Source organism: Caretta caretta, chromosome 7 (assembly GCF_965140235.1).
Source record: "Caretta caretta isolate rCarCar2 chromosome 7, rCarCar1.hap1, whole genome shotgun sequence".
Lineage (NCBI taxonomy): Eukaryota > Metazoa > Chordata > Testudines > Cheloniidae > Caretta > Caretta caretta.
The window spans coordinates 47,492,855-47,622,098 of NC_134212.1; the positions used below are offsets into that span (position 1 = coordinate 47,492,855).

General features: G+C 48.6%; 1 protein-coding gene and 2 long non-coding RNA genes across 12 annotated transcripts in view; 1 reads left to right on the forward strand and 2 right to left on the reverse strand.

The window, feature by feature from the left end:
* LOC125639938 (uncharacterized) overlaps nt 1–4,028 on the reverse strand; it is a 4,240-nt gene extending 212 nt beyond the window's left edge. The window contains exons 1-5 of one of the 3 annotated variants that reach the window (XR_012669480.1): nt 3,919–4,028; nt 3,518–3,806; nt 3,309–3,386; nt 1,940–2,018; nt 1–1,322 (exon numbers count right to left, since the gene is read on the reverse strand). The exon at nt 1–1,322 is cut by the window's left edge and continues 212 nt beyond it. This is a non-coding gene — a long non-coding RNA (uncharacterized LOC125639938). Of the gene's footprint in view, nt 1,323–1,939; nt 2,023–3,308; nt 3,387–3,517; nt 3,807–3,918 lie in introns of all 3 variants that reach the window. The other 2 variants (XR_007357640.2, XR_007357641.2) reach the window with 2 other exon arrangements.
* Nucleotides 4,029–21,381: 17,353 nt separating this feature from the next.
* LOC125639583 (uncharacterized) lies at nt 21,382–100,326 on the forward strand. The gene is made up of 4 exons (XR_007357523.2): nt 21,382–21,496; nt 27,290–27,412; nt 78,804–78,903; nt 97,362–100,326. It is a non-coding gene; the product is annotated as an uncharacterized LOC125639583 (long non-coding RNA).
* Nucleotides 100,327–102,441: 2,115 nt separating this feature from the next.
* On the reverse strand, nt 102,442–120,712 carry GLYCTK (glycerate kinase). Of its 8 annotated transcripts, none has more exons than XM_048857020.2 (5): nt 120,584–120,712; nt 110,966–111,388; nt 110,400–110,551; nt 107,114–107,289; nt 102,442–105,436 (listed from the first exon to the last, which is right to left on the reverse strand). In XM_048857020.2, the coding sequence occupies exons 2-5, from the start codon at nt 111,337–111,339 to the stop codon at nt 104,534–104,536; spliced, it is 1,605 nt and encodes a 534-aa protein (XP_048712977.2). In that variant the 5' UTR covers nt 111,340–111,388; nt 120,584–120,712; the 3' UTR covers nt 102,442–104,533. The 8 variants fall into 8 exon arrangements, with proteins under 8 accessions (XP_048712977.2, XP_048712981.1, XP_048712979.2 ...); XM_048857024.2 differs by lacking the exon at nt 110,966–111,388 and adding an exon at nt 117,071–117,271 and having other exon boundaries at nt 120,584–120,709; XM_048857022.2 differs by lacking the exon at nt 120,584–120,712 and adding an exon at nt 120,279–120,553.
* Between the last annotated feature and the right edge of the window lie 8,532 nt (nt 120,713–129,244).

The following is a 129,244-nucleotide window of genomic DNA, read 5'->3' on the forward strand; positions in this document are numbered from 1 at the left end:
CTTCAGTCACTTCGTGTGGTGTCTGTAGATGTAAGAGAAAGAGAGAGAAAGAGCATAGCAAAGTCTCTCCCTTTTATCATGTCCTTTCTTCTCTCTTGGCTTTGCCCCCTCCTCCCTTCAGAGTCAGGTGAACATTACCTCATCGCAGTCCCAAACTGGCCAAAGGAAGGGGGGTGACTCACTTGAGAGTCCCACAGATCCTTTTGTTGCTGCCTAGGCCAGCGTCCTTTGTTCCTGTGAGGCTGGGCTGGGTTTGTCCCATACCTGCCCTGATGAGGTGTGAACTGACTCTCTGCTCTTGGAGAGTTTTTGCCTAGGCTTATTTTAAGCCATGAGGATACATTTTCAGCCTCATAACTACATACATGAAATTATAAACCTATAACATTACTGTAACAACAATGCTCAGTGCATTATGAGCCTTCCGAAGACACCCGACATGACAAACTTCGCACTGGATACCACACAATCATTTTACAAGGATGAACATTGGGGTGCTGCGTGTTCCCCCCAGGTACAAAGAGTCAGAGTATGTTCTAAGATCAGTCTTAAGATGAAAGAAGCTAATAGGAAGAGTCAGGTCATCAGGACTTGTGGAGAAGGCTCCGGAACAAGGTAGCAGTTTAGTGCAAGCAGTGAGGCTATGAGAGACCCGACATCTCTCTTCTGTAACAGCTGTAAATCTGTGTAAAAGCAAGTGCAAGCTTCTAATTTTACCCTTCTGTGCTACAAACCAGCTATTTTTAAACCAAGTAAGAACCAATCAATGGAGAAATTAGCTTCAACATGGGGAGAAAGGCAGGGTCAGCAAAAATGTGTTGCAGAAATCTAAATGACGAACACCAAGGTGTCACTATGGATGGTTGGATGAATGTTCTGCAATACACTGGTGACCTTCGCAGAGAAAGACTGTAAAATCATCATAGAAACCAGTGATCCAAAAGGCCCACCAGCTTACCCCCTGCATCCCATCCCCATTCCAGGCAAGACTGCGCCCTATAATTTATTCTCCAGGCATCAATGAATGTTTCTCAGAAAAGGTCAGATCACTGAAACAGCTGTCGTTTTTTTTAGAATGTCTTCTGCATTAAGATAAATAGAAAAACTGGGGCTGGTTTGCAGATTGGGTATATGATGCCCCTATAGGGTGTCCACTCAAATCCAGACCAGGACAAATGAGTGACCCAATTGGTTGCCCACGTGAAATGCATTTGGTGATGTCCATCAAGTTGTCACTGGGGCAAGTGCTGAGATTCTAAGCTCTTCAAGGCAATGGCAGTGCCCTCCGGTGTGTGGGGTGGCAGGGTGCAGTGCCTAGCACACTGTGGATACAATGAGAAAAGAAATAATTATAAGAGTCCACACAGCCCAGCTACAGTTACCACAGCTGGTGTTAAACAGCCCCTTAGCAGTTATTTTAGCAGAGGGATCAGGGACTGAATGGGCCATGGAGACCAAGCTGTACTCTCCCCCTGCAGATGGTTCCCCCTCCCGCTCAGGGTTGAGGCATACTGGCCAGGCAGGAGAAGTCTGTACTTTCTATTCTGTGGATAAAAAGGGGAGTTCAGGCACACGGGGCTGCCATCTCAGCATCTTCCACCAGCACTGAATTCATACAAAGTCTCAACAATCCACGGGTTCCCCGATCTATCCAGAGGGTCTGGGCAGGACCTGGTGATGGAGCCCACTGCTGGGGGAAGCCCTTGAGAAACATCCCCCATCCACCTTTGTTACCAAATACAGACACATGGAGCCAGATCTGATGCTATCGTAAATCAATGTAGCTCCATCCCCCTGGGGCCAATTCCCCACTTGGGCCAGCATAAATCAGGAGTAACCCCACTGGAATGAATGCAGCTACAGCAGTGCAAAACTGGTGTAAATGAGTGGATTATCAGGGCTGGCAATGATTTGCACTGCATGTTGAGGAGAAGCTCACCCTTTATTTGATGCTAGTTTTGACTTTCTTGCCTGTTTTGACTTGCAGGCATCTCCCACGGGGCTGGCCCCTGCTGCATCTGGCTTGATAAAAGAACAGCACGTGTTATGAAATGTATCATAACATGTTAAGGTTTGCTAAAGACAGAATAAACAGTTGGGCTGAAAATTAATAAATACTGTACGCCTAAATTAAAAACACACGAAAGGTGCGAGACAGGGATCCAGACACAGGGATTATGGCACTTAAGATATTTAAAGATGACTGTGCAGCTCCTTTTTGTCCCCCACCAGTGCTCAGCTAGAAAGCCATCAGCTGGATTAAATTTGCTACTAAAAAAAAAAAATATATAATTGCACACTAAAGTCTACACTTTAAAATCAGATGAGAGATTGATTTCATTCCCCGCTTGATTGGATAAATCAGTCCAGAAAATAGTAATAGGCTCTGTCTGCACGAGCAGATGAAGAACTTACGATTGCAGCGCTGATAGGCCTGGGGTGTTTTTCACCACCATTCTGTCTATTCATAGTGTCAATATTACTCTAACACTTAAGGCCACCAACTGAGATCAGGGCCCCCCCATGTTCAGGTCTGCATCATCCCAATCATACTCTACATTTTAGGGATGGAGCACTGAGGTGCACAGAGATTACAGAACATCCCCAAGGTCAGTCAATCAGTCTGGGGGCAGAAATGGGAATTGAACCACCACCTCCTGCATACCAGGCCAGGGCTTTAATCACAGGGCCAGCCTTCCTCTCTTTGAATAGAGTTATCCAGCATGGTGTTCCAGGCTATGCTCCCACCTCCCCAGTTGTTCTCATGGTGAGGCTGCAGCTGTGCTGATGTACAGGCCCCCAGCTGTGCGGGTGTGGGTCACCCAGTGGAAACCAAGGAGGAGGAGAGTTACAGGAACTCCATTCAGAAGGTGTTTCCCCAGGGAGACACAATGCTTAGAGATGCAAGTATGGAGGGTCTGGGCTAGACTTAAAACCTTTGGGCTCAGTGCTGTGCAAGGAGGGGGCATGTAACTGCAGCCCCACAGGGGGAGTCCCAGGAAGGAAATGAGCCTCAGAGAGGCACAATGACTTCCCTCTAGCTCCTTGGGGGAATGGGGGAGGTATTTTGCTATGGCCCTTGTCAAGACACAATATGCCCCTTTGCATACTGGCACAAGAGGAAAATCTGGAACCATGGGTTGGCCCACTGCCTGCCCTTCCCCACCGATTTGTGCTTCTCCCTCACTGCACCCAGAGCCACAGTCAGAGGAGATCTAAGGCAGCCACGGGGTGGGTTCCTCCCTGCATAGCCACAGTAGCGCCAGCCACAGGGAGACCACACCAGGGTGTGGAGCCCAGCAACTTACATGAACCACCATGGCAGACCAAAGAACGCCTCCAGGATGCACAGGATACAGACTAGACCTGATGGAATGTGGATTGCACTGTGGGAATATACAGGAAAGGAGAGGGGAATTGGGAGGAAGAGTGAAAACACACTGGGGTTTGCACAGCAAAAACCCTTTGGGTCACAATTTGCTCCAGCTCCCCACAATGCACTACAGAGCTTTCTCACCCCTCAGGTTCTGTGCTGGAGCCAGGTAGTCCTCCAGCAGCTCTGTAATCCATGCCCCAAAGAGCACCTGGACCCAGCTCAGGGACTCTGCAAACACAGCTGTGTGGTCCATTATGCTTTGAAGTTGAGTGGTAGTTCCAATCAGATTAAACAGGCCGGATCCTCCTCTGGTGGAAATCGGTGCACTGCACTTTCTTCACCATTCTGATACCCATTCACATCCGCCGAGGACCTGGCCTAGAAATCCTCTATTATCTTTCTCCCTCCTGGAGTGTTGCAGAGCTGGTTTCTACAAATGGAGAGGGACATTAATTAGAGGGAAAGAGGGGGAAAAACATACACAGGCTAGCTCCTCAGCTGGTGCAAACAACCGTAACTCTAGTGACTTGGCTAGAACTTACATGGACTTACATCAGCTACGGGATCCGGCTCACAGTTTGGCTTGAACTGATGTGACTTGCATGTGTAATTGCTTTCTAAAAGGGGATTCTTGCTCCTCTCCCCAAGCTGCCTGCAGAGACTGCCAGGAGCTCCTGGAATTTCCAGAGCAAAGGGAAGGAGAGAGAGGGATGAATAAAATATTATCAGAGCACTTTTTATACAGCTCCATGAAGCCGCTATGCCGTGCTGCAAGCTTCATTTTTAAATAAGCTCAAATCAATTCCCTGCAAGGGAAGGCAAATGTGTCGGGCTTTTATGAGAAGGCACCAAAACTGAAAAGCCTTTTTTCCCCATCTAATCAGACTGGAGCTGGGTTAATTATGCAGCTCTGTCCTGATACAAGCGATGGAGCTTTATTCAGTACAACTCTTCCTTTATTAATGAATTGCAACCCAATTTTAATCGAAGGAAGAGGGAACAAAAAATCCCTTTGCCAACACGCTCCATTGGCTGCTGCTGTCTTGCATTTCCATAACTTCAAAGTCATGCATTTTTAAAATCAGCCTATTTTTTTTGGGTCCAGTTTGACTCTATTTGATCAGCCAAATAGAGAGAGCGAGGGAGAGAGAGAGAGAGAGACACCCTCTGCACGTGCTCCAAGCTCTAGCAGAACGGAGTGCCAGGGTGTGTCGATGTTACAGCTGTGGGCCCAGACTCCTCTTTCACTTGCATTGGTGCAACTACACTGATTTCAGTGAAGATGCATCATAAGAGGAGGATTTTTCCGGTTTAGCTATGGGCCCCCTCTCCTAATCTGCCCCTTCTCTCCAGCACAGGTGAGCAGAAGAATGAACGCACACACATACACACAGCTCTCTAACCTCTCAGTTATATACACACACAAATCTTTGTGCACTCTTCCAGACACACACAGCCCTACACACACGCACGCACATTTATTCATACTTAGACACATAGATCTATTCACACACACAAACACATCGATACACTCTCAGGCATCCAAGTACGGCTGCATACGCAAATCCCGCCCCACCCCCGCCCCCTTTGAATTCAATTCTTTCTTGATCTGACAAGCTGGAGACATGTTGCCAAAGCACAAAAGTGACAGATTCCAGGCCCCTGGCAGAGGCAGGTATGATCTGGGCTTCCCAGTCTTGGGGTTTCATCCCCGCTCTACATCTGTCACTAGCGCCCACCCGCAGGTTATTACACGGCAAGACCGCAACACCATCTCTCTCCCCTTGTCTCCTTTCTCCTCACACCATTGTGATAAAAAAAATCTGTAATGATTCTGGGTAATTTGAAGAAGTCTCTCCTTGAACATCCTCAAATAGCATGACTCCCCTCTCCCAATCTTTCCTCTGCTCTGTGACTGCCCAGCTGCTTCTGTCTGGCTTTGCACTGTACTTTGTGTTTGGCAAGAGTCTGCCTTAGCTTTGGGCATTTCACTGTAGCAAAATAGTCTACCAGCATGATAGTTCTGTTCAGGGATCTGGAGCAATCTAGACTGTTTTGCAATACTCAGTGATTCATATAGGGGTGTTTTAAGTATGAAACTAACATGTTGGGCATTTTGGGACATTGTTTGCACCACTGATGGAGAAGTTAGAGACACACACATGTTGGCATATAGTCACACACATCCACAAACACACTTGCACACGCCCAGAGACAACCATGCATTTGTACATCCACACATCCATCCATCCACTCTTAGATACACATATACCTATACTCTGTCTCACACACAGAGCTATACTTTCTCAGACACTCACATGCCCACACAGCCACTCATACACAATGGTGCTGTCTCTCTCCCTCTGTCTCAAATTGCAGACTAATGAGGAACATATGGGCTGAGGTGATTAAAAACAAGTTAATTGCTCTGGATCCCAGCATCTCTTCCCTTCTCGCAGCCATTACAGCTCGGGGACAGGGCCACTGTCTATTTGCCTGAGTGAAATTCTCTCTGAGGTAGCTGGAAATCAGCTTCAACTTGGTCCACCTGGGGCAATTTGCTGTTTTCTTGATGGGTGTGAAGTTGGGGGCAGGGAGCAGGGGATTTCTGGCTAGCACTTCCATTGGGGTAGGGTTACCTTAGTGGCTGCCCCAGACAAGACTTCTCCAGCCTGCTCTTTCCTAGCTGCAGACATGGCACCATCACTTCTCACCTCTCATCACTTCCTCCCCTCCCTACCCCCACTGCTGCTCGCTGAATCCACATTGACGGGTCCAGATTAAGGCCACAAGGTGTTTTATGGAAGCCAGAGCTCTTGCTATCACTTTCTCACTGTGAGCGACTGGGCTGATGATGGCTGCAACCTATAAAAGCATTGCTGGAATAGCCCCATCTGATTTCCTGAGTGTCCAATGTTATGCACATTGGCAGCAGCCTTTGATGTCCTCTGGCTCAGGTCTTCTTTGAGTCTGCAACGCCAGACATCAGGCCCTCAGTGCAGTCGGCTTTCTGACACATCTTCTCTCTTCCTGTGCTTTGATCTCTTGGTACTCTGAACTCCAGCATCTGCGTGGGCTCTCCTGAAACAACCCACAGGTGGCAGGTTCCCTAGAAGCTGTCATAGAATCATAGAATATCAGGATTGGAATGGACCTCAGGAGGTTCATCTAGTCCAATCCCCTGCTCAAAGCAGGGCCAATCCCCAATTTCTGCCCCAGATGCCCTAAATGGCCCCCTCAAGGATTGAGCTCACAACCCTGGGTTTAGCAGGCCAATGCTCAAACCACTGAGCTATCCCTCCCCCCTAGTTGTCCTACTCCAACTGCTTCCTGCCTAGTGCTGCTATTTCTGAGGCACCCATCATCTTGGTATATCTAAGGTCCAGATCCCCAACTCCCATTGAAATCAATAGGAGAATGGCACCTAAATACCTTTGAGGATCTGGGCTTAATTGCCCCAAATCTGAGTATGACAGTAGTATCTACCCAAGATCAGAGCCCCATTGTGCCAGGCACTATAAAGACACATAGTGAGAGACGGTCCCTGCTCCAGCGAGCTCACAGTCACCACAGGTAGACAAAGGAAGCATTATTATACTCATCCAGCAGCCAGGAATGGAGACTTAGATATATTGAGGGTCAGGTTTACAAAGGTATTTTGGTGCCTAAGACTGAACATAGGCACCTCGTGGCATTTACAAAAACACATAAGTGGCTTAGATGCCTAACTCCATGTAACCGTGCAAGCGCCTCCCAAGTGCCCCCTCTTGGCCTGGGGTGGCGCTGTGGTGCCCTGCCTCAGTTTCCCCCCTTGGACTCCTCAGTAACTCAACTGGTCCATAGCACTAAAAGCCTTCCCCTTCTGTGGTCGAGTGTAGAACTTCTACCTACAAAACAGAACTCATGCTTCACTCCACTGGGCACAGCCTCACCTCCCTGAAGGGCTGTCTCCCTTTATCCTCCTGTCTCCTTGAATCCAGAGCTGCAAGAGCTGGGTTCAGTTCAGTCTCTCTCTGGGAATCAGGAGCTTGGTCCTCAAGGCCACAACCCCAGTTCAGTGTCTTTCTTCCTTTTGGTCAGGAGTCTCCAATCCTCCTTCCCGGAGCTGTGTTCAGCTCCCTTACTCCCCCAGGCTTGCTCCCTGCACATGCTTCTTCAAGCCAGCTGCAGTTTCCTAGGCTTCTGGCCTCCCAGTCCCTCTTGGCTGGAGCATTACTGGCTCAAGCTCCTTTTCAGTCCTGCACCCAAAGCCAGTGTAGCAAGGCAGAGCTAATTGGACACAGCTGGCTGACCCAAGGCCCCTTGGCCCTTAAAGGGGCTGGCAGCCCTGGTACACTCCCACTGAAAGTCATTTAGGTGCTTTTGTAAATCCACTGGGCATCCAAATACTACCACCCCAGGAGACTGCACCCAAGTTAGGAACCCAGAATTTCTGAACTACAGTGCCCCAACTACACAACCATCCTCCCTCCCAGAGAAAGGTATCTCAGGCCTTGTTTGCACATGTTGCACTGGTTTAACGTAAACCAGGTTAGTCAATGAACTGGGATTCTAGGTCTGACTCTTAAAGGGGAGTTTTGTGGAGAACTTTACAAGAAGCTTGGCCCATCATTTTCTGCATTCCCCATGCTATTGTAGGAATTAATTATTAGTGTTCCAACCTGATATTTGTGTTTGGAGAAGAGCTTTCTCCCCAGCCCCACCCCGCGCTAGGGTTGCCAACCCTCTCAGTTTGGCTGGGAGTCTCCCAGAATCAGGCTCAATCTCCCGGAGGCTACTGAAGCCAATCCAGGAGATTTTAGGCCATTAAAAATCTGGCGGCGCAGTGGGGCTAAGGCAGGCTCGCTATCTGCCCTGGCTCCACGGTGCTCCCAGAAGCTGCCGGCATGTCTGGCCCCTAGGCGGAGGTGCAGCCAGGGGGTCTCTGCATGCTGCCCCCACCCCGGGCGCCGACTCTTCTGCTCCCATTGGCCAGGAATGGGGAACCACGGCCAGTGGGAGCTCTGGGGGCAGTACCTGCAGGCAGGGGGAGTGTGCAGAGCCACCTGACCACCCTTAAGCCTAGGAGCCGCTGCCAGACATGCCGCTGCTTCTGGGAGCCACCCGAGTAAGCACCACCCAGCTGAAGCCTGCACCCCCCACCCCTTCCCGCACCCTAATCCCCTGCCCCAGCCCCCTCCTGCACCCAAACTCCTTCCCAGAGCCTGCACCCCTCACCCCCTCCCACACCCCAACCCCCTGCCCCAGCCAGTGAAAGTGCGTGAGGGTGGTGGAGAGCGAGCAACAGAGGGACGGGGGCTGGAGTGAGCGGGGGCAGGACAAGGGTGTTTGGGTTTGTGCAATTAGACAGTAGGCAACTGTACCCCCCCCATCCAGTCTCTCCTGTTGGATGATAATAGCAATTCTTTGCATTTCTACACCTCTCTACAAACATTCACATATCAACCTTCTTAACACCCCTATGAGTGGGGAATTAGTATCCCCACTTTGTAGGGTGACCACATTTACCACAGCAAAATCAGGACACCACATGGGGCTGGCCTGAGCCACCTGGCATCATCGCTCGCCTGAGCCCCTCCAGCCCCCACACCTCTGTGGACTAACTGCTCAAGCCCCACTACCCAGCACCTCGTGTCACCACTGGCCTCCCCAAACATTCCTCCATGCCCCCCAAGGGGGTGCAACCTGCTTTTATTGGCAAAACTGGGCATTTGTTCCATTTGCTCTTGCCAACTGATCAGAGCAACTTGCAACTGGCAAAGGCAAAAGGGACAAATGCCCATTTTGGCCAAAAAAGTCAGGACATCAGGGACAGGGCTTAAAAAAGGGGACTGTCCTTGCCAAAATGGGACGTATGGTCACCCTACCACTTTGAAACAGGGAAACAAGCAGCACAAGGCTAAATATCTCCATGACCTGAGCTAGACCCAGTTATGTTCCCTTAGAGCTACATACATGCGCTCTCTCACTGTGCAAGGAATCTAATTTGCTCTAGCTCACAAGGCAAAAGGAGGTGGATGTTCACCGAACTTGGGGGCTTAAATTTACACCTTTTACACCTTTCTTGCCCCACTCCTCTCTTTTGACCCCTTGGTGTATAGGTTATCCCAGCTGGGACTCCCCTCTGAGCTTAGTCTCCGGAGGCCAAATTCAGAGGTGGTAGGTGAGTAAGGGGGGTGGTAAATTACATCCTCGGAGTAAGGGTGGGGGCGGTAAATTATGCCAAAGGGAGCCTAAATGAGTACAGAGTGCATGTAAACAGTACCTCAATTGTTGCAGCACTTAGAGGTCAGAAGAAGGCCTACATTATACAGTCCAGATCCTCAGCTGGTGTCAATCGATGTAGGTCCATGAACTTTCAATGCATGTTTAAGCTTCATTTGTTTTGACTAGAGATATACTACCTGAGGATCTGGCTGGAGGACTCCATCTAGACTCAATGCCTGATGTGCCACTCTCTTCCACCAGTTTTTTACCGGTGTAAATCGACTGATGGCAGAGAAAATTCCCTGCCTGTGCAGCATGAACCTGGCACAACAAGGTGGAGATGCAGGCCTTTAGCCTTTCTGAGCCGGAGTGGCACTGTAGCTACTCACACCCATGCAAAGCGGGCATGCAACTCTGCCACCCGTGCAAAGGGTTGGGAATTCTGCAGGGAAGGGGAGGAGGCTGCAGGAAATCAATTGTCTCTGCTCCAGCAGATGGCACCGTGGTTAATGGTGTGAGAAACGGGGAGGAAGCTTACAGGCCTAGAAAGCAAGAACTTGCAAGAACCCCAGGCTGGAATTCTGGAGCAGCAGTTGTGTGGAAGCCACTGGCTCTTAACACCTCCCCAGAAGGTGTTAGAGGAAAGCTGGCTCTGGAGGGAGTGACTGAGAGGGCGGGCGCGGGTGGTGGTGGTGGTGCCGCAGCTGAATAAACACATACAACACAATTAAGTGGAGTAAAGATGCTTTGATTAAAAGGCGAATCCGGGCTCATCTGTTTGTGTTTGAACTGCCTAATCTCCTTCCCCCATTGTGCACAAAATTAAGCGGCTGGGAATTGTGTGTCTAAACAGCGAGCTGAGAGTGGCAGGGTCGCAGAACAATCCCAAGCAGCTCTGGCCAACTGGGTGGAATAATGCCACATTCAAATGGAAATGCGGCACCTCTCGTGCACTGTTGCTGCCTTCCCCTGGGATGCAGCAGCCATGCCTCGCTCTTGCAGGCAGGTGTTCCTGGACACCTGCCCAGGCCAATGAGTAGCACCCCAGCCACCTAATAACCTTCTCTGAGGAGGAAGCAGGCTGCCTAGGGTGGCTGTTGCTTGGCGTGTGGGGCAGGGAAAGAAGCTGTGGAATAGTCTGGCAACCAGTCCCCATCACGCTCAGACTAAGATGGCTTGGGTGGAGGGCCTCACACCCATCCTGCCCTCCTGAGCTCTCACCATGTGCCTCCTCAAAGGTTTCTTTTGGGGTGACTGGAAGTCCATTCCTCCGCTCTCCCATTTCGAATGGATGTTCAATGGGCCTTCAAACCCTGGAGCTGGGTGAAGAGTTCCAACAGATCACCCTGAGTACTCAAACCTTCACGAGAACTTGGGGAAATGGAGGCAGAGGGAGGGATCCTGCCCAAGGTCACATGACAGATTTTTGGCAGAGCCAGCACTGACTGTCACGCCAGCGTCCCAGCAGCTGGGGCGCCTGCCTTTCCAAACAACAAAACCCGGCAGCCGAGGTTTACTCCTGCCAATGTTGGGGGAAAGTGATTTTTTGAAGGCGGTTCAAACGGCACATGCACCAACGACCTAATGATTACCGGGGCGATGCTCAGCCAATCAGGGAGCGGAAACAATACCAAGTGACCAAATCGCAACCAGGCAAAGTTTGGCTATCCAGGCGCTCGTAACCAATATTTGTGAAATAATTAGTGGCATAACAAGAAAATGCGAGGAAAGCACCATCTGCCTGTGCCTGCTCCATGGAGCAAAAAAAAAAAAGGCAAAATGACTGAATACACGATACAGTTGCAAGTTCTTTGCTCCGCTCTCCCTTGAGGCACAGGTGCAGACTTTCAGCTTTCCCCGGGGATGCTCCACCCCCACTCGGCCCCAAGGCCCTGCCCCTACCCCACCCCTTACCCCAAGGCTCTGCCACACCCCACCTCTTCCTGATCCTGATCTGTCCCCTCCCCCAAGCACTCCCTCCCCTCCCCCCACCTGCCACCAAACAGCTGAACAATGGGGGGCGGGAGGGCTGGGGGGATGAGGGAGGAGCTGATCGGCAGGGCCACCGAACAGCTGATCAGCGGCGAGTAGTGCTGAGCACCCACTATTTCTTTTCGGTGGGTGCTCCACGCCTGGAGCACCCTCGGAGTCAGTGCCTATGAACACAGGTGTGGGGCAGGCTACAGACAGTTCCACCATACACCTTCAGAAGATGCAGAGATGTCCATCACCATGGAAAGGTGCTCTCTATTCCACAGAGGCTGGGGATGTGAGGCCAGAGGAGGAGAAAGAACAGCCATACAACAGCCGTCCATGCCTCTTAAGAGTCTTCTCTGCTCTCATCCAACCAGCCCAAGGCCAAGGGACTAGCACGCTAACTCTTCCCCCTTCTTGTACCTTCTGCTCTTCATCCCAGGGAGCCAGTGAAGTAACTAGTTGGCCCTCAGGGCAAATGACTGATGTGGCGAAGAAGAAAGGACAGCATTCTTAACCCCTGGCTGGCAACCAAAACAGTCTGAGCCCGTCTACTCCGAGCCCTGAGGTAACTTGGTTATCACTGGAGCTGGGGCAGGGCTGAAACTGTCCCGCTTTGTTCGGAAGAGGCAGCAGGGGCTTAGATAAAGGGGTTTCTCGGAGGAAGGTGGGAGCTGATGGGGATGGTGGAGGTGGAGACAGAGGCTGACAGGAGCCTGTAATATTGGTCACCTGCAGTTCCCATTGCGCAGGAGCTGCTGGCAGCATGCACACAACAAATCTCCTGGCCTGTATTCAGCTGTGGCCTCCTAGGGCAGTAGGAACAATGAACCCACACAGGTCTGCACGGCTGTTCTGGGGGCCCACCGCACTAGCAGTGCTGCCTGATGCTGCTCGGTTCTGGTGACTCATGTGGCAGATGCATCCCATGTATCAGAGAGGTGGCCATGGCCCATCGGCCAGAAGGAACTAGGGGGCCCTGCAGGGAACCCTAGGAGCAGAGTTTGGTGCACTCACATAAATGGAGCAAGAGGTGAGTCTCTCTCTGTTACACACACGCGCTGTCCATCCCTCCATCCATCCCTATATCTGTCTGTCTGTCCAGGATCTGACTGCATTTCTAATGCCCCCACTGCCACAGCACCTGCAGTGCCAGCTCTCCATGGTACTTGTACACCCACAGGCAGAGGGCACACCCTCAGTGGCTGGCGGGGGGGCCAGCAGCAGCTGGGGCCTGGTGCATAGATTTCTTTCCTTCTCCCTGCAGCACTATCCCATGTCTCCCTGTAGCCCGGCAGGCCACGTGCTTGTCCCTGACACGCAGCACCCAGGGAGCGCTCTGCCTCCCAGCACTACTCCCCAAGCTGTGGAAACTGCAGACATATGTTGCTTTTTCACACTGTGGAAACAACAAATGTTCCTGTCTGTGCTCAGTCCCAGCAGCCTCAGGAGGGACAGAAGGGGACCAGACTTCCCAGGCACCCGAGCAGGGTGAGTGCTCCCACGGGGGAGGGGGTGGGAAAGGCGCCATGTCTTTATCAGCTTCACGGAGGATGCAGGGATGAGGATCCCTGTCCCACAGGCAACCGTCACTCCCTCCTCAGCCTGGCCCTCTCGTCTCTGCTGTCTGTGCCCTGCCCAGTCACGTCAGTGCTGGTCCTGTCATCGGGCCCTGGCCTGCCATGTCTGCATTGTTCCACTGTCCTGCAACATGGACAAGGCCTCGCGCCGCTCTCCCAGCCCTCTTTCCTATTTTCAGGCCCAGGCCTTGTGCTGCTCCCTGATCCTGCACCATCACCCCGTCCGCCTCTCCCACTGTCAGGCCTCTGCCCCACCCAGCTCTCCCACCCCATCGCTGCCCCCTGCCCTGTCCTGCCAGCACCACCCAGCTCTCCCACCCCATCGCTGCCTCCTGCCCCATCCCACCAGCACTGCCCACTATCCTGCCCCCATCGTCCACACTATGCCCATCCCGCGGGTACCACCCAGCTCTCCTGCCCCCATCATCCAACCCCCACCCCCTCCTGCCAGCACCGCCCAGCTCTCCTGTCCCCATCGTCCGCTCACTGCCCCGTCCCGCGGGTACCGCCCAGCTCTCCTGTCCCCATTATCCACCCTCCCCCATCCCACCAGCACCACCCAGTTCTCCTGCCCCCATCATCCACCACATCCCGCTGTCTGTTTGCATTCCCTTTAACAGCCATAAAGCCTGAGTGACATCAGCTTCCTTCTGCCAACCAAACACCCCAAACCTGTGAATCACATGCTCTCTGATACTGGTGCTGAGGGAAGGTGCTGGGGCAATGGCATCCAGGGTCAAACCTTCAGCTGGCACGACTGGGCGTAGCACCACTGTGGTCAATTTGGCTCTGCCAGTTTACACCAGAAGAAGACGAGCAGCGGCAGGCCATACACCTCTCAGCCCCCTCCTCCCTGCAACGTGCTTCAGCACTATTCTGGACTCAAGGAGGGGACAACCTCCAGGATCACAAATGGAGCTGCTCCGTTAAGTCTCCGAGCTCATTCCTTGCTCCCCAACTGTCCTCCAGGTGTGGGGAATGAGGCACGGCACAGCTGAGTAACTTGCCAACAGTCATACAACTCAGTGACAGAGCCAGGAATAGAGCCCCAGCATCCTGGGTCCCATTTGTATGTTTCACCCACTCTCCTTCTCTGTGGTAACCAGTGAAGCATCATGCCCCCATGGTGATGTCACATTATAAAGACAATGTATTCAAACGTGGATATGCACTTGGGGAAACTGAGGCAGGAAGGGTCGCTCAGTAGCAGAGCAGGGGATTATAACTTACATATCCTGAATCCAAGCCCAGTGCATTCTCTGCCTGCCCTGAAGCTCAGAGAAGCAAATGGGAATAAATAGGAATCTCTCCACCGACTTCCAAGGGCTTTGGATCAGGCCCGGTATCATTTTGGAGACTGACACCTACGGATGGAAAAATATGACTACCTCAGAGGGAACAGCGAGGTTCCCTGCAGATTGGGCGCGGGAGGAAACAGACTCAGGCCGCTCCCAACGACAGTGAGGAGACAAGAAAAATGCGTTGTGAGTTGCAGTGTTTCTGGTCTGATGGTTTTTAATGGGCTAAGCAGCAGCGGGAGCGCTTGGCTAACAGCTTGCGCTGTGCGACACTGGAGAACAGAGACGGGCCTTGGGGGAGCCATTCATATCCCCCCCTAAATATCATGTAAATGCGGCGTCGGAGATCAGCTGTGTCGGAGGAGCCCGAATGATGTGCCCGATGCCTCACAAAAGATGCAGGCTGGGAAGCAAAGCATGTGCAAATGAGAGGGAGGGAGGAAGCTGCTGAATATTCATGAGCAGAGAGTTCCCTGATCAAAAGGCGCAATCCTGTTTTCTTTTATAATATATCTGGTTAATACGGACTTAATGAACGAATGAATAATAAATTAGTCCAATTTTGTTTTCTTTCTTCTTGGAATCACAGGCTCAAAGGAGGACTTTGGGCAAGTTTGATTGATAGCAGAGGCTTGCTGAGAAATCAGCTACCTAAATGTTTATGAAATAGGAACCAAATAAATGGTGCAATTGTTTTAATCTTTGGGTGGCAGTAAACGCCACTGAAAAGGAGGAGGAAGAGGAACCCTTTCTGATCTCCCCGGGCCAACGTTTTTTCCGAAGTGGGAGGAATGAAAGTGCTAGGCCCCGACACCTTTGCTTTAGATGGCACAGCCAAGACATGCCCCCAGCGCAATGTGGGCCAGATGGCTCCAGGGATGGGGGAAATGGTATATGGAGCCTCTCCCCTCTAAGACACGGACTGAGACTTGGCCAAGGTTAGGGTGACTGGAAGCTGGTGTCTGACAGCTGTTTTGGTGGCCCCTCTGTGAACTGTGAGCTGGTGGGCTCCATCATCTTCCTAGAGAAGAGATGTCCATCAAAAAACAATGCCATCACAACTGCAGCCTTGGCGACCGCCTCAGCTGACTGAATGGGAGAGAAGACTGAACAGCCTTTTACTCTCTAGAGCAGGGAATTTCATTCATGTGTCTCACAGCCCACTTGTGAGGCTCAAGCCAGTCATGTCTGCGAAGGATTTGGCCTTGGAAGTGAGAGAAGCACACAGCACGGTCCTTTTATTGATTGTTATTAACAACATTGATGTGCAGATAATTCAGAATGAATCCTTTTCCCCCATCATTTTTGCCTCTTTGGCCTGTTTCTGTGATATTTGTGAGCAGGTCACGATTATCTCAGATTGACTTCTTGTTGGGCATCACTCGACAGAATTCATGAATCTTGTTCACTCACATTGTCAAACTGAAAGTCCAAGATTCAAGCCACGTCCTTTAGCTGTGAATGGTCACGTAAAGCATATGGTGCTGTTTCTCTTTTCTGATTGAACAGATGAGAGATTTAGAACTGTAAATGCTCCAGGTTCACTCTGAGTGGGTGAGCTTAAAATTTACTCACCATGAACCTCCATGCTAGTGAAACGTGATTGCACTTATGGAAACACAAAAAGGCATGCAAACATGTGACACTGCATGATGATATTGCATGATCTGGTACATACATGGCATTGTGATGTGAAAAGCAGATGCAGCAGCATCGTGTTGTGTCACGGCAATGTTGCGACTCCTGAAAAGCCTCTGTGTCAATTTACAGCGGCTGGGCCTGGCAAAATCCATCAGGATGGAGAAGAGAGGAAGATGGGCCTGAACTATGGAGAGAAGGAAGCGATCACTGGATAAGGAAGCAGCTAATGACTGCCCAAATTCTCTGCTTCACCCAGGGTACTTGGCACAGTTGAGAATTGGTCCGGAATCTCCACCCAATTCCATCAGGTTTATTATGATGTAATGGAAGCCAACAGAGTTACACCAGTATAACCCCAGTGTAATGGAGTGGCAATTCAACCACCTCACCCTAGACACATAGTCCAAAAGAGGGCACTGGCGTAGAAGGTCTCTATGCTCAAGCGGGCTGCATCAGCAATCTCAGCAAGGCAAAGTGCTCCCTTCCTTCTCTTCTTACCCCTAGAGTTACCAGAACTGATGCTCCCATCCCTCCACATCCACCAAGCCCACAGGCTGGTTCCAGTTCCACGGTTCTCAAAAGCTTTGGGTTCATTCGGCTCACCTGCTGACGTGAAGAGGCCTGCAGCATCACATGCAGAGATGAAGAGTGGCCTTGCTTGGCCTGTGCTGTTGACATGTGCTCCACCTGGCTGAGCTGGAGGAATTCACATCCCATGTTAAGGACAACATGGAGTGTTTGATACCTTCTTTGATGGGGCAAAAGGCCTGAGGTGGACCAGAACCAGGTCCCCAGCTCTAGGTCAGAGCAGCAAGGCCCCCATTGGCCAGATTCTATTGATTTCAATAGACTTTGGATCAGGACCTTAGTGTAAGCCTAGGGTTCTGTAAATGCTAGGTCCCCTAGTGACAGTGCTAACCCCAGCCCTGCAGTAGGGCTGAATTGTTTGTTATAAGACCCTCCACAATATCAGAAGTGTGTGTGTTCCTTCCTGTCTGGTGGCGGTCCCATCAAAGAGTGAGATGAAGGTCCAGTTTGTATGAGGCAAGATCTTCCTATCCACTCCCTGCTGAGGGCTCCTCAGACCTTGTCATGGCTCCCAGACCTTGGCGAATGGAGAGTCGCCATCTCAGTTGGGTAGCTTGTGTGGGTCCCTCCCAGAAGGGCTGGGGGACTTTTGTACATCAAAAAAGTTGCCAGAAATGACCCAGAACTGAAATTTTAATTGAGTCCAGGTTTGGTGGCCAAATGTCCACTTACCTAAAGTGGCTTGTTCTTGTCTTCCTGGGGTCTTCCCCCTTAGCCGTAGGGAGCGGCATGCTGGCCTCACACCAAGGACTCGACCTTTCTGACTCACCAGCTGATGATTTACCCCAGGATGAGGGGAAATGCCCTCATTTTCCCCAGCCATGTGCTCATTTCCTTCAGGAAAAAGCTCCCCCACATCTCTCAGCTGGGACAAGATCTCTTCAGCCTCCTCTGGGAACAGCCATAGTATTCTGGAGTTTGGTGTGGAAGCTGCCAATCTCCAGGTTGTCTTTAAGAGCAACTCCCAGCTGAGCCAAGTTTAGCTCTGCTCCAGCTGGCTTGGCCCAGGCAGAGCCGCTGCCTGTGATACTCAAGGTTCCTTGTTTGAGTCCTAGCTGCAGTTATAACATGAACCTAGCCAGAGGAGGGGGAACTCTGGTCAATGGTTATGCCCGTCCAAGTTTAAGCAGGGGAATAGTCCCGCTATTGTGGGGAACTTTCCTGGCTTCTGCACTACCGCAGTGAAGTGGGCTAGCAAAAGGATCTGAGTCCTCGCTCCCACTTCCTTTACCGAGTGGCCTCCCTGCCCTTGAGGACTCCCCTTCCACTCTCCTGTCTGGCAGAGTCTTCGTAACCCCAACAAGGCTGGGCCCAGGATTCCTGGGGGGGCTCAATCCCCAACCCTGCTGTGGTCACCTAGGACAGGGGCTAGGGTGTCCTCACTCCGGGGTACTCTCTCTGCACTGGGCACTTCTCTGACCCACTGACCATTACATACAAGTTCAAAGCAAATACAAGTTATTTAATCAACAATTAATTTTAAAAAGAATAAGGAAAAATGGGAAAGGTTAAATGAAACACATCACCCCGCTCTGTGACAGGGAACATCACAAACAGTGTCTCTGGAATGTCATGGCCGTTCACAGTCTGTTCCTTGTAAGTCCCAGGCCTTCGTCTCAGGCCCTGGCTGTGCTGCAGGGATACTGTGGGTTGGACACTTGCTCTGGTGGTGGCCACACGCTCTCAGGCTCTAAGTGGTAGGACCCTTCTTTCCAGTGTCGCCCCCACCCTGTCGGGGTTACGATCCAAGCCTGGCCTGCAGAGCCTCTTGGCTGAGGCGTCTCCCGGTGCTGGGCCCGCTGCCCAGGGTCCCCCTCGGTCTCCCCAGCTGCTCACCGCACCCAGCTCCAGACTGCTCCAGCCCCAGCTCCACCCCTCGGTCTCTGCACTGCTGCTGCTGCTCTGCCTCCAGCTCCCTGGGCTGCTTCTCTGGCACCTCTGCTTCTAGTTGCTGCAGCTCTGCTCCCAGGACAGGTCTGCTCTGCAGGCTGCTTCTGTGACTCTGCTCCCAGCACTGACCGGCTTCCTGGGCTGCTTTTCTGGCCCCTCTGGCTCTGACTGCTGCAGCTCTCCTCCCAGGGCAAGTCTGCTCTCTCTGGGCTGTGCCTCCGGCTTTGGGGCTGCAGCTCTGCTCCGAGGACAGGGTCTGCTCTCTCTGGGCCGCTTTTCTGGTCCCTCTGGATCTGGCATGGCTCTGCTCCCCAGCTCAGCTCTGGCCCCTGCTTTCTCCTTAGCTCGGCCCCACTCTGTCTGACCCAGGCAATTCCAGCTCACACGGACGACAGGACCTCCCTGGCCTCCCTGACTCCCTGATTAGCTTGCTCTCCCTGTCATTAAGGCTGACCTGGAGCATTGGCTTCTCCCCATTGTTTCTGGGGGCTGTCAGTCTCAGGGTCCTGATTCCCCATCGACCCTTCCCCCTTTTTAGTACTGGGAGCTAGCAACTAAAACACCCCCACTGAATGTTAGTAAGGGGGCAACAGTCCCCTTACACAAGTGCCCAGCTAACAGATACATTATGCCCTGTGAATTAACAGCTAACCTCCAAAGCTTCTTACCTACCTAGATTTATTTCGCTGCAGGCTTTGTTGTTGCAGCAGTACGAACATTCTTTCTGCATAACGTCCAAATGACTGACGGACCCATGTTGCTCCCAAGCCTTTTGTAGTGAAAGCCAGACCTGCCATGGCCAGTGCTCTTCTCAGCAGGCTACTCCCTGTGGTCCTTTCTTTTGGGAAACCCAACTAAGCTCCTGCTTTTTCATTCCTGGTGCTGGGCTCTGGGCTCAGTGTGTGGGGTGAGCTCATAGGCAATCAAGAGAGGGATTTGGGATCTTAATTGTCTAAATGACAGGTTTCAGAGTAGCAGCCGTGTTAGTCTGTATCCACAAAAAGAAAAGGAGGACTTGTGGCACCTTAGAGACTAACAAATTTATTTTGAGCATAAGCTTTTGTGAGCTACAGCAAGTGAGCTGTAGCTCACGAAAGCTTATGCTCAAATAAATTTGTTAGTCTCTAAAATGCCACAAGGCCTCCTTTTCTTTTTAAGTGTCTAAAGTGTCTTCTGCCTCCTCAGATTAGCCAAATTAAAATGCTTCCAGCTCTCTCACAACGCTTAATTCTGAGCAACAGCGTTTCAATGTCCATACTATTAATTAATTAACTAATTAATTATTATTCCTCGTGTTAGTAGTACCCAAAGGCCCCCATTCAGGATCCAGGCCCACAATCTTGAAATATGGCTGACAATTTATTTAAGCTGACCAGAGAAAGCGGTTGAAAAATAGCTTGATATTTCTGTGTTTCCCTTTGACACTCTCCAGATTATCATTAAATGATCATTAAGTTAAAGGCCGTGGAAGATAGTTTCCTGATAGTACATGAGCATGTTGCCTTGAAAAATGAATAGTAACCAAACTGGAAATATGAGCCTGGATCCTCAGCTAGTATACATTGGTGTAGCTTAATTGACACTATACCAACTGTCAACAGCTACAGTAGGGAAATGTATATTTTTTTTCAATTTGTTCCACCCTGGAGCCTTAATATTCTACCTGTGCTGTCAGAGCTGGGGGGAGGGAATCTTCATGCACCAGGAAAGGGCCCTGCTGACCAGGAGGCAGGTGTTTGGTGCGGATGATGCTGGCTGGACCTAGACAAGGAGGAGTTGCACACTGCACCATGCATGGTCTGGCCAGGTGTGTCCACAAACACCCCCCAGCTGCTTTGGCACCTCCATGAACTGGGAACCAGTCCCTGAGGGGCAGGGACGGCTTGAATTTCACCTGCAGCCATTTTCCAGCATGCAGATCTAATTCGGGGCCCAGGATGGCTGGGTAGGCAAGCAGCTTCCTACCCCTACTAAACCAGGAAGCAAATTACCTCCTTCCCCATACCTCTTCCTCCACAAAAAGCTGGGTTGGGGGCTTTCCCTACAGAGCCTTTTGACATCTGTCCCCAGTTTCAGAGACTGCTGAGCTTTCAGTTAACGAGACCCTCTCCCCAACCCCTGCACTTTCTTCCCCCAGCCTGCGCAGGCCTGGGACTACCAAATCAATCTAAGGAGGGTGCTGGGAGTGGGGAGGGGCGGGGGGGTCGGATTCCAGGGCAAGCCCTCAGTTTTGTTCCCCTCCTGGCTGCCTTTGTCCTGGGCTCACTTTCCCCTTTTGTGCAGCCTTCCCTTCCCTTCCCGCCCGGCGGGTTGCCACAGCGATGAGCAAGCACGGCCTAGCTTGCTTGGTTCCCGGCTCACCCTCCCCTGCCGCAAAGGGACAGGAGTGCTGGGCTCCCAAGCGCTGAAAGGGAGGGTATCTTTCCAGTCGCTCCCCCGCCCCCGCCCCGTTGCACGGCTCAGATACTCGGTCTTTTCTGAGGTCTGCTCTACACCTACACATTAGCTGGACCCGGCAATGCCTCTCGGGGCGGCGGCAGGGAAAAGGGATGTAGGCCAGGTGCAGCTCCCGCTCGGGAGAGCCCCACTGGCTGGTCGCGCAGGGGCTTTGTTCTTGGCAGGGAACGTCGCGCAGGCCGCGGCTCTGCAGTCGCAGCCCTCCACGGGCGCGCGGCAGGTTTAGAGCGGGCGAGCATGTGCGGAGTTAGGGGGGAGGCACTGCAGCCTGCTGATGTAAAGCAAAGGGAGGATGGCTGTGCACTAGGAGCCCCCCTCCCACTTCCCCCTGCCCCTCCTCCCCTCAGCAGGGCAGGGGGGCGGTCGAGCGGAGGAAAGCAAAGCCAGAAGCAGCTCGCTATGGCAAGTGCAGCGGAGGCAGGTGCCCTCTGTTCGCCCTCAGCTCACCGGCGAGTGGGAGAAGAGGACGAGGCTGACAACCTCAGGTAGGACCTGGGGTTCGCTGGCTTCCTCCAGCTGCCCTGACTTGCAGCGGTCGCATCCTGGGGAAGATCCAGCGCAGAAGGCTGCGTGCATAGGGCGGGGAGGAGTAGGTAACAGCTTCCCTAAAGGGACTACGAGTTTTTCGGGTTTCTCAAAGTCCTACTGTCCGAGCTATAAATAGAGACATTTGCAGAAAAAACCCCTCCCCCTTTCAGCTGCATTGAAACAGATTGGGAGATTTTCGGGGAGTGGGGGTGGAATGGGGCTGTTTGGCTAAAATATGTGTGTGCTAAGCAGGGGCTCTGAACAGCATTGGGGTTGGAAGTGAAAATAAAGTCGGGGGCAGAGGAGCGGGGCTCAGAGCTGCCTTGGGAACCTTTAGCTAGGACAGTGGTTCTCAAACTTTTGTACTGGTGACCCCTTTCACATAGCAAACCTCTGAGTGCAACCCCCCCCTTATACATTAAAAACACTTTTTTATAATTTAACACCATTATAAATGCTGGAGGCAAAGAGGGGTTTGGGGTGGAGGCTGACAGCTCGTGACCCTCCCCCCCCCATGTAATAACCTCGTGCTCCCCTGAGAGGTCCCAACCCCTGGTTTGAGAACCCCTGAGCTAGGGCCATGTGTATGTAGAGCAATGGGACTCAAACGCTCCACTTGGAATGAAATATGGACATCATCTCGGAGCAGCCAGTGCTTGGCTGGAAGCTGTTGAGAGAACATGCGGCCGGATAGGATCAGAGGAAACATTAGTGTAAAACCTGACAGCAGCCTTGCAGATTTCTCTTCAGAGCTCCAGGAAAAGTTTATTTCCACTGTGTTCAGTTCACTGGTTTTGCTCTGACTCTAAGATATCTTGGCAAAGGGGGACAACTTAAAACTTTACCTAGGTGTAGGGTGATCAGATAGCAAGTGTGAAAAATCGGGACACTTTTTTTCGGGGGGGTGTATAGTTGCCAAAAGACAAAGCCCCTAATAGCAGGCAGGTGCCAATAATATGGGAACATGGTCACCCTACCCAGATGGGTGGGTGCTGCCTTAGTGCTTGGAGTATGGGAGAGCAGTGGGTTTCTTAAATTTTGGAGTGAGAGGTAGATAGAAGCAGCTGGGTGAGGGGAGGTTACTGCCTGGGTTTGCAGACTATGCTTCCCTTTGATTTTGTCTCCAGTTTCTCGTCTTCCTAGCGCAGTCATCTGGAACAGAATCCTAATTGCATTGTACTGAAAACTTAACTCCTCCTGCATTTCAGACCTGAAACACACATTCTCTCTCCCCCTCATCCCTTCCACACTCATGAACAGCTCTTCTGATTGCTTTGTGCCCAGAGACCAGATTCTGATCTTGTTTACACAAGTGTGAACATGGAGTAAACCTGTCGATTTCAACAGAATCAACGGAAACATTCCAATTTACATCAGTGCAACTGAGATCAGAATCTGATCCGGTGTCTTAAATATCCCATTTCCTCCTTCGCCTCGGTGTTCAGGCTTTTGATCTATTATCTGCACCTTTCTGAATATTCCCTGATACTCATATTCTTCTCTTTCTCCATCTTTGTGTTCACATCTCTCTGTTTGTACGTGTGGGATACATAAATACACGAAGAAAACACATTGTCAGTGAAGAGTATCTCCACACACACACACACTTTCCTTTATTGTAACATCTCTCTTAGCTCCACAACTAAAGATCTGTCAGAGTTTTCTTTAGTAATATTTCTTTTCAATAGGTTTGTAACTCAGCTATTAAAATCTACAGTTGGCTGGGATTTGGTGCACGGAGTTCTAGCCTGAAATTTATCCGTTTGTTTTACAGGTGGGGAAAAAATGTGGACGTGTTAAAGTTATATGAGTGTTTCTTAAACAAAGTATTTGGTTTCCTCCACATTTCTTAGAGCAGGGGGAAAAGCTGAATGGTTATAGCTCTGCAATCTGACAGGGACTGGATTTGTAATAATAAATACAATAAAAGGAGCAATAGTGTGGGGTTTGTGCATGCGCGATCACATCTTCCATTGCATTATTCAGTCTGCATATCTAGATTAACACAGGGCTGGAGCGATACTACGCGCTGATACCACTGGTTAGTGATGTACGCAACATGCTCTAACAAGAATACACCATTTAAGATGCTCTTGACTGGGTATATTTTATGTCTGGTGAGATCTGCATTTTCTATCACATTTCCCCCCAATAATGGATCCAAGGGGTATACAGGATCAGTGATCCACCTTAAAAACAGTGCTAGGATTTAGCGCTCATTAAAACTAGGGAAATAACACTGGTTTGTGTCAGGCATAGCGCAGAGAAGCACCAGGCATACATCCCTTCTGCTGGCACTGCCAATGCCCCTCAGTCCTGATCTGCAGCCCCTTGCTGTTCCAGTTCTGGCTCCCACACACAGCCCTGCCAATGCTCCTCAGTCCTGATCTGCCGCCGCCCTGCTCTTCCAGACCTGAGCCCCACACAGCCCTGCCAATGCCCCTCAGTCCTGACCTGCACCTCCCACCCCTTATTCTACTGCTGGGACAACCAGCCACACCAAACTTTGGCAAATGAATAAATAACCACTAGTGACAAGGCTGAGACTGTTCACCTCATTGTCCCTTGCCCCCTAAACCTGGACTGAAAGCTAGACCTTTGGCATGTCAGTTCAGAAAAATTCGGGGGTGGGGGGGGGAGTTTGTGTCAGCATATAGGACATTATATGTGATTGCGTCATATCCTGCAGTCAGGGAGAGGGGTCTGGACGCCATGTCCCATAGGAAATGACACCTCTGTTACTTAGATAAAAGGCCTTAGTGCATGGGGACTGTGCCCAGCAGCTGTCCAGTCACTGACACAATGAGAACTTCTAGGGCAGTGGTTCTCAAACTTTTTTCTCGCGGACCACTTGAAAATTGCTGAGGGTCTCAGCAGACCACTTAATGGTCTTTCCAAATGTTGTTTGTACCGTTAGCTAACTATTGTAAAGTGCTTTGGATAAAAGCGCTATATAAAAAAACCCTTAATAATAATAAATGTTTTTTTGTTCGACAAATAAAAGCACACAACTCATATTTTAATATCACTAGTCTTACCTTTCTATTGCAAATGGATATGCCCTCTCTCCCCTGCCATGGCGGCCCCCAAGCTGGGGCTGGGAAAGAGGGGGGTCTCTCCCTCTCTCCCCTGCCACAGCAGCCCTAGAGCAGAGGCTGGGAAGGAGGGGGTGGGGGTCTCTCCCCAGCAGCCACAGCCCTGGAGCCACTGCCCCCTCCCACCTACCCCCTATTTTCCTCGAGGCCACAACCTCATCTTACATGTGCGTCTTCTCCAGGGTCCAGACCAATGTTCCCTCTAATTTTTGACAGGCCGTGTGCGCAAAAAATTTCTTCTGTGCAAATTTTTGTGCACTCAGTGTTTCGCTGTGTGCTCGGGGTTTAGGATCTGTGTGGCTCCACTAATTAGGTGGGTGGTCCTTCATTCTCTTGTGTGCGACCGCCCAGGCGTGCAACTTAGAGGGAACTATCCGCAGACCACCTGAATGGAGCTCACGGACCACTGGTGGTCCGTGGACCACGGTTTGAGAACCTATGTTCTAGGGATATTCAACTGCAGGTTGGGGGAAACGTAGGGAACAATGTTCCCTTCACAGAAATGACTAGTGAAGGGCTTCTAAAATCACAGATGACAGAGATGGAAAAGACCTGTCCATGCCAAGGAGCTAGTACAGGATCAATCCCACCCAGTACATTCTCAATCAGTACTTGATTCAGTAATGTTTTTTATGACCCAAGAGCTGGAGCTCCCTCCCCTGCCTTCCCTTGGGCTCCCTGGCTGTGCTCCCACGAAGGCATTAGGGAGTTTATTCAGAGATCCTTTGGAGGTCAGAGTGAGCTCCTAAGGCTGACACCCTGCCATGGATTCACCTGGTGGGTGGCACAAGGGTGTCCCGTCAATGGGTTGTCTGACTGACCACTGTGTGTGTTGTAACATCAAGGCGCAAAGGAGTCAATGGGCAGAGAGTTGACCAGACTCCAGCATTCTCCTCCGTTGGATGGGGGACTAAGTCATTCCTGTAGATCCGGACTAATCCTGAAGGGGTCCAGCTGTGGACTCCCACTGAAGTCAACAAAATTGCCATGTGCATAACCAGGATTAGCCCCACCATCACTATATACCATATAAGATATCTCATGGGCATGTGATTTTGTGATTCAGCGCCGGTTCCACAACTGGAGCTCCATGTCCTGGACCCACGGAAGTCATGGCTAAGATGCTCTTGGGTCTCAGGGGAGTGGGGCGTTGAGCTTATATTTGTTCAGTGCAGCTGGACGGCTGGATGTTCAACTACCCAAGCTGCTGGTGCAAGTTTGGGGGCAGGAAAAATGTGGGTGTTGTGTTTGGGGGCAAGGAAACCTACAGCCTAGGTGAGTATAGGATAGATTGTAGCTAGCATAAACCAGAGTAGCTTATTGACTTCCATGGAGCTACGCCGATTTATACCAGCTGAGTACATGGCCAATACTCATTAGCCAGTGAAGCAAGGAAAACTTCCGCTTTATCTCCAGAATGGGATTTCTAGAACAGAGGGGCAGCTCCTCAAAGCAGCTTGAACCTACACTGTATGTGTGTTCTTAACCATTTCTTCATAAAATCAGTCTTGAGTGTGTTGCCTTAGTTTTGTCTCTGCTGTCGAGGGTCCTTTTTTCATGGTCCATGGCTTTGCCATCTTTCTGTTTACTCTGTCTACTGAAGGGCTCCTACTGAGACACAGGGCTGGATGCTTGGGGACGGTACTGCTTCTCTTACAAGCCCAATAGGGAGGGGATCAAGCTGCTGACTTTAGAACTGGACCCAGATCCCCAATGCCCTAAAAAGTATTCGGACCTGGGGGCAGCTCTCCTGTGGGATACACCCTTCCATCAGTGTACATGGCTAACTCCCAATGACACTAATGAGAGCTGTACAGGTACAGAGAGGGGAGAAGATACCAGTCCACCCCACCCTACCTCTAGCGCTGCTGTTGACTCCCGTTGAATGAATGTAAGTTACAGCCCGGCCGTGTCAATAGAATACAGCAGAACAGGGACTGCAGTGTACTGGAGAGATGTGGGAGGCATTCTGCTAAGACTCCAGTCCTACTCCCGAACTGCTATTGTCCTCCAAGAACCCCAGCCCCTTCGCAGCTCTGAGGAGTCTGATTTTCTGCATATCCGTGAGACGGTGGCTCCTAACTGCTCCTAACGGAGAAGCATAGCTGGCCTTCTCACATCCCACCCCACAGAAAATGCAATTACGGTCTGATCCAAAGCCACTGAAGTCAAAGGACAGGCTCCTATTGGCTTTGGATCAGGCCCATAGAGGGTAAGCCACGCAGTCCCCAAAGCATTTGCCTTTCAGTATAACAGGGGCTAGTTCTGCCTGTCCACTCCTGGTCTCTCTCTTTCTTTTTGTTCCTCTTTGTCTTTTGTCTCTGTGTCTCTTTCACTTTTCAGCCCCTGCCTTTTTCACTCCTTGTCTTAGTGCCAATTTTTTCAGACCCTCTCTCTCTCTGTTGCTCTCTGTTCTTCTCTCTCTCTCATGAACAGTCTGTCTTTCTTTCTAACCTACTTCTTTGTTTCAGCTGAAAAATTGCTTCCCTTCTAAAGTTCACCCTGATAGTTGCCCTGGCAAATCAATCCTCTAGAGAACAATCCTGCAAAGGTTAGCCCAGGAACCAATGACAAACCTCCTCTTTCCCTCCAGTCTGAATTCCTTACCCAGGAGTAACAGTGGGCTCTTCCCAATAAATACCTGTCCCTTTCCAGGGATGGCAGAAGCCAGTGGAGAGAAGACGTCGTCTAGATTTACGGGTCACAGATGCAGCAGTTTAGAAGCACCCGTAAGAGCTATTTCGCTTAGCAAAGACGCAGCATGAACGAAGTGCACAGGTACATTTCTGTACATGTTTTTAGTGTGCATCTGTGGTACAGTTGTGTGTGTTGCTGTGGTTGTATCAGTGTTTCAGTGTGCTGAAGTCAGAGTTATATGGGTGTTTCAGTGTGTGTTTAGCCATTTGTCTCTCTCTTTGTTAGTTTTGATTGCAGGATATGCTGGGTGTTCGTATTGCTCTCTCAGTGTGTGTGTGCGTGTGCATCTCAGTATGCTTGTATCAATGTCTTGGAGTGTTTGCACTGAGGTCTCAGTATGTATTTATTCTCTCCATGTGCTTGTTTTACTGTCTCAGTGTATTAGTACTGATTTTAAGGCGTGTTTGGGTGCAGTGTTTCTGTGCGGCTGCTGAAGCGTCTCAGTCTCTTGGTGGTTTGGGTTGCAGCATCCACCTGTTTGTAGCAGCGTCTGGGTGTCTTGGAATGTCTGGTTGCCGTGTCTCGGTGTCTCAGCATGGCTGCAGCCGCCTCTCGGAGTGTTGGTTGCAGTGTCTCAATGTGTTTGATTGCAGTAGCTTGGTATGTCTGTTGCAGTGTTTGGTTGCAGCCCCTCTGAGTTTGTTGCAGTGGTTCTGAGTCTCAGTGTGTCTGCTGCGGTGTCTTAATGCATCTCTGGGTGTTTGATTGCAGTGGCTCGGTGGTTCAGCGTGGTTGGTTGCAGTGGCTTGGCATGGTTGGCTGCAGGAGCTTGGCATGTATTTATCAATGTGTTGGCGCACTGGTGGCTGGGTGGGTTAATGTGTATTGCGGTCTATCTCCGTGTCCAGGTTTGTGTGTGTCTGTACGTCTTTGGTTTTGTATGTGTGTCTTTGACACTGATGGTGGGTCTTCAGGAGTAATCCCCAGTGAACTTTGGTGGAGAGATGTGTGGCCTCTGCCTTTGCTTTGGATGTTTTCTCAGGAGCCTTTCAGACTAAAACACATCGCCAGCTAAAGGAAGAAAATGTATTGCATGAACTGATCAGTAGTTTCTGTGTCTGTATCACAGGCTGATTTTAGGATGCATGTTCTTATGGTTTTTAAGAAACTGCTTTTGGAGCCAAAACCTGTTGACTTCGAATAAGCCTGTGGGATGCAACCCCACTGAATTTTGAGAGCAGAATCTGGCCCTTTGGCTATAATTGGAGAAGGGAATGAGTAGGTTTGTCATTATCTTTCATGTGTTAAGGAGGTTGGATCTGGAATTTCAATAAGTCATTTTGAATTTCATGCCATCACAACAAGACAGAGCTTGCTAGCATTACAGCTTAGATGCTAGTTCAGTAGCCTGGGTGGAAAGGGTGATCCCCCAGGCTTGTCTGTCTCAGATGTCCTCTGTAGAGCTAGACATACCCATCCCTGAACGGCAGGAGAAGCTGCTGTATGTCCCCGTTGAGGGTCTTCAGTAACTCTGCTAGCTTCTCCCCTGACACAGTTTAGAATCTGGTAGGAAACCAGATCCAGTATATGAGAATACCAATAGACCAGGATCTGCTTGGGTCAAATTTTACTACAGATGGCTCTCAGGCTAGAAATAGGTATGTTCTAGCTAGGTAATGCAGCAAGTGTGGGTGCTGGACTGTACCTTCTGCAAGGAGCCTTCTATAAGACATCATTTCATTGTCTGAGGCAGTTAATACCCGGTATCTTCCTCCTTCAGTCTAGGTCTTTCTGTTTCTCTCTTTTACACTATGGATGGCTCTGAAAGAAATAAAATAAGGAAAATTAGAGGAGAACTGACCAAGGAGTGGACAGAGCTCAGAATTCCCCGTGGCCACATTCCTTCTTCAGAGCATTATAAAGACTGTGTAGATTAGATTACATTTGAGAGAGAGATGATGTGTGAGTGTGTAGGTTTATGTGAGTATGTTTTTATATCTATATCTATCTAAACATATGAGTGTGGGCATACATATATATATCAGTGTGTGTGTGTATGGATAGATAACTACATACAGATATATGTGCAAACACATACAAGTTTTATTTGCTTCTGGTGGCTTCACAGGTTTTAAAATCAAAGAACTAAATAAATATAGGTTGTAGTCGGGTGGAGGACAAGTTGGGTGATGAACAGAGCTCCAAGAGACTGAAGCTCCATTTCATCAAGCGAACAAAAAGGGAATGGACTGAGAAAGCTGTGAACTATCAATAGCAGAGAGAATGTGAATAGAAACAGGGTAGTATCAGTGCTTAGAATTGATACTGTACACATTCAGATAGACAGACAGAGAGAAAGAAATGAAAATAGGGATTGCATAGCTGGATAGATGAATTAAACCCAAGAAACTGATTGCACTCCCAGCAATTCGTTACAACTATGCCAGTCGGAATAAGAATATGGCATTCAAGCGGACATCCCAAGTGGTATCCAGTGACCCATGTCCCCTTACCCAGCCTCCTCCTCCCTTTCCTCCTTCTCCATAAAGAGCTCCTGCCAAATCCTGTTGTAGGAGATATAATGCTGTGTTCTTTATTGTGCAGTAACTTCAGTACCAGGGTGGACGCTGCAGTGAGTTAGAGCAGGGGCTGGGAACTGGCGTTTTGGCAAGAAGGTTTGGACAGGATTTACGTTTTCTGTTTAGCGAAGCTCTGGGTTACTGTTATTTTCACTTGTCATGTGAGCCCTGACTTAGCCCCATTATCATTGGCAACAGTTGCTCTGGCTTTAAAGTCTAATCAGTGCTAAGCCCATGTAGACAACAATGGATGAAGACGATAATTATGATTATTGTGCCCAAAGGTCCCAATTGAGATCCAACATAGCTAGGGACAATCCCTTGCCAGGTGGGTTTACATCTAAAGACACAAACAGATGGAGAGTGGTGGATGCAGATAGAATATGCAAGCCGATGAACCTGGTGAAGAATTGGCCCAGCTTTGTTAGTTACATGGATTGTGGGGGAGGGAGAAAGAGGTTGGTTTTGGTTTTGTTTGGGTTGGGGGTGAGATTTTTAGAGTTTGTGAGGAAAGGAGCAGAGAAAGGAAAGAAGGGGGAGAGGAAAAAAGCACAGCTTGTCCCCCGCCTAGCAGGCTGGCTTCCTCAGGCATGACGGCAGAGGTGAACCATAAGGGGTGATCTGAAGGAGGACAAGGGAATAGTTATTTGCTCAGGGAGTTTTCTCCAGGTATAATGGGCAGTGTAGGAAAGGGCACAGAGGTGACAAAGGGAGAAGCTTACTGGTGGGCACTGGAGCCTGGGGATGCTCACAAAGGCATGTGGTACCTTAACTGTGTCTGGCATTCTGTCTTCATCTCTGCTACTTACCCATCCCCCCACACACACCAGGGACCGACCCAATCCACCCCACATCAGCGTCCCCGTGTATTCACGGCCACTGCTGAATGCTGCTCACCTGGCTACATCCCTCTCCTGGCTGGCGGTGCGGGAGGAGATCATCTCCAGTCACGCCACTTGCTGCCTGCATGGGCAGGATTTGCACCTCTCTCTCAAACCACTCCTGACCCACCAGCGGGCTGAGATGGATGTGTGAAGGGACGGGGGAGGCAGCAATTATCCATAGAACCAGTCACTACCCTGGTTGCCCAGAACGCACCATCACAAGCTGCAGACTACCTTGTCTGTGCAAATTTCATCCACTGGAGAGCTGTCTCCCTCCTAGTCTCCAAGACCTTCCGCAGACTAACCCTTGTCTCTTCCTGCTATTCAGCCTCTTACGTACACTTCTCTCTGTGCAAGTTCTCGGTCTTTCCAGCATATCAATCTCCTGTGCTTCCCCCAACATCTGAAAGGCCTACGTGATCTCCTTCACCTCCTCTCAATCTCCTGTGCTGCCCCCAACATCTGAAAGGCTCAGTCACTCCACTGGCCTATGACAGCCTAATCCATCGCCTAATAAAACACTCAGATCCTTCTCCTTGAGCTCCCACTTTCCCTCTGCTCAGTCTCTCTCCCTGAAACAAGACCTTCAACCCTGCCCTGCCCTAGCTACGGTCACGCCTTGTAACAAACACATGTAACAAACAGACACTGTGCTGTTTCCACCAATGGATTGCAATCCCCCACTTATGCTCTGGCACCAAGAGTGCTCCAGCACCACTTCCTGTACTGAGGAAAGCCACCCTTTCCTCACACCACCTGCCCAGGGTGTCTCTCACATTGAACCCATCTCCCAACAGTAGCCCCCCATGCCCATGCCTAGCCCGGAGAGGGTGGAAAGCAGACCAGAGTTGACCCAGGTTACCTCACACAGGACTCCCACCTAGGACTCTGTGTCCCTCTGGTATCTATTCTCACTTCCATTCCTCTACCTGGAACAGGCTCCCACACTACGATTCTCAGTTATTTCCCCAGCACATGGGGTGCAAGAGGCAGGTGAGAGCCTCATGACTCCCTAGAGTCACCACACCTTACGTGGGTCCCCTTAGCTATTGCTGCCCAAGTCCATTTCTTCTGCATCCCTGACCCTGGACTTATGGACCTTGCAGGTGCTACTGTGTCAGGAGGTTCGGTTAAAGGCCCTGTAAAGAACATGTGCCTTGGGGGCTCTCCATGGGGGGATTCAATACAAATAGATGATAGCAGCCCTGGGGTGAATGACACCCGTGGATTTCACCATCCCTTGTTTGTTCTTTAAAAGCCTCTCCCTATGCGAACCCAAGCCCAGTGAGGGATGGGCCAAAACTGGAACCATTTGTCCAAGTGCTTCTTTCCTCACACTGGACTAGTGGGACCCAGCTCAGAACAACTCAGGGTTTTGTTTTCCAAAACATGACCAACCACATTCAGCAATACCCAACACCATCTCTGCTTTTGCCTGCCCCTAATACACAAACTCTCCCTAACCTCCATGATACAGTGCCATAACTTTCCTGGAGACACTCCCCTAGTGTCTCCACCTCACCCACATGGCTCAAGACTAACTCACAGATCTGCAAGTGCATTCCTAGATCCCTTCTTTTCTGTGGCCATTTATTTCAGCGTCCCTCTTTCTCCATTTGACCCATTCACACTAAGAGAAGGCATCCATGAACTGGAATGCCTGCTGCGGCACTGGGTTTTGCCTCAGCAGATCTGGGTTGTAATCCTGGGTCTGCCATAGACCCTCTGCCTTGTGATCTCAGGCAGGTCATTTCATCTCTCCGTTCCGCTCCTGCAAAATGGAGATAATAATCTATCTGGTCTATTTGTACTGCAAGCTCTTTAGGGCAGAGACTTTCCCTCCCCATGGGGGCGTGAAGCACCCAGTGGAGCCCTCATTTTGGTTGGGTCCTCTAATGCTACCATAAAACAAATTAATGATAATAATGAAAACTGAGGAAATTCAAGGGCCAGACACCTTTCCCATCCCCTCTGAAGGAAACAGCAGGAGATGACCTGTATGGGCAGAGGGAACCTTAACAAGGATATCTGATGCCTTGTCAGAAGGGGAGGGGCATTTTCCAATGAGGTTCTCTCTGTATCTGTAGCTTTATTCTTCCTGGCTTTGCAGTCCTCCTCCCTCGTGCTGCTGTCCTTTGGCTGATTACAGCCTCATGTCCCTACATATTCATTTTCCTTTCATTGCTCCTAGTCTGTTTATTGTGCAGTGACTCTGGGAACCTAAGGTGACCCTAAACATGGAGATAGAAGATGGCCTTAGAGGCAATAAAAGTTTTATTGCCATGAGTTTAAGATGACTGTCCCCCTCACGAACAGGGGAGGGATTCAGATAAATGGCAGCTAGATCCAGAAAATAATTTTAAAAAAAACAGTTGCAAAATCACAATTTCCCCCTGAGTCCTACCTATCCAGACTCCTTGACCAGCCTCATTACGAAATGGACACTTCTTCCTAATCCCTATCTCCATGAACAAACGTAGGGCTGGACAGAACCTCAAGAGATCATCTAGTCCATCCCTTTCCATTCCCAGTTTCTTCCTCCATTTCTTCTCCCCACCACCTTCACATGTACATCGACTCCATCTTCCTCTCCAAGCCTCTCCACAGAGACATTTGGGCCAAAGTTTCCAAAATTGTCCATCAATTTTGGGGGGGCCCGACTGGAGCTGTATGGGATATTACACTGATGTAGAGCCGTAGGTGCTCAGCCCCCTGATAATCAGACCCCAGATTTGTCAGATTAGGCACCCAAAAACAGGCCCCCTAAATTAATGGATGTGTGAAAATGTTGGCCTTAGTTACTGACTGATTCTTTGCTGTTTCTCCAGCTCCAGAGCCATCAGAGCCCCTGGGATCCTCCAAGGATCCTGATCCAATCCACCCCACTCACATCTGGTAGGGTCAGGAGTACATTATGCTGTTCTTCCCCAACAAGAAACTATAGAAGTCTTAAACCACATACACACACATGTAATGGACCATGGGGGCACGCTGTATGTACAGACATCCTGGTCATCAGTGGGGATCAAACTCAAACCCACCCATGAGCTGAGAGCGACTAGCAGGCTACTAAACTTAGCGGGGCCAGCACTTAGAGAGAGACGGGATTACATATACTATGCCAATGAATTACACACACGTGCACCCTCTACACACACAGCATCGTGCATATTGTTTACATGGCCTGTGTTCCATCTAAGATTTTATTACATTCTCTTCACTTTTCATCCTTTTTACCCCCACCTCTTACTGCTTTCCCCCTTGTAAGTGCATTAGTCACTATGGAAACAATGATGTCATTGATGGGGCGGGGTTTAGGAATGTCCACAACTGCAGAATAAAGTCAGCGTTTAATGGCTGGCAACACACAGCAGGGCTTGTGAAATGGATGGCTGCTGTTTATGTGATGGCTATTGCAGACATTTATGCCACAGAAAATTTTATCGTAGAGCAATTTCCCTTTCTACTTTATGTCCTTTTCCTCCACTGCTCTTTATCCCATTCAGGTTCCCTCAGCATCTGCTCAGATAAAATTCAATGTTCTTGTTTCTCTCCCCTTTGGCCCTAACTACCTAGATAGGATGCGGCCGCTATGGTTTGGATGTGCCCACAAACTTCACATGTTCCTCTATGTCCTTGGGATCTGTGCCTAGCAGACTATGCACAACTATTGCAATAGCCAGGAACTCGGAAGTTCTACTCCTGCTTTTGGCATTAGACTTGCTGTGTAGTCACTTTGCTTCTCTGTGTTGCATCTTCCCCATTTGTTTTATTTATTTGGGTTATAGGGACACTTAAAGGCCCCAACCGAGATCAGGTCCCCTGTTATAGAATCCTAGAAATATATAGCTGGAAGGGACCTTGAGAAGTTATCAAGTCCAGCCTCCTATGCTGAGGCAGGACCAAATATACCTAGACCACCCTGCTTTGTCCAACCTGTTCTTAAAACTTCCAGTGATGGGGATTCCACAACCTCCCTTGTACGCCTGTTCTATAGTTAGAAAGTTTTTCCTAATAACTAACCTAAATCTACCTTGCTGCAGATTAAGCCCATTGCTTCTCATCCTATCTTCAGTGAACATGGAGAACAATTGATCATCATCCTCTATATAACAGCGGCTAACATATTTGCACATTATGCTAGGTGAGAAGAGTTCCTGCCCCAAAGAGAATATAATCTAACCAGACAATGGAAATATTATCATCCTCATGTTACAGATGGGAAAGTAAGGCACAGAGAGATTAAGTGACTGCCGCAAGGTTACAGGAGGAGTCTGGGGCAGAGCAGGGAATCTCCTGCATCCCAGTCTTAACCACAAGATCCTTGTTCCTCTCTAGACAGGGGATAATCAGTGATGTTCTTTGCCACCCCTCACAGAAGTGTTGTGAGAATGAATGTTTCTGAAGTGTTTTGGAAGACACTGTAACATTAGAGCACACCTTCTTTGTACCATCAACTGTATTGTGCCCCATTTTTAATGACTGGATTTATTTGTTCCATTTGACCTGTCCAAAACTAATAGAAAAAATATACAGTGGAAGGACTTCAGGGCATGGTCTAGGAATCCTGTGCTCCCCACCAGAGAGACACTGAACCATGCTTCTTTGGTGCCCTGGCTCCCCTACACTGTGCGTGGCAGTAGCTGTAATACAAAATAAACTAGCACCGGACTCTCTTCTCCCTCCTCCTCAATCTTCCTCCATTTGCTGCTGCAAACTCTTTGCTAAGCTAAGTGATGGTCTGATTGCTTCTGAGCTTTCCACCTGTTTGATCAGCATTTCTGCCAACATTTCATTCCTCCAAGCCCTGAACGAATCCCATTCTTTCCTCCCTGCTCTCTGGGCTGCTCATTTTACCAGACAATGCCAGTCGATTTTTCACTTCTGCACAACAGCACCTCAGAATGCCTCTTGACTGTGGGGCTCAATAGCATATAAAGTTCACCTCCTTGCCGTTTTCTGCATAGATTGATCCTCTGCACTTTAGTACCTGGGCCTGAATGGAAGATGTTTAACAAAGCAATCTCCCCTTCCCTTTCAGCCTTGTGTTAAGCTCATTCATTCACCTGAACAAGGAGAACTGTCTTACCCCACTTCCCTTTCCACTGGAGCTGTGCTGCTCTTCAAACAGCCTTACCTTCTCCCATTTGCTAATTTAATCTCTCTCCCCCACTCAGCTTTTTCTGTCCACTCTGCCACTTTCCTTTCTCGTTATATTTCTTGTCCTAGCTTAAGGGCAAGGCAAATTCAAACAGGCTGTGGTTTGCCAGTTCTGATCCTGTCATACTGACACCGATTTAACAGCCATGTCATCACATCAGGATTATGATCCAGTTGAGACTGGGATGGCATAGCTGGAGACAATATAGGGACATTCACATGAATATGTGGAAGGAATTTCTCCTTGGATGCTCACCAGTCAGAGGCTCTTCTGGGATGGCATTGTGACCCACATATTGACATATTAGAACTATCAAATTCAGATCCCCGATGCTCAGATTCAGTTAGTAAATCTGAACAGAACTAGGGTGTATTTTTTTTACCATCTGAGCCATTCACCCCAACTAGATTAACACGAGTTATTTCTAACAAACAGTATCTGATGAATTTCACCTTTTTCTGCCCACAAAAAGAGCGTGAAATTCTCAAATTTATTTGTAGAGTTGGCTGGGAAATTTCTATCAAATTGAAATTTTGCTGAAAATGTTTTGACCCTCTTGCTATTTGAAATTACTCACTCATTTCTCCAGCTAGTAATTCTTGGTCTGTAGATTGTTTGCAAACAGTTCATTGTGAATATTCAAGAATCACAGTTCTTACTGCGTTGGTAAGCTATATAAGACACATGGTTTTCTTTCTATTCCCCAGTTGGATACATTGTATAACTATCAGAATCAACAATGGTGCAAAATTGGAAATCCGAGTACAAAAACTCACAACTCACAGTTCACTCCAGGCAAATGGACAAGCCTCTGAGCTTCAAATCCACTTCCCATGGGCATTCATGCTAATAATGCTCACTGTCCAAAATATTCATGGAAAAGCAAACAAAAGAGGAGCCATGAACTCAGCCTATGTGAATTAACTAAAAATGAGATTGAAGAGTGGTGGGAATTTTGTGCAGTACTCACCCAGCTTTTCACCCAACCATCTCTGCCTTGGCCTCACCTGCCTATTACTTGTTTCTCTCTCCTTTGGCCCTACCTACCTACATAGGTAGTGCAATTTATGTTGAGTGAAGAAGGTAAAGTCAATAGAGTGACTTTGTAGTATATGTCTCTACCTTACCTCTCTGCTACCTTCACTCCTCTTTATCAGTATACAATAGAAACCTTCTCATAAAAGCTGTAAAACCCTAGCATGTTGTATATTGTGCTTGAGTTGCTATTATATCGGAGAGAAAGAGGAGGATGGACAGATTACCTTGGCCTTTATTTTTCTGTTGTGTGCAAAGAAAGCCCTGAGTGAGCTTGCTCATGGGAGAGGCGTTGCTGGAGAGAGGCGTATGAATGCTCTTTTCTTTCCCTCCCAGTAACCAAACTTGTCAGCTCACAAGCTGCTCCTGAAATCGTCTCCTGGCTCCCCAGGGTGTTTTAACGTCCTTCACACAGCCAGGCCATCCTGTTCAGCACATTCGTTCTTCATATTCGCAGGACATTTTAAAAAAAGAGGGTTTAAGGCCCTTTGAAGGCTGATTCTACAGGGTGAACACTCTTCATTTCAAAAGGGCAGCTTTGCTGGAAGCGGCGCCCTGGTCACCATGTGGGATGGCCTCCTGTGCCAGGCAGTCTCTTGAAAAGAATACAGGAAATATCATTTCCCAGTTCTTTTCAGTACCAATTTAGAGTCAAACTTCCTTAAGGCTGGATAATAGAATGTGTCCAGGTTCAGGTGACATCTCCTGAACTCTTCCCTCCCCCCACTTTGCTGTGGCCATGCCAAATAAGGGATATGCCCTCACCTCATCCTTGTGTACAGAGTATCAGGTGGTGTTTCCTCACCCCCATCTTTGTCTAGCCCCTCTGCTCGGTCTCCTCCCACCGTGAAGATGTTTGCTCATCCCCCCCCAATGATCAAAGCGGGCTCTGGATCCTGTTTGACTCTTCACTGCACCTAGACATCCAGAGAGCAGCAATGAGGGGCGGGGGATATCTTCTGCTACCTTTGAGCAAATGATTATGCCTATTCCAGGCCAGTAAAGGCACAGAGACAACAATTCATTGCCTCCAGACTGGGCTACTGCATCTCAGCCGAAGGCTTACCCAGTACAGATAATAGATGGTACAGCAAGTGCTGCGTGAGGTTCTAAGTACAGCTAAGCCACACGACCACATCCCAGAAGCTCTCTGCACTCTGCTCTGTCCCCCAGTGGAATTTCTTGTCTGGTTCGGGTTCCTCATTCAGATGTAAAAGCCCCAGATGGTGACAGCTTCTCTCTCCACTCCCCGCTGTACCTGCCGTCTCAGCCAGAAGGTGCTAGCTGGTGAAGTGCAGCTCTCATCTCAGGACAGTCAAGTCCAGGGTGGTCTCAGGAAGGGCCCAGGGCTCTGGATAAAACTGCAGGAGTTCCCGCTGAGCTCAGAGGCTGCAAGATGCACCTGCGTACGCTAGCAGTTCCTCAAACAACTGTCATAAGGCATCTTGGGCAGGCAGAATAAGACCCTGTCAATCTAAGAAGCTGGGCTAGAGAGTGAATGGAGGAGAGCTCAGACTTGTAGGGGTCATTTCAATTCGGTAGGGCACCAATACTCCAGCGAGGAATGTTAGAGAAATGTCTATTCACTCATAAAATAAAGTTTCTCCCCCAATTTCTGGGTCAATTGCGTCACCTGGTTTCTGTGTCCATTCACCCTAAGTGACAATTGATCCTTGTCCAGTCCCCATATTGACAAGTGCTCTATATGTCCAGTCCCTCTCGATGAACATCTCCTGAATTGGGTCCATTCCCTGTGCAGCATAGGCACTCCTCATTCAGGCACATGCGGCGGTCAATTTATGCACTCAGCAGAAGCTCCCACCCAGCCATGATCCTTAACCACCGGTTTACCTCTGAGAGAGAGCATTGGCCGAGACACCCAGGTTGTATCAAACTCCTTTTGTGAAGTGCCTTGTGCACCCTCCATTAGCAGGGAGCTAGGCAGAAAACCCTCGAACGCATGCACCAACCTTAACTGGGCATTGCAGTGTCACTTCTGGGTTTGGCCTCAGGTCCTACAAATCTTCTGGCCCACAGTTGAGACAGCTCCCCACTGGCATGTGGCAATGAAGACAGCAATACAGCAATAACATGCGCAATGTAAAGGCAGTTCATAAGTGTTCATCTACTCTCCATATGCTGTGACATGCAGAAAGCACATCATGCTGAGGCATGGCACATCCAGCTCTGGCTCCCAGCACACAGCCAGAGACAGGCGCACCTTGTTGTGACCAATGGGACCTTAGACAGAAACCCTGTTGTCACTCTCTCTAGTCTCCTTCAGATCACAGTGCATTCTGAGTGCCTGCCTCCAGAATTTCTGGTGTGGGAACTGATTGTGACTTTGGATAGTTAAGCCCACTGAGGGATACGTCTCAATTTTCAGTGCTAGGTCTAAGCCCAAAATTAATCTCTCCCAAACCTCCCATTTCTCCTCCTACTCCTCTGGCACTGTTTGTAGCCAGATAATAGATGAGACTTAAGGACTGTCCTTTACTCCGGAAATGACAGTCTTCAGACCACTGCAGTGATGAGTCGGTGAATGAATATTCTCAGTGGAGTATATCCCCATCTCCCTGAGCTCCCTGAATTAAGAGTAGGCCTTTGGGATTCTTAATGGGAACATGCTGAAATTACCTGCGGGACATGACTACAGAAGTTTCTCTATTTGGGGGATTGGAGAGGGAATGCGACCCTACAGCTGCCATCTCGTTAGCCATTTGGTATTTAGCTAGTAGGCAATTAATTAATTAATTAAACAATCACTACCTAGCACTTCACATTTTAAAAGCGCTGCTTGGGCACCTAATTAAATAAACTGTAATTAACTAACAAAACTTGATGGTGCTCCCATTTTGTCCTCACCTTTGCCTGTACTGTGTGTATGAATCGCAGCATTTACGTACAGGGACTTGGGGACACAGAGTCATCTCACTTAAAGGCACCAAATTAAACTTGGATTTGGGTCTTTTCTCCCTTGTGTGTACTGACACATAGCAGTGGTGCTTTGTGTCTGTAGATCTGAGCACACTGCACTTAGTGTGTCCTTGGTGCTGGCTACTGCTAATTTGGAAGCTGTCTCTTCAGACCCTATTTTGTTTGATCATTTCACTGCGAACAGCTGGATCTTGGCCTTTTTCATGTCACCCACAAGCGTCTGATCACTCCTGCCTGTGCTGGCTCAGGAGACATACCAGGCCCCTATAACTCCGGTGTCAAAGTCACACAGTCTGGCTGCTTGGTTGCTATGGCGACCGCACATTTTGGGCGGGCAGCCTCATTGAGGTCGGTGGTTGTCATTTCACTGAGTGAGCTGGATAGCTGGAGAGGCACGTCCATGCCTCTGCTCTACCTCGGTGGGGCGGGCTGTCTGCATGTGATGGGAGCATGTTCCCAGGAGGAACACGCCCATGGGATCACAGAGATACAGGGCCGCTGTTATGGACCGGGATGTAGGCGGTCTTGCCCAGTGGTCAGAGCAGGAGTCAGGTCTAGAGGGCAGAGCAGGCATCCAGATTGGGGAACGAAGCTAAGGATCAGCACCAGAGTCAACTGCCAGTTACCAGAGCCAGGGGCAAGCCAGAGTCAGAACCAGGAAATTGGAGCTGAGGGTCAGAGCCGAGGTGAGATGCCAAATGCCAAACCAAGGGTCAAGCCAGAGTCAGAAGTCAGAGGCAAGGGTCGGAGCCAGGACTGGTCACTGGGGACTGGAGGCAAGGTGCAGGGGCAGGAACTGGAGGAGAGGCAAGGATCAAGCCTGGAGCACGGTGGGAACAGGAGTGAAGGCACAGGTAAGGCAGGAGCCAGGAATCAGGAACAGGGTTAGGTGCAGGAGGCAGACACAAGCAGGGTCCAGCGCAGCCACAACAGGAAACCACCTAGTTGCTCGGACAAACTTCCTGTGCCTCCTTCTGGCTTAAATAGCTTAGCTGGACCAACCAGTGGAGCCAGGTGAGCTTGCTACGGGAATCAAGATTCCCGTAGGTGGTGCCTTGATTGGGGCTATAGTCCTAGTAGTTTCTCAGCCCACCAGGGGTATGTCTACACAGCAAAGGCTGGCCCGTGCCAGCTAACTTGGGCTGTGGGGCTGTTTCATTGCTGTGTAGACTTCTAGGACCATCCCACTCCACCAGACCCTTGAGCCCGGGCCCCAGCCCAAGCCCAGAAGTCTAAACAGCAATGAAACAGCCCCACAGCCTGAGTCCGAGTCAGCTGGCATGGGCCAGTTGCAGGTTTGTCTTTTCTGTGTAGACACAACCCAGGTTTCAATAGACACTGGGTGGAGGTCAGGATGCGGCGGCTGTCTAGGGACTTCCAGGCCCGGATTCAAGACCCGGCACATCACAGCCATGTGCAAAATCCAGCTTTGACTACACTCACAGGCTGGTATGGTTCAGGCTCATCTATGGCGGCCAATTTGTACTTCCATGGGAACTGATCTGCTTCTTCCTTTATGCCAAAGCCCTTGTCAGTCCAAGCCCTATAGATTCCTGCTATGGTTCATTCCTGTGCTGGCCAAGCCCAGGTGAGAGTGACAGTAACCTGCCAACTGGTGACTGCAGTGCCTGCCCTGACTGCAGGAGGGCTTCTGATGGAAACCAGCTCTTAGGAGGCTCACGCAGCTCCTGGCCATTCCCCAACGCCGGCTATGTGCACTCCATTATCCTTAGTCTGCAGGATGCCCCAGCTGGTGTGTTTTGCCTCTCTCCATCCAGGAGGTTTTCCGCTTGCATTTCTTTCACATTATTTTCCTCTTCGCTACCTCTCCCTGCTTGTGAAGGAAGCTGTTTGAGCTGAAGAATATCTGCCCCTAATCTAGTGCCAGCCTTTACCTAGCCGGGCTGTTCATGCAGAGACAGCGGGTAGGTGGACTTGCGCTGATGCGGCCCTAGCCATGTCAGGATTGACAGCATCCGTGTCTCCATTCCCAGGAGCAAGAGGATGATTGTAAAAGGCTACAGGTAGCTCAGGGTATGTGTGCTGCATTTCAAAGAGCATGAGCAGTGGTGGGACGTGGATACAGATCAAACAGCAGAAGGACAATTCTGGAGCTAAACAAGCCCCCTCAAGCACTCAGCACTTCCACCTTATTATATGTATAGCGGTAGTGCTTAGAGGCCTCATTCAAGATAAGGCTCCATCATGCTAGGTGCTAAGATGACACAGTTCCTGCCCTGGAGAGCCTATGATCTCACCTAAACAGTAACATCCTGTGACTGTTTTCTACACATTCATTATTCAAGACAGCTTCCCATTGGGGCAACCCCAGCAGAGGCTAGTGATGTGTGGAACGACTGGCAAAGGGTGCAAGCAATCTGCATCAATCTACAGTAGCATGTAAAGATCTCACACACAGTATCTGCTCCTCTGCCCTGAGCATCCACTGGACAACCAGCCTCAAGTAGACAGTATCGGTAACTAGATTACAGGGCTTGGCTTTTATGGAATGACTGCTTACTCTACCTCTTAGTGGGATGTCCTAGTGAAGTACCTTAGTATTATTTTTGTATTACCAGGACCCCATTGTGCCAGGTGCTGTACAAACACAGAACAAGAAGCTGGTCCCTGCCCCCAAAGAGCTTACAACTTCTACCCTATGTTATCTACTGTAACTTGGATTTAGTAATTTTCCCCAGCATAACACAAGCAAAAGCACTTCAGTGGCCTACAGTTTTCTATTCCTGGTTGTAATAATAAAATAAATAATTATAAATAATAATAATCATCATCATTATATGCTCCAAACAGCATTGTCCCCAGCGTGGATCGTATACATTGAAGTCTTGTGTCTTAACCAAAATCCCATTTTAACTGCATTAATTTCATTCCTCCCCCCCAGCCCAGTTTCATCCAGATAAACAAGGTTTCAGAGTCCTTTGCATTTCCATCCCAGGCTCCATCTCAAAGCCCTTCACAGGCTGAGTGAATGGAGCCTGAGGCCGATAAAGTATTGTCCCCACTATACAAATGAGCAAACAGAGGAACAAAGAGGCGAGGTGACTCAACCAAGAGGCCAGTGACAGAGCTGGGAACAGACCCTAGACTTTCTGATAACCAGTCCAAAGCACGAACCTCTAGACCGTCCTCAAACCCACTGCTCTTAGGATATGTGGCCATCCAATAGGGGGGAAAAATGGGTGAGAAACCAGTTGAGGATCCATCTGGCAAGAATATTTCTCTGATGTTCCCTGTCTTTCACTAGTGCTTTTTGTTTGTTTGTTTCTCCTCTGCCACTTTCTAGTGACTTGAAGCTCTTAAAACATGGGGCTTAAGCCATCATGGGGGAGAGGGGTTAATCATCCAAGTAAGTAGACTGAGGAACAGAATTGGTTTAAGCCCCATGTGCCCAACATGTGGAACTGTCATCTCCCAGCTGGGCGCTGTCACTGTCTGGACCTTGCCAAACGCAGCTCACTTCAAGACACTCTTCTGTCTCTGGAGGTTAAAACAGTGGGTGTATCAAACCAGCTGAACTTGCTGGAGGGCAACTCAGACAAAGATGAAGGTAAAGCAAAGGGCCCAGAGGTTAAGGTCCTGCTGCCAAGAGAAGTGCTAAGCCAAAGATGTTATTAAAAAGGCAGTCATGCAGCAGGCTGACTCCTGGAATACCTGTGAAATCACATTAGAGCCAAGAATGGCTGAGTCCGAGGCACGTGTGATAAGGAAACAGCCTCATCTTTTTGGTCCTTGATGGAGACTGGAGAGAGTGTTAATTCCGAAGCTAGTGGTTAAGATTCAAAGCTAACCATTTGCATTGATTTCAGAGTAACAGCCGTGTTAGTCTGTATTCGCAAAAAGAAAAGGAGTACTTGTGGCACCTTAGAGACTAACCAATTTATTTGAGCATGAGCTTTCGTGAGCTACAGCTCACTTCATCGGATGCATGCCGTGGAAACTGCAGCAGACTTTATTTATACACAGAGAATATGAAAAAATACCTCCTCCCACCCCACTGTCCTGCTGGTAATAGCTTATCTAAAGTGATCATCAGGTGGGCCATTTCCAGCACAAATCCAGGTTTTCTCACCCTCCACCCCCCCACACAAATTCACTCTCCTGCTGGTGATAGCCCATCCAAAGCCTATTTCCTCTTGTTTTTTCCTACCCCCCCCCCCCCCCCGATGTTCTGGTTTAACTTGGATTTAAACTTGGAGAGTGGTCAGTTTGGATGAGCTATTACCAGCAGGAGAGTGAGTTTGTGTGTGTATGGGGGTGGGGGGGATGTGAGAAAACCTGGATTTGTGCTGGAAATGGCCCACCTTAATTATGCACATTGTAGGGAGAATGGTCACTTTGGATGAGCTATTACCAGCAGGATAGTGAGTTTGTGTGTGTGGTTTTTGGGAGGGGGGTGAGGGGGTGAGAGAACCTGGATTTGTGCAGGAAATGGCCCAACTTTATTATCATGCACATTGTGTAAAGAGTTGTCACTTTGGATGGGCTATCACCAGCAGGAGAGTGAATTTGTGTGGGGGGGTGGAGGGTGAGAAAACCTGGATTTGTGCTGGAAATGGCCCACCTGATGATCACTTTAGATAAGCTATTACCAGCAGGACAGTGGGGTGGGAGGAGGTATTTTTTCATATTCTCTGTGTATAAATAAAGTCTGCTGCAGTTTCCACGGTATGCATCCGATGAAGTGAGCTGTAGCTCACGAAAGCTCATGCTCAAATAAATTGGTTAGTCTCTAAGGTGCCACAAGTACTCCTTTTCCATTTGCATTGAGAAGGCTTATAGCATTCCCAGGAGAACACCAACCATGGCAAATGCTCTCCTGCTCCCTTGAATCTGAACATCTCACAAGCAGACTGGTCTTTTACTTTCTTTGTTTTGTCCGTACATTGATGGCCAGTGAATGGTGTTGGACTGAGCACACAGACTCCTTTCCCCATGGAATAGCTACATCCCAGGCAGCAGCAGTATCCACCAGTCCCAAGCAGCAGCTTCCCCCATGGCCCCTCACCAGCATGGCCCAACCTTGCCCAGGACATGGAGGTAGGAGGAAGCTCAAGGCCAGTTCCCAGTGAGAACACTGAAGAACCCCTGCCCCAGTGAGAACAATGCTGAGTGCTATACGTCTAGCCACTTCATTGCAGTACCTTCCTGTGAGCCAAGCTCTCCTGGAAATCTGGCCATCGGCATCCATGGCCCCTCCAGCTCTTTGACTCTGCTGAAGCTGCCAAGAGGGTGCTGATTATGGCACTGGTTTTTGTCATAGATACAATGAAATTGTGATGGTTTCATTTACGGTGTTCAATTGCTGATTTCTGCCACCATTTTACAGTTAGCTAGTGCTGGCTGTGACCCTCCTGTGCCTGGGTCCTATTACGGTAGTTTATGTAGCTCATGGCAGCAGCACACCCCCAGATAGTGTAATTATCAGCTTTCCTCCCTAGCAAAGTGCATTGGCTGGCCTTAATACAATTAATTAGAGCTTAATCAAGTTCTGATAGCTGGGCACAGAACATAGCAATTTCAGCCTATGTAGCAAGATTTATTAAGAGGTTAAAGTAAATGAGGAATAGAAAGAAAAAGAAATGGTCCATCAGTAATAATACAGGAGCGCGTCTGAAATCGAAGATGAGCTTCAGCCGTGAAATGCAAATTTCTCCCAGGGGTTTGGATCCAGTGTTGTTCTTTTGATGCAGAAGGCTCTGAGCTGCTAGGAATGGATCTGAATCCAAACATCCTAAAGTCCAAGGGCCTTTGTGTCTGGCATGCTGGTCAAGGTTCATCTCTGTTTAACATATAGCTGTTTCTCTGATTGATTAGCTCTTATTACTGTTTAGATGGGTCATATCTATATATAGATTCATAGATATTTAGGTCAGAAGGGACCATTATGATCATCTAGTCTGACCTCCTGCACAACACAGGCCACAGAATTTCACCCACCACTCCTGCGAAAAACCTCTCACCTATGTCTGAGCTATTGAAGTCCTCAAATCGTGGTTTAAAGACTTCAAGGAGCAGAGAATCCTCCAGCAAGTGACCTGTGCCCCATGCTACAGAGGAAGGCGAAAAGATGCTTTACGAGCCATGGGATATACAACACCAAACAAACCCCCTGCCCCAAGCAGCTTACCGTCTAAAACAGCAGGTAGGGAGGACACCAGGAGCAGGCACTGCTGTTGGCAGGTTGCGTGGAGGGGGTAGCCTTGTTTTAAGGGGGGAGGGGGATGGCAGGCACTTGGTCTCCATCAGTGGGGTAGCATGGATGATGGCTTGGAATCAGGAGAGTGAGAAGGAGCCAAAGGGAACAAGTAGGGGAAAAGCTCCGGAGGGGGTGCAGGAGAGGAGGGTCAGGGTAAAGGGGCAAGCACAGTTAAGAAGGAGTATGAGTGTGAGAAGTTCACGGTCGGTGCAGAAGCCCTGTGGAGAGATCACAGAGGGGAGCATGGTTAACAACCTACAATAAGGACTAGTTCCACTCTGGCAGGGAGACAGAGCAGAGGACCTACAGGGTCTCCCAATCTCCCAGTCTTACGATTCAGGCAGCTGCGCTAGAAGCTGGCAATTCCCCACTCTGAGGCTGACATCCTTTACTCCTTATCTGCGCAATAAACAATAGATAAGTCTCTCTCTTGCCAGATTCTCACTTAAATCTGTTGCTGGCAGAGAGGTTCCACGGCTATTAGACATGTAGCTTTAGCAATAATCTAATCTCTTACAGCTACGACCATCAATAATATCCAAACTTTAGTCACTAACACACACACGCTCAAGAGGGTTATGGCAATGGGGCTGGACTCCTAGACTAGTTAGATACATATATTTAGGACCAAATTTTACCCACCCATGGAGACAACTGGGCAGGGAAAGATGAGGGAAGAAAGCTAACAAGCAGGCCAGAGGATTCAATGAGAGCCAATCAAATCCTGGGGGCAAGAGGGGGGTTGAGCAGGTGGTCTCCAAACCCTATGATCTGTGGGGAAGGGATTATTCTTCTGTGCTGCTGCCCTGCCCCATCACTCCCCTTCCCCCACCACTCCATCACAGGATACCTGTAGGAACCATGCTGCCAGTGCTGATGGGGATCCAGGCCTGGAGCATTAATGAACATGAGGCTCTTCACTTGGATCCTCACTCGGCAGGGGAGTGGGACTCCACTCCTGCCTTTCCCACCCCAGCCCTGCACCCGCAATCTCTGCAAGGCTTCCCTGGGGTCTGAAAAAGGAGGGGTGATGCTGTGGAGCTGGCAGTCCACGTATGCCCCAGGTGACGTCCCACCCTAGCAGAGTCCTTGCAGACACAAAAGGGACACAGGCCCTGTCCACATGCAGGACACGCTTCCCAGTGTAACTTCATTGGTGCCAGCCCCTAACATCGACTGGCTACACTGGCACAAAGCAGGGTTTACCCCATTCTGGTTCCTGAGCTGCGTTGCTGGATTAAGGTGCACCACGGCAAGCCTCAATTTACAGCATGCTGCTGTCTGCATTAGCGGATTGCACCAGTGTGAATTTCTTCCACACGGACATGGCCTGAGTCTTTTCCTTGCCCCTAGTTGCCACCTCCCATCCCTGAGCAGGGCCCGCGGCCTCTCCCCACGGTCTGCACTGCCGTCTCTCAGTTGCCCTCCCGTTCATTTGGCTCGCTGTCTTGGGATGGCTCTGACTGGATACTTCAGGTTTTGTGGCTGGAACCTTTCCAGCTTCCTTCACCTGAAGTTTTAAAGCACAAACAGTTCAGTAACCTTCTCTGCCCGAGGTAGGCATCCCATCTCAGCCTTCTGCGACTGCACAGCGAGGAGTGGAAGGTGGGTGGGCAGGGCCAGAGGAGAGTGGAATGGATTTAAGAGGGTAAGATCTGAATGACGGAGAGCGGAAGGGAGCAAACAGACCCACTAGGTCACAACCCACACAGCACTACAAGAATGATTCTGGCTTCCTGCAGTTCCCCAGGAAGATTATTCCACTGGATCTTATTATTGGGAAGTTTTCTTTGCTACTGAGTCTCTTAATTTCATCCCATTACTCCTAGTAATAACCTTCTGCACCATACTAACATCACCTCCCTCCTTGGCCTTTCTATCCTTCAGATAGTCGTATTCTCTCTCTCACTTGAGTCATCACTTAGTCACGCTTTGCCTATTTAGCCCTTTGACTCTTCCCCAGTAAAACAATCTCTCCAGCTGTCTGATCACCTGCATTGCTCTTCTCTGAACTCTCAAGATCTTTCTGGTAACGCAATGCCTAAAACTGAGTTTCACGTTGCAGCTGTGGATGAAGCAGAGAGGCTTGGCCCAAAACGGTATTGGCAGTTTGGGCAACCACATCACACTGCAAATTCCTGTCTCAGTCACTGTCCTCTCTCGCTCCTAGGTCATTATTGTATCTCAGGGCTGTCCCTGGAATGGGAGTAGGTGCGTTTCAGATTATTCTTCCACAGCGTAACAGGAACTTACTGTTTGTCTGGGCCATGGCCCACATGATTCTAGCAGTGGCCAGTACCAGTCGATTCAGATCAAGAACCCCCTGGTGGACAATTATAGAATAACCTTCCCATACAGGATGTTTCTTGCTAACCTCCATCAGTTAGAGTGGCTTTTGCCTCCTGAAGCGTGACCATTTATAGCCATTCCTTATTAAAATAAAATAAATAAATAAATAAAGAGTTCTCCCACCTCCTGTACTGGTGGATCCTCTCCTCCATATAAATGGCTAAACCTTATTTGAATCTTGCTAAGCTCTTGGCCTCAGTGATTACCTGTAGCAACGTTAGCATGTTTTCCCAAGCTGAAGCTCAGTTGGGTATTTTCTCACCGTGTTTCTAATCTCTCCCAGCTCCTGTGTCTTATTTTTCTATCCTCACTGGTGTTTGCAACTCCTCCCAAATTAGCATCATCTGGGAATTTCATTAGCATGCTGCTTAATCCCTCTTCCGGATCATTAATGAAGATGTTAAATAAGACCAGCCCCTCCCGCCAATTCCTGCGGTCTCCCCACTAGACACTTCTCTACTAAATAGAAGCTGCCATTTATCATTAGCCTGTGTTTACAGTCTTTTAACTGGTTTTCAGTCCACACGGCAGTGTTCAGATCCAAGCCAATTTGAATTAATTTTTCCAATTAAGGTTTTGTGAGACATCTTCCCTGAGATCTGTGGTTGATTAGAAGCAGGAGGATGAGGATTAGTAGGAGGTATGTGATGCTAGCACAAGAGTTTGAGTGTTGTTGCAGGAGACCCATTAGCATGTCATAGTAACAGGGCTCGTAGTCACAAGCAGCAGCATTGCTCAGTGACCCTGAATGTTTAGTGGGCTTCAGCTCTGCAGCAAACCAAAGCTAGATACAGTCAAGTTCAGATCACTGAATGCATGTTTCTCACAAGGCGGTGCCTTCCCAGAGGGAGCGGTGTGTGTGTCAATGGCTTTCTCTGAGTCAAGGCAATTTAACATACCTAGAGTGACCCCCCCCATACCAAAAGGGTTTTGTCATATCAAGAGCTCTCCACTAGGAACTGGCCTGAAACCAACTCATTTCACACCAGTCATCAGCTGGTGTTAACTTCCGGTTCCTACTTCACCTGGTTTGGATTTGATCCAGTGAGCTTCGGAAGCCCTGTCAAAGGCATCACACATGAGCCTTGCAAATTATGGCTCTCTCGATCTCATGTTAGCCAGGCAAGGGCCAGTGCTTTATTTGTAATGAAAGAGGTGTCAGGGCTCGTGCAATTAGGTGCCAGGGCTCAAGTAATTTTTTTACATTCATAACTGACACAGCAAGCCCAGAGGTGCTGGGACTATGAACTGCCAGGCCTAGAGGTGCTGGGACTCAGCCCTGGCACAGATTAAGCCCTGGGAACAGTGCAATGAAGGAGCAGAGGACTTTTATCCTTTCCAGCTCCACGCAGGGGTGGCAGCAGCTGTATTTGAAGGAACTGAATTGGCAGGTTCTCTCTCGGGTTTGATATGAATGGCTAGTCAATGGAAGGTCTCTGGGTTTAAACACTGATTTCAGATTTCTTGAGGTGGGGACATGTGGCCATGGGAAGTTTTTGGGGAGGGGAAATCCGGTCCCAAGAACTGAAGGATGAGCTGGGCCATATGGCTTATATGCTTGTGCTTCACACTAGGTTTGGCAGGTTTAGCTGCTGGTGCTGGGCTCATCGAGTAGAAGATGCTGCAGACTTCGTGGCACAATAGGTGGTTCAGCAGGTGGCAGTAATGCCTGCTCTCCAAGCCCATAGGTAAAAAGCAGGATTGTTATATTCTGTCTTTGGCTGCCCTTCCAATGAGTGCCAGCTATGGCTAGGGAAACATATCTCTCCTCATCTGATGCAGCCTTCGCTACAGGACACGTCTTATATTCTTCTGTGCAGTGAATTTACTGACTGAGGGATGTGTGAAGCAGAGAAGGCAGCAGGAAGGGCTGAATAGCGATGGTTATTCACCGGGGAAGCATGGTGGAGGGGTAGGAAGGAGCAGGGGACTAGACATCAGAACTGTTGGATCCATCTGAGCCTGTGGAGCCAACCACTTGGCCAAAGAGCAACAGCAAGAAGTCTTCGAACAGGCCTATTTTCTCCCCACACCTCTGAGGTGCTGAGGTTATGACACAAGCAGCACAGGGGTTTTATGCAAATAGAAGAAGCCCAGGATTACCAGCCACTGCTCCTTCACAGGTGGCTGAGGAGCTGCTAGAGTCATCTCTAACTCAGGGGATGCTGCTTGTAGAGAGGGGCCTGGCTCACTGCTCTGTAGCTGACTAGGCCTCCAGTCTCCCACGCTGCTTCATTATTCCCACCCTGTGCACCTGTCAGAGCGCCAGGTAGGGAATTAACCCCCTGGTGGTCAGGTGGGGCCTAACCACTCTGCAAAAGAGTTTATTCCTGGCTCCCTCTGGACCCTGCCTCTATCCGATGAAGTGAGCTGTAGCTCACGAAAGCTTATGCTCAAATAAATTGGTTAGTCTCTAAGGTGTCACAAGTACTCCTTTTCTTCTTGCAAATACAGACTAACACAGCTGCTACTCTGAAATAAAACACACATTGACTTCAAGGGTGTTGGATTGGGCCCTAGGTCATGTTGGCAATGTCACCGCTCTGTGCCTCAGTTTCCCCATCTGTAATATGGAAAAACAATACCTACCCCATATGGGGTGTCCTGAGACTACACTAAAGCTCTCTCAGATCCTTGGGTAGAGGGGGCTGCAGGAGCTCAAGCGACTGTTATACTTTAAAGAATTAAGAGTAAATGAAGAAAAAGCAAGGTGAGGTGAAGGAGCCAGGGGAAAAAGTTAATCACAGGCCAGCTCCTCAGCTGGTGCAAATCAGTGGCGCTCCATGGAAATTAGTGATTATTATTATTATTTTTATTATAATTATTATTCGTGGAAATTAGCTGATCTACTCCACCGGCAGAGGACCTGGCCAGTACTGTAAGTGTGTTCCATCAGGCTGGGGAAGCAGAGAGAGTCCTGTTGTTCTGGAATATTTTATCTACCCCGAACAAAGCACTGGAGAACACACTGCTGGCTGGAGCGCTGGGCTAATAGGTCTTAGCCATCTAGGATTCTATTTGCATTGTGTCTGAAAGCATCAGCGCACCGTTCCGCTCTCTGAGGACTGGGGGTGGGAACTGGCGCTTGGCCTCTCAGTTCCAGGCATGCGGAGCTGGGTTGCCGCCAGTATTCTCTCCAGTCATACAATGGGACGGTTTTTGAGAACAGGCCCGTGCCCCACAAGGACCATTAGCCCCAAGCCCAGCTTTCTGGCTGGTAGGACTGAGAAGCAGCAACGGGGTTTTGAATACATTTGGCCGTGGAGTGTCTGTTTGTTGCATGGCTCAGCCCCAGAAGAGCGCAGTGTCTCTCTCAGCTGGTATATTGATCATCCTGGAGGGCTTTATGATTATGACTCACCCCGGCCTTTCAGCCCATTGTTATTTAAATTATTTCACATTAGGAGGCAAACAATGGAGGAGGAATGTCAAAGAAAGCATTGATTCATCTGTCACATGGGCTCCCTGCCTGTTCTCTGTCCACCTGTCAGCCTCACTGCAATATCGGTCTGTCTGGTTTATCCAGCCATCAGAAAGACTCCTGCTTTATCTGGACAGCAGTACATGGTCCAGTTCTGGGGCCCGTGTGCTGCTTGCTGGGCCCATTAATCAGCCAGACAGCTCCACCATCATCACACAGACATCAGCTAGCTCCGTGCCCGGTGCCATCTAAACACTGCGCCTGTGCCCCTCTCTACCATTCCAGCTCCCCAGCACATCTCCCCCCCATGCCCTTCATCTTTCGGTTGTAGCATGTGCATTTTATTCGGGGAGAGAGGGAGACTGTGCTGCGTAAAAACCGGTTTAGGCTCCAAGCTCTTTGCAGCAGGGAACGGTTGCTGGTTGGCACAACTCACCTGTTGAGAGAGAGAGAGAGAGTGTGTACACAGCCCTACATGAATAACAGTAACAAATAAAAGGCCTGCATCTTCCACCTTCCCTAAAAGGCAATGTCTGTAGCAAAAGCTTTGGGTGTATGATACAGTTCCAACACTTTAAGGGGTCACTGAAACTCAGGTCTGGGTCTGAAGTGTCATCTGGTCACTGGTACAGCCTGGTTAAGCTCATGTCTGCTCTGAATACTTCCCCCAGGCTTTTTTTTTTGGGGGGGGGGGCACAGGGTGGGGACTGCAATTTGATGCCAGATCCAAACTCAGATCAGGGAGCAGCCTGAGAATTTTGCAACTTGCCTCTATTCTGGTTCTTCTGCTGCACCCACCACCATGGTGAATGCCCCTGAATGTAGAGACCAACCCCTCCAGCCTTGAGCTTCCCACTAGTTGAAAAAACAACCAAAGCATCCCTTCCTTTATTACAAACCTTGTGATCCTTCCCCCCCACCGCAAATAAAAATGCCTGTCGATCTTTGGCTTTCGTTGGAGCCCTATCACCCCCTGCTGGAGTCACTTTAAGCGGGATGATTTTTTTTCCCTAATGACGGTATTAAATATTAATAGTTCAGCACACCCACATTTCTAATCCATGCTGTACAGTGTGACTAGCACTGTGTGCAATCAGTGGCACAATGCGTGCCCTGCAGTAATGAGACCAGGGCAGACAAGGCCAGCGCTGGGGTCTGACTCGGAGAGATACAAGGGCCTGCACAGTGTAGCTAAAAGGAGGCTTGCCAGTTCCCTTATGCTCGTCGCCCTTTCTCCTGTGCCGTCCCATCTGCTGCTTCCATCAGGGAGCCACCAACTCCATGCCAGTTCTGCCTTGAGTGCCAGCCTAATTGATGGCACTTGGCTTCCTCCCGGCCTCCTTGCTGGCTCTGCTGCTGGGGCTGGCAAGTAGAAGGGGACTGGGCAAAATGAGCTTTGGTGCTTCCACTTGTATGAAGTGGCTAGTGGGGGTCTGCAGCTATGCTCTGCTGGGTGGAATCTGAACAACTCCTTCCCAGGCACAGAGCCAAAAGCCTCCTTTTGCCACCTGAGCTCGAAGAGATTTGCTGATAGCAGTATAGGCCCTGACACATACTTGAGCAGTTCTGTTTCTGACCAGTAGGGGACAATAGGGCACAAACCCACCAGCCAGTTGGGTGAGAAGAGATGACTGGAGAAGGCTGGCTTGGAACCAGCTGCTATGCTGTTACACACCATGGTGGCACCGCTCTGGAGGTAGGAACTTGGACAGCTTTCATCTAACCGCTAGAGCTGGTTTTTTTAGGAGCACAAAACATCAGAAGTGTGAACCAAGTTTACCAGGTGCACAGGATGTCTGACTGAGCCTGGACCAATAGCTCTGAGTGGCGTGACCTGCCCCATCTAGCTCAGTGAGGGATTAGCTCAGGCACCCAGTGATGATCAGTACATGTCAGTCTATTATTTATTACAAAGAGCTCCACGTAAGCTTGTCTCTCGCCAGCAGAGGCTGGTCCAATACAAGATATTACCTCCCCCACCTTGTCTCTCAAATATCTTGGGACTCACCCAGCTACACCACCCTGGCATATTTCATTCATGTCAGAAAGGAGAGGGAGTGTCCCAGATCTGCAGAGTTTCCTGTGAGTGGTCTCTTCATCTGGTACCAAAAGTGGGCAGCATTTGGGAAATGCGCCAGCACTTCCTCACCCAGGGAGTCCTGCAGAACCCATGGGCACATTCAGATCCCTCTGAGTGGGAACCAAAAGCCCAAGGAGCCAGGCGAGCTCAGGGAGCTGCACGATTTACTATGGGCAGTGTCACTTTAGCAACTCCCCATGTGTGGAGCTTATTTTATGGGTGGAGCACAGAAGAGTCCCTCCTCCCTTTTTTGCCCTGACCTAAGGACAGGTGTTATGGGCTACACAGGATCAAGTAACTGTGGATATGTCTATATTGCAATCCAAGACCCATGGCACCAAGTCTCAGAGCCTGGGTTGATTGACTTGGGCTCGGGCCACAAGGCTATAAATAGCAGCATAAATATTCCTACATAGGCTGTGGCCCGGACTCAGAGATCATAGAATATCAGGGTTAGAAGGGACCTCAGGAGGTCATCTAGTCCAACCCCCTGCTCAAAGCAGGACCAATCCCCAGTTTTTGCCCCAGATCCCTAAATGGCCCCCTCAAGGATTGAACTTACAACCCTGGGTTTAGCAGGCCAATGCTCAAACCACTGAGCTATCCCTTCCCCCCCAGATCCTCCTGGCTTGATACATTTCAGAGCCTGAACCTCTACGTTGCTATTTTTAGCCCTGCAGCCCAAATCAGTTGATCCAGGTTCTGAGTCTAGGTGCGGCAGGTCTTTCATTGCAATGTAGACACACCCTGACTTATAAATCTGTCCACACCACTGACAAGCTAGGAATCAGTAAGGGCAAATGAGGTGTGGACATAGCTCTTGCTGACCTGTTAGGCACAGTGGCCATAGGCAGTGTCTATGGTAGCTGGCAATATGGACTCCTGCTTCTTTATTAGACAAGATCATGACTGGGGCGTGTATTGTGGATGCTGATGAGCAGCATGTCTGATAAAGAAAGGATCCCTGCAGCCAGCAGCAGCTGCCTCACTTTATTCTAGGCCCCCAAACACCACATCAATATCAAGGACAGCAGATCTGCTGAACTGGTCTGTCCCACGCTGGCTGGGTGTGAAAGGACCTAGTTGCTGGCTAAAGGCTGCTCTGAGTCCCCTACAAAGCTGATGCGCACAGCTATTCAGAGCAAATCTCTTAAGCATCTCCCCATTCACTGGGACCACCGTGCCGAAAGCAGCTAGCCCGTTATCCAGCCAGCGATCCGCACTGCCCTGCCCTATCTCCCCCTACCATGGAAGGGTCTGCATTTAACACACAGCAGCAAGTATATACAACTTGATACCCTCTTGGCTGCTGTCTTAGTGCCTAGAAAAATTCCTCCTTGCCCAGGGAAGAAAAGGCTTAAAACTGGTACAGGTAGGGACCTTGGTGCCATAGATGGCAATGGAAAGATGGGCTTGTGGTTTAAGTAGCAGCACCGGCAGGAAGGTCTCTGGGCGTCTAGTCCTGTTTCTGCTACTGACTCATTGTACCAGCTTGGGCAAGTCATTTAACCTTTGTTGCCTTCTCTGTGAAGTGGTGATTGTGACATGGACCATCTCACAGGGGGCCTTGGGCTTAATTCCAGGGATCATAGCATGCTTTGAAATCCTGGTGTTGAAGGGGACAGGAGAGGGCAACATGATGTTATTACATCTCTATAGATGATGGTGTCATATTGAAGCCAGTGCCCTAGGACATGATCACATTAAAAGACTGCACTATGGGACATTTTCCTTACTTTGGTCTTCTACCTACTGAAAAGACAGCCTGGATTCATCAACAGATCCAAGCAACTTACAAGGAAATCTGGAGCCAAGTTTTTGCTTACGTGGTCCCATTTGAGGTTTTACTTTGAAAAGAGAGGTGGGCCAGGGAGGGAGGGGTTGGATTGCGCTGTGCCAGGGCTGGGCAGAGTTTCTGTTTTGTAATAAGTGTTTTCCATTGGAAGATGGCCAGTTTTGAAAGTGATTTTTGTTCTGCAACATCCATTTTTGCAAGACTAGCAATGGTGTCAACATCTCTCATGAAGAATTTTGTACCTTCCCCCGCTCCCAACAATATTTTTAAATACTTTTTGTTTAATGATAACCAGGTTTTCAGGGTATGAAAAGTTTTGTAACCATTTTCCATCACATTTTGGATTTGAAAACGAATGAAAAAAATCTCTGAAAAACAGATCGGATTTGAACATTTAGAACTGAAAATGTCTTTGAAATTGCAAGAGAAAATTGGGTTTTGATCAGCTCTATTGACAGGTCAAGTTCTGCAGAAGCCAAGCCAGGGCGGGTTCAGATCTGGGATCTGTTGTTATCTGAACCACAAATGTCCAGTACACGTGTGATGGGAGAAGCTCCAGATAAAAAGCTCTGCTCCGGCACAATCTACCTCTCTAATGTACTTATATCATCCCCATTATAGTGTCAGCACTTAAAGACAGTGAGGTCCTATATTATCCCCATATTACAGATGGGGAAACTGAGGCAGAGAGACTTGCCCAAGGACACACATGGAGTCTGTGGCAGACCAGAGAGACCTGGGTTTAATTCCCAGGCTATCACCCTGACCAGTGGTGAGTGACCACCAGATCATTTTCCTCCTCTCTGGGGGTGCTGGTGGTAGCAAATGGTTTTGCAGCACCACTCCCAAATCTCTCCTCTCCTCTCCCCCCCCCCATACACTTTACCATCCTCACAGCATTTGTACAACTGCAGGCACAGAGAGCACAGCCTGCAAAGGGATGATAAGGGAGCAGGGCAAGAAGGGCTCAAAAGAGGAAGCAGAGAGGAGTCTGGAGGAGGAGAAGAGAAAGAAGGGGGAGGGAAATGGTGCAAACAGACAGCAGAGGATCTTTCTTTCCCCTTCTCCATGCCTCAGCAGTCCCCCTCCGCCCCGACCTGGTATTTAAACAGAGCAATAGCCAAGGGCCCAATCCTTCAGGGATCTTTCCCTTGACTTCAAAGGGCTTTGGATCAGACTTTGATCAAAAGGATTGCCCTCCTCTCCTCCCCGGCCCCCCCAAGAGCCCACGCTGAAGCTTTCTGCATGGTACTCTGAGCAGAACAGCCACAAGGGGGGAGGGGTTTTCAGATCCCTGAGCCCCAGTGCTGACGGCAACCCACACTCTGTCAAAGAAACAACAAAAAGGCTCACTGAATTGAGGACCGCAGCAACCTCTGCTTCCCTTTCAGGCTTGGATGGCACAGCAGGCCCGGGACACATGATGATTAACTTTTCCTAATGAGTTTTCTCAATTAGCATTTTCGATTCCGAGAGCCAGTGAGAGAGGTTTGCCAGATTTCATATCCCAGGCAAAGGGGAGGTGGGAGAATGGTGTGGAGAACAAAGAGACTGCGACGCCATAGGAAGGAGAAATAGCTCTTCACCCCCTTGTTCTTTCTAAAGGTGCATCTAGACTGCAACAGAACACCCGCAGCTGGCCCGGGTCAGCTGCCTGGGCCCCGCATCCCAAGCCCCACAAGCCCATAAAATGGCAGTGTAGACCTTTGGACTAGGGCTGGAGCCCAGGCTGTGAGATCCTGCAAGTGGGGAGGGCCCAGAGCCCAGGCTCCAGCCCGAATGTCTACATTGTAATTTTACAGCCCTGCAGCCCAATACCCGCCAGCCTGAGTCAACTGACCCTATGGCACCCATTACTGTGGGATCACAGATCTTAGCAATGACTCCCGGAGGTTATATATGGCTATGTTGCTGGTATTACAGTTGCACCTAGAGGTGCCGTGGTGCTCGGTGCTATAAAAGAGGGTAAGAGAGCTCCTGTCCCAAAGAGATGACAGTCTAAGCAGACAAGGCAGAATTATCATCCCTGTTTTACAGAGGGGGACCGGAGGGGCTGAGAGATTAAATCAGTCTGTGGTTGAGCTGGAATTGAAGCCAGACCTCCAGGTGCACAAGACCTGCCTTCCTCGCTCTCTATGGCATAGCACCTTTCATCCCACTCCCGGCTCAATTCTGTCACCCCACTCCCACAGGCATCCCCATTGGCCTCAATGGGATTATTTGCCTCAATAGGGGTAAGAAAACCAGACCCTGTATGATCCTAGCACCACTGAAATACAGCGGCTTCTCAGCTTGGAGGTGGCAGCGAGAGACAGGGGGCCGTACCGTTGGGAGAGGGGGCCATTTTGGCTCAGGGCACAATGACAGGCCCCTGCAGTGGCTATTTAGCATCCGTGCAGAGCGGACCGGCTGGGTTTTGAAGGACCTTGTCCTAGAAGCCTGCATAGAGCTCAGTAACGAGCAGCTGCATTTGTATGCAGCACGAGAGAGCAAGGAGCCAGCCAGAGAGGGCAGAGGAGTGCTGTGCACCGGTCATGGGGAGGCTGTTAGCATTTCTGAGATGCCTTCGCAAAGAACTGAGCACAGGTGTCTCAGATTCTGAGTGCTGCTCAGCCAGCCCTGGTTTCATTAGGAGAGGTTCTTCTAGCCCTGGTGCTCTCAGGCAACACTGATGCATTTGAAAGATAAATAGTCTTTAATTAAAGGAAGGCATCAGCAGCTCGCTTCTACCTACAGAGTCTCTGTGCTCCGCTCTTGTGCCTTTGCCGGCGGGCTCAAGGCAGGGTGGGGGAGGTAGGGGGGAATTGCTGCAGGAAAGAAACGCTCAGATCAGGAAGGGGGCTACAAAAGGGTTTGAGTTTGGGGGAGTGATATTCTGAGACTACCCCTGTTCTGTTCATTCCCTCTGGGGCACCTGGCACTGGCCACTGTCAGAAGACAGGATACTGGGCTAGGTGGACCTTTGGTCTGACCCAGTATGGCTGTTCGCATGTACCACTTGGATGACTTAAGCACTGAGCTCTCGTTAATTGTAATCCGATTGGCCAATTCACTTTACTAGGAAAAGAACCAGCTATATTGCACTATTATATACAGACCCTCCCTCTTGCCCACAAGAAAAAAAAATCTTTGTTTTGGATGAAGGCTGCACGGTTAAATTCACACAATATCAGGAAACTGCAAAAGTTAACACTCTGACGGCAGTGCTAATTTGGCCACACTGCACATCGGAGATGTTCTGTGGTATCCCTTTAACAGCATAGTCAATAAGATACTAAGCTAGATACGTAACCAGGAAAACCAGAATAGACAACAGCGCCCTCATGTAACACAGCAGAGTTAACAGCACCGTTGGAACCTTAATGTTTGCATTTCTTGGGCCAGATTCCCAGCTGGTGTAGGTCAGCAAAGTAGAGCCACACAACTGTACACCAAGTAAGGATCTGGCCTCTTAACTTTTTGTGATCTTAACAGTCTCCAAGCAATCTGTTGGCATTTTATTACTTTGTTCCTCAAAAGAAAAAAATTGGGGCAAGAACTGTATTGTATGGGTGTACCGCACCTAGCACAATGGGATGCTTTTCCCCCGGTGGTAGCACGTAGGTACTACTGCAATAAAAAGAAGGTAAGCATTATTTGGCTTGTAGCACTTAAAACTCTTTGCTCCAGAGCCAGAGCTGTGATGCTTATAGGCTCTGGCCTAATACATACTTAGTGGATGTGCATGTTACATGGACACACAGTGCATCTGTGACCCCTAATTAAGCATGCACCATACGTCTAGGCTTCTGGCCTGATTTGCAGAAGTCCTGATAACTAGCAGACCCTATTTATGTCAGTGGCAGCTACTGAGCAACTTTCACGTAATCTGTCCATCCATCGACCCCCATTTACCTGACCAAGAAGGATGGCTCAGTGGTTGGGGCGCTGGCTGCCACTCAGGAGACCCCTGGGTCCATTCCCTTCTTTGGCACTCACTTCCTGTGTAACCACAAGCACGGCTCATTAGTCCCACAGCTTCAAGAGGTATTTGGGCACCTGATTTCTGTCGATTTCAGTGGGAGTTAGGCACCTAAAATACCTTTGAGGATCTGGTCCTTATGGTTGGACTATTTGGAGTGAGCCTCCCAGCTCAGGTGGACCGACTCTAGCTAGTGGGGCTTGCGCTTGGGCTAGATGGGCTCACACCTGTGCTCTAAAAGAACAGCTGTATAGACAGCTCTCTGAAGTCATGGCTCGGGCTGGAGCTTGGGCTCTGAAGTCCAGGAATGGGGGTGGATTTCAGAGCCCGAGCCATGACTTCAGAGCGCTGTCTATACAGCTCTTCTTTTAGAGCACAGGTGTGAGCCCACCTAACCCAAGTCTGTCAACAGGCCGAGAGGCTCTCTCCAAAACGCTGTTTAGATGGTGCTTAATTTGTGGCAGGGCTGAGCCCCGGCAGCTCTAGGCGTGGCAATTTATAACCCCGACACCTCGGGGGCTTGCTGCATAAGTTACGAAGGTAAAAAATTTGCCTTCGCCCCAGCACCTCTTTCATTGCAAATTAAGCTCTGTGTATGTAGACATACCCTAAATCTCTCTGCACATCTCTTTCCCATCTGTGAAACAGCACTGCCCTACCTCCACAAGGACTATGAGGAGAAATGTGTTAAGGATTTTGATGTGCTCTAGTAAAGGAAGATAAATATGTACCTAAAAAGAGAAATATTTATCATGAAATTGGAAAAAAAAACACACCAAAAAACCCTCAGATCCTGAGCATTTTACCTTTACTTTCAATTTTGTAAAAAACCTCAAAACCAACCTGCTAACTGTCGGGAGATTTTAATTCACAATTAGACCCATTGGATCCAATTGAAGATTGGTCTTTTCTTTTTAAAGCAAAATCCCTGGAATTTTTGAAAATTTGAAACTTCCTTTCGGCGATCGACTTTCACATCCAAACATGAACACATTTTGAAATTTCGCAGGTTTTCCTGAGAAAAACCACTTTTCATGAAATTGTCACAAAATGGTGGCATGTTAGGGCTAAGACATGGCAAGTGAGTTTGAGAGAGTGTGTGAAAAATATAAATCTGAGTTTCCTTGCAAACCCTAACAACTGTTGTATTTTCATTAGCTAAACATACGCTGGTGCCATGACTCAGGAGTTAAGTAACTGCTATAAATACAGCTAGCATCGCCACATGCTAAAGGGAGATCAGGAGTAGAGGAAGATGGGCAAAATGCCCCCAACCTGTCTCAAAAGCAATGCCAAGGCAGCTGTGCCAGTCTGATAGGCCCACAATTGTACCTGGGTTATCTGATTTCACGCAGAGAAAAGCGCCAGGAATTTGGGGTCATTGTCAGACTTTGCTTCCCTGACTCCTCATTTACACACACGTACAAAGATGAGCAGCATGTAATTTATTTTAAATGTGATTAATTTAAGGACTTCTGAGAAGGAGACCATCTAAAGGCAGACGTAGCGTAGGCAGGTGTTACAGAAACTTCCCACGCATAGCTATGCTAATGCACCTTGTTCCTGAGGCTCTAGCACCTCCTGCTGAGCAAAGCAACTGCCAGTCAGGCCAGATTCTGTTGTGGGTTTGTAATGCAGATAACCATCCACTGAGATTCAGCGTGAGACCACATAACTCATTCTGCTTCTGTCCTAGAACTTACAGACAGCCCCCAACCTGAAGCAAATACTCACCAGCAACCACACACCACACAACAGAACCACTAACCCAGGAACCTATCCTTGCAACAAAGCCCGTTGCCAACTGTGTCCACATATCTATTCAGGGGACACCACTATAGGGCCTAATCACATCAGCCACACCATCAGAGGCTCATTCACCTGCACATCCGCCAATGTGATATATGCCATCATGTGCCAGCAATGCCCCTCTGCCATGTGCATTGGCCAAACTGGACAGTCTCTACGTAAAAGAATAAATGGACACAAATCAGACGTCAAGAATTATAACATTCATAAACCAGTTGGAGAACACTTCAATCTCTTTGGTCACTCGATTACAGACCTAAAAGTGGCAATTCTTCAACAAAAAAACTTCAAAACCAGACCCCAACCAGAGACTGCTGAATTGGAATTAATTTGCAAACTGGATACAATTAACTTAGGCTTGAATAAAGACTGGGAGCGGATGTGTCATTACACAAAGTAAAACTATTTCCCCATGTTTATTCCTCCCCCTGCTGTTCCTCAGACATTCTTGTCAACTGCTAGAAATGGTCCACCTTGATTATCACTACAAAAGGTCCCCCCTACCCCCAATCTCCTGCTGGTAATAGCTCACCTTACCTGATCACTCTCATTACAGTGTGTATGGTAACACCCATTGTTTCATGTTCTCTGTGTATATAAATCTCCCCCCTGTAATTTCCACTGAATGCATCCGATGAAGTGAGCTGTAGCTCACGAAAGCTTATGCTCAAATAAATTTGTTAGTCTTTAAGGTGCCACAAGTCCTCCTTTTCTTTTCGCGGATACAGACTAACACGGCTGCTACTCTGAAACCTGTCCTAGAACTAGTTTCACCTCAGGTCTATAGAGCTTAAGATTAATCCACAGTACCATCAAACACCTACATGGAATTACTTTTAAACCTGTCTCCATCACGCACATGTGAGGGGCTCCAATGGGCAGAGATCCCAATGCTACTTCAAGACGAGTCATAGACTTCTGACCTGGGGAGTAACCACAACCCATGGTTAGGGTGGGTATTTCCCTAGACATGGCTTTGCTTCACTCTGAGGGCCACACAAACGGTTATATATCCCAGCATCATTCCTAGGGGAGCTGTCTGCAGACAAAGTCTCTTGAAAGGGATGATAACCAACTCACCGTTGGCTGCACTATTGCTCCCAGAGGTGCCATCTCCAAAGATGGACATCTGGCTGGAACAGAAGCCACAGGTCATCACGAAAACAAGTCTCTTCTTGGCATGCTCCATGAGTATCCATAGCCTGTTATATCCCAGCCATTAAGTGCTGTCAACAGAGGACACGTAGTCACACTGATTTGCACCAGCTGTGGATCTGACCCTTCCATGCGTGCTAGTTAGAAACTTGGAGCTAACCCAGGGAAAGATTAGAACAGCAAGTCTGAAAGCATGCAATCTCCATTAGGAATACAGAAGAAATACAAGCTACTGGGTCCTCTACATTGGTTATAAAATAGGAGCAAGATCCTTCCAGGGCTGAATCCTCCAAGGTAGAGCTCATCAGCTTGGGGTGGAAATCCTTGTTTAGGATTCATGGAGACCTAGGTGAAGATCTCTAGAAAACCTGATGGAAGTCCTATTGAAGGAAACTGATAGTTGGCCAGTCTTAACTTCAGGGGCTTGATAGTACCTTTGAAAAATGGCAGTGTCCTAGAAGCTTTTAGGAATGTTGGAGCACTGCCAGTTTTTTCCAAGACTCATATCCCCAAAGTACTGCCTGTTTGTAACCTTCCTTCTAGGAATAAGAAATGTCTCAGACCAACAGAACAGCTGCTGGTCAACCAGGGTAACTGAGACAAGCTCTGCAGTTCTTGTTATAAACTATTGGTATGCACTGCTACACAGAACTCTGTTTGCTTGGAAGAACTGTGACATAGATAAGAGTGACTAGGATAATTAAAGAGGATATGAACAAAGGGGTTTGAGGTGGAGGATGGTCTAGTGGTTAGGGCACTAAGTCTGGGTATACCTCAGTCTCCCTGTGTTGACTTGGGCAAGTTGCTTAGGGTACATCCGTAGTATTTCCAAGCTGTGTACTCTTGAGTTAGTAAACTTGCATTAGATAACATGAGTTAAAATAGCAGTGGAGACCCACCAACTCAAGTTCAACCACAGGCTCCAACGGGCGCTACAAAGCTAAGTTGCTGTGTCTTCACTGCCATTTTAACCCAAGTTAAGAGCCTGCCTTTTTTGCCATGTAGACATACTGTATTCTCTCTCACCCAGATCCTCACAGATATTGAGGTGCCCTATTGCCAATGAAGTCTAATACTTCTAACTACCTTTGAGGATCCTGCCCTGTAAGATGAAGAGGGTCGCACTTCCCTGCCTCATGGAGATGTCCTGAGGCTAAATACATTACAAGTCAGGAGGTACTCAGGTACCATGGTAACAGGGGCCATCTAAGTACCTAAGGACGATAATGCAATGACATGGAAAAGGTTGGCTCACTCTCAGAGGAAATTTCCCAGGGAGTAAATGTATTAGATCTGGGACGTTGACCAGTGTAGCTATAGCAGAATAGCTTTTCTAGTATAATTCCTCCTTGTGGGCACTCGATTCTGGAGTCCTGTCACTTCAGACTAGAGAGTCCCCATGGAGAGCTGGAACATCTATAGCAGAACAGTTATGTTGCTACAGCTATGCTAGTCATTTTCCCTATCTAGACACGCCCTTAGATTGTGGAGTAATCATTCAGGAAAACTGGCAGATGCTCCCATCACTAGCTGGACAACGCACTATGCAATATACTGATGGGAACCATCCTGTATTGCTCATGGGAGTGGGCAACGTGACCTAATGGGTCATCTCTTTTGATTCTCAGATATGTGGTCCAGCAGAGATCACCTGTATTAGGCCTCAGTTCTGCAAAGAGATAGGAACAGTCCCATTCAGAGGAGCTGGGCCATTTTGCTGGTCAGGGTGGAAAATGTTTTCGGTCCCCGTTCTGAGCACTCCCTCCTCCCCCAGCAGCCAGCCATCAGAGCAAAGACAGGCTAGCCAATCACAGTCAAGCTAACAAAGCCAGGCAGCGCAGCAGTATGGCGCCCTCTGGGAGTTAGCACCCAGGGCCACTACCTTGCTTGCCTGCCCCTAGAGCCAGCCTTGCCCATTAGTTTCGAAGTTTAGCTCATGCATAAAAGTCTTCACAGGACTGGGGCTAAGGCCAATCAATAGTGATGGAAGCAGCATAAGAAATATGGAGTTATATTCCCAGCACTCACAATGGGACATGATGACATGCTTCTGGAGTTCATTTTCCCCCACTTTTTATAATCCTTTCTTCCAAACTGGACAATAAGTTAAACTGTTTCCTACCAATTTTGCTTTTTTGAAAAATTGCAATTCCTCCCCCTCTACCCTACACCCACGCCCCAGTTACACACTCAAATTAACCTGGCTACCATATTTGGTTTGGCTACTTATTTGTCTAACATCCCACCACCACCAATGGTCAGACCTGTGGATTAGGAGTCAGGAGACTAAGGTTCTGTTCCCAACTTCGTCTATAGCCTTGGGCCAGTAATAGGATTTCCATTCCTCAGTTTCCCCCTTTTCTTAATTATTCTTTATGAAAAGTTAACGGTTTATGGCAGGAGAGAAAGCATGAAGAGTCTGCTGCCAGACAATCCCAGACCAGCTAGTGTTGTCTGGTGGATAGAGCACTGGGCTGGCACTCAGGAGACCTGGATTCTGGTCTTAGCTCCACCAGTGGCCTGCTGGGTGAACTTGAACCAGTCACTTCACCTCCCTGTGACTGAGGGATAATGATTCTGACCTCCTTTGAAAAGCGCTTTGAGATCTACGGAGGACAAGTGCTAGATAAGACCTCAGTATGATTCCTGCCAGGATTTGGGAGCTCCTTTGCTTCCGCATTGCCCCACAATGCAACAGGTAGCTTTCCAGCCATATTGTGGTGCTTATTTGCGCAGTCCTCAGCTGTAGAAGTATTTCTCCCCCCACCAATTGGCCTGTGTATCAGACCTCCTCCCCTTAACACTATGGCAGGTGGGGACTTGTGATAGGCCTTAATGTATTTTTAGAAATGGTCTCACTTAGGTCACACAGGGCCCTAAGTGACACACAGAGAACCCCAGAGGAAAGGCTTGGTAGGAGAGCAATGTATTAATAATTGTTTTATTACATAGTCACAGCTGGGAGGAATGAGCTCTGGGTAGCAGCCTGGGTCTTGAAACCTCACATGCTGTATTAAGAGTTGCCAGAGAGGGGCAGGACTTTGATTTCCTGGGGCACTATCTGGCAAGGCATTCTGGGAGCTCTGCCATCGGAGCAGGGCTCTATCTAGGACAGCACCCTGGAAGTGGACTGAGCCAGACCTTTGTGGTTAAAGGAGCAGAGGCATGAGGATTGCTGCAAGATTGTAAGGGGTTGCTTAGCAGGGACCCTTGGAGGAGTTGGGCTCCAGCGGGGAGCAGAGCAAATTCAGTGTTGCCAATTCTTGCAATGCTTTGAGTTTCTTAAAGCCCCACTTCCTGGAGTCAAGGGACTACAGGAGATTTTCTGCTTTTATTTTTTAAAACTAAGGAAAGATTCAAGACCTCATGACTGCAGAGGAAAGTTGGGAAATGTGACCACCTAATTGCTCAAAAAGAGCCTAATGTTTATCATTAAAAAAACACCTCACATGGTTTTTAAGCCATTCTTGATTTGGGGGCCTGGCTGATGATTTTTGTACAGTTGGGGTTTGGTGATGCTATGGATCTGTCTGGGCAGCTGAGGCAGCAGGCTCAGCCAGAGCAGCCTGAGCCAGGATTATCTGGTTGAAGCGGCTGGGTCTGTGAGCAGGCTCACGGCTATGATATATGCACAGCCGTGGTCGCTGGGAAGGTGTGTTATTGGGCTGGGCTCCCTTTTGCTGGCTGGCTCTATGGCAACAGAACAAAAGCAGTGTAGAGTGTTTGAATGAAGAGTGGCAACCATTGTCGTGGGCTCATTTGTTTTTATGCCAACTCATTAATTTTAAAGAGCTAATTAGGATTCAATAGACCTTCTTCACCAGATTATGTTCCTTGTAAGTTAGTGAATATTTGGGGCCTCCAGAAGAGTCCTGTTAAGAGCTGTAGCCCTTATGTAACCCTTCTGCCCTCAGAGTTGGCAGCAACAAGGCCGGGTTCAGTATCTAGGGGTTCCGTTTCAATAACACAATGCAAAACCTGCTCGAGCCCCCACCCAGTGACCTGGGACAATTACATACCACCCCCTGGGCACCTCTAAGAGGCAATACTTCCCCTCTCGCAAGCACAGAGTCTGAGTGTAGCAAAAGCCTTTCAATAAAGGAGGGAAACAATGTGGCATTATGTTGGGGAAACACCACAAACAGGATTCATAACACAAACCATGAGCAAAAGACCCATCCCCAACTAAGTTTGGCAGTGTCCTTTTCCCCTCAGGATCTTAAGTCCAGCAACCCCCCAGTCACCTCACCCACGGTTTCTGTCCTTCGTCAGTGCATCCCCCAGAGTTCAGAAGTTTATCTGCAGAGTTTACTTCCCAGCCCGGGGGGAAGTGAGGGGAGGTATGAGGGCATCTTACACACTCCACTGCTCAGGTCAACGGCTGATTGCCACACCTCTCCATAAGGATCTGTTACAGTCTTCACCACCAGCTGCACTTCTCCACCAGACATCCTGCTGGCCACTCCTCTCCCCTAGCCACCCTGTTAGCCATACCCCTCTACTATCCACTCCTTTCACCAACCACCCTGCTAGCCACTCACAAATATATTCATCCCCCCCACAACACACACACACTTAACACAGCTGTCAGTGATTTCAGCTGTTAGTTAGGAATGGGGGGGGGGTCCACACTCAGAACCACTAGTCCAAAGTCTAATACTCAGACTTAGGTATCAGTGATTTCAGCTGTGCTATTACATAGTGGAGAAAAGCAGGATCAAAATAACATTCACAGCCCTCAGAAGGCACCTCACACTACCAAATACACATACCTATCCCCAGCTTCTCTCAGTTCACTAGGCTTTGAGACCCATGTCCCTTGCCTAGCGAGTGCTACTCAGTGGAGGGCAAGACCCTCCATCGTAAAATGCCAAGTACAGTTCCACTGTCCTTGATTCACATAACCAGGATAACAACACTTTATTACTCCTGCCCCAATAACAAAGAGACTGGGGATCCCACAGCAGCCAAAGTGACCATTTGGGCAAGCAGTCCCATCATGCTAGGTGGGGTGGGAGTACCCATGTAAATGTCCTTTTCCACAACTCACCACCAGATGTCAAGGTAGAGCTCATTCTGATTCTGCCTATGCTTGGAAATCCCAAACCAGGACTGTGTCTTCTTCCTTCAATTCCCAGTTAATCCTCTAGCTTCCCTCCTCCACCCATCAATAAAGCCTCTAGAAGCCCAACAACTAGGAAATGCCATTTGACAATTTCACTCCCCGGGCCAGGCTTCTCATATTACAGGTTATTAACAAAATGGGAGCAGCGAGAACAGAGGGATGAAGAGGTCTGAGGCACACAACTCCAAGCCAAGGCAAGAACTGCCTGATATGAGCCAGAATTGGTTGAGGGTATGTACTATCACCCAGATCGGGGTAAGTCTGGTGCCGATACTCCTCAACACTCACCCATGTAGCATCTCAGGTCACACAGATATTCTTGAAGGCTTAGTTCTGAAAAATGGAGCTAGCCCCCCCTTTTGATCCAATCGGCACTGCCTACGCATTCATTTAGCTTTCGGGCTCCCATTTACACAGCACTATCTGAACTCCTAGCATTCCAGCACAGTCGGGACTTGATGTAAAAACCTGGCAAAGGTTCCTTGGGGGCCTCTTTTCATCACCTGTTCCCAATTCCTGGTCAGTAATCTGGAGGGGCTCTGGCCAGAATATTATAGCTGTGTTGGGTGAAAACAGATCATTGGGCCAGCCAAGAGAATGGTCTACCCAATCAGAGATTTTCGAGGCCTGGAGCCACCCTCTAGGACATTACTAACTCAAGAAAGAGCAACTCAAGGTTCAGTAAAGGGCAACTAAAATGATTAGGGGTTTGGAACGGGTCCCATATGAGGAGAGATTAAAGAGGCTAGGACTTTTCAGCTTGGAAAAGAGGAGACTAAGCGGGGATATGATAGGTATATAAAATCATGAGTGAGTGGTGTGGAGAAAGTGAAGAAGGAAAAGTTATTTACTTTTTCCCATAATGTAAGGACTAGGGGCCACCAAATGAAATTAATGGGCAGCAGGTTTAAAACAAATAAAAGGAAGTTCTTCTTCACTCAGCGCACAGTCAACCTGTGGAACTCCTGGCCTGAGGAGGTTGTGAAGGTTAGAACTGTAACAGGGTTTAAAAGAGAACTGGATAAATTCATGGAGGTTAAGTCCATTAATGGCTATTAGCCAGGATGGGTAAGGAATGGTGTCCTAGCCTCTGTTTGTCAGAGGGTGGAGATGGATGGACAGGAGAGAGATCATTTGATTATTATCTCTTAGGTTCACTCCCTCTGGGGCACCTGGCATTGGCCACTGTTGGTAGACAGGATACTGGGCTGGATGGACCTTTGGTCTGACCCAGTATGGCCATTCTTATGTTCTTATGATCAAGGTGACATCATTCTAAGAGTAACACCATAGTATAGCGTATTGCTCTGTCACTTAACGCAGCACTGAATCCTGGTTGCCAAGTCTCGTTTTATGCAATTTTCCCGAATCAATGGCATTTCTAAATGCCATTAATTTAATCAGCTTTCAAAACTGACTAATCCTAGTGATTTCCCAAATCTGAGATCTACAGTAAAATGGAGAGATAATTAGAGCATACCACAGCCAGATGTCTGTGAAACACTAACCCATAAAAACAATGAGGAGATGCATCTGAAAAAGTGGGGTTTTTTACCTACGAAAGCTTATGCCCAAATAAATCTGTTAGTCTTTAAGGTGCCATCGGTCTCCTTGTTGTTTTTGTGGATACAGACTAACACAGCTACCCCTCTGATACTAACCCATAAGCATTCCCAAATCAGAAACAGCTCTAGATATATTCACTCGCATGACATAGGCCAGGCCGCCCTCATTTCAGTCAAGCCTCAAACTCCAAAATGAACTATTGCCCTTGGAGAGATGCGTACGCTAGTTCCAGAAACATTACTACTTCTCCTTAGAAATTCTGGCTCAGGTGAGCAAAGACTGATGGTGCATTCACCTCTACATCACCAGGTCAGCACAAGATGAAAGTATATTTCTAGGACTCAGTGGGATGCCTTAAGACAAGAGCAGTTACCAAGGAATGATGCTGGCCTGATATGCAGTTGTTATTTTATATAACCACAAAGAAATTTCCTATAGCTACCTAAAGAAGGCTGTCCAGCTCCCAAGAGATGACATTTCCATCCTTTTGCTTCATAGAGAGGCTATGGACTAATTTTCCAGAGGATGCAATACCAATCCTGCTTCTATCCTTGGAGACTATGAAACCATTCCCAGAGGCGAGGGAACAGACTAAATCCTATTACTCCCTAAAGAGACTATTGCAGAGATTCCTAGCGGTTACAGAATAAATCCTATTATCTCTCAAAAGAGATTGTGGAGCAACTCCCTGGAGACAGTATATCCTATTGTTCCCTGTATTTAGTGTGAATGCATTCCCAGGGAATGCAGTGTATAGTTTATTGCTTTCTGGGAACAGCATGGACTTATTCCCAGGAGTATGCATCTTTGTCAGAGAGACTGCAGGTTAATTCCTGAGCTGTACAGCTGTACTGTTGCCCACACAGACTGTGAGCTAATTCACAGGCCTGGCCAACCCCAATTTTAAGATGTGCAAGATGGTATAATTGGAGTTTCAGGTTCTCAGACACATGAATAGTTAGAGAGAAAGTATGGTTTTGTGGTTAAGACTCTGGTCCAAGACATTGAAAAGTGGGGATAATACTGTGTCTATTTGACTAAGCTCTTTGAGGCAGGATCGATCCATTATGAATTTGTCCAGCACCTAGCACAATGAAACCCTGATCTTGAGTGCGGCCTCTGGGTACCACCATAACACAAACACAAAGGAAAATCCCAGTTCATAATTAGTCAAAAATGGTCATGACACCATAGAGGTGGAAGAGGCCTATTAGGTCATGTGATGCATCTGTTTGTAGCCTGATAGGTCAGTGATGCAAAGGTCTGAAAGAATGTTAGCCAAGGAGATCACAACATGCTAAAAATGCAACTTTGCAGGCTGCAACTGAGTTCAGGGAAAACACTGAGTCTTCGGCCAAGTTAGTTAGATGGCCAGCACTGAATAAATAGCCTTTTCTGTCCCTCTAACTTCCTTTCCCTTCCCTTTTAGTATACAAGTTTACAAAGACAAATTGTGCTAGAAGCTTTGCTGAAAACACCAGCTTCAGCTATCAGCAGACACCAATTCAGTTGTGCCTCAAAGTAGACATTTAGGTCACGTTCTTGATTTTTCCCCTCCCTGTAATCTGTGGGCCCAGTTCAGAGGTGACCCATAAGACACTGTGAATCAGACCCCCATACATGCTGGTATTCTCTCTTCCATTCAGTAGGGCCTGATCCAAAGCCCATTAGAATTGGATCTGTCAATTTCAGTGGGTTTGGATCAGAGCCTTAGACTCCCACAGGCCAACTTCCTGGTGTGTGGGAGGAGTGCGACAGAGCCTAGGTTGTTGGGATGTACCTGCAAAGGATCCAGAAGAAAGTGTAAAATGATGTTAGCTAAAGCAGGTCGTGGTCTTCTCCTGCCCTGCAGCTTTTCTGGCTACAGATGCCTCCTTCTGGCCCCTTGGCATGTAAGCCTTGGCTCCACGACACTAGGCTAGATTGGCTAAGGTCAGGGCTAGATTCTGATCACACCCCAGCATCAGAACCTCAGTGATGGCCCAATTCTGCATCCCCTACTCACATAGAAATGTACTTTATGGAAGTCTCACGAGAGTAAGTCTTGAGAACTGGACCCCAAGCCACATTTTCAGTAATGGCCACTGATTGGGGGAGTGGTCTGGATTTTTTTGGGGTGCCCAGCTTAGGTTATCCACCCAGGGCCTGACTTGCAGAGATGCTGATTAGCTGAGGCTGCCACTGATTTCAACTGGCATTGCAGGTGCTCAACACCTCTGAAAAACAGCTCCAAGGTGCCTCAGGCACTGGGACACCCAAAACCAGGGTACACTTTTGAGAATTTTGACCTAAATAATAGAGACTCAGGGGAATCCAGAGAGAACTTAAGCCAGTGAAATCTACCTGTTGAGGGCATCAGAAGAGGTAATGACTGCAGCTTAGACTCCTTGCTGATTTAGGCTCAGTTAAAAACACTTCTGAATTTGGCCCTGCATCTGCCTAAGGCTAGACCGTGAACTCCTCAGTCACATTGGTGAGCAACAAGTCTGGTTGAAGGGTTTTTGGAAGAATGTTTTTCCATTGGAAAAATCCCATTTTAATTGGAAAAGGACATTTATTTTATTGCGAAATTCCAGCATGAAAGATTTCAGAGGGAATTTTCAATTTTATTTCTAAGTTGTGGGGAAATATCCACCTTCTCATTTCTCTTCCCTCCCACCCCCAAGAAGAGTGGAGGGGAGGAGATGAGTTTAAAAAAGATCATTCTTTTAAAGACCACTTTCTCACTTAGAGAGTTAAAAATGGAAAGAGACTAATTGTTTTCCAGTGAGAACAGCTTCAAAGTAAGAGTCGTTCCCCCCACCCTCCAATAAGGAAATTAAAATTTTTCACCCCCAAAAAAATGTAGAATGCAAACAAATCTCTGGGTTCCCCCACCCCATTAAAGACATTCGTCCAACTCTAGTGAGCAATTTGTCACACAACTTGTCCCAGGGCAGTTACAAAATTTGACCCTGAATATTTATGCAAGAGCAATAAGCTAAGTGTACATGCAGGTGTGCAGCAAATGGGGCATTCCAGTCACATACGCAGACTAAGGCAAGGAAATATATTGTGTCCACCAACCTCCATCCCCTTTGCTGCTTCACACGTCTCCCTATTTGTGCTCTCACTTATACTTTGCAAATGGCTCATGAAAGTTCCTCATGCCAAGCGTTCAATGGCCTATTAAAACTAAATGAACATTAGTAAAGGGCAGAAGGCAATTTTCCATGATGCTCAGGCAGCACTATGAATTACTTTAAAATATTAACGTGCTTTTTCCTTCTGATTCCCTTTATATATGCCACAGAGATGAATCATTTGTTTGCCAAGCCAGTAACTCTGAAATAAATACACTTCTGAAAGACTAACCCTTACCCTTTATTCCCCATTTGCAGGCAAAAACAAAATAAAAATTCTTAAAAAGCCATCGCACCTTTGATTTATTTTCAGTGCAAATGAGAAAACATTGGAGATCCTTGGGATTTAGAGAGACAGATTTGGCAGCCTTTCATATTTACTTGGACTGGGAAATATAATTTGAATATCTCTCTCCAAACACACACCCACACAGGATTATTAGTGTAATATATAGAGAGACAGGGGCTCAAGCCTACCACTCTGTTTGAAGTCCAAGAGGGTCTTGCTGCTGAGGTCGCCGAGTGGAGAAACAGGTCTGTGGCATGTTTTTCTAACTATGTTTAAGACCTACAGGGGCTCTACTAGGCAAGGAGGTCCAGTGGATAAGACCCTGGCCTGGAGCACAGAAAGAATGGAGTTCTCTTCCTAGCTCTGACGCAGCGTGACCTTGGGAAAGTCACTCCATTGCTCAGTTAGATATTTGTACGTTCTTTGGGGGCAGAACCTGTCCTTACTATGTGTGTTTGTACACATAGTACAATCTCAACTGCAGTCTGTAGGTGCTACCATAATACAAACAATAAGGCCACTGTATTTATCTGGTGGCATGCGGGGCTTAAAAACTCCTACAGAATCTAGCAATATTGCTGAAGAATGAGATTTTGTGGCAGCTAAATTTGGAAGTGTTGGTTTTCAGCTAATGATGTAGAATAATAGAATCAGTATTGCTGCTCCTTGTATTATTTAGTTTGACATTAATTCAATTTATTTTTATTCTCACAACAAAGAACTGACTCTTTGGGGATTTGGGCATTTGAATAAGGGACAGTTGGGGACTTTTAGCACCTAGAGAGTTTAACACAAACATCCAGCTAGTGTGATTTGTTCCAGAGAGATCAGAAGTGAAATAGTCAACAGTATGGGCAGCTAAGCACAAACATACAGAGGGCAGTTAAACAGTTAACTCTCATTATAAGTCAGTGAAGGCTGCTGGGTGCCTAACTTCCCTCTGTGACCTTGAAAATCTCCTCCAAAGTTGACAATGAAGATGTCATCTTTAGATTTCAGAATCAACACTCGTTGATATGGATAGGGCAGTTCACATCTCTCAGGCCATTATTTCAACTGGCTACAAGCTAGAAGACATCATTTCATCCATTCATGCCTTCATCTGTTTCTCCAAAGCTATAGCAGCTAAAAGCATAATTTTATTTTAAATGAAAGCTGAAATTCTGGAGCATAATTCTGCAGGCGGGGGGGATTCTACAGTAAATTGCATGGATTGGGCCCTGACTGTATTAGCTGGCTCTCAATAACATTGATCTGTATAATCTTACACCATTTCTCCCCACCCCATCCCACTCCTTCTACATTTACACTGTTGTATGCATTTTGTCATTGTTGGGTGCTCTCTTTGTAGCTGTCTTCTAAACTTTGATACAAAAGAATTTCAAGATTCAGTGATTTGATTTGTAGGAAACAAGCAGTGACCCAGCCAATGCACTGACCCAACTGGGCATACAACTAGAAACGTTAAGCTAGAGATAGTTTCATGCTTAGAGAAATGCCCAGTTATTTCCATGCTTCTATTTAGGGCCTTGATCCTGCAGGTTCCATGGACAGACCCTTGCCTCCATGTAGAGTCCCACTGAAGTCAGTGGGGCTTCATGAAGATGCAGGGATCCACCGACACAGATCAGATCGCAGGGATGTAGCACCTAAGTGTACAGGAATGTCTTTTGCAACTACATGCTACTGCATTGTAACCAATGAATGAACATGTGCTATCAATTATTAAAGGGAATTTTTTGGAGTCCTGAGCTGACTACACCATGCCATTTATAACTACAGCTGCATGGGCATCCTGATACCCACAGAGGGAACATGGACTCATGGAAACTAGAAGCTTCAAGCTGTTCTACGTACCACATGTTGGAACAACAGGAGATTATTCTGTGATGGGTTGGATCACAGAAACCCTCTTGGAGGCTGCCAACTGATGTGCCAAGACTACTTCTGCTTCTGCTTTCCTGCCCTGTGAGCTTAGGACTTCAGTGCCCTGCCTGGTTTGAGCCAGACCCGCTAGCCTGCTGCAAACCCAGACCCAGGTCTGAACCACGTCCCCTAACAGCTGTAGGCTTAACTGAAAGCAGCTTACAAAAGTGTTCCTGTCTTTAACACTCAGATGCCCAACTCCCAGTGGGGTCCAAACCCTAAATAAGTCCATTTTACCCTGTATAAAGCTTATACAGAGTAAACTCACAAATTGTTCGCCCTCTATAACACTGATAGAGAGGTATGCACAGCTGTTTGCCCCCCCCCCCGGTATTAATACAAACTCTGGGTTAATTAATAAGTAAAAAGTGATTTTATTAAATACAGAAAGTAGGATTTAAGTGGTTCCCAGTAGTAACAGACAGAACAAAGTGAATTACCAAGCAAAATAAAATAAAACACGCAAGTCTAAGTCTAGTACAGTAATAAAACTGAATACAGATAAAATCTCACCCTCAGAGATGTTTCAATAAGTTTCTTTCACAGACTGGACGCCTTCCTAGTCTGGGCACAATCCTTTCCCCTAGTGCAGCCCTTGTTCCAAATCAGGTGGTAGCTACAGGATTCCTCATGATGGCTCCACTTTGGTCTGTTCCACCCACTTATATCTTTTGCATAAGGTGGGAATCCTTTGTCCCTCTGGGTTCCCACCCCTCCTTCTCAATGGAAAACACCAGGTTGAAGATGGATTCCAGTTCAGGTGACATGATCACACGTCCCTGTAAGACTTCATTACCCACTTGCCAGCCCACAGGTATACAGGAAGCCTTACAAGCAAAACAGAGCCATCTACAGTCACTTGTCCTGGTTAATGGGAGCCATCAAGATTCCAAGCCACCATTAATGGCCCACACTTTGCATAACTACAGTAGGACCTCAGAGTTATATTTCATATTTCTAGTTTCAGATACAAGAGTGATACATTTATACAAATAGGATGAGCACACTCAGGAGATTATAAGCTTTGTAATGATACCTTACAAGAGACCTTTTGCATGAAGCGTATTCCAGTTACATTATATTCACACTCATTAGCATATTTTTATAAAATCATATGGAGTGCAACATATTCTATGTTTGTAAAACTCAACTGCCGGAGCAGATTTACCGTTAAACAAACAGTTCAGTGGCACAGGGCTCCCAACGACAGGGGGGCCCCCAAAATGCAACAGCACAGCAGGACTCAGGCAGGCAGGCTGCCTGCATGCCGTAGCTGGTGGCCCCGCACCGCGCCCAGAAGACGCAGGCTGCTGGTATGTTTCTGTGCGCCTCTGGTGGGGGGAGAGGGGGAGGCAGCTGGAGACACTGCCCCCACCCCAGGCAGCGCACGGAGACTCTGTGGTCCCCCTCCCCTCAAGGGGCGAGCAGAGACATGCCAGCAGCAAGGCTAAGGTGGCTCCCTGCCCACTTTGCCTCCCTCCCTCTGTGCCGCGACACTCCTGGAAGCAGCCAGCATGTCCCTGCAGCCCCCAGGGTGTGTGTGTGTGTGTGTGTGTCTCCGCGTGTTGCCCCCATCCTGGGTGCCGAGTCCGCAGCTCCCATGGGCTGGAAACTGGGATTGCCACTTGGACTGTATGGCCATGCAAAGGAGTAAGAGGGAGTAGAAATGCATCCCACCCTTACACCAGGAGTTTGGGTATGCAAGTGTCTGCCATGCTCTCTGCCCCAGGCAGCACAAGGAAAAGAGAGTAGTTTACAGCTGGTACAGGCCACTTCCAGCTTCTCCGAGATCAGCAGGAAGTGGGTCTGCAGGTGTCTTGGACATTCTGTCCCTTTTCGAATCTCTGAACACTCACTACTTAAATCAAACCTTGACGCTGCTTCATCTGTTTAGCACGAGGATGACTGGCACTGACCTGTCCCGTGCACGAGGGATAGTCACCCTGGTGAAGGTATGCAGGAAGGGCTTGACGTTGCAGAGACCTCTGTTCCTCTCCACTCAGCCATATGCGGACTCACCCTACTCAGACAGGCTGAGTGTTGGGAAGATTGTTTGAGCGGTTGAGAATCGGGGAGTGGCTTCAGACCAGCGTAGAGCTGAGTCCCCATTGAGCTCTGTAGACCAGGGGTGGCCAGCCTGAGCCTGAGAAGGAGCCAGAATTTAGCAATGTACGTTGCCAAAGAGCCACAGTAATGTCAGCAGCCCCCCATCCTCTACCCCCTCCAGCCCCAGCACCTCCCGCCCACCGCAGCCCCACCAATCAGTGCCTCCACCTCCCACCCGCTACAATCAGCTGTTTTGCAGTGTGCAGGAGGCTCTGGTGGGGAGGGGGGAGGAGCAGGGGCACGGCAGGCTCGGGGGAAGGGACAGGGGCATCAGGGGAAGGGGTGGAGTGGTGGCAGGACCTGGGGCAAAGCAGGGGGTTGAGCAGTGAGCACCTGACAGCACATTGGAAAGTTGGCATCTTTAACTCCAGCCTCGGAGTCAGTGCCTATGCAAGGAGCAGCATATTAACCTCTGAAGAGCCGCATGCGGCTCCGGAGCCACAGGCTGGCCACCTCTGCTGTAGAGTGGTGGCTGGAGGTGGCCTCTGTTTTCCACACTTGAGTTAGATTAAATCACTCTCTCAACTAAACCATTTTGATAACAGAAAACTCCACCGAAGTCTTAAACAAACCAGTAAAATTTTAGAAAGGTTCTTGTGAACTGTTTTTTCCATCAGATTCTAGTGGGGACCCTTGCTGAGTTCCCTGCAGAATGTACCTTCCTCAAGTTTGCTGATGGTGCCCATTAGTGGCTTCCTCAAGAGAAGACATGCAACCTACTACTGCTACAGGGAATCTCCCCGAGCTCAAGTGGGAGAGATCTGTGAGTTTTGAGCAGGACAGCCAGGCTTCTAGTCTTAACTAACAATATGTTAATGTGCAATTTATCTAGCAGCTGTGTTTATTATCAGCAGCACATGGCTTCTTTATACTCCGGGCTCTCTCCTGGGCACTAATATTTCTAATGTATCTTCCAGAGATGAAGCAAGGGCCACAGAGTGTTCACCACAAGCCTTTTATGATCTCCAACCATACTGGGCAAGCGTGTTAGCAAAAGTTACCCATGTGAAATAGACAACTATGCTGATAATTGAAGTGTCCTAAATAGGCTTCACAGTCAGCACTCCACTGAGATGAATGGAGGCAGTTATAAGAGCTATGGTTTTAGGCTATCTGTTGGCAGACAATACCACCCCACTCCACACCCCCACCCCCAGCAGCGGTAAGGCCTAGCAATTAGAACTAGTCAGAAATTTTCTCTTGAAGTTCTCTTTCTAGTGGAGATGAGTAACTTTAACAAAATGGAAAATTTCACACCCAGAAAAGGTTGGTTTGGATTGAATTTTGGGGGTTTTTTTCAAATCAACAAAACTCTGGCTTATAACAAAACACTGAAATCAGCTTTCTGTTGCCAAGTTTCAATTTTTGCTTGCTGAAAAACGTTTCGTTTTTCATCGAAACACTGAAAAAAATCTCAAAGGAAGTTTTGACAAAAAGGAAAAAAGTTAACAGGGCGGGGGGGGGAGGAGGGAGAATGACTTCATTTCTCAATCAACTCTACTAGAAATTATTTTTAACAATAAACAAGGGCTTAAATTCTGTACAAACTAAGAGGCGGGTGGGTGGGAACAGGCCGGGCACTGCCGCGTAAATCTTATTGCTTCTTGCTGGAATTATGCACTAATTCCAGGAGTGCAGCATAAATACTGTTGCTTTTTGTAGAAGCTGCATCAGACTGATCAGAGCAGTAGTGCACGGAGAGACTGGGCTGCGCCTAGAGGACACGCTGGTTCCTAGACAGGTGGCTGGCTGGCCTAATGGGAGCCAAACTCCCTGATGGCATAAATGAGTGTCAGTCTATTGGCCTCAATGGCATTGCACCGGCTAATGCCAACGGCGATTTGTCCCCATGCCTCTAGCCCTGCAGGGCTGACGCAGATGCCTTCTTGTGTTTAGTAGACTAGCATTTCACAGGCAGGGAGCGGGAGGGCTCCGTTTTATTGGAGGGATTCAGAAGCCAAGAGAGGTCTTGCACAGCGTGGCAGTTCCGAACCAAATTATTTTCTTCCGTGCAGACCCTGCATCTCAGCAGTTGTTCCACGCGACCCCCTCAGAATGCGGCTGCTCATCTCTGTTCACCTGGCTGCTCAGCCTGCAGAGAGACACAAACCCAAGGTAGGGATCCTACTGCTTATCATTTTCCAAGACTAAAAGACCAACCCACAGCTGGTGCTTATTGGCACAGCTCCAGAATCTGGCCCATAGATTTTAAGGGGCACAAAACCTAGTGCTTTCTCCTCCCTACTGGCTTTGGGGTTGGAGAGCAGAGTCCTAGCATTGTTGAAATGCTTTAAAAGACTATAGCCCTTCCCGTTCAACATTGCTTGGGTTAATTTCAGAGTCATCAAGCCAAGCATCGAATGACAAATACATTGAGGATGATTAGAAGTGTGGGATCCCCAGAGCTTTCCCGGGGGGGGGGGGGGGGGGGGGGGGGGGCTTGATTCCTTCAGTCCCACTTTGCATCGCTGACACCAGGAGCACCCTGCTGGGAAGTATCACTCAGGTGAGAGCACAGAAATGTTCACAGAGCATAGCGATGGGCATGGTATGGACAGACAGACATAACAACCCTAGTCACCACCACGAGATATTCACGCAAGGATGGTGTGTCTCAACACTGAGCTTTGGGAAAGGCAGCTTTTAAGGCATAAGTTCATGCTGCAAAACCATTTAGCTAAGGGAGCACGGGCCAGATTTTTAAAGGTGTGTAGGTGCCTAACATGGGAGCTAGGCACCTAAGTACCTTTGGGGAGCTGGGCCCTGTGTTGAATATTTTCAAACTTGGGTGTCACAGCTCACACCAGTGTCAACAGCCGCTGGGGATGCTCAGCAACCAGGCTACAGCTACCGTTCGAGCACTACAGCTGCACAGCTACAGTGCCACTGCTCTACGCCTGCAGCGCAGCTGTTTCCTACATCAGTGCAACGGGGTTTTCCACAGATATCGTTAATCCTTCTCCCCCCGCAAGAGGCAGTAGCTAAGTCGACAGAAGAGTTCTTCCATTAACCTAGCTTCGCCTACCTGAGAGGCAGGGGCGGCGGGTATAATAGGCCAGGGGAGGCTAAGCCCTGCCCACACTCTGCCCCGAGGTCCAGCCCTTGCACCCCTCTCTCCCAAAACTGGCAGGGGCTCAGCTCAGGCCAGCGGCCTGGAGTTTGGGCATGGCTGGCTGGCGGCTCAGGCCGGCCGGCAGCCTGGGGCTCAGGGCAGCAGGGACAGGTGGGTCGGCCTGGGCTCCTCCGGCCACGAGAGGGGGGAAGAGCAGGGCCTCAGGCAGAAGGGCTGGGGGGCTAGCCTTCCCGAAGGGGGGTTCACGCACCATCCATTCTGAGGGGTTAGGTTAATCTAACCATGGTGCTCAGGGCACAACATTTTTCACTGCCCTGAGTGACATAAGCAGGTCAATCTAATTTTTAAGTGCAGACCAGGTCTTATTCAGACACTTTAGACACCCAGATTTGAACATTTATTCCTATATAATTCCTTGAAAATCTGTATAACACCTGGATGCCGCTGGTGCCTACATATCAAAGTAAGCACGGCCTTAAAGAAAAACTCCAGTCTATGAAAGTTTCTAGTACCCTCCTGGGGAAGGGAAGAGTAGGTTGAACTCAGGTTTAACAGGTGCTGTAAAGATCCAGCGAATGTGGAGTGAGGTTTGTTCATAGCACAATTATTCTTTTTAAACTCATTTCTCTTGAGTGAGGTTTGTTCATAGCAGATTTAAAAAAAAAAAAAAAGCAACCCTCATTCCTCTTGAGTGACGTTCTCTCGTTAGTCATTTGGAACATCTGTGGAATAGCAATGCACCCAAGTTATCAGCTATTCTGTCGCACTGTCTGATTTTGAAACCTTGGTGACAGTGGAAGCTAAAGAAAGACATGGTTTTAATGAGAGCAGAGGTGACAGCACTTATAAGACTACGGAAATCTCTATCTTCTTCCCAGCGAGAAAGGCTGTGTCATTAACATGCAACAGCAGCCCTGGCACTTTCACTCTGTTATGCACAGGAACTAGATCCCACGTATTTATACAGCCCTATGGGTAGGCTGGGCCTGATTCTGAGCTAGGTGACAAGGTGTAACAGCAGGAACAACTTCACTGCAGTAAGCGCAGAGATGCCTGCATAGAAGTGCTGTGAGAGCAGCCTCAGGCCTGTGCTCATGCCACCTCGAGTACTTCTTACCCACATGTTCCTAGAAATAACATGGCAACAATTGATCTTGGATATTACTGGGGAACCTAGGCTAATACAGTGAGGCTCATTGTCCCCCTCTAGTGGCTGGGTCACATATAACATGTTCGTGTACTGCTGCTGCTCCTGTATTTGATGCTGCAGAGGCATGTGCTTTTAGATCCAGAGGTCCTGGCTTCAGTCCCTGCAAGTGACCTAACCTAGGATGTCACGGCAGGTGGTACCAAGAGCCGCACGGTGTTAGAATGCATAACAAGGTGATTTTGAATGCTAGAGCCTTGAGAAAGGTTTAAAGCAGGGCCTTCAAGAAAACAATACACTTGATCTAAGATGGGGATGGATAAACCACCAGTTTCCTTTTCCCTAGGGCTGGAGCAAATTGCAAGTTGCAATCCCGCCTACGTCTCCCCCAATTCCACATCTCCCCCTATGAGCAGTTTAGAACAAAAAACATCTTTATTTGAAAATTTTCAATTGAAAAATATCAGTTTTGCCGCAGGAAATTTAGAACCTACTTGAAACAAAATTTTCGTTTCCGATTGACATTTCAGACAGAAACAAAAATTTCTCATTTCATCTTCACGTGTTTCATTTCACTGTTTTCTTAAAATCAACATTTCACCTTAAAATGCCATTTTCTATATGGAAGTTTTCTTACACCGCAAACCTGTGATGTAACAACATTTCAAAATGGAGATGAACATTTCTGCTTCATTTTGAAATGTCAATTTAAAAATGAAATTTTGTGTTTCAGAATTTCCCATGAGAAAATGTTTGTGTCAGAACTGACATTTTGCTTCAAAACAGTTTGGTTTCAACAAAGTTGTGTTGTACTTTCTGCATGAAGAATTCTGACCAGCTCTAAACTATAATTTCTCCCTGCCTTTTCAGGAGGCCTTTAACAAGCTGTTACCCCTTAGAGGCCACGTCTTGACCCAAACCAATCTCTACTAGGCAGTGTCCCTTCCCTTATCCTACTTAAGGAGTTTAACCCATTCACTGTGCACTCTAGCACTGGGTACAAAACCCCCATCACAACTCTTCCAATGCAGTTCCTGCCCTAGACATGATCTGTCTGTCTGCCCTAGACATGATCTGATTTGGAATCTGCAAAACTCCAAGGACCGAGCAAATGACCTAGTGATGTACCTACAGTAACACCATTGTTATCAATATTCATATAACTACCAGCTGTGCACTATCTCCAGTGTAATAATAATGATCAAACAGTTATATAGCGCCACAATGGACTTTTCAATATTCCACTGGTTGACTGTTCAAACTATACAGGAAACACTTCACCCACCTCTGAAATGCATCCACTACCTGTAGATAAATATGACAGCAATATGAGTTAATAATACAGTCAGGTTTTGAAGTTCTCTTCTCCTCTCTTCATTCTATTTTCCCTTCTGGTTTAAAGCCCCCTCCCCATTTTTCTCCTAGTACAACAGCTTGAGCTGCTTTTAGACATTGGTTTAGCCTCTAGTTATCATCTTTGTATGTTTTAGAATAATTACAAATCATGATTCACACAATTATTGAGAATGATTGTTTCAAAATATAGCCCAAATGGTATTTTTAAGTGATTCATAAATGCACCTTTTCTCATAATGCCTCGAACAACAATTCCTTAATTGCCTATGCATATACTTTAAGTAATTTTAAAAATAGCCAAGGAATTAACATAATACATCATATGCCACATTTGCAGCCTCCTAAGCTACTTTGTATGTTCCTTCCTCCCTATCTATTTGGTTCTTTTCCCCTCCCCTATTTTGTCTATATATTGTCACTTAGGACAAAATTGCTATTGACTTCAGTGGAAGATTGCTCTTTTGGGATAGGGACCTGTCTTATATGTGAGAAGTGCCTAGCACATATCAGGAACTAGCTACCTAATAATTATTGTATCAATAAGCAATTGAATCAAAACATAAAAATGTTTAAGAAACTGGCAACAAAATCAGACCTTGTGTTTCTTTTCATTTCATTAGACTAATCAATAGGTTACATGAAGAAGAGGTGTGGTGTATTGTACTATCTGAGCCACAGAAAGTCTGTAGATGCTGCTTGGTGTCCAGCCCTTGGCAAATTGTAATTTTTCATTGAAAAGTTGAATCCTGAACATTTTTGGTGAAAACCCAAAATGTTGTGATTTTGGAAATGTTGCTATGGCGTCTCCTGGGAGTTGTAGTTCAGGTGCCTAGCTCACTCTTTTATCTCTATAGGCTGGGATCCCCTACTGGACTACATCTACCATGATGCACCATTGTCTCCCTCCTTGGAGAGGGTAGCAATGTATTATGGGAGTCCCTGGCTATGCTGCACCATGGAAAATGTAGTCAGGAGGGGGAAAATCAGGATATTTTTTGATCAGTCCCAATATCTGTTAACGTCCACCTATTGGTGGCACTTGAAATTCTTTCTGATTTGCACACAGCAAATAGAGGGCAACGTGGTCATACATATGGAGAGTCTGAGCAGCTCCTGCTCTGCATCTTTGGTAGCTATTTACACCTGTGCGAAGTGAATGCAAAACCTCCAGCTGAAATCAGCGGGCAAGGACCCCAATCATCCAGAACAGAAATTGTTCATTACAACCTGTTCTCTTCTAATGTAGCCAGCAAGTGAGATTTCCAGGAAACTTAGCTACCTGGAAATGGCCAGCCGCCACACTTTTTTGGGAGAGGGGGCAAATGGAAGATGGTTTAGGTTGAAGTCCAAATTTCAAATCAGAGTAATTTTGAAGTGACCTGTAACTCTCAGCATTTGATGGATTTTCCTCTCAAACGCTACAGAAACAGTCTCTTCTGCCTGCAGAGTAAACCTGGCAATTTTCCAATCAAACCAGTTTTCCAAGCCAAAGTTATAGTAGGGCTTTCTGCTCAAAGCTGATTGTAACACGATGGAGTGGCAACTGCACAATAAATACTTCTCTCTTCCATGGTGTTTTGTGGGCATAGGTCTCTAATCGCTTTACAAATGAGGGCAAGTATTATTATTCTCATTTTACAGATGAGGTATAGAAGGTAGGTCTCCTGACCCCCATCAAGTGTCTTAGCCATTGGGCAACAAGCCAGATGGTTTCATCAACCCTTTAACTTCTCAGTTTCATCAGCAAATCTCCATGGACAGTATATAATATCAGTGTCAGGAGTGAATGTGTCAGGCACCAATTAGCCATACGTTGTTACACTTCAGGAACCAAGCCATTTCTGAGAGCATGGGACGGAAGGCACTGAGAGGCAATTCCTATGGCCAGCAACCAGCCTGAGAAGCTCAGCAAGACACGGGGCAGATGCCTAGGAGCCTGGGGCAGGTAGCAATGCCCCAACACGATCCATGCATCCGATGAAGTGAGCTGTAGCTCACGAAAGCTTATGCTCAAGTAAATTGGTTAGTCTCTAAGGTGCCACAAGTCCTCCTTTTCTTTTTGCGAATACAGACTAACACGGCTGCTACTCTGAAACAATCCATGCAATGGCTTCAGAGCCATTCCGTGGAGGCTACTGCAGCCCAAGAGCAGAAATAGTCTACGCAAGCCCCTCACCTGGCATAGGACCGGAGACTCCACATAGTGCAGGATCCCCCAGACCCAAAAGAAATCTGATGAGGTTCAATAAGGATAAGTGCAGGGTCCTGCACTTAGGACGGAAGAACCCAATGCACAGCTACAGACTAGGGACCGAATGGCTAGGCAGCAGTTCTGCGGAAAAGGACCTAGGGGTGACAGTGGACGAGAAGCTGGATATGAGTCAGCAGTGTGCCCTTGTTGCCAAGAAGGCCAATGGCATTTTGGGATGTATAAGTAGGGGCATAGCGAGCAGATCGAGAGACGTGATCGTTCCCCTCTATTCGACATTGGTGAGGCCTCATCTGGAGTACTGTGTCCAGTTTTGGGCCCCACACTACAAGAAGGATGTGGATAAATTGGAGAGAGTCCAGCGAAGGGCAACAAAAATGATTAGGGGTCTGGAACACATGAGTTATGAGGAGAGGCTGAGGGAGCTGGGATTGTTTAGTCTGCAGAAGAGAAGAATGAGGGGGGATTTGATAGCTGCTTTCAACTACCTGAAAGGGGGTTCCAAAGAGGATGGCTCTAGACTGTTCTCAATGGTAGCAGATGACAGAACGAGGAGTAATGGTCTCAAGCTGCAGTGGGGGAGGTTTAGATTGGATATTAGGAAAAACTTTTTCACTAAGAGGGTGGTGAAACACTGGAATGCGTTACCTAGGGAGGTGGTAGAATCTCCGTCCTTAGAGGTTTTTAAGGTCAGGCTTGACAAAACCCTGGCTGGGATGATTTAACTGGGAATTGGTCCTGCTTCGAGCAGGGGGTTGGACTAGATGACCTTCTGGGGTCCCTTCCAACCCTTATATTCTATGATTCTATGATCTGTCCTCCAGCCTCCACCCATCCTCCGACATGCAAGATCCACTGCAGCACCAGGCTCCATCCTGCACTGCTCCCCCAAATTCTGCCCCTCCTCCAGGCACACTGCTTCCACTGCAAAGGGGCCTTTGCAGCTGTGGAGGCAGAGGCAGGGTTTGCCCCTGAGTGCAGGGTGATTGGTCTTAAAAGGATTTGGAATGACATTGCAGTCTATTTAAGAACAGGAAATGTAGCTAGCTGGAACAGCCCAGTGGTCCGTCTAGGCTGGTGTCCTGCCAATGCCAGATGCTACAGAGCGAGGCAGAATGCCCCAGTAAAGTAATTAATCTTGCAATGTTGTACCAGGGTGGGAGGGGTCACTCTCTGACCCACTTATGTCCTGGAGCCTGGGGATTGATACCTTTCTCTAACTAGAGTCACTGCGGATGCTAGTCTCTGCCCTGTAAGCATCAAATCCTGCCTTTTGAAACACGTTAGATCCTCAGCTAGTGTAACTGGATACTGGCTTCAATGGAGATACACCAAAGCACAGCAGCTGAGGATCTGGCCATTAAAATGAGTTTCCATTTGGAAAAGTGACGGTTCAAACAGCATCATAGGGGTCCGTGTTTATTGCCTCTCGCTCTCACAGATTCATTTCATGATTACAAAGATGGTTCTCCTTCAAACTCAGCCTGGGAGCAGAGTGGCAGGGCAGGCTGCTTTTGGCTCACACATCGTCACCAGTAATGAGGAGTGAACAGGCCGAGCTCCACCTGTGCAAACCCATTCTGGTGCTTTGAAGGCAAAATCTGACTGGCAAAATATTTAGCCTAAGCTAGAAGCAAGCCAGAATAGCAGCAGTGTCCAAGCTTAGAAGCAAGCCAGCTCGATTTTCAGATTCCGGGTTACAGGCCAGATGCCTCAAGGGCTGAGTTTGAAAGCTATAGGACTCCCTATTGCCCTTCCTTGGTGCAGAGAGGGTGCATAACCCTCCCATTCCAAGTTAGCCAGTGTTTCATACCCACTTTGCTCTGGTGTAAATGACCACAAAAGATGCAGGGCAGCAGAGGATCAGACTCCCCGTTGCTTCCAGATGTGGGCAGCAGTGTAGATGCATCTAGGCCTGGCGTGCTGCGCATATTCAGTAACACAGTTTTCAGGACACCATCCCCTCTCCCCCGATGCCTGTGTGGTTGCTTCATATTATGTTTATTATGTAAAAAGCAAAGGACACAACAGGACCATAGCTGGCCACCATCAGTATCATAACGCAGGTGATTGCTTCTGTCTGGGCACAGGACTGGCTGGCTGATGCAGGCTGGCATGGCTTGGGGCTGGAACTTGCAGCTAACTGCCATGTTCTCAGTGGTGCCTTGTTGGGCCCTTCTCCCATCCTGCCCGTGGGCAGTAGATGATACCGTGATTATGGAGCTGTGTAAATCCTGGAATCCTGTCACTCCCCCGCTGGGCTCACGCAGGCTGGATCTGGGACCAGAACTGACCTGGTGTCCTTGCCACACACAAGGGCCCTCAAGTATGGCAGGATTCATAGAATCATAGAATATCAGGGTTGGAAGGGACCCCAGAAGGTCATCTAGTCCAACCCCCTGCTCGAAGCAGGACCAATTCCCAGTTAAATCATCCCAGCCAGGGCTTTGTCAAGCCTGACCTTAAAAACCTCTAAGGAAGGAGATTCTACCACCTCCCTAGGTAACGCATTCCAGTGTTTCACCACCCTCTTAGTGAAAAAGTTTTTCCTAATATCCAATCTAAACCTCCCCCACTGCAACTTGAGACCATTACTCCTCGTTCTGTCATCTGCTACCATTGAGAACAGTCTAGAGCCATCCTCTTTGGAACCCCCTTTCAGGTAGTTGAAAGCAGCTATCAAATCCCCCCTCATTCTTCTCTTCTGCAGGCTAAACAATCCCAGCTCCCTCAGCCTTTCCTCATAACTCATGTGTTCCAGACCCCTAATCATTTTTGTTGCCCTTCGCTGGACTCTCTCCAATTTATCCACATCCTTCTTGAAGTGTGGGGCCCAAAACTGGACACAGTACTCCAGATGAGGCCTCACCAATGTCGAATAGAGGGGAACGATCACGTCCCTCGATCTGCTCGCTATGCCCCTACTTATACATCCCAAAATGCCATTGGCCTTCTTGGCAACAAGGGCACACTGCTGACTCATATCCAGCTTCTCGTCCACTGTCACCCCTAGGTCCTTTTCCGCAGAACTGCTGCCTAGCCATTCGGTCCCTAGTCTGTAGCTGTGCATTGGGTTCTTCCGTCCTAAGTGCAGGACCCTGCACTTATCCTTATTCCTGGAACCCTGACTCCAGGAAAGGGCATGTCACAAAGAGGGAGGATGAAGACATGGATGCATTGGGAAGGAGAGGAGCTGCCACACAGCTGGCATCAAATCAAAGGGGATATTCCTGAGGTCCTACCAGCATGAATCTAGCTCCGCCATATCATGGCCCAGCTACAGCTGTCCCTTCAGGGTCAACTCCCAGCCACAGAGCCTTAGAGAGATCTGTCGAATAACATGATCTGGCTGAGAGCTCGGGGCTCCCATGGGCTCTCCTCCCACAGCCCTGGGTTGGTGATGCTTTGACATAGAAGTGGGGCTGTTTCCTGGCCTGGGATGTGCCCCAGGGTCCTCCTGCCCCTGTGTCCCACACTCCACTTCAGGCAGTTCAGCACTGTGTGGCCTCCCTGTAAAAAGGAGAGCCTGAACATGGCATGATGCTGACTCACCCTGGCTGCAGGCGACTTGTGCAGCTGCCACCCCAGCCTTCGATTCCCACCGCTCAGACCAGTTTCAGAAAGGGCGGGGGAGCCGCAGGTCTCACTGGGGCAGGGAAGGGCCCAAAGGTGCTGCTCCAGATCCCACCTCCCAAGGCAGCAGTGAGGTAGGTGGGGAAGAGAGGAGGTTGGCTGCCCCAAATCCTTACCAGGCTGAGTTTCCCACCAGCGAGACTGGCCGAGGAAGGGCAGCGGCAGAGGGAGAGTGGGGGCAGAACGGGCTCCTGCAGAGCCCCCATCCCTCGGTGCCATGTTGGGGACCATGCCAGAAAGGGCAAGGTGTGCCAGACAGCACTTAGGAAAGGTAGAGGCAGCAGGTGGGGGCTGGGAGAAGAGGGTCAGTCAGACAATTGAAAATCGTTTCCATCTCTCAGGTCTTAGCATTCCCGGGCCAGGCAGGTCTCCCACATCTGGGCTGTCCTTATTCATAACCCCTGAGAAGAGCTTGGGGATTTCAGATTCACACCAGAGAACAGATATTCTATCCCCAGATTAGACCCACCCCCACCGCAGGGCATTGTGAGCCCTGAGCTGCCATAGGGCAGTGGGGTGGGAATCCAGGCCTCAGTCCCCTCTCCTTCCTGTCCTGCTGCTAGAACAGGTGCCCAGAGAGCAAGTCCCCGCTTCCGCTTCCACTGCCAGATCAGCCAGTGACTTGGCTCCAGGTCCAGCCTTGCTGCCAGAGTGGGAGACCAAAGCATCCACTGGGTTGCAGCTCAGCAGGGCCCCAAGGCCAACCAGTCACAGCTGCCAGCCCAAGCAGGTGATAACCTCTCTCCCATCTGCACTGGGAGGGCCACATGCCGCGGCTCCAGCGCACAGATACTGGAGCTGGGTGGCCAACTGCTTTTCAGTCCCAGTGCGATTTGCTAAGTGCCTGCAGGTTCTGGAAAAACAGTGTCAAGCACTATTCTGTGCGTGTAAAACCCCCGGGCTTCAGGCCCCTTTGGATCTGAAGCCTGCACCTGAGCTGCTAACTCTTTGATGCCTCTTTGAAATGGACGCGGCTGTGATGGAGGCGCCTCTCAAAAGAGAAGCTAGCAAGGCTGGGCTTTTTCCCTCCCGCTCTTTCATTAAATATCTGTTTTTCCTGCTCCATTTCCATAGCGGGCTTCATAAGGAAGCAGAAAAACATTTTCTTTGCTAAATAGCAGCTTCTCTCTTTCAAGAGCAGCTTCAGCCTGAGCTGGGTCATCATCTCCACAGACATCAAAGGCGCAGCCAGTTGGCTTGAAATGAGACCAGTGGCCCGCGTCTTCAAGTTCCCACAGCAAGCAGCGGCTTAGAGACAGTCTGTGTAATTACAGCGAAGTCCCCAAGCTGCTGATGGTAGAAAGGGCTGCTGTGTCAAAACCAGCGCCTTCCTCCTCAGCAGCTCTGCAGCCCGTAGGCATTAGGGTCAGAGCAGCTCAGTGCTAGCCACAGAAGGTAGAGCTCCCGGCTCAGGGAGACAGATTTGCACCAGCAGGGTTCCAGCTAGTGTGCTAAAAATAGTGTGGACGAGTCAGCTGGAGTTCTCAAGCCCACCAAGGCATCCGAGCTGGAGTTGCAGCCCAAGCCGCAATGTCCACACCGTGATTTTTAGCGCACTAGCTGGAGCCCAGCGGGCAGAGGCTGGAAAGCTTGCTTCCCGCTGCATTCGAGATATGCCTAGTCCTGTATCCTTGCAACGTGGCGCAGCTGAGAAGGGGCCAGCCAGCTGAGTTCTCTTCTGCCTCATGAATCATCAGCTAAATCCTGGCCTTGCTGCACCTTATGCTTTGGGAGGGCTCCACATCCAGATTCACACCCAGCCTCATTTAAATGCCTCCTGAAAACCAGCCTGTGCTCTGATTATGTTGCTCAGGCTGGGGACCACCTGTGGCTGTCAGGACCACTACTACAATTGCAACAGGAATCACAGAGCACCTGTCCCTGCAGTCACCCTGTCCTCTTGCCCACCTGCATCTACCCACTGAATATTATCTAAGCCCTAGATTACTACACTCAAGGGCAGGGACTGGCTCTGCATTATTTGTGCAATAGGGTCCTGATCCCTGGCTGGGCTGGTTAAAGTTCTGCTGTAATAATAATAAAACACATGCCATGCTGATTGTTCTAGGAGACATTCGAACACTACAGGGATGGATGCCAGTACAAGAGAGCGTAGACAGATGAGCTAGTCGTGAATTTGTGGTGAAAATGTTTTTCAATGGAAAATGCATTTTCTGCAAAGTCTTTCCTGGGAAAACTTTGATTTTCACCAACATTTTTTAATTTGCAATCAGGAAAATTGAAATGAGTGGTTTTGTGAAGCTGAAACATTTCCCTTTTTCAAACCAAATCAGAAGGTTTCATTTCAGGTCAATTTGACACTATGATGGGTCCCCCTGAGCTGCCACAGCACCTCGGAGAGTTATAATTTGGGTGCCCATGATGCATCATGGTTTCTCCTCTAGCTGAAGCACGGCATAATGAGAGTCCTGTGACACCAGTGCATCATGGGAAATGTAGTCCAACTGGGGAGCCCAGCACATAGAGGCGAACAGAGGCATTTGACATATAACTCCCATGAGGCTACCCCGTATTTCAGACACAGTTCAATGTTGAATGGATCCGGAATGAAACATTTTGATTCAGGAATGTCAAAATGGTTTTGATTGGGGAAAAAAACTGATATTTTGATTTTTCATCCCTATATTCAGGATGGAAACTAATGTCAAACTCTCAGAACTGGCCTCTGGGATAGCAATTCCGATTTTCTCTCAGCTTTAATAGACTGATGAATTGTAGATTTTGGTGGCAACAGACAGCTTTTGAAGGGGACAGTGGCGAGGGACACATGGGAAAAAGCATCTGATAGATCCCATGAGATCCTTGGGGCATAGGCCAAACTTCTGTTCATTCTGTTGGGTGAGGGCAAGAAAGGGGCAATCTAACCCAAGGAAATTATAGCCATTCCTTGCTCAGTAGATGCATATTTCATCATAGTTGAGCCCTTTAGCAATAGAAATAAGGAGTTGCTGCTTTTTTTACTCCCGTTACCCTACAAAGCCAGCCCAGGTAGAATAGCCATTCCTTGCTCAGTAGATGCATATTTCATCATAGTTGAGCCCTTTAGCAATAGAAATAAGGAGTTGCTGCTTTTTTTACTCCCGTTACCCTACAAAGCCAGCCCAGGTAGAATGGAAGAGGGAGTTAGAATTTAGTGCTGCTCATGCATCATCCATAGAGTTGGTTACAAAGTTCTGGGCAGTGACCCCTGTGCAAACCCATCAATGGTAATAGGGGTAAGTAGGTGTCACCAAGGGCTGAAATTTGGTTGCAGTGGGGTGACTGAGTGCATCATGGGTGATTACTAGAGCTGGTCAGGAACTGATTTTTCTTCTTGGGGAAGGGAGGAAAAAAACAAAACAAAAAATGGTTTTCCCATTGTCATCCCATTTTTTCTTTGAAATTGTGTGTGCTTTACCCATAAACCTGAAAACCAAAAATGTTCAGTTTCCAACCACTGAAAAATATTCTATTTCTGGCAACCCAAAACCAAAAACAATTTTAGTTTCTAGTAGCTGGGAAAAAATCCTTGGTTTTTGTTTTTCCGATCTGTTTTTTTATGAAGCCCCGAACGTGTAATGCAAACAGGAGACAAAACACAACGTTTAGTCAAAAAGCCGTTTCCACCGAAAAAAACATTTTGACAGAAAATGTTCAGCCAGCTCTGGGGCTGGTGCACGGGAAGGAAAGGCCTGACTTAGATCCAGCATGAGCTTGTGTGTGGCACTGGCAGTTAGGGGAAAAACCAACTCCCAGGTATGCGTGACTAAAAGGACAGACTGTATGGCATGGAGTCTTTGGGTGTAGAAAGCCATGCAGCTACATCACTACTTCGCATTGGCTCTCTAACTGGCCTATAATTACATAGACAATACAAGCCCATTTATCCAGCCCCTTTAAATCAAACTCCTCTTTTCATCCAAATTTCAGTAAGATCACTCTGGATAATTATCCACTGGGTCCTGCTTTTGATATGCCTCCTTCCCACACAAAAATTGGATAAATGAGGGTTCAGTCTTATAAAATGGTCAGCAGATCCAGTACATAGTATTGACTTTCCATAATACCCCTTATCGTTCCTTGCACCGAGGTGCTACCCCAAGTTTCATCTCGGGCCAGATCATTCTTTCATTGACTAGTAACAAACCTCAGAATTCCGCAGCTCTCCACTGATATATATTTTAGCACATGTTTCTAACCCTGGAGGTCCACAAAATATTTGACCTTTCCTTGGTTGGTGACAGTGTCTGAAAATCACCCATCCTGTTCCTTAGCTTAGTACAATTTAAAGGGCAAAAATCTCATGTTTTGAAAGAAAGAAAAACATTTTTGTGAAAGCTGTTTGAAGCGGCTCAGAGGTTTGGAATCCTAGAAATAGCTCCAGCAAAGTGCAGGTGAGATGGCCAAAGCAGAATGATAAATGCAGGTGATCACACTGATGGCCGTCACTTCCATATGCGTGTGTGTATCGAGAGCTACCAGTAGCGAAAATCCCACAGTCAGTTGGAAAAGAGATTGTGTTGCAGATCTATGATGTGATCAAAGGACTGCTCTTTGCTGCTGAGCTATCATAACCAAATAATACAAACCTAGTTAAACTGTAGGGAAAAGCCCAAGGTAGATTTAAAGCATTTTATCAAGAGACTAGTATGAACCAAAACCTGGTATCTAAATCGCCCTAAACTTTATGGGGTTTGAAATCCCACTCTGAATCTTGCAGTTTATCCCTATATGTGCCCTTAATTAAAGTCAAACAGTTTGGTAGCAAATTAGCAGCCACATACGCTGATCAACTAAGTTACCTCTGATGGCCTAATAAAAATCTTTGGATTGGTTGAATTATCTCTGATGGCCCAATCTCATCACCTGGTGAGGAGTGGTTTCATATGTTCTTGAAAATTAAACGTAAAGTATTACTGTGCCAAGGAGTTTTTTCTTCTGGTTTTCTACTGCTTCTTTCACAAGGAAAATCTGACAAGAGGAGGACCAGGACCATGACACTGTAATATGGTTTAGTGTCCTGTTAATTTTTAAAGCTTTCTTTGTGCCCATCCCTCTGAGGACAAGCAAAGCTCACCTTTCCTTGCATACACCAGTGGGGGTGCCAACCGATTCGCTCTCTTTCCATGTCTGAGAGGGCTGTTCCTTAGCCTGCGATCTTGCACGCAGGGAAAAGCCAAACTGGGATGTGCTGTCACTAAATAACTTACAATGCAATTGTGAACGAGAGCTGGAAGAACGTTTTTGGAACCACTCTGGTACTCACCAGCTACTTCTTTTCCTCAAAGGGGAAGCAAGTGCTTTTCCTTAGCTGCCATTTCACCTCTTCTGCGTTACCAGCCCAGGTCATTCCTGGCTCCCCACAGCCAGCAGCAGCGCCTCTGCAACAGGCTCTCAGGCAGGGTTGGGGACCCCAATCTTTTGAGTTTGGGATCATGCTGCTGCATAATAAACGGTCACCCAGGCTTATTTTCACTGCCTCCTGTGTCATTCAAGCTGGGCCCAATCCAGCACGCTGGAACCAGCTCATCCTTGCCTGGGTAACTGGCTGATCCAAATGCTTCTGTGGGAAGCAAAAAGGGGATGATTTGAAATGCAGCCTGGCCCCACCTCTTTAGTGCTGTGCAACTAATGGCTGTCCCTGACTGTCAGGTAGGTAGTGTTATCCCCGAGGCAAAGAGCAGTCAAGTGACTAGCCCAAGGTTACAGAAGGAGTCAGTTGCAGAGGAGTTCCTGGTTCCCAGCCATGTGCTTACCCCATTAAGTCCCTCTTAGCCCCACTTATTCTCTCTGTCCTGCCTTAGTGACAAAGTGCCGTCCGGGCCCCTTACTCTTACCCTTACGGGCCAAGGCTTTCCCCCCCACACTCTCTCCTCCAAAGCCCTCTCCACACTGGCAAAGCTGAGATCCCTCATTCACCCCCTGTGGGAGCTGTATTGTGGACAGGGCTCGGCCGCAGCACCAACCCCACCCACAGTCTGATCCCCATCTGCACCACAACATCTGCCATTGGTGGCACAGCAGGGGGTGAGTTACAGGTCCATTTGGCCAGCATAGAAACCGTCCTAGCACACAACCCGAGCAATTCTGCCAAGACCCCATCTCTCTGCAAATCCAGGAAGGTGGGTTCTGGGATGGCTCTTGTTATTGTACAGGCAGGGCATGCCACTGAGGGCTGACTAGACCCCTCTACAGGCCGGGAGTAACAGGAGAGAATTGTGTGACCCACTATTGGCACTTACACTAATGAGAAGCCCAAGCTTGGTGCAGAGAGAAAGAGGCCGATACATGTGATTTTCATGCCATGGAGGCAGGAGAAATGCTTGAGAGGAAGCGTTTTTCCATGCTCTGCTCCTCTCGATAGGCAGCTCTGTAAGTATTCATCAAATGGCCTCTAACAGAGTAATAGATCCCAGATTTCATTCCGCCCACGTACACCTTCTTAACAGAATATCTGTGTTTGTTCACTCTGTTGTCTGGCCTCCTGTCAAGATATCCTGCAGCCGGCCTGGAGCTGCTTCTAATGGGCTGCCAGGGGATTTGTTCTCTGACAGGAGTGTGTACCAGGTGCTGACAGCTTGCTGGAAAGACTTGCTGTGCTCGCAGGATTGGAAATTGGTCCCTCATTCTCACCCTGTCAGAGCGGCTAGGTGGCGGACGATGAACCGCGATGCGCTCTTCTGTAGCTTTCCGTTGCCATGTGGGGCCAAGAGATTGTGTCGGGGCTGGCATGTCTGCTGATCGGCGTTTGCACAGTACCCCAGGCCTTGCAGTGTAGTGTGGGCTGCAGCATTCAAAGATGAGCTGCAATTAACCTTCTGTTCCTCTCGACTTCAAATCAGGGAGTAGCCACAGCCAGTATTAGGACTATGCAATCAAGCACCATGGGGACCCACCAGCGCAGCGTCAGGATCAAGCTGAGTGTCTTAAGATGCAAATCTGTTTCTGTGTTTTCCATGATCCTTCCTTTGGGGAGCCATTTATCATGGGGCCACACTAACATGAGCTCTGGTCCCCTTGAGCTTCTTCCCCCAGGGCCCGAAGGAGCCTGAAAAAGCCAAATCAGTACGTGTGAAGAAATGGTTGCACAGCTACGCGGGAGCATGCAGCAGGTGTGTGGCATACTTGTGCTCAGGCATAGGAGAGCAGATGCAGGTGTGTAACACTGTACGGAGGGCTAAGTGTGAGCACAGAGGCAGAGAGAGAGAATCTTTATAAGTTAACACAGCAGTCATACTACAAATATTTCTTCTTCCCTTTCACCAGGGCAGGGAACGTGGCCCCTGCTCCATGAGTCACATCCTGAGCTACTGAGGAGGGAGACAACTTTAGCTTAGTTGTGAGTGAGCAGCTGCCTTCTGCCCTCATGACATGAGCCTGATTATATGCGAGTGCTCTTCTCTAGAGTAAGGCAAAGTCCTGCCCCTCGGGGGTGGGTAGGGCGTGTGCTGGCCATTCACTGGTACCTGAGCCCTCACGCCAACACAGATTAGCCTGTGCAGAGCAGGAGGAAGCAATGCAGAGTGGAGCAGACTTTGCAAAGGGGAAGGATACACCCGTTTAGCCATGGCTGCAACACCTACCCGAGCTGACTGGGTATCTGGCCACGCCCTGATCCTGGCAATGGAACAAGCCAGCGTAGAAGCTGAGGCCCACACCCCATTGCAACCCATTACTGAGCACTAGGCTGAGATCTTACCCTGCATGTGGGGTGGGGTGGAAGAGGCTCCCTATGCACTATTCTCTCCCATGCAGCCACATGCAGGTCAGGATTTGCCCCTTACTGGGGCAAAAAATAGCCTAATTTTTTGTTAATGCATGCACGCAATTGCTGGTGAAAACTGCATGCACGTGTATGAGTCCGCTTTGAATGCACAGGTACTGTGCGTGCACCCCAGTGCGGGGCCTGGTGTGCGCCCAGATAGATACGTGTGTCTACAGTCACTAGCTCAGGAAAACACGCAATCTGTAGTAACTGAGCACACAATCAGGAGCACAACTGCAGAGGCTCAGCTGAAATCGGGCCCTGACGGTTTTGAAAAAGCCCTGGCTGGGATGATGTAGTTGGGGATTGGTCCTGCTTTGAGCCGGGGGTTGGACTAGATGACCTTCTGAGGTCCCTTCCAACCCTGATATTCTATTATTCTATTCTGTCACTCTGCATCAGACACAGTGGCCCAGAGCATCACAGCTCTCAGGCACGAGGGGTGAATTTGTGGGCCGAGTGCCATCTATGGTAAAACTCCCATTGCATTGGGGAGGCCAGGATTTCACCTGGGATTCCAAGCAGAGGAGCTGATCCTCTGAAGATCTAGGGTTTTATGCTGCTGACAGTCCCCGGGATGAGAGGATGTCCAGCACATGGCAGGATTGGGGCCAGTGTACTCTAGGTAGGCTAAAATAGGAGAGAAGGAAAGCTGCAGGAGCGAGGGGCAGAGGAGAGCAGGATGGAGGAGGGGAGAGGGACGGGAAGGAGAGAGTGCAAGGTTTCTCTGGGCACGCTGCAAATCAGGCAGGGCTGGGTGAACTGGCTAGGATGGAATGAGACCTGAAACTCTCACCTTTGCCCTGAACCAAACCCCGGGAACCAGACATTTCAGCTAACTCCCCCCCCCACGTTTCTGTGCACTTAGATTCAGTCAGGGTTGGAATGGAGGCTGCAATCCTACCAGGTAGGTTTAATGGGGCAGGGTCTGCGAATGACGCACCACCAAACAGTGCTAGAAACTGGACTGAGCAGGCAGCTCTGCTAGCATTTCCAGCCCCAGCCCTACACCAAAGAGAGCCAGGCACGTTTAGATCAGTGTCCAACAACCTCAGACCCTTCCAGCCTCACCATCCCCTGTGCCCCAGGCTAAGACCTGTCCAGTGTGCAGTGGAGTCAATGTAAAAGCTGGGATGGATACACGGGGGACAGTTCTCTAGTTGTTCCAAAATCCTGGGCAGGAGCCAGAAGCTGATGCCACAAGGGCATGACACTCATCACTACCTAATGATCTGGAGCGGAGATCTGAGCTCAGGGGCATATGGACAAGCACTCTGCCCCAGAGACCACCCCCCCGGAACCAGTCCATCCTAGGTCCCTTCTGCTTGAGTCTCTCTCTCTTTTTTTTTTCTCTTTGTTCCTTTCCTGAAATGTTTTTCTCTTTCCCCAGCATCCTCCACCTGCACAGACCCAATGAAGACCATCAAGACTCCTTCATGCATCATGTTCCAGGGAATGGCTCCCATCTGAGCCTGCCCCAGGGTCAGTTCTGCAGCCAGATGCGCTGTGAGAAGGCATCAGAGCAGCAGCCTCCCCAAGGAAGAGAGAGGGAAGGAGGAGGGGATAGGAGGACATACCTGATGGCATGCCACTCAGAGGCCTGTCTGCTGCCAGCAGAGGAGACGTGTCCTGTGTCCCACTGTCTTTTATGGCTTTTTATTCCTATGTGATTATACTGCTCATTTCATATAGGGATTGAAGCCGTGCAATACGCTGGGGCTGGCCACCGGAGAACATCACCAGTTCCTGCGGACCTCGCTTTTAAAGGGCCACTATCGCCAAAATGAGCTGCTGGTGCACTGGGTCACTGCCCCCAGTGCTCAGGGGCCTGGAGTAGCCCCTGTAGGAGAGTCCTGGAGTATCAGTAACTGTCTGTGCTCAGCCAGGAGATGCTGCCACCATGCCAGGGTGGGCATCCTAGGTATGTCCACATGGCAATCAGGAGGGTGAGGGGGTGACTGCAGCATGTGCAAACATAGCTGAGCTGGCTAGAGCAACGCTAGCTTGAGTAACACTAGCAGCGACACCCCAGCAGCGGGGGTGTCAGCACAGGCTGGCCGCTCGAGTTCGTCCCCAGGGTCTCCGGTGGGCTTGTACCATCCATGTTGCAGCGGCTTCCCTGTTACTTGAACTGGCGCTGATCTAGGGAGCTCGGGTACATCTACGCATGCTGCAGTCACACCCCTCTGAGTGCAGTGCAGTGCAGTCGTCCCCATCCAGAAAAAGCAGGGCCTGTTTAACCTCAGCCCTGCTTTGGATGGTATCCCCACACCTGGCTTCTGCCAGCCCCGCAGAGTCCCTGACTCGGGTAGATGCTGCGAGCCAACCCACCCACTGGGGAATGCACCTGAGAAATGAACAGAGTAGTGGCCACACCCAAAGGCTACCACCACCAGGGGGTTAGGGGAGGGTGGTGACTGGAGTACACTGACACAAACACTGGATCCTGCTCCCAGTGAAGTCAATGGCAAAACTCCCATTGATTTCAATGGAGGCAGATTAGAACCTTGGCCAGCCTGGTAGGTGTCGGCGCACATGGGAGGGTTGTGAAAAACACGGCTGGAGTGACTCTGACCAGCTCAGACAAGACTGTCCCAGCAGGGGCCAGTGGAACTGGGCACTCCCTGACTTGTACTGCAGGCTCTGCCACAGACCTACTCTGTGAGTTTGGGCAACTCACTTCACCCTGCATGCCATTTTTTCCCTTCCGCCTCGTCTATTTAGACTGGAAGCTCTCTGGGCCAGGGATGGTCTGTTAAAGGGCACTAGTCTGGATGATTGACACTTGGGTGCGAGCAACCACACTGCAAAGCCCTACCCATTACTCCAACTGTGCTCCTCCGTGTGCACCACTAGGACTTCTGGGAGCACCTCCCATGGTCCTTTGTGCTGCAATAAACCGAGTCGGTGGAGAACTCTTTCCCAGTGAATGGTGGGAGAACTCCACTGCCCCTGTGAGCATATGGAGGGAATTGTGGGAGGCACTGGAGAACTGATCTAGTGTGCATTCTCACTGCACAGAGGCAGATTGCCAGCTGGAGTAAAAGCAGAACCTGGGCTCTAACTCACATCCCCAGCCAGGCCAATTAGCCTGGGTTGAAAGCACCACTACCCTCAGGGGAGAGGGTTTTATGTGTGGACAGAAGAGGGAGGTGATGGGTAACACCTGAGTTAACTCAGTAATGAAGAAGCACTCTACTGGTTACATAAAGACAGTTGTACCTGCATTGTAGACAGGGCCTTAAAAAACAGAGTTCCAGCTAATCAAATGTTTCTAGGGCTCCAGAACAAAGGGAAAGAGATCGAGACTATGATGCCTGGGCAGGATTACCTCTAAACAGTGTTTTCCAAAGTTTCTCAAGAGGCTTCTGTGGCTCTTTAAAGGTCTGCGTAATATCTGTCACAGTAGCGAAAATGGGTAAAATTACACAGCTTGTGAAAGAGATTAAAGGCAGACCCCTTCCGCTCACTTCATAAAGGAAGGCCCCCATTAACACCTTGTGAAATATTAGCCATTAAGCAGCCTCCACGCAGAATAAAACCATCAATATGTATCATTATTGGCTCTTTAATGAAGTGAGAATGGGAGTGCTGGGGAGCTGGGATATTAATGTCTCCTAAGAGGCATGAGCAATGCCAAGGCCAGGAGCCAAGATTTTTAATTTACTGCCAAAAGCTTCCCCCGTTAATAATGTGGTTACTTATCCTGAACATTATCACTGTTTGGCCACAAGTGTTCCATTTACAGAAGTGAGCTGGGCCCTCAGAAAGCACGTGGCCAGCTGCTGCACGTGGCCAGCTGCTGCATCTGCCAATCCTCTCACCCTTGGCCTCCTTACAGGCAGGAGGGGGCTGTACAGTCACTGAAATCTTCCCAGCAGTCGTACCCACTCCTACCCCTTTTTTGCTTCCCTTCTCACTTGCACTTCAGGACTTTCTTTACGGTTAGGAGTGTTCCTGGCTGCACAGAGCCTGCTCTGCATACACATGCTGTATACATTTCCCTGGAGTCCCATAAAGTCACTGTCCTCACTCCTCCACCTTCATCTATCTCCTCAAGACCCACTTCTTCCAGGATCCCAGGGAGGACAGTCTCTTTAGTCTATTGCAAGTGGCTGGTATCCGTTACCTTTTCAGTGCATAGAATGTATATATAATAATGTGTGTCTGTGTATATAAATAGATTGATATATTCGATTGTAAACTTCTCCCCCATTCTGTCACTTGTCTTACACTGTAAGCTCCTTGGGGCAGGGACCGTGTCTTTTTATGTTTGGGGGGGGGATCGAAACCCCTGGGTGTTACTGTAATAATAAATAAATAAATAATAATAATAAACAACAGATTCCAGCCTTTGCAGTTGTCTGACTAGATTGAAGTGGCTCTAATATCACTCCAGGATCACATAGGCAAAGCCCAGCTATAAAAACCCCTCCCCTCAGAGTTCATGGAGACAAATTCAATGATGCCTTCCAGGCTCTGAAGGTCAATCCATCACACCTTTGAGATACCTCCAACCTCTCTTGAATGTGGTGAAGGTAATAACAGTACTTGGCAGTTACATACCACTTTGTGGCTCAAGACATGATCCAAACAATCTTCAGACACAAACCTGTGAGGTACGGCAGTACTATTCCCTTGGTACAAATCAGAAGCTGAGGCAGCAAGAGGTTAAATAACTTACCTCTGATCTTGTTACTGGTAGAGCCAGGATTAGAACTCAGGAACCTGAGTCTCCTTTCCCATGCTGCTTTTCATCACAGGGGAATATTTATCTCCCAGGACAGCAGGGGTGGCCCGATAGCTACACAAATTGCAGTTAGGAAAAGATTCTGCTCTTAGTCATATTTGTGTAAACGCAGAGTAACTCCACCGAATTAAATAGAGCAAGACAGATTCTCATATCCCCTAAGACCTCTTTACACTGTTCTGGCCTTAAAGTGTGGGTGTAGCCCCAGACCTAATGAAAATGAGAATCCGGCCCAATGACTCCACATGCATGCTGGTGTGAGTAAAAGCAGGATCTGGCCTGGAGAGCAAGCTATTGTTGGAGTCTTCTGCTGCTGGTGAATGGCTTTAGAGCCATAGGGAGCTTTTTCCATCTTCCGCTTCCAGCTTTTATAATCTGAGTTATAACACAGGTAGCTGCAGTTCTGTGCTAAACACAGTTAGGAGGAAGAAATCACATCTCTTTCCAGCTCTATGGCAGCAAGGTTTGGAACCCAGGTGTGTGCACTATACTGATAATAGCACATGGCATTACAGGGCAGCATGGTGATGAAGCTTTCTTTCCTAAACTGAGGACATGCAAGCCCCTCACTGAGGTCAGCTCAGAGATGAAGCTTAGACTACACTGCTTGAAGAGTAAAAATGTTAATATAACCTCACCGTCCTTGACCAATGCCCCCCGTCCTACTTTTTCCTCATTAAAACAAAAGGGAACAGTCGAAAAAACTTGTAGGGGAAAGGAAGCCACGTGAATGAAGATGTGAAATGTGCTTCAAACAGCTGCATGCTTTCATCAGACCTTTTATCAGCCTTCCCCCTCCACAAGATGAGCTCATTTTAATCATTAGTGAAACACTCCTGTTTAAAAAAGCCAGGCCGATGTGAGTGTCTTATTAACAGCTCAGGGACTTCCCTTGAGGAGTGAATGCCAGCCAAAGTTTTCAGAACTCGACTGCGACTGATTTCAGATCAGCATCTCCAAGGGCTCAAGCAATGCTTGGAGTTAAAAAAAAAGGCATTGCTTTTCCAGGGCTCTGAGTGCAAGGGATGGAATATGGGGCTAGAGTCTCAGCTGGTGTAAATGAGAATCATTCCATTGATGTCAGAGGAGCTGTGTCAATCTACACCAGATGAGGATCTGGCCTCTAATGTTATTCCTTCCTGCTCTGAGGTTTGCCTCCCCGCTTTTTGTTTTGCATAAATCCTCAAACATTTTTCTGTGCCACTGACCACTCGCGTGATGCCATATGTTTCTGAGATCTCCTCTATAATACATCTGTATGCTGCTAAACGTACCAGCTACAGCCGCACTGAACACACAGGCTGCTGAGCATTCCAAGGCCCTTCAGGTAGAAATCACCTGGTCAACTGCAGAATGTACCAGGTACCTTCAGGCAGAAAGGCAATTGGGGCCCCTAACGCATATACACTGGCTGCAGTGCTGAACATTTCAGATAGATCCGGATGGAGCACACCTACCCTGCTGCTAGATCTACCAGGCACAGCCTCCCTTCCACTGATGTCTATTAAATGATAATGGACAAGAACAGCAGAGCAGGTGCAGTAGAGTGCCAGCAACAAAATGGTTAAGGACTAAATTTTGCACTCATGGTAGTTAACCTAACAACTCCAGAGTGACTCCAGATTTACACTGGTTGAACAAAGAGCAGGATTAGGTGCTAAGTAACTAACATGGCTGTCCAACCAATCGTCCTGACCCATAAACAAGTTCTTTGAACATATTCATTTTCCCTTTCGGTTTATTCATGCTATTTGCACCGCAGACATGCACAGGGACCCCAATCAGATCAGGGTCCCACTATGGCAGGCACCACACACACAGGGAAATTCAAATGGCATTCTCCACTCCCCTGAGAAATCTTCAAAAACCACACACACAAGCCAGAACAAACTTCCCTCCACAGTCTGCACCCTGACATTGTATTCATGCCTCCAAATTACCATATGTCATAGGTCTCTAGCACCTTCCAGCAGAGGGTTTCACAGCACTTTGCAACCACTTGCAAATTTAGCCTCACAAAACCCCTGGGATGTAGGTAAAGATGGTCACCCCCATGTTATAGAAGAATTTGAGCCTCAGAATGTTAGTGACTTGCCCAAGCTTATATCTGGGAGTGTTAGCAGAGCTGGGATAGGATCTAGCTTGTCTAGTTCCAAAATCTATGCCTTAACCACAAGATCACACATCAGAACATAGGATCTGCCAGACTGGATCAGACTCAAGATCCATATAGTCCAGGAATTTATCTCCGATAGTTACCAGTGCCCAGATGCCTCAGAGGAAGATACAAGAAACCCCTCAGTAAACATGTAGGTCCAATTCTAATCTCTATTGCATAGGGATTGACTTAAACCCAAAAAGCATGAGGTTTTATATCCCCTCCAAGAGTGTTATTAGCATTAACTATTCTTGGATATTCTTGTTATCCTTATAAATGTCCAGTCCCTCTTTGAATCTTGCTGAGCATGACTGTGCAATGACTTCACTGTTTACGGTATTAATAGGATGGTATACTTAACGTTGCAAAGTTAGATCAGCCACACAGCACAGCTACATCTGTCTGCAAACCGTTTGCATCAAATGTGGCCTTTTAAATCAGGGCTGGAATTTCAAGCGAGCTCAGCTCCCATTTAGGCACCGCAATAAGCGGCCAGATCTTCATAAGAGACGAAGATATTGATTACTGTGCTCCTTAGAAAACCTGGCCCCAGGTGTCACCCTGGGAATGAGCTGAATATGACAAGACAGGATCTGAGTTTAATTGATGACAAAGCTGAAGTAGCTGGTGCTCCGCATTGTCCCAGAGGCTGGAGGGACCTGCTGTTTGACAGAGCAATAGCCCCAGCTGCTTTGCCCTTTGATCAGTGCAGCAACAGGGGTCAGGAGAGTTGGATTTACGGATTTTGTGGCCTTTTGTTCTATGGAGTTAGAGGAGTTAATCAGCATGACAGGGACTACTGACTTTACCCAGTAAAAAGGTCAATGACTCAGGCTGGAGGCTGTATTGCTTTCTGACCGGTTTGGTGGTAGCACCCCAAATGCTTGTAGCATACACACACATAATACAGCACGCTACCCCATGAAACATCAACCATGGGGCGGAAATGTCACCACACCAGGGCAGAGGAGGTTACATAGTGGAGGAGAAGCTCTCGTGTTCCGATGGTTTTTGCACCAGTGAATCTGAATCATGGTTCACACCGTTCTTCACTTCACATGATGTTAATGCCACAGCTCGGTGTGTTTTCGCCATGTATCCAAGATCAAAGGTTCAACCTATGCCATGTGCTCATCTCCACTGAACTTGGAGTGCAATGGATTTAGGGTCCTATGGATTAATCTAATATACCTTGTTAGCTTTGTATGGAATAAGAGTTACAACGGCAACCTAGAGATTCAGGCTGGGTGTCAGATGTCCAAAAACCCCACTTGAACTCAAACTCCCTAAGAAACCTTTATAAATCCCAGCCTTATTTGCCTGCCAGTCATCAGCCCTGCATTCCTGAATTCTTTGTAACCACAGCCAAAATGCAGTATGTTAGTGGCTCTTCAGCTGGAAGGTGTTAATGCAGCCCCAATCCCGATAATGCTGGTGCTATCTTACCTTTCTCTGATCCTAACTAACAGATTGAACATGCTCACGGTCACCCACCCATATGCCTCACTAATGTAGCTTTTACAGCCATGATATTAGTGCCCTTGCCAGCTGTCCCTAATTTAAGCAGTCTGGATTTGTCCAGAACATTGGTACCCTCATTTTTCACCAATGCCTCTAATTAAAAACAACTGAGGAGTTCGTAGAGGTGCTCTCCTTATCTGTCTCTAGCCCTAATTAAAATAGCCTGGATGTCCATGACATTGGTGCCTGTTAAACCAGTCAGCAAAAGGTGATGTCCATTTTGGAACTTACTGAAGAATGTGTAGGAGTCATTGTTGCTCAGAAAGGTCTCCACATTGAGACCTTCCTGAGCAGCCTTATCCACCAGCTCCTGGCTAGAGAAGGCACCAGCTGCCTCTGTTGGCCCATCTTGCCCATCAGTCCCACAACTGAGGAACAGGACTTCATATCTCCCAAGGAAGTAGCCAGCCCCAGTGGCCTTAGCTCGGTGTAACTCCAATGCCACCTGTAAGGCCAACTCCTGGTTCCTCCCACCCTTCCCATTTCCTTGAAGCTGGACAGTGGTCTCTCCACCAGCCAGCAGGCAAACTGATCTTTCAGACTCCAATCCTTGCAAAGCCTTCAAAGGATCCACAAGGTTCAAACCTGGGATCTCTAGCTCTGCTGCCAGCTTTAGAAGATCTCCTCTCACCTGGTCTCTTAGAGGACCTTCTGCAAGTCCAGCTGTGCTCAAGCAAACAAACTGAATCAGCTGGCTGTAGAGTTTGGCCACTCTACTGACTTCCCCACACACCGCTGCACTCAGAATTAGGGTCCAGTAGCCCAAATCCTCTGCTTGGCATTTGGCCTCCTCTAAAGCTAAACTGTTTGAGCCAATGACAACATTGTAGACATGGGAATAGTCTTTCGGACCGCTGGGATATGAGACGGAGCTGGACAGCACTGTTTCCACAGATCTGGGCAAGATGCTCAGCAGGTTGTATTTTGTCAGTATCTGAAAGCAGTCTTGAGCACTGGGGCAACTGTAGACAGTGGGGCCACTCGCAATAATGTCCACTGGGTTGCCAATGACATCAGAGAGGATGAGGCTTAGCACCTAGAAGCAGAAAGGATGACAGATAAATGCAGTGCCTGCAGCAGAGACTCACTGACATGAAAGAGTGATCAGACCAAGTTCTGCATTCAGTTACACTTTTGCAATCCAGTGGATCTCAATGGAGATGCATGGGTGCAAATGACGGCAAATTTGGCCCATTCTGTTTTAAGATAATGCAATAAGAGCTCTCAGGGCTCTAACTCATGGAATCAAAATGATATTTCATGTTGGACTATAATATAGGAAAGAGTAGGATGTTTTTATGTGACTCTTCTCAGGCTCCTAACCTGGTATAGATTGAATTGGAGCTCCACCGATAAATACAGTGAGAAAGCCCAGAAGTAAAATACGAGGCCAGATCCTCTGCTAGCGTAAATCCACACAGCTCTGTGGACATCAAGGATGCTTTGCTGATTTACTTCAGTTGAGGCTCCAGCCCACTTACTCCAGACAAGTGGCCCCATCAGACAATGGTAGTGCAGTAGTGAGGGAAAGGCTACTATTGAACGAATAAGGAGTCTGAATTTCCTTCACACCACAACGCTGGTCTGTTCAGATTGTGGTGGGGAGTCAGCATTTTGCATGTGCACAGTAACTGGGGGCTGCAGTCATTAACATGGCCAGTGCTCTCATTTGAACCTGTGCACACATTCATTGGACAGTTTAAAGGGGACAAATTTGGCCCCAAATGTAGGTTTTGAAAAGATGAATGAAACCTAAATTCAATAGAAGCATTTCCACTATTGTTCTGCTACCAAGTGACAATGGGTTTTTTTTTTAAAACAAAGAAAACTGCCCCCTGCTGCTTTCAACCCAAACATCATTGCAGCATTGTGCTAGAGAGCCAGAAAGTGAAACTGACTAGAAATGAAAAGGAAACTGACCAGCCAATTTTCATTCCCTAAGCCACAAGAAATGCTGAGAGTGACCAGATTGCACAGTGAAAAAACAAAACACAACACAAACTGTGTTAACAATCTCATGTGCTATTGAAAAAGGTAAGTAATGATTTTTTTAAATTTGTTTTTGTAAATATGGACCAAATTTTTGAACCCTATAGTTGATTCCTAACTGCATATTCAGGTAGCTAAATAGAAGCAGTGTGATTACCACAGATGCTGATTCCCACTGACTTCACTGGGAGCTGAAATCATCTGAACCAGTGGTTCTCAACCTTTCCAGACCACTGTACCCCTTTCACAAGTCTGACTTTTGTTGCATACCCCCAAGTTTCATCTCACTTAAAAGCTACTTGCTTACACAATCAGATATAAAAATATAAAAGTGTAACAGCCAGTATTACTGAAAAATTGCAGACTCTCTCATTTTTAATCACATAATTATAAAATAAATTAATTGAAATATAAATATTGTGCTTAGATTTCAGTGTATAGTATATGGAGCAGTACAAACAAGTCATTGTCTGTATGAAATTTTAGTTTGTACTGATTTCACTAGTGCTTTTTATGTAGCCTGTTGTACAGCTAGGCAAATATCTAGATGGGTTGATGTACCCCTTGGAAGACCTCTGCGCACCCCTGGTTGAGAACCACTGATCTAATCATCAGGTCATTTCTAGTGAGGTCTGTTTTGGCCATGACTTTTAATCTCATGGTGTCTCTTTAACACTGCCTTAGAGCAGAAGCTATGGGCAAGTGAGAAGTCTCCCACACTCACCTGTGCAGGGTATGCAGCCCGGGCCAACCCTCCACCCTTCAACAAGGAAAGGGCCTTCCGGATGGTGTTGAGCTCCTGTATGGTAGCTCCTCTGGAAGCCAGAAGCTTGGTGACCTTCTCTTTCTCTTCCAAGAGGATCGGAGGAGTAGGAGCAGGCAGTAGAGCCGATCCGCCTCCTATAATGCAGGAGAAACTGCAGTGAGTGAATGCACGTGTGTAGCAGGGTGGGAGGAACCCCCCCCCCAGCACTCAAAGGCTGGCCTCCCCGAGACAAGGGGCTAAGCGAGGGCATCCTACAGCTGGAGTTTTCCTTCTTCTCTTCCCTCAGCATTTTGTCATAAGGGAATTTAGTGCTGGTGAAAGATGCCAGACTAACAGCCCTGGAGACGGATGTCTTCTCTTTCTCCACAGAGCAGGCTGGATCTCTATGGCAGTCAGTTTCACCTGTGCTCAGTGAGCTCATTCACAATGGTGCCTGCATTTTATACCTACTTTGCCTGGCATAAATGAGAATGCAGGGTGCAAGGCGAGACAGAATCAGGCCCAGGTGCTATTGTTCTCACTGCACTTCCCTGCGAATGTGCCTCAAATCTGACTTCAGTGACCGCTTGTCTGAGAGAGAGGGGACTGCGGACTCCATTGCTCACTCAGTGTTTAGCTGCAGGGAAAGAGAGACACTTCTGGCTTCAGTGTTTCACTGACCTCATTCATAATGAGAGGTTTTTAAAAAAATATAGCAATGTCTAAACCTAAATATAGAACTGCACTACAGCAAAAAGCTTATTGAGAGAGAGAGAAGGATGGAGAGTCACTGAGGAAACAAAAATCAGGCTGGATACTATAGTGATGGGTGCATTAGTGATCTGATTAATGGGAGTGGCAGAGCATGGCTGACGGCATGACTGGGCCCTTGAAATGCAGTGAAAAAGAAGGGGGAAAGAGAGCTAAAGGGGGAAAATAGAGGGTGAGTGTGTATAGAAGTGTATCAGAAAACTACCATAGAAGGGCAAAGCCTGCTCTGAGGTTTGAGAAAAAGCACCATCAATAAAATATGACGAACAAGAAAAACAAATGAAACTGCCTGAGTTTCAGGCAATCAGTAGGGATCTGACTGAGATGCAGAAGCAGCCAGAGGGGCCTGCGTGGAGGTATGCATGCTTTGGGAACTGCTGCCGACAGCAAATCTTGGGATGGCTGACTTAGGGGCCTAGGAGTCTCTTGAAAATATCAGTAGCCAGAGGACAAGAGGAAACTCAAGGGAATCCCCACCAGACATGATTCAAATCCAATTATATCCGTGTCTGGATAATCCTGCAAAATTCTCTCTGAACCATGGCAGAATAAACTGCAGCCAGCTGAGCATCTCGATCGAGACCTTACTCAGCTGAGCAGCACAATCAAGAACCCCACAAAATCCCTAAAGAGCAGCTCCAAGTGCAAGACTGGAGACACCTACTCACAGGGGCATGTATATAGCTGGATATCCACCCAATTAAATAAACCCCACAAGTGCACTGCCGCATTGCTTATGCACTCAAAGCAGAGCACATTCCCTCATTGTGTGCCCCGCTATCTAGGAATGGGGGAATAAGGCACTAAAGGGGCAATCGCTCCTGGAGAAGCCTGCGAGTTTCAAATGTATGTGCTTAGGGGCTGATCCTACAAGGTGCGGAGCACCTCTTACTTGGCACTGAGTGACTCCTTTTGATTTGGGGGGGGGGGGGTGTGAGAATGCAGAGCACCTCACCCGTGCTATTTGGCCCCTTGCAGGATCAGCCCCTCAGTGACTCCAAGTCTCAGATAGGGCCTCATTTTTCCAACTTGGGTACCTAAGTTAGTCCCCCATGACAACCCACGCACTGATGCCCAAACACCTGGACCTCCTGTACCTGCTGTTCTGAGCTCTGCTGCCATAGCCCAGTGGCTCAACCTTTCCAGACTACTGTACCCCTTTCAGGAGTCTGATTTGTCTTGTGTACCCCCAAGTTTTACCTCACTTAAAACTACTTGCCTACAAAATCAGACATAAAAATGCAAGTGTCACAGCACAATATTACTGAAAAATTGCAACTCTCATTTTTACCATATAACTATAAAATAAAAATATAAATACTGTACTTACATTTCAGTGTATAGTATATAGAGTAGTATAAACATTGTCTGCATGAAATTTTAGTTTGTACTGACATTGCTAGTGCTTTTAACATAGCCTGTTGTAAAACTAAACAAGTATCTAGATGAGTTGATGTACCCCTGGGAAGACCTGTGTATTCCCCGGGATACACGTACCCCTGGTTGAGAACCACTGCCCTAGCCTACGTGCCCAGATTTAAACACGGGGTACCTCCCATTCTGAGGGAAGAAAGCATCTACATGGCTGTGTGGTCAGATGACCCAGGAGAGTCTGTCTTTACAAATACAAACATGGAAATACAAGACACTGGTTACACTGACTTCATGGTGTCAAACCGATGTAACTCAGAACAGACTCGGGCCCCAGGACCCAGACCTCCATACAGCTCAGGATGCCTCTCCTCAGTGCTTTGCCTTGGGATGGGCTTATATTTGCAGAGCAGCGCTTTCTGATTGCCTGGCACCACCACATGGCAAAATGGTGCCTTGCTGCTTCAAACAGCAAGTCCTGTGGATTGATATTGCTGGCAGGACAGCAGCGAACCACAGGGCAAGGCCTGTGGGAGGAGGGAGAGAAACAGCAACACAACTGGCTGGCCCAAATACTTGGTCTGCCAACACTCTAATGAATAATATAGCATCTCCCATCCCAGAGCGCATCCGACTCTTCACACACAGCCCTGCTGGAATGCAGCCACCTCTTACGTGGGAGGGCACAAAGCAACAGCCGGTGGAGGAGGGAGATTCTAGACCAAGGAATCAATAGTGGATTCTTGTGACAAGTTCCTCTGAGAGGTCTGACTGGGAGAGAAGTGTGTCTGCCCGGGGCCCAAGCTGCTGCCAACTCACAGCTGCTGCCAGAAGACCAGGTACTGAAATGTGAACGCATGCAGTGAGCTGCCACCGGTGTGGGAGTCACATTAGGAACAGCTCTGACCCACTTTACGCCTCTCCTCATCTTCTTTTGCAACAGGCAACTTGACCTAGTTTGCCAGGCATGATTCCGGATCTGTCTCCTGCATGCACGAGGAAAGGCAGAAGCCAGGCTAGAGAAGAGATAACGGGAGGAAAGATGGGGCAGGAGAAGGGAGGGCAACAACTGACGGCAGTTCCACAAGAACTCACTCCCCGCTCCTGGGATTCCAGACGTTACCTGAGATCAGCACAAGGAGGAGGTCATCAGCTGTCAGCCCTTCAGCTAGCTCCCGAATCATGCTGGCTGCCCTCAAAGCCTCTTTGTCAGGGAGGTTGTGCTTAGCTCCTTCTATGACCTGGATCCTGCTGTGAGGCTTCAGCAGCATCTCCCTGCATGGGTTAGAAAGGTGATCAGGCCACTGAAACTTACACCTATCCACAGCCCACCTGGCAGCCCCACTCCCACAACAGGGATTTGGGGGACAAGGTTCCTTTGCTGATCATGGTCTCTCCCCCATGGGGCCAGGTACACTATGGGGGCAGCATACACAACCCCAAGGACAGATCCGATGGCCCACGAAGTGGGATGGAGACCAGTCAAGGCTGAGCTATGAGTCTTGATCCCATGGTCAAGGGTTAAAGTTGGGACAGGTGGAGAGGATCCAAGAGGGATTCAGCAGTGACCCCAAGGGGAAAATATATGGCAGGCAGACATTTCTGCAGGAGCCTAGGTCTTTGTGCTTGCCTGTCCCCAACCCTTCTCTACACCCTCCCACCGGACTATCCGGGCACTAGCAGTCTTACTCCATTCCCGCCTGCTGCAGACATGCCCGGATGCCGTGGGGGACACTGACAACCCCCTGAATTAGGTGGTCCCCGAGGATCTTCTCTGTCGCAGCCGCCATTCCCAGCACAGCTTTCCCAAAGCCCACCAGATACAGGTTCCTCCTCACAGGGAAAGCCCTGTCCCTCACGACCAGCCTGGGGCATCCGTCTGTTTTGAGCGCCATGGCCCTTCTCAGCATGGGGGCTGGCAGGACAACACCCACGGCGCTGCGGAAGAGGTGCAGCCCGTGCTCCCAGAGGGATATACTGCGCGGGTAAGATGCTTGGCCCTGACAGGCTGGGATCATGCAGGCTCTACGGATGTTGGGCAGGGCCTTGAGAGCTGAGGTCATGTCTGGCCCACGCTGCCTCTTAGCAGTTGGTCAGCCAGCCACATCCAACCTGTAACAAGGGGAAGGAATGGTTAACTACTCAGCCAGCAAGAGGTGGGCTTTTGATTGGAAAGTGGCGAGCTAGCAAGCTGTGAACCCAGTACAGGACTCAGCCTTGCTCACGCAAAACTCCCACAGAAGCCAATGAGTGTTTGCCTGGAGTAGGAGCTAAGAAAGAAGCTCTGGATTTGGCCCATAGTATGGAAATCTGGCCTCCCAGCACAGGTAAATCCATTATGCTACCCACATCTGCAGTGCACACCCTTCCCCTGTAGTCTGAGACAGCACGATAGCAGTTATATTTCCTTTATTTTCAGACTTCTGCCATTTGGGAGGTTCACAGTCAGACAACCAGATGGCAGCTCCCCTCATCCCCTTGATGTTTCTTACAACCCCATCAAACCCCTGCGAGGGCTGAACATCTACTGGCTAACTTTAGGTTCATTGTAGATTTCACAGACTGCCCATTACTTTGACTCGCTCATTTCTTAATGACTTCCCAACAACAGAGGCTGTTCTCTACCCTTCAGGGGGAAGATTCAAATAGACCATAGCCTCCAGCCCAGCTTTTAGCTAGGGTGAAGCCCCTCATCACTGTGGTATCCCAAAGCTCATCTAAGATCATTCACTGTTAGTTACTCATTTCCCTCCCATAGTTTCTGCTGGAGCCTATGGTAAAATAACAGGCTCAGCATCTTTGTGGCTGTTTGAACTCCTTGATGATGGTTATGTCAGAAGATGCCAGTCATGGGGGTTTTCACAATAAAAAGCAAATCAACTGAAGACAGAAAAATGCTCCAATTTCTTGGCTTTATTAATGGCACATCATTCTTTAAAATCATGTTCAGACACCAGACAGGCTTCTATGCTTACACAGCCAAATCCTGTGCTCCTCCTCCAGGCAAAACTCCCGGACGGTTCAGTGTAAAGACGGTAGGCTTTGGTCTACTATAAACATTTGGGTCACATTCAGTAACAGTCAAGTTGGGAAGGAGACTCCATCTCATCAGCACAGGGGTATTAAGCCCAATAACTTGTATGCTTGACTAGAGAAGATCTTCCAGACAGCCAGTCTTGATTTGAAGACATCAGGAGATGGAGAATCCCACCACTTCCCTTGGTAGCTTGTTAACTCACTGTTACAAATGTGTGCCTAATTTTTAATATGAATTTTTCTGGCTTCAGCTTCCTACCATGGGTTCTTCTGTTCTTGTGCCTTTCTCTGCTAGATTAAAGAGCTTTTAGTACCTGGTATTTTCTCCCTGGAAAGGTACTTTGATACCTCTGATAAACTAAACAGACTGATCTACTTAAACTGGCTTTTGTAGGCCTTGCTGGAGCCCAAGGCATAACTAGCAGTGTGAACCAAAGGCTGTAAACCAAAGCAGGCTTGGCCTTGGCAGAATAGTAACACACCAGGTATTGGCTAACCAAGTAAACACATTCCTGATCAGAGAGGATGGTACAAGAACACCCAGAATTCTCAAGTACCTATGTAAACCAATTCCTAAGAGACTTTGCAGGCACACACCGAAACCCCCATAAGATAAGGTGGGGATGACCTGATAACAGAGGAGGAGGTTTTGTTCGCATTAGCAGGTACAAGGTGTAAGGGTGGTAACTAACATCATCTGGAGCGATGCTTGTTTGGATCGAGGTATAAAAGGAGAAGTTATAGGAGGGGCAGCTTTGTGTTGGCCGAGGGGACAGAATCCTGGTGTCCTGACTCTTTACTTTGTCACAGGCATACATGAGTCAGTGTCCCTGTGACACATTAGACAGGGCACAAGTACTGTGCTTTGTTGACAATAAACCTGGCCGAGTGCCTCCACCACCAAACCAAGCCTGTGGTCTTTCTCTGAAAACATCAAGGTCTGCTGAATGAACATGCTCCACGGTCTGCTAGCGCAGGTGTCATCGGGGCTCGAAGAACAGCTCCGAGCAGCCATATCAACTCTCTGCAGCTGCGTGTGTCTAACAAACACCAGAGGGCCCCTCTAACGTCAGTACACTGAGGAAGTTAGAGAGGACCCTGTTTCACGCATAACCTATCTATATATTTATATGCCACCCCCCACCCCCCATCTTCACAGCAGCTATGCACCTCACAGTCATTAATTAATGTAATCTCATAACATCCCCGTGAGGCAAGGAAGTGCTATTATCTCCATTTTACACATGGGAAACTGAGGCATGGAGTAGCTAAGTGACTTGCCCAGGGTCACAAACGGAGTCTGTGGCAAAGCTGGGAAATAAGCCCAGCTCTGCTGGGTGGGAGCACTCTGAGACTTTCACTGGACTGTGGCAGCAGTCACATGACAAGTTGCTGCACAGCACACTCGTGTGCTGTAGAGTCACACCGCAGCTTGCCACGGAAGTAACGTGGTGTTCAAACAAGAGCCCAGAAATAACAATGGCCCACTAAACAGGGAAAGTAACAGGCAGAGTTCTTCCAGAGAGCATCAGCCTGACTACACTCAGGAGCAGATCCCACGCAGGAAATGGCCACCTTATTTTGTGAGATGGTCTCTATTTAGGGGGAACAAAAAAAAGGACAATTTATTCCCCAACACAATAAAGAGTGGGGCGTGAGCAGCTGGAGGGAAAATTCACAGGCGACCCAGATAAACAAAACCAGAAAACCCAGCCACATCTCTGGCCAAATTCCCTTCATGCAGTTTAGCAATTAGTAAACCCCAAACAATGGACACATGGCAATTCTTCTGTCTCAAGCAGGCCCTGTTCTGGGTTCCAGCTGGCAAAACTCTTGTCTCTGCCTCTCGTGAGAGTAGCTCAGCCTTTTGAGGATCTGATCCCAGCCAGGCTTAGTGACACTTGGCTGCCTCGACACAGGGAGCCTCTCCCTGCAGGGAATTCACCCAGGAAAACCACACCACTGTCTGATTCAGAGCTGGGCCATCACTGGGACGAGAGGTGGCAAGGCTGAGGTACCCTGCTGGAGGCACCGAATTACTTGTACACCCTGTCACAGGGGATGAGGGGTTAAAATTACCTTCCAGTTGCGTCTTCCTCCACAGCATGCACATGTGAATGCTCTTCCAGGAGAGCTCAAGAGTCCAGAGGTCTCTTTATCAAAACACTCCCACAAGGTAGCAAGGGTTTAATAATTAAGAGAGTGAGGCCCTCCTAAAGCACCTCTGAGCTCAGATCGGTGCAGGGCCTCTTTCTGCCACTGAGGAGCTCAAACCCAGAGCCCCCATTAAGAGCCTCCAAACCCACAGGCTCTTTGATAGTCGAAGCAGCCTGTCTGTGCATGCTGATCGAACCCCACAACGGAACAAGGGCTTGAGAGAAATAACAAGGATTTGCTCAGTGCTGAGGGCGACAGCATTTCAAAGTGAAATAACAAGGGTGGAGGGAAGAGGGCCTAAAGGAGCTCACTTGGTGGGAAAAGGGGGACTCGACCCAAGGTTGCCCTGACCACTGGGCTACAGGGTCATTCCCACACTCACTCTCTCCGGCCCAATGATTGTTCAAGTTAGTGGCAGAGTTGTGAACCCAAGCCTCTCCAGTCTCATTTAGCCTTAGACTCTCCTGTTCCTAGTGGCACCTGTGACAACCCATTTTCCCCACTACCGTCTGAGTCTGTCGTACATAGTCTCCATGAAAGCAGCATCCTTTCCAATTGTCCTTCAACACGTCATTCTTTATCCTCTGTGCCTCCTCATGGAATCCAACCTAAGATCTAGGCTAACACTCGAACCACTGGACCATCCTTCCTCTTTGTCAATGAGCCGTTTTCAGTTACAAGATTAAAACATGCACAGAGTCACATCTTAACACTCTTCATAGAAATGTATGATTCTTTACTCGACGTCTGAACTCCACTCAACAGCACATCTATTTCAGAGTTAGGCCAGCAAAAAAAGGGAGCTTAAATGCTGCCATTCAGGGCACCATCAGGAACTTTGGGTCTGGAAATGACTTAGCTGCTTGAGCTAGCCAATGCCTAGCATAAGGGAAGTTACGCCATCGCACATCTGGTTTTTCTTCTCTCCACCTGCTGGTTGGGGAAATAAACTCATGCATCTGGGCTGATGGAGAGGATGCTGGAGAAGATGGTGATTTATATTAAAGATGTTATTCTCACATCATTTTAAGAGCGCTCCAATATTAATTTTTCTTGTCCCCTTTTTGGTTCTTTATTCTACATTAGAGCCATTATAGCCTCAGTGGAAATGATCGAGCCACATTCTGCATGGCCCAGACCTTGCACTCTCCTCAGTCCCCACTGCCTAGCACAGAGGAGGGCAAACTTTTTGGCCCGAAGGCCACATCTGGGTGGGGAAATTGTATGCAGGGCAGGGGATTGGGGTGCGGGAGAGAGTGTGGGGTGTGGGCGGGGACTCAGGGCAAAGAGTTGAGGTCCAGGAAGGGGTGCAGAGTATGAGAAGGGGCTCAGGGCAGGGGGCTGGAGTGCAGGATGGGAGCAGAAGGGGTTTTGAGGGCTCAGGGCAGGGGGTTGGGGTGCAGCGTGCAGGAGTGGTTCAGGCTCCAGCCCGGCACCGCTTACCTCAAGCGGCTCTGGGGTAGCAGCGATGAGTAAAGGGGCTAAGGCAAGCTCCCTGCCTTCTGCCCCCCCGACCCTCCAGAGGCCGCAGGGACATGGTACCAGCTGCTTCCAGGAGCGGCGCAGGGCCAGGGCAGGCAAGGAACCTGCCTTAGCCCCGCTGCACCATGGGGCTGGCAATCCCATGGGCCAGACAGAAAGCCCTGATGGGCTGGATCCAGCCCACAGGCCATAGTTTGCCCTCCCCTGGCCTAGCAGAATGTTTGGTTTGGCATGCATCCTTTCAGAAAGTTGTCCGAGAGTCTACATTAAACTTTGGAGGAAAACAATCCTGAGAACTGCCTGTTCTGAGTGAGGATTGCAGGAGGATTGCGAGGGGTTTACATTAATCCCCTTTAAATGAAAACTTCCTGAGCTTCCATTAATGAATGATGTCTCCAATCTGCATATTAATTTGCATAAGTTAACATTATAAAATCTAGCGCTCGCTCTTAATAAAGCTCCTCAATCTGCAGCTGCCCACCAGCTTCAAGTTCCACAATTAACTCTCTCAACACAAGACACCAAAAACCTCAGCTCCCAACTTCCATCTTCTAGGGAAGGGACTTGGCGATGATAAATGACCGGCAAAAGACAATTTCTGATAACTTAGGTAACAACTAGGAATTGGAATTGTAACCCTTCTACCCATCAGAGTTGGCAGCAACAAGGGCCGGGTTCAATCTCTAGGGGATCCATTCCAATAACACAATGCAAACTGGCTCGAGCCCACACCCAGTGACCTGGGACAAATATATACCACCCCCGCTGGGCGCCTCCAAGAGGCAATACTTCCCCTCTCGCAAGCACATAGTCTGAATGTAGCAAAAAGCCTTTTAATAACAGAGAGAAACAATGTGGCATTATGTTGGGGAAACACCACCAACAGGATTCATAACACAATCCATGAGCAAAGAAAAACCCCACCCCAAGCAAACTGGGGCATGCCCTTTTCCCTTTGGTTCTTGAGTCCAGCAACCCCAAATCACCCAAAGTCCCAAAAGTCCAATGACCCAAAAGTCTCTGTCCCTGGTCAGGGCAGCCCCAGAGTTCGAAAGTTTATTTGCGGAGCTTTACCTCCCAACCTGGGTGGAGATGCGACGGGGGTAAGAGGCACCTTACATGATCTGAAGCTGACCGCCCCACAGCTTCGCTTCGCTCCGCCAGCCGCCCCACGAACTCCTTCGCTCAGCTCCGCGGCCCACAACCAGCTCCTGCCGTCCACAAACTGCTCCGCGTTGAACTGCTTCACCAGCCTGTCCACAAGGCACTCCAGCCATCCCGCAAACTGCTCCACAATATATCTTCAGGCTCCCCCATTACCTGACACAACGCTTAGTGATTTCAGCTCTTAGTCAGTTCAGCTCTTTGGTGAATTCAGCTTGTAGTAGGGGAGCCCTAGTGCTGGTGCACTGTTAGCCCAAAGTGAGCTCAGCAGCCTATAACTAGACTTCTAATGAAATCAAAAGTAGCTCTGATATTCCACAGTGGAGAGAGGAGGAAGTGCAATTAGCATGTAAGGCCCTCACCAAGGGGCCCATGCCACCAAGTATTAATATTTGTCTCCATCCTCTCTCAATTCACAGAGTTTTGGAACCCATGACCCTTGCCTAGCGAGTGCTACTTAGTTGATGGTGAATCCCTCCATCATAACAAAAGGCCACGTACAGTTCCCATAATCAGGGTAATAACAATTTATTCTTCCTGCCCCAATAACAGACACTGGGGATCCCACAGCAGCCAAAGTGACCATTTGGGCAGCTATGGTCTCATTCTAGGCGTGGTGGGTGTGCCTATGCAAATGAGATCAGCCCCTGAAGTTCTTTTCCACAACTTGCCACACCTCACCACCAGATGTCAGGGTGGAGCTCATCCTGACACTGCTTACAGAATCAAACCAAACTTTAGGGGGAGGGAGATCTTAGTGGTTTGAGCATTGGCCTGCTAAAACCAGGGTTGTGAGTTCAATCCCTGAGGGGGCCATTTAGGGATGTGGGGCAAAAATCGGGGATTGGTCCTGCTTTGAGCAGGGGGTTGGACTAGATGACCTCCTGAGGTCCATTCCAATCCTGATATTCTGTGATGTGCAAGCAAAGAGCCAGATTCAGGTGAATGGGTCCAGCAGTCAGGTATCAGGGCGAGGAGCATAATCTAAATCATGGAGCAGGTCCTCAAAGAATCAATCCTGATGCACTTGCATGAGAGGAAAGTGATCAGGAACAGCCAGCATGGATTCACCAAGGGAAGGTCATGCCTGACTAATCTAATCGCCTTTTATGATGAGATTACTGGTTCTGTGGATGAAGGGAAAGCAGTGGATGTATTGTTTCTTGACTTTAGCAAAGCTTTTGACACGGTCTCCCACAGTATTCTTGTCAGCAAGTTAAGGAAGTATGGGCTGGATGAATGGACTATAAGGTGGGTAGAAAGCTGGCTAGATTGTCGGGCTCAACGGGTAGTGATCAATGGCTCTATGTCTACTTGGCAGCCGGTATCAAGCGGAGTGCCCCAAGGGTCAGTCCTGGGGCTGGTTTTGTTCAATATCTTTATTAATGATCCGGAGGATGGTGTGGACTGCACCCTCAGCAAGTTTGCAGATGACACTAAACTGGGAAGAGTGGTAGATGCACTAGAGGGTAGCGTTAGGATACAGAGGGACCTAGACAAATTGGAGGATTGGGCCAAAAGAAATCTGATGAGTTCAACAAGGACAAGTGCAGAGTCCTGCACTTAGGACGGAAGAATCCCACGCATTGCTACAGACTAGGGACCGAGTGGCTAGGCAGCAGTTCTGCAGAAAAGGACCTAGGGGTGACAGTGGATGAGAAGCTGGATATGAGTCAACAGTGTGCCCTTGTTGCCAAGAAGGCTAACGGCATTTTGGGCTGTATAAGTAGGGGAATTGCCAGCAGATCGAGGGACGTGATCGTTCCCCTCTATTCGACATTGGTGAGGCCTCATCTGGAGTACTGTGTCCAGTTTTGGGCCCCACACTATAAGAAGGATGTGGAAAAAATTGGAAAGAGTCCAGCGGAGGGCAACAAAAATGATTAGGGGGCTGGAGCACATGATTTATGAGGAGAGGCTGAGGGAACTGGGATTATTTAGTCTGCAGAAGAGAAGAATGAGGGTGGATTTGATAGCTGCTTTCAACTACCTGAAAGGGGGTTCCAAAGAGGATGGATCTCGACTGTTCTCAGTGGTACCAGATGATAGAACAAGGAGTAACAGTCTCAAGTTGCTGTGGGGGAGGTTTAGGTTGGATATTAGGAAAAACTTTTTCATTAGGAGGCTGGTGAAGCACTGGAATGCCTTACCTAGGGAGGTGGTGGAATCTCCTTCCTTAGAGGTTTTTAAGGTCAGGCTTGACAAAGCCCTGGCTGGGATGATTTAGTTGGGGATTAGGTCCTGCTTTGAGCAGGGGGTTGGACTAGATGACCTCCTGAGGTCCCTTCCAACCCTGATATTCTATGATTCTATGCTATACACTGAATTGTAAGTGCAATATTTAGATTCCAATTGATTTATTTTATGATTACATGGTAAAAAATGAGAGTCAGCAATTGTTCAGTAATAGTGTGCTGTGACACTTTTGTATTTTTATGTCTGATTTCATAAGCAAGTAGTTTTTAAGTGACGTTAAACTTGGGGGTATGCAAAACAAATCGAACTCCTGAAAGAGGTACACTAGTCTGGAAAGGTTGAGAGCCATTGCTCTAAAATGATGAGAGAGAGCGCGTCTCCCGTCAATTTAGTTAATCCACCTACACGAGAGGCAGTAGCTACATCGGTAGGAGAATCTCTCACACCAACATAACGCTGACTACACGGGTGCTTAGATCAGTATAACTACGTCACTCAGAGTTGTGAATAATCCACACCCCTGACTGACCGAAGTAATTTGGTAGTGTAGACCAGGGCTAAGTATTAGATAGCTAGGTTCACAGACAGTAATCTGAGTCTGAGGGAGTGTGAAGTGGTGTAATTTACATGCTAGGAGACTGGACAGCACTGTAAGAATGCATAAATTAAAGTAGAGGGTGGTCAAATTTAATTTAGAGCTCCCTACACACTTTTGCTACTCCCCTTTCTTTTGGGGGCATAAAATACACTTCTCGCTGTGACAGGTTTCAGAGGGGTAGCCGTGTTAGTCTGTACCAGCAAAAAAACCCGAGGAGTCCTTGTGGCACCTTAGAGGCCAATAAAAGCGATGAAGTGGGTTCTAGCCCACGAAAGCTTAGGCCCAAATAAATGGGTTCGTCTCTAAAGTGCCACAAGGACTCCTCGCTTTTTTTCCTCCTCCCACTGAAGCCATGGACCAGCAGTGTACCTTTCCTCCATGGCCAGCACTACCGGGTCGTTCTAAGTGACTTCCCAGGAAGCCGGCAGCACCGGGCCCAGCACCGACACCAGCACCACTGGGACCAGCACTGGAGTCTATACTGGAACCGGCGTCCCCCGCACGGGGCCCTTGTTACGGCGGCCTGGCGGGCGCGGCAGCCTGAGCCTCTGGCCCCCTGCCGGGCCTCAGTCTGTAAGGCCGGGGCGAGGGGGGGCCGGCGGAGACCCGCCCCCGCGGACCAGGGCAACCCGCTTGGCAGAGAGACTAACCCAGTGCCCCGGGCTACTTCCTACCGCGTCTGGGCGGGGCCCCACAGCGGCCCGGGCTCGGCCAATCGCGCGCCTCCGCGGCCGGGCGGAGCTGGACCCCCAGCGCAGGGAGGCGAAAGCGGCGGCGGCCGCGCGCGCACCGGAGCAGGCACCTCCCATCACGCGCCTGCGGAAGTGAGCGAGGCTCCCCCCGGTCCCCTCCCTCCAGGCCTGCCATTGGCTGCGGGCGAAAGGGGGCGGAGCTAGCTGGGCCCGGAGGCTGTGTTTAACCTTTCCGGTGCTGGCTGGCGGCGGTCCCAGGACCGGTCCCGGTAAGATCCCACCATTGGTGGCAGTACAGACCCAGTACTGGTCCAAAAAGAAACCCCAATAATGGTTCCAGTACTGGTCCCAGCAAGTCCCCACTACTGGTTCCAGTATACACCCCAGCACTGGTCCCAGCACTGGTCCCAGTATAGACCCCAGTACTTGCCCCATTACTGGAACCAGTATAGACCCCAGTACTGCTCCCAGTAAGATCTGAACACAAGCCCCACGACTGACCCCAATACAGACCCAGTACTGGTCCCAAGTAGACACCCCAGAACTCATCCTAATACTCGTCCCAGTGAGGCCATAGTACTGGTCCCTTTATAGACCCCATTACTGTTCCCAGTTCTGGTAGTAAGAGATCAGTACTGGTCCCAATAACACCATAGTACTGGTCCCAGAATATATCCCAGTACTGGTCCTAGTAAGACTCCATTACTAGTTCCCATATAGATCCCAGCAGTGGTCCCAAGTACAGATTCCAGTACTGATCTCAGTACTGGTCCCAGAAAGACCATAATACTGGTCCCATAATAGACCCAGTACTTTCCCCAGTACGAGTCTCATTATAGAGCCTAGTACTGGTCCCAGCACAGACACCAATACTGGTGGTAGTACTGGTCCCAGTATAGACTCAAATACGGGTCCAAATATAGACCTCAGTACTGGTCCCGGTGCTGTCCCTAGTACAACCCAACTATTTATTCCAGTATATATGCCACTACTGGTGCCAGTCCTGGTCCTAATAATACCCCAGTACTGGTTCCAGTCCTGGTCCCAGTAAGGACCCAGTACAGGTCCCAGTATAGACCCCAGTACTGGTACCAGGATACAGTCCAGTACTCATACTCATCCCAGTATAGAACCCAATACTTGTCATACTACTGGTCCCAGAAAGACCCCAGTAGTGGTCACAGAAAGACACAAGTGCTGGTCCCAGTATACACCGCAGTGCTTATAGAATCATAGAATATCAGGGTTGGAAGGGAGGTCATCTAGTCCAACCCCCTGCTCAAAGCAGGACTTAATCCCCAACTAAATCATCCCAGCCAGGGCTTTGTCAAGCCTGACCTTAAAAACCTCTAAGGAAGGAGATTTCACCACCTCCCTAGGTAAGGCATTCCAGTGCTTCACCAGCCTCCTAGTGAAAAAGTTTTTCCTAATATCCAACCTAAACCTCCCCCACAGCAACTTGAGACCATTACTCCTTGTTCTATCATCTGGTACCACTGAGAACAGTGGAACTCCCTTTCAGGTAGTTGAAAGCAGCTATCAAATCCCCCCTCATTCTTTTCTTCTGCAGACTAAATAATCCCAGTTTCCTCAGCCTCTCCTCATAAGTCATGTGCTCCAGCTCCCTACTCATTTTTGTTGCCCTCCGCTGGACTCTTTCCAATTTTTCCACATCCTTCTTATAGTGTGGGGCCTAAAACTGGACACAGTACTCCAGATGAGGCCTCACTAATGCCGAATAGAGGGGAATGATCACATCCCTCGAGGTGCTGGCAATGCCCCTACTTATAGAGCTTATCCCAATATTAGTCGCACTGAGACTCCAGTACTGGTCCCAGTAAGACCCCAGTACAGGTCTCAGTACTAGTCCCAGTAACAAATCCAGTACTAGTCCAAGACCCCAATACTGATCTCAGAACTGGTCCCAGTATAGACCCCAGTACTGGTCCCAGTAATACTCCAGTACTAGTTCCAGTACAGGTCCCAGTATAGACCCTAAGAGTGGTCCCAGTACTGGTCCCAGTATACAGCACAGTACTCATCTCAGTACTGGTCTGAGTGTAGATCTCACTACCTTTCATACTACTGGTCCCAGAAAGACCCCAGTACTGGTACCAGTGTACACCCCAGGTCCCAGAAAGACCCTAGTACTGGTCCCAGTAAGACCCCAGGACTGGTCTCGGTACTGGTCCCAGTATAGACCAAAGTACTGGTCCCAATGTACACTCCAATATTGGTCCCAGTAAGACCAAAGTACTGGTTCCAGTACAGATTACATTACAAGTCCCAGTACTGATCCGATTATAGACCCCAGTACTGGTCTCAGAAAGACTTCGGTACTGGTCCCAGTACTGGTCTGATTAGAGACCCCAGTACTGGTCCCGATTCTGGTCCCAGTAAGACCCCATAACTGGTAACACTGTACATCCCAGCACTGGTGCCAATAGCGGACCCAGTGAGACCCAAAAACTGGAACCAGTAATGGTCCCAGAAAGACCCCAGTTCTGGTTCCAGTGTAAACTCCAGTATGGGTCCAAGTACTGGTCCTAAACTCCAGTCCCAATAAAGAGACCCCAGTACTGGTCATAGTACTGGTCCCAGTAAGATCCTAGTACTGGTCCCAGTATACACCCTAGGACTGGTCTCAGGGCTCGTCCCAGTGTACCCCCCAGTAATGAGCCATAATGGTCTCAGTACTGGTTCAAATAAAACTCAAGTACTGCGCCCAGTATAGACTCCAGTACTGGCCATAGTGCTGGTACCAGAAAGATCCCAGTACTGATCCCAGCAATACCCCCAATTACTTGTCCCAATACTGGTACTGGTCCCAGTATAAAGCCCTGTACTGTTCTGAGTACTGGTCCTAGTAAGATCCCAGTACTGGTTCCAGCACTGGTCCCAGTATACACCCCAATAGTGGTACCGGTACTGGTCCCTGTCAGACCCCAGTACTAGTCCCAGTAAGATCCCAATACTGGTCCCAGTATACACTCCAGTTCTGGTCTCAGTACTGGTCCCAATATAGACCCAGTACTGATCCCAGTATAGTTGGTAGTACTAGTTGTAGTACTGTTTGCAGTAAGACCCCAGTACTGGTCCCAGTATAGACCTCACTACTTGTCCCAGTACTGGTCCCAGTATAGACCTCACTACTTGTCCCAGTACTGTTCCCAGAATAGACCTCACTACTTGTCCCAGTACTGTTCCCAGAATAGACCTCACTACTTGTCCCAGTACTGTTCCCAGTATAGACCTCACTGCTTGTCCCAGTACTATTCCCAGTATAGACCTCACTGCTTGTCCCAGTACTGTTCCCAGTATAGACCTCACTGCTTGTCCCAGTACTGGTCCCAGTATAGACCTCACTGCTTGTCCCAGTACTGTTCCCAGTATAGAACTCAGTGCTGGTCACAGGACGAGTTCTGCGGGTCTTACTGGGACCAGTAAAGGGACCAGTACTGGGGTTTTTGTGGGACAACTACTGACCTCTATACTGGGACCATAACTGGGACCAGTTGTAGGGTCTATACTGGGACCCATACTGGATCTTACTGGGATCAGTACTGGGACCATTACTGAGGTCTTACTAAGACCAGTACTGGGGTCAATACTGGGACAATTACTATGACTAGCTCTGGGGTCTATACTTGGACCAGTGCTATACCAGTTCTAGAGGCTTACTGGGACCAGTACTTGGGTCTATACAGGCACCTTCCAGGCACTTTAGTATTTGAGCATGGCAGGGTCTGTAGTTTAATAGAACTAAAGCTGCACCTTTGAAAGAAATAACAAAAATAATTAAGAGCCCCAGGAGGGTCTGTATGGGGTCCCCCACTTGCTGCGAATAAAGGAGGTGGGTACAGAGTGCCTGGTGTGGGGCCGGACATCCCCATCCATTGAGGTTGGGGGTCTCAGATGTAGGACCAGATTCTCTTTTTAGCTAACCCAGAAGAAGAGACAGAGAATGGGTGTATCTAAAGTGGCATATATGGAAGGAAGGCAGGCGCAGTGGCACCTCATAAGAGGACACTGACCCAGTCATCCAGAGATGCCCCAACAGGGTGAGGATTTCCCTGAGGAAGTCAGGGTACTTCTGATTTCTGGGGCTCACACTGGACGACAAACCTTCCCCCACCCCTTTCCTGAGGAGACTATTCAGAGGACTACACAGCAAATCTCCTGGGGGTTTCCGCAGAAGTTGTCTCCTTCCTTGGTCTTTGTGGAAAGGGACCATAGACCTCAAAGGCTGGTGCAAATGGAGCAGGTTTGCTTTAGATATAGGCTGGATGGATTCATGCTCCCAGCAAGCACTGTATTCCCATCATGTTGAAGTGCCATTGCTGCTTCCTTCTCTCACGCTGGAGTGGGCAAGCAGCACCACACTCGCTTTCTAAATATTTTATTATAAGCATTAAAATAGTGACAAGGAAACAGGAGAGAGCCAGGTCAGTTTGAGCAGTTGATAAACAGCACCTGGTTTCTTGAGGTCAGGCTGGAGAGCTCGTGAAACTAGGCTGTCTAGAAACAAAGAGTCTGAAGGGAACCCAGTGCAAAGTACGTAGTCCCGGGCAGCACCGTGCTCACTGTAGGCTATGCTGACAGGAAGGTGGCTAATGCAAACTTTGGTTCTCTCCTCAGAATCAGCTTATAACAAACCAATGAACCTTGGGGAAAAATGCTCCCCTCCCCAAGGCAAAGCCAAATCAAATATTCCTCAACCACACATCAAATGTTTAAGGACCTAGAGCTGATTTGGAGAGGCAAGCTCTGGGAGCCCAGAGCTACTTACTAGTACTACATGAGCTGGCTTCCTAGACAGCATGACTCTAGTTCCCCAAATGGACCAAGGACCAGTATAGTCCAAGTCTGAAGTATAACTTTGCAGGATGGTTTGGCGGACCAGACCAACAGTACATGCTGCTAGCCTGTCTCCCCAGGCCAGGAAGAGCTACCACCACACTCACAGTTGGCTCAGGCCCTTCCTTCATGCACAGTTTATTCTTCAAACAACTCACAAAGCAACACCCAACCCAAGCAATTCCTCTGGCCAAAGCAGGATGTAAGGACCTACAGAGAACCAGCCACAGAACTCATCCTGCTTCCTACAGCTCCTCCTTCAGACCTTTATAGTAATCACCTGACCACTTCCCAGCTGCAGCTGCTAATCCCCTCTACCTGGCCCAGATACCTGTTCCGAAAGAGGCTGTCTCTGGTCAGGGCTGGCTGGCCCCTGACCTGCTGTTCCTTAGTGGGGTAGAGTACCCTCTGACAGAACCTAACAACTGTTTTGCTCTTCTTTCTCTGATCTTCCTTTTCCCTTCAAAAGAGACATCACATACGGAATTAATTCCTCCATGGACTCTGCAGATCAAGGCCTGGGGTACATTTTCCCCTACCTTTAGATTTGGCTAAAGGGCATTGAGAGAGCAAAGGAAGGGGGAAGGACAGCAGAGGGGAAGAATTTGAAGCTTCCCTGTTCCTTTATCCTTGAACAGATCCCTTGATCTACCCTTTGAAGAGTCACCCAGGGCCTGATCCAAAGCCCATGGGAGTCAGGGGCAGTCTTTCCACTGACTTCAGTAGGCGCTGCATCAGGACCTCCATGTGGAAAACACTAAGTGAAGTTCTCCCTTTACCCACATGGTGGGGCCCTCCCACCACATTTTGCAAAGGTGAATTTCACATCTATATGCTGTCAAGATAACACCTGCAAGTGTAAACGTGACCACAGGTCTTCAGAAACCTCCCCTGCTGCAAACAGTGACACTGTGAAAGGGGTGCAGCTAGGTGAATCCCAACACAGGCACTAATAGTACAAGTATTAGCTAATTCAGAGCTCTCAGAGGCTAAATGTTAGGAATATTTGAGGTGAAAACCCAGGCCCTCTCCTTAATTTCTCAGAGCTGTCCCCTCAGGCGTCTGCCTCCATGTCCTCTTCCTTCATCGCTCTGCCATCTTGACCCCTCCGCTCACACATTTGGCTCCATCACCTCTTTCCCGCCCCAGGCTTTTGGCTCCATCCATCTCCTCAGTCCCCATGACTACCCTGCTCTGATATAGGAACCCACGGGGAATAGGTTTAATCTCTGGCAGCAGGTCCTGCCACTCTGCACTGAACCCCAGCACAAGGTTTATCCTCTGGAGCTTCCCCAGAGAGGATTCCCCCCTGGGAACATCAGAAAACTACTGTGTAGACAAAGGCCAAGACAACTCCTCCCACCCCACACTGGAATTAGCCAAGGTCAAAAGAAGAGGGTGGAGTTAAAGAGAGGGAAGGACAAGGGAAGCTGATGGTAAAGGAGGGATCGGCTAGACAGGACCCCAGCTCTGACACCCCTTTCCACCAGCCTGCCCTGATGGTTGAGTCCCACATGGAATGCTACTGCCATGCCAACCTGGGGAACAACAGCTCCTCATCTCACTCCTTTCATTTCTCGTTGTAGCCTGCCCTCATCGCATCAAAGACCTTGTGCTGCAAAAGCCAAAACTGTGCAGGTGGGTCTCCTGGACAGGTCTCTATTAGAATGATGGTGGCTGCAAAGAGGGGGATGAGGGAGCTGGAAATAAAGCATGGTAGCACCGTGGGGCAAGGAGGACACATGGACCATCAGCAGACTTTTGCTGGTCGGAATCTCCCAGTTTTGTCTACCCGTTCTGGGGGGTCGGGCTGGCTGCTAACTGCGAGTGCAAAAGGACTCCAGAAGGCTATAGACCTCAAAGGGATGGTAACACACATGTACTCAGCTCCTCAAAGGCTGATTGATTTAAATGGGAATGAGGTGCTTAAATACCTCTGAGAAAGGATGTTGGCCATAGAGAATAGTGAGGCAGCCCATCTGATTGGCTACGTTCCCTCCACAGTCAAACCTGTGTGGAAATTCAGAGACTGGGATAGGTTTATCCTTAGTGTGACTCCATCAGCTACTAAGGAATCACTTTAAGGGAGGACTTGGGCCCACTCTTCAAGGAACACCCTTGGAAGGGGAATCCATCCCTCAGAGGAGCAACTCTCCAGGGCATGAGACAAATGACGCTAGAGAGACAGCCAGCAAAAGCAAGAGGCATTTCCCATGTACTGAACTGAACTGTGCAGGCACCATAGACACCGACAAAGCCCCTGAATGGCTGTTGGGATCCAGTTCTGCGCTAAAGGGATGAGCTATTCATTCCACTGTAACGGTGAATGCCCCACTGGTTTGGCATTGGAGTGGATGGATCTCAAATTCACTCTTGACCTAGCCTGGCAAGGTTCTGCCAATATATTCTGCATGCGGGAGTGGTCTCTGCCTAGCCAGTGGAGTGAGTGGCTCAGATGGATGGGCAGGGAAGGCCCTGAAGAAGCCTTTTCTTTGCATTGGGCTGAGGAGGGCTGGGCAGGCGCAGGGTTTATGTTACGAGGCCTTCACTCTGGAAGGACAGCGATAGCACTGTTGTTCAGTGAGTGGCTGGATGATTGGTGAGGCCTTTCCCCGCAGGAGCTGAGAATGGCTGGTGTGGCTTTTGCAAGAGTGATCACGCCCCGGTTATTATCTCACCACTTAGGCGCCAAGCCAGTGCTGCAGCAAGCGCAGTTAAAAATAGAACCGCAGGAAAAAGTTACAATTAAATAAAATTACCTTTAAACAGCTATTTCGGGGCAACGCCGAAATAAAATGAGAGGCAGCAGCCAACAGAATTGCTGGCTCGCCCCGGGGTGCGCGTTCTCAGGATGAGACCTCAGCAGGCACCTGTGCAGTGGAACTGCAGGAACTCCTCCAGCCCTCATGTTCTTGATACCCCCTGCAAGCATACAGCTGAGCCACCAGGATGCCGGAGGACCGGTTCCACTGACAGGTGCTCTGAAGGAAATGCTTGGATTGGGGGGGATGGGGACAGAGGGCTGGGCACACAGTACCTACAGTTCAGTTAGCTATTTTGCATAAGATAAGAACAGGTCCAAAACGCAAACCAAAGCTTTCTGGAAACTCCAGAAAATGTTGCTGGGGTTGCAGGGTGCATGCACAAACCCTGCACTCCTGGGGACTGTCTGGAAACGGAATGGGATGTACGAAGGCACTGAGAGAAAGGCTTGGAGGCTAGTGGCCAGCCTGATTGGAAACCTACCAACAAAATCCTGATTTCATGTGCTTTTCCAGATCGGCTGTGTCAGTGCTTCTCAAACTTTTTTACTGGTGACCCCTTTCACATAGCAATCCTCTACGTGCGACCCCCCTTATAAATTAAAAACACTTTTAAATATATTTAACACCATTATGAATGCTGGAGGCAAAGCGGGGTTTGGGGTGGAGGCTGACAGCTCACGACCCCCCCGCCCCATGTAATAACCTCATGACCCCCTGAGGGTTCCGACCCCCAGTTTGAGAACCCCTGAGCTATGTAGTCCAAAGAAGTTTAGAGAAGACCCTCTCTGTTTGGAAGGGAATAGGATCTAGTGGTTAAAGCATGAGACTGGCATGTCAGAGAACTGGGTAAGGTTCAAAACCCAGCTCCACCATCAACTTGCTGTCTAATTGTAAGCCACTCACCTAGCCCCTCCAAATGCCCATTTCCCTCTCTTTAAAAGAAGAGAAATTCAACCCATTGGCAGGGGGATGATTAGGTTGCATTAATTATTGTACAGAGATGCAGAGCTACAGAAGGGAA

Coding starts and splice junctions, on each gene's coding strand:
- GLYCTK (XM_048857020.2), bottom strand. CDS start 111,339: ATGACCTCAGCTCTCAAGGCCCTGCCCAACATCCGTAGAGCCTGCATG. Junction 110,552..110,965: donor CTGCAGCAGGCGGGAATGGA/GTAAGACTGCTA, acceptor TAACCCATGCAG/GGAGATGCTGCTGAAGCCTC. Junction 107,290..110,399: donor CCTCCTTGTGCTGATCTCAG/GTAACGTCTGGA, acceptor CCTGCATTATAG/GAGGCGGATCGGCTCTACTG.